Genomic DNA, 144,179 nt, shown 5'->3' with positions numbered 1-144,179 from the left:
TCATGTCATCTTGCTTAAAGCGTTACTTTGTTCTTATGAACTTAATACTCTAGATGCATGTTGGATAGCGGTCCATGTGTGGAGTAATAGTAGTAGATGCAGGCAGGAGTCGGTCTACTTGTCACGAACGTGATGCCTATATACATGATCGTACCTAGATATTCTCATAACCATGCTCAATTCTATCAATTGCTTGACAGTAATTTGTTCACCCACCGTAATACTTATGCTATCTTGAGAGAAGCCACTAGTGAAACCTATGGCTCCCGGGTCTATTTTCCATCATACAAGTTTTCAATCTATTTTATTTTGCAATCTTTACTTTCAATCTATATCATAAAAAAACTGAAAATATTTTCTTATTATTATTATCTCTATCAGATCTCACTCTTGCAAGTGGCCGTGAAGGGATTGACAACCCCTTTATCACGTTGGTTGCGAGGTTCTTATTTGTTTGTGTAGGTACAAGGTGACTCGCACGTGGTCTCCTACTGGATTGATACCTTGGTTCTCAAAAACTGAGAGAAATACTTACGCTGCTTTGCTGCATCACCCTTTCCTCTTCAAGAGAAAACCAACACATGCTCAAGAGGTAGCAGCACGTTCCACCACTAGCCTGCTGTCGTTCAGCAATTGACGCCGTGATCCGCCGCCATGCCCATGACCTTCATGATCACGTTCAGATCTGCGCGGGGAGGAACGGCTTAGGAGCAAGAGTCCCGCCGCCACCGACCACCGACCGAAGCTTTGCCCGGACGCTAGCGGCCGGTGGCGGCGAGGGAGAAAGAAGGCGACGGGGGCCTAGAGCAGCGGCGACGACAAGCCGCCCGAGTCGCCGATGGGACGACGCGGGGGCGTTCGATGCCTTTTTTCTGGGGCGTTCGTACAAAAGTGGGGGAGAATTTACTTCCCCAGCCTCTGCACCAACTAGGAATGCATGCGACCATTTTAGTATGAGTACCAAGATAAACATGGTCCTCAGAATTTTTTAAATGAGTATCAAGATATTTTTTGACGAGTGGTTCCACCACACACCAAACTTGATCCTCAATAAATAGAGGAAAACCCATGTGCATCACCTGTCAATTCTAGGAATAGAACTCGTGTCGTTAGGCTTTACAACCGCATGCCCAACCACTGAGCCAAGGCTCTCTTTAAGATATCAAGATATTAGCACTATATTTGGCATGACATTAACTGCACGCTAAGCGTGTTGAGCGCTCGACATTGAAGCAGTCTAGATCGTTGGATTGACATGATTTGATGACCGAGATTAATTGGATTTGCCCCTTAGGGTCTTTTTATATTGGTATAGATGTAAGATTATGTCGTCCATATCATCGTTCGCCCAACATTCCCATTCCCTTTCATCTTTTATCAACTAACCTAATAAAATGATGTTTTATTTGGCAAGACAGTAAGTGATTCCCAAATAAAATCCTAAAATTTATTCAGATAGGTAAATAACGAGTGGTTTGATAAACAATTATTTATACAATCACAATAATGTGAAAGCTAATCATGGGCCAACATACTATATATAATATTTACACACGTTGCAACAAGCGGGCAATTATCTAGTCCACGACAAAAGTCCTAATGAAAACTATCATACCACAAAATTTAATTATAAAATTAAGTACTAATTCAAGATATAAACAAGACAAATGATACTATGGTAGTTGCTTAGTACAAATTGGGCTATGAGTTAGTCCCATTAACGGTACCACGATTGACTTTGTTATGATTATTCCCGAGTTGTGAGTTGAACTTGTAAATAACCTCTTGTGGCACGTTAGACATTATATGTATGCAATGCTTATATACATTTTTCTCAAAATAAAATAAACTAAAATATATTGGCATGTACTTTTATACATTAGGGGCCTCTTTGATTCACAAGATTATCAAAATGCAGGAATAGGAAAAACATAGGGATAAGATGGTATCTCCTCTTCTATCCCATAGGATTACAAAACTATAGGAATTTGGATGAAAAAGTGTTTGACAGCACAAGAAAAACAAAATAATTATACCGAGAAGTATAAATGAATCATATAGAAAAAATCTTAAGGATTCAAATCATGTGAATCAAACGACCACCGTAAGGAAAAAAATCCTAAGGATCGAAACCTTCAAAAATCCTATGAGGTTTATTTAAAATAAAATGAGCCTTGATTGCACCGGAACTTAGTGCATTGGACATGTTCTCCGAGTGCTCCTATTATACACTCTTTGTGTGAAATAGACCCTCTGGATGAGCCAACCACTGACGTCGACGCTCGCTGGCCCATCTGTTGCCATCATTCTAATCACATGTCTCCCGTTACCAACGGTTAACACCATTGTCATGCTGCCTTGTTGCCCTGCCCAAGTCGTCACCTCGTCTCCACCCCTTTGAACATTCCCCTTCTCCAGCGCCGATGATCCTCCTCACACCTACATCGTTAAAGCACCGCCTCGCCTCCACCGGTAACACCGTTGTTGGCCATGTCGCTCCTAACTCCGACTCAAGTCTTCGACCCCGGTTCAATCGGTCACATCTATCGCTGACCATGGGAATTGGGCGGATAACAATGAAGGTGTGCATGTTTTTGAAAGTGATATCCAAATGACATCTTATATAGGATATTTATCAAGGAAAATAATAGCTACCCGCAAAGAAAAAAGCCAATACAATGAAAAGACAATGGGTCGCGGGCCGTTAGTACAATGAGATTACATTGCAAAGCATATTAGCCTTTTTCTTCGTCCCGTTATACGCCGCTGAAGATTTAAAACGCCTTAGCTATACCAATTTTAAAAATCGCAATAACCACTCGTTCGTTGAGACGAGATTTAGAAGCCGATAAAGAAGCATTTGTCGGAGCATAGAATAGGATTTTTAATTTTCCGGTCTACAATGAACATCGATGTGACCCAAAATAGTTGGGCCTGCCAACAAACGAATCCAATAGGCCTGAAAGCCCACTTGCACTGATATTTCAGTACCACCAGATCCCGGTGTCCAATGTCAAACTCATCGCTGCCCTCAACTCACTGACTGAACTGTGGGCCCGGGGAAACACTGCACCGGCATTTCTCCGCCGCCCACCAGTCTGCAGTAAAGCCTCACGTCACAGCCGTACACGTCGGCCTTAACCGGTACCGCCGCTACACACACAAGCGAGAACCTCACCATCCCACTGGCATGTGGGCCCAAACCTCGCAGTGTACAACGCGGTCCCATTTGTCAGCGACAAGCTCCGGGAGCGAGCTCGAACTCACCGCGTCGCCGTGGCACCGGCGGAGGGTCGTCTCCGCCGGAAATTAAAATCCGCAGAGCAACGAGAGGGGAGGAAAGAAAGGAGCACGAGGCGTAAAAAAGCCCAGGTGCTCCCCTCCCCCCACCCCCACGCGTACAAACGGCTGCCAGCTCCACGCGAGCCACCACCCTCCCGCCCCGCCCCGCCCCCAAAACCCTAGCTAGCCCCCGCCTCTCCCCCTCCGCGGCGCTCGGAACCGCGCCGGGATCCAGGAATGGCGTCGGCGGACATGTTCCCCAACGTCTCCTTCTCCGACGTCAACGCCGCCGCCTCGCAGGAGGCCGCCGGGAAGGCCGTGTTCGGCCTGGACCCCGCCACCGGGGCGGTGCGCCTCAGCCTCGTCAGGCCCGGCGCGGAGCAGGCGTTCCAGATCGACCTCTCCGACGCGCAGGTACGCGCCGTGGTCTCCGTGATTTGGGGAGGAGTGGTGCGGCGGGAGTGGTCTGGGTGCGGCTGGGCTCGAATTCGTGTGGTTCCGAGGGGCGCGTGCCGTTGCTGCGGGTTCGGATGAGTAATGTTTCTGGTTCTGCAGATATTCAAGCTGGGGCCGATGGAGTGGCTCTGCGTGAGCGGCGAGACCGAGGCCAAGGCTGGCGTGGAAGAGGTACTCTTCAGTTGCTCCGTTGGGTTCTAGTTAGCTTTGTGCCTCTGTTGGATGTACGGTGTACCCCAGTTGAAAATGTGTCGTGCTAGCTTCGCCCAGTTTTCTGTTTAAGGATTGGTTATTGCAGGGTAGATGATATCGAGGTAGAGAATCAATCAATTTCCCCTAGAAATTCTTGAGTGGTGATTTGGTGAATTTTGAAAATATTAGTTCTGTATCATGGCACGAATAATGCAGATTCCATGGTATTTTGTATTCCGTGACACACTTTTTTGGCACGTTTTATGCTAATAGTAATAGTGACTTGATCATTAGTAGATGAAATTGTAGTATGATCTAAGCATGGCTCTTCTAAATGCACTTTAATGTAGCTTCAAATTTGTATAAAAAGCAACAAACCTCGACACCTTTTTCTGTTTGCAAAGGATTGTGGTGGTAGCTATTCTGGAATAGAGCCTGATAAAACTCTGGATACTTTGTCTTGATTTGGTGTAAAGATGGATCCCGTGCCATTTAACACTTTTCTTTGCCATCCTCTTAATACCTCGCTAAATTTCCTCCACGTAGGCTAGTGGTGAAGTTCTGTGAATATTTGTTAATAATTTTCTGGCCCTGTATATTGGAATTTTCTTGTAGTACATATGAAATGGCTTCATGTTAACTCTCAGTTCTTTGAGGCAGAAATTGTTTTCAAGAGCAATTAAGGTTGTTCTTAGGACAGAAGCCGAGAGCAAAGCCTTCTCTCTAGCTTTTCAACGATGGAAACAACAAACTATCAGTGGAAAAGCTGGTTTGTCCTTTCATTTCTTGTTTCTGATAATTTAAGTAGTATATTTGTTGCATTATCTCGAGTATTTCTCTTAATGTTAGTTTTTATTAGAGTTACATGCATGCCATCAGCTCCATCTGCAGTATATAAACAGTCAATAGTGACCCTCAAATACAAGACAAGTTCCTTTTCTTTTACACATGCTAGCTACCATGCGGTTTGACACATTATTCTAACACTAGCTGAACGATGCCATCTCCCTCCCCTTCCTTTGGTAGGCACATTTAAAACTAGCACATTTTAATGCTTTATGAATGCATGTAAAACGTGCATGATGAATTCACTAAAAGTATGTACATCTTTGGCATATCTTGTATCTGTGTGGCACTGGCACCTGAGAAATAGCAGTGACTTGTTCATCGAATAACTTACACCAGAAATGATGCCACAAATTCAATTTTTCCTTTCTCTTTGGTGAAAGAATAACCATAGCTTCTTATCATGTCTAACATATTGCTGGTTATCTGACAGGTGAATCATTGGAGAATGGATCAATAGTGGCTTGCAAAAGTAAATTTGATACAAAAATTGAGGCATCATCAGCACAGATGTATTTCCACTACTATGGCCAGCTATTACATCAGCAAAATATGTTGCAAGATTTTGTGAGGACAGGTCAATATCTCTACCTGACGTTAAATACTCAACTAAATTTACACCGTATGAAATTTGAGAAATGCTTACCTTTTTTGAACTAAAATTTTCAGTTTTTGATTCAGTTATCAACATGGCATTAAACTCATCTTCTGCATATATATAGTAAGTGCATTTTCTTTCGCTCCAGGAACATACTATGCTGCTGTAATGGAAAACCGGGCCGACTTCGAGGGTAAAGTTGTGGTTGACGTTGGAGCTGGTAGCGGTATTCTTTCATTATTTGCTGCACAGGTGCGCTCGAAACTTCTTCATTGGTTCTTTGACTTTTGTCACTTTCGTGTCTGATAACATAACAGGTGCTGTTTGTCATGTAAATACCAGGCTGGTGCCAAACATGTCTATGCAGTTGAGGCATCTGAAATGGTTGAACATGCCCAACGGCTTATTTCTGGGAACCCATCGTTTGGACAACGAATCACGGTTTGTTTTATATAAGTTGGATTCAATATGTTCCTTTTCAGTCTTTCCTTTGACTCTACTGAAACTGTACATCCCCCTCTTCTAAATAGATCATCAAAGGCAAAGTCGAGGAAGTTGAACTTCCAGAAAAAGCTGATATACTGATTTCTGAGCCTATGGGTATGGTTCTCAGCTAATTTTCTGGACGGTTCTATCCTTTTGTGCTTTGTCTATCTGTATGCATACCAATCAGTATATATTTTTAGCAATGTTCAATGCACACCTGTTGATATATTGAGAAGTGAGAATTCCTGGGTTTGTCTCAGCCCCTGGTAGCTCTAAACGACACATACTAGAGTACATTATAAACTGCTCCAAAGTGTAATGGTTATAACCTGTGGACTATTTTTGAAGACAAGGTCCTGCTGTATGTTTGATTCAGCAGTTTATTGTAGCATGGTTGAAATTTCAGGTCCAAAGTACTGTAATTTGAGTATTTGACACATAGCACTAGCAGCTTCGCATAGCTGTCATAGCAGGATCACACCTTAACAATTTGCATACTGCTAGCATTCTGAAGTTAGAAATTTGGAATACTAATTCAAAAGTTGATAGGCCCTTAGAATGATCAAATGTCTCCAGAGAATCAGGTATCACGTTTTGATCTAGCCCATTTTCTAGTGCAGGTTTTTGGTTTGTCTGTATGTTTTTGTTCAAAATGTGTTTGTGTTCCAACATTCACTTGTGCGCTCATTATTTTGAGGAATAATAAAATCATTATTTAGTTTATTTTCTGAAATTTGTATTTATGATTTATTATCATAATGTTTTGTAGGAACCCTTTTGGTGAATGAAAGAATGCTGGAGTCCTATGTCATAGCTAGGGACAGATTCCTTGCTCCAGATGGTAAAATGTTTCCAACAACTGGAAGGTGTGTTTCTTATGATTAACTCTGGATCATAATTACTTTTGGCATCTGTCTCCACTTCTCAGTTATTCTGTGTATGGTTATATATTTTCCAATTGAATCATTATTATCCTGTGCTCTTAATCAATTGTTCTTTAGCATTTCTTCTTTTCTTCATGCATGTGCCTGCCTTTTTTCTCCTTGAAAAAGGGGCACTTGCATTAGTTAATCATCCTTAGTAGCCTCCCTCATGGACAGCCCAGTCTTTCGGGCTCGGTCCACAGGCCTGAACTAAAACCTGACATGAACAATGAAATAAACTAATAGTGCTCAGAAATATAATGCTGAAATGGCCGGGCCAGGTTCGAGGCCCACAAAATATTGCTATGACGCCTGCCTTGCTAAAAGATTGAAGCTATAAAACGCGTTTGTGAGTTTTTGAGAAAATTTATCTGTTATATGATCAAAGAAAAATACCAGATGATGACAGTGCATTTTACATGTTCTTATAGCAAGGGATCCACCACCTATCTTGGTATATAGTCATATCATGTAACTCTGGCTAGTGCTTTGGTTCATAAGGCTGTGCTTTGTGCGACTGCATGGTTGTAACTTGGAAAATTGTTTTGGACCTTGTACACAGAATGGATGTGTTGGCAATGTTGTAAATCCATGTTGACAATACCAACAATTTATCAGCAAATAAAGAACAGGTCACACTGTATAGGCAGTCAGTTTGATAACATCTGTATTCTGGAATTGTCATACGCCAATAGAACATCATATCAGAATGATGTCATTTGAAAGTTCAGAGTCATATTTTTGTGATGGATTGGAATATGTTTAAACTTTGTGCAATACTGATGTTAAATGGGTTTACAAGCAGTTTGGCTCTGCCTGAAATGTCGTAAACAACGCGCTTGCATGTATGGTTCTATAAATCATTTAAAAGTTACTCATTGCTGCTTGACTTCTTGAACATTTTCTAGGATTCATATGGCTCCATTTTCCGATGAATACCTCTATGTTGAAATGGCAAACAAGGTACTGTCATTTGCTAAACCCTGCATTCTTATTATCCGGTGTTTTCTGTGGTTTTATTAATCCCACTGTATCATTTTGGTGAATTATAATAAAGCATAGTTACTGGATTTGGTGGTGTATTCGCTTCCGTGTTCTTGTTATGCGTGATATAAGATAGAACGGAACATGATATGAGGCTTCTGTGCTCAGTCATTTGTATCTATGAGATTGGTGGTTCGTTGATTTAGCTTCAAGTCCAGTCCTTCATCGGTGGATATCTTTAGCATATATAAACTGTAAAGTAGAGAGGAATGTGTGAATCCATCTCTGTTTAAAGCAACCAGCCAATCACAGGAATCCCAAGCATGTCCGACACTAAATTGTTTACAATTGAAAATCCGAAGTGTGTCCATAATTTCTGTAAATGGCATTGTTTCTTAATTTTTTTGCAAAGTTGAGCATTCATCCTTTTTGTCCTCCTGTCCTAAATGCAAAAATGGTTCTCTGCCTTTTGAACTCCCTTGTCGTCCTACCTGTCACCCAGTCAATTTTTCACTTTCTTTTCTTCATATACGCCTTTCCTAGTAATGTCATTCTACTAGCTGATTTACCTCTGCTATGCATAATTCGGCACGACTACTCCCAAGCTTAACTAGTCCTTAGTTTGTTCCAAGCATGAGGTGCATGGTACACTCATGTGAGGTTAAAAATTAATCTTTATGAGAATGCATGAGTAAATGAATGCATAAGGGGCAATATAGTCTTTTTCATTTGGTGCCTTGGTGGAAGTGCGGAAATTCAGGATATCAAGTAATGTGAAATGGAGGGAGTATTTAAGACCTCAAAAATGACAAGAATCTAATCAGGACGGTCGCAGCTTAAAAATGCAAACTAATATAAAAAGCAGCACAGTTGTTGTGTAATGGTACTCCCTCTGTTTGGAAATGTTAGATGTCGTGCTTTTGGAGATTTAACATTCATCAACAATTAGTTCAACAATATGTAGATCACATGATACAGAAGTTATACCGTTGGATTCATTTTCATCGTTTCCAACAGTAACAGTTTTCTAGACACTTTTGGTTCGTTTTCACCGCTCTTTCCAACGGTATTAATTTTACATCACATACGTATATTGGTTGAACTAATTGTTGGTGAAAGATAAATCTTGGAAAGCGTGGGCATTCCAAACTGGTGGAGTGCTAACTACCATCTCTGCAGGATTTGCTTTGCGTTTATCTTTTTACTGAAAAGAGTAATCCAGGTCTCTCTGAGTTCTGCATTCTTATCTTGAGTTTTGGTGTACTTTGCAGTCTCTCTTCTGGCAGCAGCATAACTTCTTTGGTGTTGATCTTACACCCTTGCATGGCTCAGCGTTTGACGGATACTTTTCACAGGTGCACACTACTTGATCTTACTAGTTAGCATTTTGCATTTCACTGCAGCTAGCCATGGTAAATTGATTGCTAAATGCGTGTTTTCATGTTGTCTAATTTTTTTTTAGCTACCTCTGTAAGCATGTTTCTTCCCGCACCATACTTTAGACTGGAGTTGCATTGACACTCAGTGTCACTAGTAAATACTTATTTGAGCCGTTTGTAGTTGATCGTTGGTTTTGCTTTCATCATGGATAATCAGGTGCTTCAGCTTCTTGCCTCATGTTTTGTTGAAAAGAACCTACTATTCTCCAATATATTTGTATTTAGACACTTAGTATAGTAAGAATGGAATACCCGTAACAAGTTGATCTGTGAAATGTTTTGCTTTCTGTTTCCGACTAGCTAATTGATAAAATTAATCGTAATCTGTTTCTCATGGATCTCGTAGGTTATCTGGCCGTGATCCGATCTTACCAGTTAATTGCTAAAATTACTCGTGCTTTATTTCTTATGGATTTCGCAAGTTACCGTACTGAGATGAACACTCTGGCTATTTCTTTCATGATTCCTGCTCGGTTCTGATGCGGTTGAAGGCTCGAAGCATGCCATTATTATATTTTTGCTACTTTGGTACTTTGTATATGGCCCAAGAATGAGTGCTATTGTTCTGAGCGACTGTTTCTTATTGTCGAATCTAAATGTGTTTGTAATTCTCATGTAGCCCGTGGTGGATGCATTTGATCCAAGATTGTTGGTTTCTCAATCTACGTATCATACACTTGATTTCACTACCATGAAGGTGAGATACATTGAGATGATATTGAAGTTAATTGCATTTTTTGTGGAAGTTGTTATTGTTTGTACAAAATGTGGCATCATCATATTTCATTTTCAGGAAGAGGACCTTTACGAGATTGATATTCCCCTGAGTTTTGTATCCTCTGTTGGTACTAGGGTGCATGGGCTAGCCTGTTGGTTTGATGTGCTGTTCAACGGGAGGTCAGTATATTTTGATCTGTTAGTATTATTTTTCTGGGTGCTGTATTGCATTAATAGTTCTGTATTCAATCCCTTTATTCATTACCCTGGTATTAAAAATCTGGTATGTTTAATGTAGCACTGTGCAAAGATGGCTTACCACTGCTCCTGGCTCCCCTACGACTCACTGGTACCAGTTGCGATGTGTACTTGCACAGCCATTATATGTCATGGCTGGCCAAGAAATAACCGGCCGCCTGCATTTGGTGGCCCACAGTGCGCAAAGCTACACAATATACTTAACAATGTCAGGTTGGACACCCTTTTATTCTTTTTTTACTACTAGTAGTCAAATCTATTGGTCTTGAATTTATGAAGCTCATCGTTCCTGTGGTCTTCTGATTCTTACTGGAAGCCAAAATGTGGGGTGTGGGTGCGGACCCAGGCGGCATCCTGCAGACATCCACTGCCAAGCTCGAACTCAAGGAGCCTTACTACAGGCTGTCTCAACCACAAGCTTATATGCCACAAGACCAACAGCAGCTACCGTTGTCATCTTTGCAGGCGCAAGTAAGTTGTTCGCAAATAGTTTTCAACAGTTATCTTCACATTGTATACTGTGATCGTACATCTCTGTTTATGACGGAACATCGACAACACTAGAAATACCACCATATGGCTATTCCCTGCCAAGGCACATGACCCTGCATTGTTCTAGTTTTGCTTCTATGGATAACTAGTAAGATGCCCGTGCTACGCTACGGGGTAAGAAATGATCAATAGAACATTTGTTTACTTATTAAGTTACAATTAAGATACCCGTGCGTCGCCACGGAACATTTTTTTTTTACTTTACTCGACATTTATCAAAGTGACCTTATATTGTTAATAGGCCCACAACCGATATACGGTTTCCAATCGATAACCCCTTGGTCCAAGACAAATATTTTCTCCTTCATTTTCACCTTGCAAGAAGACTTGGTATTCTTCCTACTCGGGTTTCTCAACGCTTACTTTATCTAATATTGAGTGGTAGAGAGCATGAGGCAAATAGAAATCCATCCACACTCATTTGGTGATTATGATTATACTCGACCAACTTTATTTCCGAGTCCAAATCAATCTATCTCTTCGGCTCCTCTTTTCTTAGCACGGGCTTCACCTGCAGTCTGCACCATTCTCCGCTAGAAAAGAGGACACATTAAGCATCTCAGTTATACTGCGTACCTAACTTTAGTATCAATAATGGAAGAACAACAATGCAGAAATATCAATAGTGGTCCCCGCAAATATGCGCAATGGAAGTACGGTGACTACTATCCTTCGGCTCAAGTCGATGGGCTCAACATGTTAGCACATTATCTCATTCCTCCACCTGCTCATGTCGAGTCATCTGATCATCTATGCTTGTCTATGAGGTATGAGCATTATATGATGCACCATGCCATCCATGGAAAAAATGTAATGCCAATGGTAAATCACGCATCCGAAAAATTGATGTTGTAACATTCTAAACCACTTTCATGATTTGAAAAAAAACACAAGTACCTTAAAGCATATAACACAACCTACAATACATGCAGTCCAGGCACACGACCCATTCCCAAAAGTTGTGTCTTTCGCCTTAGCTCTAGAACCTGCTCCACGCAAGACAATGGTGAATCCTCTCAACGCATTACAAGTTTACAACAGCACACGCATGGCGCATCCAGCAGCCGGACTCCTCCTCCCAATATTTGTTATTGTTGGCTTGCTCATGGCGTGCGCTGACATTTTTCCCTCAAAAGTAAAAAATAAACACGTACACACTCACGCCGTCACGCGAAGACACCAGAACCAGCTGAAAACTTGAAGAAAGGACCTCCAAACAAAGAAGAATAGAACCACATCCCTGAAGGCCCCAAAGAGAGCCCGCACGCCTCTGGCCGCCGCCACCGAGATGACCGTGGACGAATCCATTTGTGAGCAGGAGAAGCGCCTGGCAAGAATCTGGGTTGTGATACGGAACAGAAGTCAACATGAACGGAGGCACCAAACTGATGAAGGCTATCGATCGGGGAGGACACACCCTGCGCTTCACCGCCTCTGGATCTGCTCCGGCGAGAAGGGCCACCAGATCCTCTGTCCAGCTAGCTACAAACTGGTCTCCAGAACAGCCGCCTCTGTAAGTCGCCGCAAACCAAATCTTAGGCGGCCATCACCGCCACATCACCTGTACAACTACTCACACACCCCGTCGGCAGCTCTAGCGCGTGAACCATCGAGGCGGGGACAGGGCTAGGAAAATACCAGAGTCGATGGTGTAACTGTCGCCTCAGCAGAACCGCCAGACCACACAGGCCCATAGGCTCCTCGCCATCGCCGGCGAGATGGGGTAGGAGCAAGGACCGCTTTATTGGACGCGACGTGCCGCCACCATCCGAGCGCCGCCCAACCAACCCGTATCTACACGCAGGCGGAGTGCTGGAGCTCCCCCCACGCCTCACGAGGTCAGACGGCCATCGGAGGCGAAGAGGAGCGACGAGATCGTCGGCGGAAGAACTGAAGTCGCCTCCCGGTCGCTTCCTTTTCACCTTTATACTGTAGCAGGGGGAGGAGAGAATCACCCGGCTGAAGTGGGTTGCCTCATGTACGTTGGATGAAGATCTGATGGTCTAAACTGATGGATGGCAGGCACACCATCACCACCAACTGAGAATTTTATAGTAGTAGAGATACCTTTGTATGAGTCCCCGTGCTTTCAGAATTGTTTTGTTTCCACGTAACAACCTTCACAATCACATTTCTTTTGTTTTACTGCACCTAACATGTGTACTGTACACAGGGATCTGGGCAGCAGATGCAAGATGGTCTCAGCCCTGGCATCACTGTAGATCAGGAGAGGGACTCCGCAGCCTTCACTCGACAGGTCTGAAAGCTGTGCCGCATGCTTTGCTTCCTGCAACGAGAGCTCAGGTCTGTACAACAACGAGAGCTGCCAATGGCTAACATTGCGTCCAGTTGCGGTAGGAGATCATCATGTCCGAGTTGTGCAGCTAAACGTGCTCGTCCCTGCCCCGCCATTTGATGTCAGAAAACAATAATAGTGATTGAACCGCAAGTCGAAGCTAGAAGACATCTAACAGAGAAGAGGGTTGTACGTTCTTATGTATAATTCTACAAATTGATTGTTGCGCGTGGGAGTAGAATATTGATAGAATGATAGTCATCATTGTTGTCCGCTTGCTCAAACTTAATAACAAGTAAAAGGTGAGCCCAGTTTTCTCCGTTAATAACTTCTAACTGGTCCGGTTTAGCTTCCCAGACTGCTGTTTTTATGCTGCATTGTGCTTGGTTCAATTTTTTGGGTCTAGTTTGAAGAGAAGTTTAATGCTAGATGGTGCACATGCTTCGCTTGCGGCGGACCCAAGAGCCAAGATGAAGGGGTCATTCCTTTCGCCCATGGATCTTGCCAACATTCCCCGCTAAAAAGGATCTTTGCTAACATCAGTCAACTGTCCGGCACGATCTGGCAATGCCAGCTGCAGATAGGGGTTGGCTTTGGCGGTTACTGTTGCACAATCTGCTGCAACCAGTTAATTAGTGGAAACAATCACGACATGTCGATTGTTAGGCTGGTCATAGTGGAGAGTAACTTAGACTAGTAACATACATATATTACTACCTTCATAGTGGGTAGTGTCATAGGTGTGGTAACATAGTTGCCTTCATTTATTACTTTGTAGACTCATTATGCATTGGAAACCGCTATGTGATGGTAACATATTATGTTACTCTATTTGCCTCTCTCCTTATTAACTACTTGCCACATCATCAATTTTGCTTATGTGGCATTTATGTTACTACCTATGTTACTCCCACTATGACCAGCCTTACCTTTCTGTTTCGGGATCTACAGTGTGGCGAAGATCTTGTTCCAGCCCGTAGGGGCCGTAGGGCGGGAGATCCAATGCGACGCCGCGCGCAGGGGCTGCGTGAAAGTGGTGAAGACCCGACACATCACACACGTGAGGTGCGCGGTGTGATGATCACACGAGCGCATCAACGTGCCGGTGACGGAACTTCCTTCCTTCGTATGGTTCGGTCTACCGAGGCGTTTGATTTCTCTGGCACGAGGATGAACCGCCCTTTGGTTGCTCAAAAACAAGACGACGCTGCTCAACCACCGTGACAAGAAGTGTTCGTACACTGATAAAAAAGAAGTGTTCGTACATCATTCATGTGAAAATAGTGTCCCTGCAGAAGTCGCAGCTTACTTTTTTTTTGAGGGATAACTGGGATTTTATTCAAAGCTAATAAAGTTTGGGATACAAGCAATATCAGGCGTAACACCCAGCCACACATGGCGTCCAACAGATAGAGTTGAGGCTCCCTTCGCTAACGAGTGAGCTTCAAAGTTGGACTCTCTAAACTCAAAACAAAAACTAACAGAATCAAAATTAAGACTAGTGTGCTTTATCTCTCTCAGAATCGCCGCATAGGACGGGAAAGCTTCATTCTTGATGTCTCTGACCACTTCATAGCAGTCCGACGCGATGGTCAGGTTACGGAGGTTCAGATCTTCAGCTAATGCGAGTGCTTCGCTGCAGGCTAGGGCTTCCAAGGTCGTTGGGTCCGTCAATCCAGCCATTACCACTGCTGAAGCACCCAAGAAAACACCCGCACCATCTCTGCATATAGCTGCTGCCACCCCTTTCTCTCCCAAAGTTGACAGGCCTCCATCCACATTTATTTTAGCTGAACCATCTATAGTAGGTATCCATCTTCGCTGCCGCTGTTTCATTGCATGGGGCGCGCTGGTTACTGACTTCTTGTTCGATGCAATTTGAAGCTTTTCCAGATAGTTATTGATGAAATCCATAGTGGTTAGTGGACTCTGGAATTGACTGTCATGAATGGCACGCCGCCGCGCCCACCATATAGCCCACATGGTAATCAGTACACACGCCAGCTCTTCCTCCTTCAGTGTATCAAACAACCAGAAGATCCACATCTTTGCATCGTCTGTTTGGTTTGATATAACATGCTCCAAAGTTCCTTCATCCCCTAACGCCCAAACACATCTCGCCATCCGGCAATTCATGAGGGAGTGTCGCCACGTATCAAGAGCATCATTGCATATAGAGCACACGGGCGAGACTGCCATCTTCCTCTCATGCTTCAACGCGCCCGTCGGGATCGATGTATGTGCCAGCCTCCAAACAAAAATACGGACTTTTGACGGGATCTTGACATTCCAAAGCGATGACCATGATTTCTTCGCTGCCTGTGTGTCAGATGTGCTCACTCTATGCTCTAGCCAGTCTTCTCGTTGCTTCTTCACAGCAGATAGCATCTTGTACGCCGAACTCACAGAGAAGATCCCTCTCTTCTCATAATGCCACGCATAAAAGTCTTCCTGAACTCTTGTGCTTATTGGTATGTTCAGAATTACTTCCACATCGGGCGCAATAAAATGTTCTTGCAACACTTGTCTATCCCAGGTTCTGGTGGCCGGATTTATCAACTCCGATACTTGCTGAGGTGGGTTATCAGACCGTGCACAGATTGGTCTCAACTTATAACTCCTCGGTAACCAGTTTTCAGACCATATATGCGTGGTTTCACCCGTTCCTATCCGCTTGATAAGGCCAAGCGAAAGGGTATCTCTTCCTTCCAGTAACGAGCGCCAAACCTGTGATGGGGATGTACCCAGGGTGGCGTCTAAAAGATGACAGTTGGGGAAGTATCTGGCTTTTAACACACGGGCACTCAACGACCCAGGTTCTTGCATTATTCTCCATGCTTGGCGAGCTAAGAGCGCTAGGTTGAAAAGCTCAATGTCCCTAAACCCCAAACCTCCCATAAATTTGGGCAAAGTCATAGTTTTCCACGACACCCATGCTGTTTTGCGTTCTCCCTTCTTACTTCCCCACCATATGCTCACATAGACCTCGTGGGAGTTTGAAACAAGCCATGGAGTACGTCGGAATTGCTTGTGCCACGGATTTGATAAGAACTTCCTTCCCCCCCCCCCCCCCCGCCGACAAGCATTTGGCCATCCACCCTTGAACATGCTTCCATATCCTATCCTTTAGGTATCTGAAACAGCCCTCTTTTGCCCTTCCTACATCGGTTGGGAGGCCCAAGTACTTCTCTGAAAGCGCCTCATTCCGAACCTCCAGAACAGCCTTTACATCATTTCGAAGAGATTCTGCAACTCCCTTACTAAAGAAAATCGAAGACTTACTCACATTTATCCTCTGTCCCGAAGCCTCACAATATCTCCTTAAGAGATCACGTACCCGTGTTGCACAGTCCATGGATGCCTCGAAAAAGAGCAAACTGTCATCGGCAAAAAGGAGATGACTAACCACCGGTGCCGAAACTGCAACAGACACGCCTCTTATTCCTTCTGATTTAAGCAAGCAAGATAAACCCTCGGCCGCCAACAGAAACAGGTAGGGGGATATAGGGTCTCCCTGACGTAGCCCCCTTGATGGGTTAAAAGTCTCCAAACGTCCACCGTTAAATAAAACCGAGAAAGTTACTGATGAAACACAACGCATCACTGTGTCGGTAAAGCGAGTACTGATCCCCAGCTTCAACATGACGGCTCTCAAATAACTCCACTCCAATCTGTCATAAGCCTTCATCATATCTAGCTTGAGTGCACAAAACCGGTTACCCTTGACCCTCCTGGTCTTCATATAATGCAAACATTCATAGGCTGTAATGAAATTGTCCGTGATTAAACGCCCAGGCACGAACGCCGACTGCTCTTCAGAGATCACCTCGGGAAGAATATGCTTCAGCCTATTTGCCAAAACCTTAGAAGCGATCTTGTAGATCACATTACATAGGCTTATCGGCCGAAACTGTCCTAGATTTTTTGGACTCGATATCTTGGGTATTAATACGATGAACGTACTATTTATCTCCTCCGGCGAATCCTCTCCTGCAAGCACTCTTATGGTCATGCTTGTCACCTCATCACCACACAACTCCCAATGCCTCTGAAAGAAATGCGCGGGAAATCCATCAAACCCCGGTGCCTTTGTCAGAAACATCTGAAAAAGTGCTTCTTTCACTTCCTCTTTCGTGTATTCCGCATTGAGGCGAGCGTTCAAATTCGCTCCAACCTTCCGAGGAATGTGTGACAGAACCTCCTCCATACCTATCGTTCCTTCTGATGTATAAAGATTTGAGTAGAAAGCGGTGGCCATATTTGCTAGCTCACCAGGGTCCGAACTGACCGATCCATCGCCTCTTTCCAGCTTGGAGATATTGTTCTTGGCTCTCCTCCCACTAGCCTTCCGCTGGAAAAATTGTGTGTTACTATCGCCCTCAGCCAGCCACTGTATGCGAGAGCGTTGCCTCATCATAATTTCCTCACGATAGCATAACTCAATCAGTTCCTCTTGTACCTTTTTCTCCTCCATTCTTGGACCAACTCGAAGGGGATCCTCCCTGAGCTCTGCTAGTCTCCTCCGCAGCCTTCTTAACTCCTGGCGTACTGATCCAAAGGTGTTCTTACCCCAGCGAGCAAAGGATCCAGCAACCCTCTCTAATTTATTCGCCAACTCCGCCACAGTGGCTGCGGGCTGTCCTTCCGTCCACACTTCCTGCACAAATCCCTCAAAACGGGAGTCTGACTCCCACATACACTCATAACGAAAGGGTCTTTTGAGTGCAATGCGTATGTTATTTGCTTCTAGCTCATTGTATAACAGGATGGGGCAATGGTCCGATTTCGCTGCAGTCAGGTGCTCAACACTCGCAAATGGAAACATTGCGGACCAACTTGGAGTGGCCAGAGCTCAATCAAGACGGACCCTGCAGTAATCTCCTCCTGTCACTCGTTTCTCGAAAGTCCAATCCAAACCCTTGTAACCCAAGTCAGCTAACTCGCACACATCCACCGCCTCTCTGAAACCAGCAATCTGCGCACTGTCACGTTGATTCGGCCCCATCTGCTCTTCCGGTCTAAGGATTTCATTAAAGTCCCCAATACAAACCCAAGGGAGAGTACTTTCTCCCCGCAAAATTTTCATCGTATCCCATGTTTTATATCTGAGACTCCTGTTGGCTTCACCATAGAAAATAAATAGACGCCATTGATCCTTGCCCGGTTCTGTTACAAAAGAGTCAATGTGATACTGGGAAAAGGTTTTTATTTCCAAGTTTATCCCTTGTTTATAGAAAATACAAAGGCCGCCACTACGACCCCTACTAGCAACCACAAATCTCTCCGAGAAACCTAAATTTGCCGTCAAACCTTCCACACGATACTTCGCTAACTGTGTCTCCACCAAGCATAGCACCGTCGGCGCACTAGCCTCCACGAGCTCGCGGAGCTCTCGGACCGTCGCGGGATCGCCATGTTGGAAATATGCCCTAGAGGCAATAATAAATTAGTTATTATTATAGTATATTTCATTGTTCATGATAATCGTTTATTATCCATGCTAGAATTGTATTGATAGGAAACTCAGATACATGTGTGGATACATAGACAACACCATGTCCCTAGTAAGCCTCTAGTTGACTAGCTCGTTGATCAATAGATGGTTACAGTTTCCTGACCATGGACATTGGATGTCGTTGATAACGGGATCACATCATTAGGAGAATGATGTGATGGACAAGACCCAATCCTAAGCCTAGCACAAAGATCGTGTAGTTCGTATGCTAAAGCTTTTCTAATGTCAAGTATCATTTCCTTAGACCATGAGATTGTGCAACTCCCGGATACCGTAGGAATGCTTTGGGTGTACCAAACGTCACAACGTAACTGGGTGGCTATAAAGGTTCACTACAGGTATCTCCGAAAGTGTCTGTTGGGTTGGCACGAATCGAGACTGGGATTTGTCACTCCGTGTAAACGGAGAGGTATCTCTGGGCCCACTCGGTAGGACATCATCATAATGTGCACAATGTGATCAAGGAGTTGATCACGGGATGATGTGTTACGAACGAGTAAAGAGACTTGCCGGTAACGAGATTGAACAAGGTATCGGGATACCGACGATCGAATCTCGGGCAAGTATCGTACCGCTAGACAAAGGGAATTGTATACGGGATTGATTGAATCCTTGACATCGTGGTTCATCCGATGAGATCATCGTGGAGCATGTGGGAGCCAACATGAGTATCTAGATCCCGCTGTTGGTTATTGGCCGGAGAGTTGTCTCGGTCATGTCTGCATGGTTCCCGAACCCGTAGGGTCTACACACTTAAGGTTCGATGACGCTAGGGTTATAGGGAATAGATATACGTGGTTACCGAATGTTGTTCGGAGTCCCGGATGAGATCCCGGACGTCACGAGGAGTTCCGGAATGGTCCGGAGGTAAAGATTTATATATGGGAAGTCCTGTTTTGGTCGCCGGAAAAGTTTCGGGTTTTATCGGTAATGTACCGGGACCACCGGGAGGGTCCCGGTGGTCCACCAAGTGGGGCCACCAGCCCCGGAGGGCTGCATGGGCCAAGTGTGGGAGGGGACCAGCCCCAGGTGGGCTGGTGCGCCCCCCACAAGGGCCCAAGGCGCCTAGGGTTTGGGGAGGGGGCGCCTCCACCTAGCTTGGGGGGCAAGTTTCCCCTCTCCCCCCTTGGCCGCCACCCTAGATGGGTTTGGGGCTGCCGCACCCCTTGGGGTGGAAACCCTAAAGGGGGCGCACCCCCTCCCTCTCCCCTATATATACTTGAGGACTTTGGGGCTGCCAACACATGAGTTTTGACCTCTCCATGGCGCAGCCCTGCCTCTCTCCCTCCTCCTCTCCCGCGGTGCTTGGCGAAGCCCTGCAGGATTGCCACGCTCCTCCACCACCACCACGCCGTCGTGCTGCTGCTGGATGGAGTCTTCCCCAACCTCTCCTTCTCCCCTTGCTGGATCAAGGCGTAGGAGACGTCACCGGGCTGCACGTGTGTTGAACGCGGAGGTGCCGTCCGTTCGGCACTAGGATCTCCGGTGATTTTAATCACGACGAGTACGACTCCATCAACCCCGTTCACTTGAACGCTTCCGCTTAGCGATCTACAAGGGTATGTAGATGCACTCTCCTTCCCCTCGTTGCTAGATTACTCCATAGATTGATCTTGGTGATGCGTAGAAAATTTTGAATTTCTGCTACGTTCCCCAACAGTGGCATCATGAGCTAGGTCTATGCGTAGTTTCTATGCACGAGTAGAACACAAAGTAGTTGTGGGCGTCGATTTTGTCAATTTGCTTGCCGTTACTAGTCTTATCTTGATTCGGCGGCATCGTGGGATGAAGCGGCCCGGACCGACCTTACACGTACTCTTACGTGAGACTGGTTCCACCGACTGACATGCACTAGTTGCATAAGGTGGCTAGCGGGTGTCTGTCTCTCCCACTTTAGTCGGATCGGATTCGATGAAAAGGGTCCTTATGAAGGGTAAATAGAAATTGGCATATCACGTTGTGGTTTTCGCGTAGGTAAGAAACGTTCTTGCTAGAAACCTATAGCAGCCACGTAAAAACTTGCAACAACAATTAGAGGACGTCTAACTTGTTTTTGCAGCATATGCCTTGTGATGTGATATGGCCAAAAGGATGTGATGAATGATATATGTGATGTATGAGATTGATCATGTTCTTGTAATAGGAATCACGACTTGCATGTCGATGAGTATGACAACCGGCAGGAGCCATAGGAGTTGTCTTAATTTATTTATGACCTGCGTGTCAACATAAACGTCATGTAATTACTTTACTTTATTGCTAAAGCGTTAGCCATAGTAGTAGAAGTAATAGATGACGAGACAACTTCAAGAAGACACGATGATGGAGATCATGATGATGGAGATCATGGTGTCATGCCGGTGACAACGATGATCATGGAGCCCCGAAGATGGAGATCAAAAGGAGCAAAATGATATTGGCCATATCATGTCACTATTTGATTGCATGTGATGTTTATCATGTTTTACATCTTATTTGCTTAGAACGACGGTAGCTTAAATAAGATGATCCCTCACTAAAATTTCAAGAAAGGTGTTCCCCCTAACTGTGCACCGTTGCGAAGGTTCGTTGTTTCGAAGCACCACGTGATGATCGGGTGTGATAGATTCTAACGTTCGAATACAACGGGTGTAAGCCAGATTTACACAGCAAAAACACTTAGGTTGACTTGACGAGCCTAGCATGTACAGACATGGCCTCGGAACACGGAAGACCGAAAGGTCGAGCATGAGTCGTATAGAAGATACGATCAACATGAAGATGTTCACCGATGTTGACTAGTCCGTCTCACGTGATGATCGGACACGGCCTAGTTGACTCGGATCATGTTTCACTTAGATGACTAGAGGGATGTCTATCTGAGTGGGAGTTCATTAAATGAACTCAATTATCATGAACATAGTCTAAATTGTCTTTGCAAATATGTTGTAGATAAATAGCTCACGTTGTAGCTCCCTGTTTCAATACGTTCCTAGAGAAAGACTAAGTTGAAAGATATTGTAAGCACTGATGCGGACTAGGTCCGTAGTCCGAGGAGTGTCCTCACTGCTACACAGAAGGCTTACGTCTTTGATGCACCGCTCGATGTGCAAACCCCTACAACATCGTCTGTGGATGTTGTGAACACCTGACAGACACATCCTGATGACTACTTGATAGTTTAGTGCACCATACTTTACGGCTTAGAATCGGGATTCCAATGACGTTTTGAACGCCATAGAACATATGAGATGTTCCAAGAGCTGAAATTGGGATTTCAGGCTCATGCCCGTGTTGAGAGGTGTGAGACCTCTGACAAGTTCTTTTGCCAACAAGATGGAGGAGAATAGCTCAGCTAGTGAGCATGTGCTCAGAATGTCTGGGTGCTACAATCACTTAAATCAAGTGGGAGTTAAACTTCCAGATAAGATAGTGATTGATAGAGTTCTCTAGCCACTATCACTAAGCTACTAGATCTTCGTGATGAACTATGACATGCAAGGGATGGAGTTGATCCCGGAGCTGTTCGCGGTGCTTAAGACCGCAAAAGGTAGAAATCAAGAAGGAGCATCAAGTGTTGATGGTTTAACAAGACCACTGGTTTCAAGAAGGGCAAGGGCTAGAAGGGAAACTTCATGGATGGCAAACCAGTTGCCGCTCCAGTGAAGGAACCCAAGGTTGAACCCAAACCCGAGACTAAGTGCTTCTATTGTAAGGGAACGGTCACTGGTAGCGGAATTACCCCAAATGCATGGTAGATAAGAAGGCTGGCAACTTCAACAAAGTATATACGTGTTATTAATGTGTACCTCACTAGTACTCCTGGTAGCACCTGGGTATTGGATACCGGTTCAGTTACTATTATTGGTGACTTGAAGCAAAAGCTACGGACTAAACGGAGACTGGCTGAGGGCGAGGTGACGATGTGTGTTGGAAGTGTTTCCAAAGTTGATGAGATCACCATCGCACGCTCCATCTGCCTTCGGGATTAGTATTGAACCTAGATAAATGTTATCAGGTGTCTACGTTGAGCATGAATATGATTAGATCATGTTCATTGCAATACGGTCATTCATTTAAGTTAGAGAATAATGGTTATTCTGTTTACATGAATGATACCTTTCATGGTCATGCACCCTATGTGAATGGTTCATTGAATCTCGGTCGTGGTAATACACATGTTCACGCCAAAAGATGTAGAGTTAATAATGATAGTACCACTTTCTTGTGGCACTGCCGCTTAGGTCATATTGGCGTAAGATGCATGAAGAAACTCCATGTCGATGGATGTTTGGAGTCACTTGATTTTGAATCGCTTGACACATGCGAGCCATGCCTCATGGGCAGGATGACTGAGACCCCGCTTTCAGGTACAATGAAACGGGAAAGTGACTTGTTGGAAATCATACATGCTGATGCGTGTGATCCAATGAGAATTGAAGCATGCGGTGGATATCGCTATTTTCTCATCTTCACTGACGATTTGAGTAGATATAGGTATGTTTACTTAATGAAGCACAAGTCTGAAACGTTTGAGAAGTTCAAGCGATTTCAGAGTGAAGTTAAGAATCATCATAACAAGAAGATCAAATTCCTACGATCTGATCAATGAGAATATCTGAGTTATGAGTTTGGCAAACACTTAAGACATTATGGAATTGTTTCACAGTTGAAGCCACCTGGAACACCACTGGGTTATGGTGTGTCCGGACATCGTAATCGAACCTTATGAGATATGGTGCGATCTATGATGTCTCTTATCAATCTACCGTTTTCATTTTAAGGTTATGCGTTACAGACAGCTGCATTCACTTTAGATAGGACACCATCTAAGTCCGTTGAGACGATGTCATAAGAACATTGGTTTGGCAAGAAACCAAAGTTGTCGTTTCTTAACATTTGGGGATGCGATGCTTAAGGCTTCAGCCGGAGAAGCTCGAACCCAAAGCGGACAAACACATCTTCATAGGATACCCAAAGGTGACAGTAGGGTATACCTTCTATCTCAGATCCGAGGGCAAATTGTTTGTCGCTAAGAACGGGTCCTTTCTCGAGAAGGAGTTTCTCTCGAAAGAATTGAGTGGGAGGAAGATAGAACTTGATGAGGTTGTCGAACCTTCACTTCAACCAGAGAGTGACGCAACAAAAAAAGATGTTTTCTGTGGCGCCTACGTCTGTTGAATAGGAAGTTAATGATAGTGATCATGAAGCTTCGGATCAAGTTGCTATCGAACCTCGTAGGTCGACAAGGATATGTACTACTCCTAAGTGGTACGGTAATCCTGTCTTAGATATCATGTTGTTAGACAACAATGAACCTACGAGCTATGGAGAAGCGATGGTGGGCCCGTATTCCGACAAATGGTTAGAAGCCATGAAATCCGAGATAGGATCCATATATCAGAACAAAGTATGGACTTTGGTGGACTTGCCCGATGATCGGCAAGCCATTGAGATAAATGGATCTTTAAGAAGAAGACGGACGTGGGCGGTAATGTTACCGTCTATGAAGCTCGACTTGTGGGAAAGAGTCTTTTCACAAGTTCAAGGAGTTGACTACGATGAGAATTTCTCACCCGTAGCGATGCTTAAGTCCGTCGGAATCATGATAGCATTAGCTGTATTTTTCGATTATGAAATCTTACAGATGGATGTCAAAACAAGTTTTCTTACCAGTTTTCGTAAGAAAAGTTGTATGTGATACAATAAAAGGTTTTGTCGATCCTAAGGATGCTAAAAGGTATGCTGGCTCCAGCAATCCTTCTATGGACTAGAGCAAGCATCTCGGAATCGGAATATATGCTTTGATGGAGTGATCAAAGCTTTTAGGTTTATACAATGTTTGCTAGAAACTTGTATTTACAAGAAAGTGAGTGGGAGCACTACAACATTTCTGATAAGTATATGTGGATGACATATTGTTGATCCGAAATAATGTAGAATTTCTGGAAAGCATAAACGGTTGTTTGAAGAGTGATTTTCAAAGGAAGACCTGGATAAAGCTGCTTACATATTGGGCATCAAGATCTATAGAGATAGATCAAGACGCCTGATGATACTTTCAAAGAACGCACACCTTGACATGTTTTTGAAGGAGTTCAAAATAGATCAGTCAAAGAAGGGGTTCTTACCTGAGTTGTAAAGGTGTGAAGTTGAGTAAGACTCAAAGATTGACCACGGCAGAAGAAAGAGGAAGGACGAAGGTCGTCCCCTATGCTTTTGTCATAGGCTCTATACGGTATGCCATGCTGAGTACCGCACCTGATGTGTGCCTTGCCACATGTCTGGCAAGAGGGTACAAAGGTGATCTAGGAGTAGATCACCAGCTAGCGGTCAAAATTATCCTTAGAGGAATAAGGAAATGTTTCTCGGTTATGGAGGTGATAAAGAGTTTGACGTAAAGAGTTACGTCGATGCAAGCTTAACACCTATCCGGATAGCTCTGAGTAGAGATACCGGATACGTATAATGGAGCAACAATTTGGAATACCTCCAAGTGGAACGTGGCAGCAGCATCTACGATATAAAGTTTTGCGAAATACATAGGGATCTGAATATGGCAAGACCCGTTGACTACAACCTCTCTCACAAGAATAACATGATCAAACCCAGAACTCTTTGAGTGTTTATCACATAGTGATGTGAACTAGATCATTGAGTCTAGTAGACTCTTGGATGTTGGTCACATGGCGATGTGACCTCTGAGTGTTAATCACATGGCGATGAGAACTAGATTATTGACTCTAGTGTAAGTGGGAGACTGTTGGAAATATGCCCTAGAGGCAATAATAAATTAGTTATTATTATATTATATTTCATTGTTCATGATAATCGTTTATTATCCATGCTAGAATTGTATTGATAGGAAACTCAGATACATGTGTGGATACATAGACAACACCATGTCCCTAGTAAGCCTCTAGTTGACTAGCTCGTTGATCAATAGATGGTTACGGTTTCCTGACCATGGACATTGGATGTCGTTGATAACGGGATCACATCATTAGGAGAATGATGTGATGGACAAGACCCAATCCTAAGCCTAGCACAAAGATCGTGTAGTTCGTATGCTAAAGCTTTTCTAATGTCAAGTATCATTTCCTTAGACCATGAGATTGTGCAACTCCCGGATACCGTAGGAATGCTTTGGGTGTACCAAACGTCACAACGTAACTGGGTGGCTATAAAGGTTCACTACAGGTATCTTCGAAAGTGTCTGTTGGGTTGGCACGAATCGAGACTGGGATTTGTCACTCCGTGTAAACGGAGAGGTATCTCTGGGCCCACTCGGTAGGACATCATCATAATGTGCACAATGTGATCAAGGAGTTGATCACGGGATGATGTGTTACGGAACGAGTAAAGAGACTTGCCGGTAACGAGATTGAACAAGGTATCGGGATACCAACGATCGAATCTCGGGCAAGTATCGTACCGCTAGACAAAGGGAATTGTATACGGGATTGATTGAATCCTTGACATCGTGGTTCATCCGATGAGATCATCGTGGAACATGTGGGAGCCAACATGGGTATCCAGATCCCGCTGTTGGTTATTGGCCGGAGAGTTGTCTCGGTCATGTCTGCATGGTTCCCGAACCCGTAGGGTCTACACACTTAAGGTTCGATGACGCTAGGGTTATAGGCAATAGATATACGTGGTTACCGAATGTTTTTCGGAGTCCCGGATGAGATCCTGGACGTCACGAGGAGTTCCGGAATGGTCCGGAGGTAAAGATTTATATATGGGAAGTCCTGTTTTGGTCGCCGGAAAAGTTTCGGGTTTTATCGGTAATGTACCGGGACCACCGAGAGGGTCCCGGTGGTCCACCAAGTGGGGCCACCAGCCCCGGAGGGCTGCATGGGCCAAGTGTGGGAGGGGACCAACCGCAGCTGGGCTGGTGCGCCCTCCCACAAGGGCCCAAGGCGCCTATGGTTTGGGGAGGGGGCGCCTCCACCTAGCTTGCGGGGCAAGTTTCCCCGTCTTCCCCCTTGGCCGCCACCCTAGATGGGTTTGGGGCTGCCGCATCCCTTGGGGTGGAAACCCTAAAGGGGGCGCACCCCCTTCCCTCTCCCCTATATATACTTGAGGACTTTGGGGCTGCCGACACATGAGTTTTGACCTCTCCATGGCGCAGCCCTGCCTCTCTCCCTCCTCCTCTCCTGCGGTGCTTGGCAAAGCCCTGCGGGATTGCCACGCTCCTCCACCACCACCACGCCGTCGTGCTGCTGCTGGATGGAGTCTTCCCCAACCTCTCCTTCTCCCCTTGCTGGATCAAGGCGTAGGAGACGTCACCGGGCTGTACGTGTGTTGAACACGGAGGTGCCGTCCGTTCGGCACTAGGATCATCGGTGATTTGCATCACGACGAGTACGACTCCATCAACCCCGTTCACTTGAACGCTTCCGCTTAGTGATCTACAAGGGTATGTAGATGCACTCTCCTTCCCCTCGTTGCTAGATTACTCCATAGATTGATCTTGGTGATGTGTAGAAAATTTTGAATTTCTGCTACGTTCCCCAACACGCCAATCCCGCGACAGTTCCAGCACAAGGTCCGCATCAGCATTGGCGGCCCTCCTCACGGGAGGCCGCCTTTGTTAGTTGCTCCCTGTCCTCATCACCTTCCCTTCCATCCTGTCTCCTTCGCTTCACAATTGGCACCTTGCCGGGAGTGCTTGTCGCTGGATCAGTATTTGTTTTCTATGTCGCCCCCTCGATCATAAGGACAGTACCCGAAACTTTCCCAGCCAAGTTCGGAATAGACTGTCCTCTAATATTCATGGATCCATCTGCTGACACTAACCGCTTTCGAGCGTTTGAACTATGTGGCTGCTGCTCAGTATAATCCATCATTGTATGCTCAAAGTTGCTATTAGCTTGGCCCGCCCCCCTTCCATTCCCCCTCCATCTTCTTGCTTCACTATCCGTCCCACCTCTTCCATCCATCTCCCCTCTACCTTGCCTTCCTCCTCTATCTCCTCTTCCCGCCATACTTCCTCTCCCTCTTCTGGCTCCACCACCTCTTTCTCCCATGGACGCGTCAATGAAAGGCTCAGGGGACCAGAGAAGCCAATCTCCCCACTCAAAAGTTCTGGGGTCGTGGACCCCGTCGCCACACTCCTCAGCCAAGTGTCCCATTATTCCGCACACAAAGCAAAAATCAGGCAATTTTTCATAGTAGACCGGATACGTGATGCTTTCTTTGAGAGTTATTTGCACAAATCGTACAAGAGGCTTGTTCACATCCAAAGCACCCGCGCACGGAGAGTGCTTGCCGGGTTAATCCTACCTTCATTAACCACAATTGTAAACGGGGGCTCTCCCACCTTGCCCGCTACCTTTTCAGCCAGCTGTTTCTTTCTCGTGAGGCCATCTAGTAGGCCTTTAACTCTTGTCCACACTGGGATCTTATGCATGTTGTAGCTGTTCACATCCGTATATCCATCGTACTCCTAAATAACTACCGGAGCCCTACGAAACAGCCATGGCCCTCCATCCATTATCCTCCTCCAATCTCCTAGGCAGTGGCATTGAACCAGGAAAAGATTTGGCCCCTTTATGCTGAAAGTAACCCCTTGCGCTGCAGACCATGCGTTACACATTTGATTGAGCAAAGCCGAGTGGCTAAAAGGTCTGGTAGTATGAACTCGAAAAAGCCCCAACCAACGAACGTCCTTGATCAGTTCTTCTACCTCCTCCGAGAAATCCAACGCTTCCTCCTCTTCTCCCTGCAACTTCATCCCTACAAAGCGATCTGCTAGCTCCGGTTCAGGGCCCCCATAATAGTCGTACTCCTCTTCATCATCCACTCTATCGGGTAAATCTGGGTTGATCCCATCTCCCACATCCCCCTCCATAACTCCACCATCCAGCCCTACAGCCCCGCTTGCCCCAACCACCTCAGCAGTCGCCTCTCCCCCGATCACCGCCTCCGCTTCCGTCTTCTCCCGAACTACATCTTCACATCTGCTCCCTGCTCCCCCTTCTCCATCTGCTTCGCCCCTGAGGTTGAATCCGCCATGCAGACCTCTCACAAACACCTGGGTAAGGTTTGACTTGCTGGCAGACGAGGGGAACTCGCCCGCTGGCAAGGTTTCACGTGGACTCCGGCGTAGATCGCCAGAGGAGATCGGGTACCCTAGAAAACCCTAGGGGAATCTGCTAGCGCCAGTGACACCAGGACCTAGGAGTAGGAGCGTAGGAGGTCGATCTGTCAAGTCGCAGCTTACTTTTCAGGCAAAGCCGCATTCTCCAATAAACGAAAGCTGACGGTGGACGGCCCATATCCTCGCACCCAAACCCCAACAAACACACACACTTCCAGAAGGCGAAGGTCTACAAATATCACACAGTCGGAAGATATCTAGTGATACCAAGCATCACATGATACCATATCTCAAAACTCAAAATTTGTGTTCCAATTTTTTTTGAAAAAAAATATGAATGTTCATAAGACATATGTCTATCACCCCTAAAAATTTCAAATCCAAATCCGAAATATATATTAAGAAACAAGAAAGACAAATCTACACGTGAATAGTGCCATATTTGCTTCTGTCTTTTGTGACACTATTCATGTAGAATTTGTCTTTTTTATTGGGTCTATCTAGGTCTTAGTCGACTGAGACTTCGCGAAGTCTCAGTCAGATAACACCATCTAACAATAGCCCAGCCCATTTTTTATTTCTCATTTAGTCTGCTACTTTTCTAGTATTGTTGGGCCGGCCCTGCTATTGCGTCTAATGCCTTTGTCAGTTTCTCACGTTGCTCTGTGCCTTTAGTCCAGCGTTTTTTTGAGTCCATCGAGAGTTTCTGGAGATGCTGCTCGTTCTGGCACACAGGCCGGGCCAGTAGTAAGTTTGCATGATTTTCCTTCCATCCGTTTTTTTGTTTATGTTTAGTTTTTCTTTTTTTTCCTATTGTTTGTTAAACGTTCATTTCCTTTGAAAAATTAGTTATCAGCTCACTGTAAAAAGAAATGGAAGCATTTTGTTTACATTTATCATGATATTTTGGAAAAATTGCTTGTTTATTATTAATATTATTCATCATGTGTTGGAAAAAATGTTCCTAAAAAACATCATGTATTTTGAAAAATGTTCACGTGTGTTTTCAAAAAGAAAAACTCAAAATGCACCAAAAAAATAAAATAAGCATAAAAAATATAAAATAATAATAATAATAATAATAATAATAATAATAATAATAATAATAATAATAATAGTACTAGTAGTAGTAGTACTAATAATAATAGTAACAACAACAACCACCACCACCACAAGAACAACAACAACAACATGCAGCTGTAGTCGTGGCGACATTATGTCTAGTGAAAAGATATGCAACTGCCCCCTTCCTGACGAAAACATCACTGAGTTGCAGTTGCGTTGAAGACATGCAATTGCAGTCGGAGGAGACACTTGCAGTTGCGTGCCTAGTGGCAGAGATGCAACTACCCCCTCTCCGACAAAAACACCACAAAGTTGCAGTCACGTTGAAGACATGCAATTGCAGTCGAGGGCAACACTTGCAGTTGCGTGTGTAGAACAAGACATGCAATTGCGCCCCCCGACAAACCAACACTAAGTTGCAATCGTGTTGAAGACATGCAATTGCAGTCGGAGGAGACACTTGCAGTTGCGTGCCTAGTGGCAAACATGCAACTACTGAAGGAAATATGCCCTAGAGGCAATAATAAAGTTATTATTTATTTCCTTATATCATGATAAATGTTTACTATTCATGCTAGAATTGTATTAACCAGAAACATAATGCATGTGTGAATACATAGACAAACAGAGTGTCACTAGTATGCCTCTACTTGACTAGCTCGTTAATCAAAGATGGTTATATTTCCTAACCATGGACAAAGAGTTGTTATTTGATTAACGGGATCACATCATTAGGTGAATGATCTGATTGACATGACCCATTCCATTAGCTTAGCACCCGATCGTTTAGTATGTTGCTATTGCTTTCTTCATGACTTATACATGTTCCTATGACTATGAGATTATGCAACTCCCGTTTGCCGGAGGAACACTTTGTGTGCTACCAAACGTCACAACGTAACTGGGTGATTACAAAGGTGCTCTACAGGTGTCTCCAAAGGTACATGTTGGGTTGGCATATTTCGAGATTAGGATTTTTCACTTCGATTGTCGGAGAGGTATCTCTGGGCCCTCTCGGTAATGCACATCACATAAGCCTTGCAAGCATTGCAACTAATGAGTTAGTTGTGAGATGATGTATTACGGAACGAGTAAAGAGACTTGCCGGTAACGAGATTGAACTAGGTATTGAGATACCGACGATCGAATCTCGGGCAAGTAACATACTGATGACAAAGGGAACAACGTATGTTGTTATGCGGTCTGACCGATAAAGATCTTCATAGAATATGTAGGAACCAATATGAGCATCCAGGTTCCGCTATTGGTTATTGACCGGAGACGTGTCTCGGTCATGTCTACATTGTTCTCGAACCGTAGGGTCCGCACGCTTAATGTTACGATAACAATTTCATTATGAGTTTATGTATTTTGATGTACCAAAGGTTGTTCGGAGTCCCGGATGTGATCATGGACATGACGAGGAGTCTCGAAATGGTCGAGACATAAAGATCGATATATTGGAAGCCTATATTTGGATATCGGAATCGTTCCAGGTGAAATCGGGATTTTACCGGAGTACCGGGGGGTTACCGGAACCCCCCCGGGGGTTATTGGGCCTACATGGGCCCTAAGGGAGAAGAGGAAAGGAGGCAAGAGGTGGCCGCGCGCCCCTCCCCTTCTTAGTCCTAATAGGACAAGGAGAGGGGGGCGGCGCCCCCCCTTTCCTTTCCCTCTTCCTCCTCTTTCCCACTTCTCCTTCTCCAACTAGGAAAGAAGGGAGTCCTACTCCCGGTGGGAGTAGGACTCCCCCTTGGCGCGCCCTCCTTGGCCGGCGGCCCCCTCCCCTTGGCTCCTTTATATACGGGGGCAGGGGGGCACCCTAGGACACATAAGTTGATCTTCGTGATCGTTCCTTAGCCGTGTGCGGTGCCCTCCTCCACCATATTCCACCTCGGTCATATTATAGCGGTGCTTAGGCGAAGCCCTGCGACGGTTGAACATCCAGATCGTCACCACGCCGTCGTGCTGACGGAACTCCTCCCCGAAGCTTTGCTGGATCGGAGCCCGGGGAGCGTCATCGAGCTGAACGTGTGCCAAGAACTCGGAGGTGCCGGAGTAACGGTGCTTGGATCGGTTGGACCGGGAAGACGTACGACTACTTCCTCTATGTTGCGTCAACGCTTCCACTTCGGTCTACGAGGGTACGTAGACAACACTCTCCCCTCTCGTTGCTATGCATCACCATGATCTTGCGTGTGCGTAGGAATTTTTTTGAAATTACTACGTTCCCCTACAACTACCCCCTCCCCGACAAAAAAAACACCAGGGAGTTGCAGTCACGTTGTAGACATGCAATTGCAGTCGAGGGCAACACTTGCAGTTGCGTTTGTAGTACAAAAATGCAATTGTCCCCCTCCCCCCAACAAAACAACACTAAGTTGTAATCGTGTTGAAGACATGCAATTGCAGTCGGAAGCGACACTTGCAGTTGCGTGCCTAGTGACAGACATGCAACTTTCCCCTCCGACCAAACACTAGTAAGTTGCAACTGAGCTGAAGATATGCACTTGCAATCAGGGCGACACTTATAGTTGACCGACAAGAAAGTACTTTTAAAAAGGAAAAAAGAAACATAAGTTGCATGCGGATGACATACATATACAATAGCGTGTGGCTGATGCGCATGCAACTCCGTATGATCGATGGATGTGACCGATGACAATACTCTTGAAAGGAAAAGAAAAGGTTGCATACCGATAGTTGACATGTAATTACACACAAAAACAAACCGCGTGGTACTCCCTCCGTTCCTAAATATTTGTCTTTCTAAAGATTTCAAATGATCATCACATACGAATGTATCTCTACTCCTATAAAAATGTCAGTTGGTGGTGATGGTGTGCCTGCCTTCGCGCAATGTGCACCGTTCGATCTGAATGTATGGCTGAGACTGAGATGGGTTGTGGCCAAGCCACATGACTCACACTTTTGCAAGAACACCCCCGTAATGGACAGAACTTTGGGGGAAGAGTTCGGAAACACAACGCCAATAGTCGAGACGTTTCTCCGCCTCTCCCGACGCAACAAAGGAGCTTCGAGAACCCTGCCAAATTCCTCGCCGCCGGCTCCTCGCCTCTCTTTCCGGGCGACCGCAGTAGTTGATTGGAGCGGGCAAGGATCCCTCCTGTTGTATAGCTATGCTTGTAGATAGGGGATCTTAGCAAATCGGAATTGGGTTTGAGCTTGCCCCAGTATCTCTCCTTCTAGATCTGACCATGCAGCCCGGCCATCGGAGACGGAGACATGGCGGTGGTTGCTTGGCATGCCAAGTTTCTCTACACTGCCATCCCGCACGAAGTCTAGGCTGCCGTTGTCAAGGACATCGAGCTACGGGCCGTCCATGCCACTCTCAGCTGGCGCGGCGTGCCCAATGCCGGTGCCGATGTGTACGCCAATATCTGCCTCCCGGCGGCCGCGTACTCCGCGCTCACGGAAAGCAGCGGCTTCCGCCACAGAGGAGGAGTCGAGGACTCAAGTGTTTATTCTGATGGGCAGTACATGCTCTGAACTGTAAGTGTTATTGTGCCGAGGCCACCCCGCTTCAATTGTTGACTTCCAGGAATATGCTTTGTTAGCAGCACAATCACGCTGACACAGCATCATCCGGTGCAGCCGAGCGTTGGTGTGTGTCGCCGAGGAGTCTTCCTTGGCGACGATTCCGCGGCTGTTGCCATGCTCTGCCTGCACGCTTTGCGCCGCAATTTCGTTTGCCAGGAGGTGCGCACACCTATATTTCATCCCCAATATTGCGTGTGTGATATGTTTATTGATCAACTTCGGTTCTCCTGTAGTTTAATAATCTCTTTTAAGAGATATAGGCTAATCAAATAGATTAAAAAAATTGTAATCAGTCACTAGGGCCATTATCTGATGGGAAAACAGTTGTTTGAAGAGGCTTTGGCAGTGCTGTCACAATGAAATGCAAAAGTGATTTCGCAAGAGAATTGGAGGTGATGGCCAGGTTCTGCCATGTCAACCTTCTTCGCCTCCATGCTTACTGCAATGAAGGCGACGGGCGGATACTGATGTACTGCTACATGTCAGAACAATAGCATGGATATCAACATATTTGGTACATATACAGATGTACTCATATAATTTGCCCTGCCTATGATCAAGTTCTTTTCTGCAATTGTTGGTTACTATTGTTCTGTGATCCAATACATAAGTAGTAAGTTGCGTGTAGATGAAGTTCTGGATAATAGAACTGCAATTTTGGACAATATACCTTTAGAGGAAGCTTGTATCTCGACATGCTTGCCATATGAAAGCTCATGGATGAGGAATTTCCTCTTCGTATTATCTGCGGGATGAACTCCAAAATTTTGTGGAACTAGCATTTCTAATAGTACAAAGCTGCGACCTTACTGTCAATATTTATGTGGATGGTCTCTGTTTTAAATTCCTAATACAAGTAATGCACTTCAAGAAGTTCTATTTATCTCGTGTCCTTGCTGCCAATAGCTGATTTGGTTTCATCGTGAGCACCCAAGTACTGATTTGGTTACCCAAGCACTGCAGTTCTATTGCTGTTCATGGTTGTTGGCCTATCAATGGTTATTGTATTTGGTAGTTGTATTTGGTAGAAATGGGCTAGGGATGTTTTGGATGTGATGAGAAAATATGTTCTACAGTGGAGATCTGTGAGTTGGGAGCCGTGAGTTGAGTGATGGGTGGAGACGATATAGGTAAGAAGACTAAGACATGTAGAAAATATCACAATACAGTTAATCGGCATTTGCATGTTATTGTTCCATACTGACGCACGGGCACCTTACTCTCCTGAATAAGCAAAAGGAAGGCCAGCCCAACTTCATTGCAACTTTTACAAAGAAATGGTCTACAAAGAAGTTCTCGGCATGTAGTACAAGGTATGAATAAAGTGCAATTTCGTGGCTGTAAAAATTCAGTCTTTTTAACTAGGGTCAGTCATCTAAAATTTCTTCCCTATGTATGGTTATGTAGTTTTTGCAGAGAAGTTTCAGAAAAATAACTTAGATACTCCCTCCGTCCGGAAATACTTGTCGGAGGAATGGATGTATCTAGATGTATTTTAGTTCTAGATACATCTATCTTTATGCATTTCTGCGACAAGTATTTCCGGACAAAGGGAGTACTTGCTTTAGTGTTCCTGATATTTTGTAAAAAAACAAATCATACCTGTGTTTGAATTATTTTTTGGTAGTTCTCTTTGTTACTCCGTCTGTTCAAATTTTTTGGATGACGCCTACAGCAAGTCTCTTGGTCATCGACGCCCTTCCTTTGCTAGGTAGCTCCACATCCATTTTTCCGGTGACACGACAAATATTTGTTTCCTTACTGTGTGTTATTGGTATATTTTTTTGTTGCCGAAACATGGTTGATGTAAGCAAGTTACAAGAGGTCCAGTATGACTGTGTGTGTGTGTGTGTACATGTGCACTCTCCCCTTCTATATTCACATGATTTCAAAGCATGTTTTAATGTACATTTTGTTTATTTGCTCAGTAAAAATGTATTGCAAGTGCTGTTCATTTTCTTGCTTTGTTCAAATATACCATATGTTTGATTGTGCTTGATGTGTACCTATCAACAATATATCATCATTTCGATCAATGTCTCAGTATATTTTCTATTGTCCATAGCAAACTTCTGGTTCCTAACTATGTCTCCGTACCTTTTTTATTGTTTGTAGCAATATCCGGTTCCTGAATATGTCCCGGTACTTCTTTTATTGTCCATAGCAACGTATGGTTCCTGACTATAACTTAAATTCAACTAATTTTGTGTGATCCCGTGCTATGCATAGCACGGGCATCTTACTAGTATAGACATATTTTAAAGTATAGAGTTACTCATTTTACTTTATATGTAATCATCATTTAAAACCTTTAAAAAGACAAATATTTAGAAACAGAGAAAGTAATACTTATGAAAAAACAAAACTAATAGAAAAACAGAAAAAGAAATGAGAAAAGGAAAAATTGGGAGCAAAGCAGGTAAACAACCCAGAGCGAAAGCAGCAGGAAGCAACGACAAAAAGGCAAAAAACAATGAAAAAGGCCCGGCTGAACACCCGCCCAACACAAAAGCAACACACACGCACGCTACAAAAAGGTCCAACAAACAACAAGGAAACGGGCTGTTCGCCTTATACAGGCCGAAACAAAGACAAACACACCTGGCGTGAATCTTAAAGCGAAAAAAATATCCAACGGCTAACTCGTCGATTAAGACTTCACAAAATCTCATTCGACTGAGTTTTAGCAGCTCCGTTTTTTATTTCTCAACGTGTGTTTTGATTTGAACGCTGCTATGCAGACGACAAACATTGGACAATTTGCAGACGATGTAGCACAGGAAGCTGTTCACGTGAAAAGCAAAACTGAACAACACCGTTCGATCCAACATCGTCCAGCTATCGGCCAGGGTACTGTCGTCCGTATAGTAGTTTCGTTTGATTTTGGATCTGAACTTTTTAGGGTTAGTAGACATACGTCTTGTGAACATTCACAATTAAAAAAAACAATTTTGTATTTTTTGAGACATGGTATCATGATCATGTCTTATCACACACACTCCATCACCAGGGTGACATCACGGCGCCGGACTCCGGTCACCACAGCCGTCCGTCTGCCCAAAGTCACAATTATCTCTCTCTCTCCTCTCGGCGCACGGACCGACGAGGAAAAAGATACCGCCGCTAGCGACGTGCCCCTCCCGTCCCGGCCACGTGCCGCTCACGCCAGCCACGTCGTACCGGCTCCGCTCCCAAACCCGGACCCTTCTTCTGGCGCGGTGTCGACGACGGCTCCGATCGAACGCCCTCCCCATCGGACGGCCCCGCGACACCCCTCGCGCGCCTATTTAGGGCCCTCGTCCCGGCCCCGGCATTTCGCTCCCGTTTTAGCTGTAGCAGGAAGGAGGAAAATTCCACCGAGTCACATTCGCATTCCCCCCCACCAGCCAGCTTCCAGAAACCCCCCGTTCGTTCGTTCCTTCCTTCCTTCGATTCGCAGGCGGTTCGCGAGCGATGGCGGACGCCAGCCCGCAGGCGGTACGCGCCACGAAATCCCTCCCCTCCCCCCTTGCTTCTCGGCTCGATTCGGCGCGGAGTTTGCGCCGATTTGGTCCTGAATTTGGGCGTTTCGTGTTTGGTTGGTTGTTGCTTGCAGGAGAGGCCGAGGCTGAGGCGCCTGGAGTTCGTGCGCGTGGTGTCGGTGCAGGCGGCCGTGTGCATCGCGGCGCTCTACGCGCTCGCCAGGGACCACTCCGGCTCGCTCCGCCCCAGAGTCGACGCCGTCGAGTCCGCCGTCAGGCGCGTCGCCGGCCCCGTCGCCCGCCGCCTCCACGGCGTCCCCCTCCACGTCCTCGCCTTCGTCGACCGCAAGGTGCGTACGGTCCCCCGCACGTCTCGCGAGCCGCCCCGCTTCCCCCACCGTAGCTTAGGGTCGACATCGGGTGCGGCTGCCCTCGTTTCGCGGCCCATGGAGTGGGGTACTGCTGCTGCCAAACTGCCATGCTTAGCACGCGCCGCTGGATTTTCTAGCGGTGGACATAACCTCTGCAGTTTCCCGTTCTATCGAGAATTTTCCCGTTCTGGTGCGTGGAGTGGGGCCTCGTTTGGTGGGCAGAGCTGTGTGGCGGAGAATTCTCCCGTCCCGGTGCGTGGGATCTCCCCGTGTCTCGATCCCGACTAGATTCCTTTGATTCCGGCGCACTGGCGGAGACCCCGAGGTGGCGCCGCGGGGAATCACATGCGTCGATTGCATTTCATTTTGTTTTTGTCACGGCAATCCAGCGACACTTGTCGTCAATTTCAAGCATGGCTCTATTAGAATGATGTTTGCTTTGTGGCTGCTAATGAGTGGCGTGCATTGGCAATGGCAGGTGGACGACGCGGTGCATGAGCTGGGCCGGCACCTCCCGTCGGCGGTGAAGTCCGCGTCGGCGCAGGCGTCCCACGCGGTCCACGCCGTGCCGGAGCTGGCCAGGGAGATCGCCGACGGGGCGAGGCGGTCCGGCGTGAAGGGCGTGGCCAAGGACGTGTACGGCATGGTCCAGCCGGTGGCCAAGGACCTCTACGTGCGCTGCGAGCCGGTGGCCAAGGACCTGTACGCGCGCTACGAGCCGGCGGCCGAGCACCTCGCCGTCTCCGCCTGGCGCTCGCTCAACGGGCTGCCGGTGTTCCCGCAGGTGGCGCACATCGTCGTGCCCACCGCCGCCTACTGGTGCGAGAAGTACAACAGGGTGATCTCGTTCGCGGCCGGGCGGGGGTTCCCCGGCGCACGGTTCCTCCCCGGCATCCCCATCGAGCGCATCGCCAAGGCGTTCGGGACGAACTCGGCCGGGGAGCGCTCGCCGGATGCCAAGCCGACGGGACTTGATGCCCAGACCTCCGAGGAGCGCTCGTCCGATGCCAAGCCTATGGGACTGGATGCCCAGACCTCCTCCGAGGAGCGCTCGTCCGATGCCAAGCCTATGGGACTGGATGCCCAGACCTCCTCCGAGGAGCGTTCGCCCGATGCCAAGGCTGTGGGACCTGATGCGCAGACCGGGGAGGAGAGCTCGCCGGATGCCAAGCCTGTGGAATCTGACGCCCAGACCGCCGGGGAGAGCCAGCCGGAGGCGGCCAAGCCTATGGATCTTGGGGCCCAGGCCTAGGTGTGCCGCCGTGCCGCTATCATGCCCTGGTGGACGAGGTATGTCGCCCTTGGCCGGAACTGAATAAGATAATGTGGACCCAGGGCTAAGAAGATACTGGCATCCTGGGTTTACCGTCCTAGATACGTGCTCACGGGTGATGCTAATGATAATGATGTTGTACTAGCTACTATGCTTTTGTGTGGTGCGCGTCTCTAATGTTCTCCGTGCTTTTGTACAAAAAGTTGCTTGATGTCGCCTTCGTCGACTTGATCCAATGCAATTGGCTTCGTCCTTTTATGGGTTCGCTCGTCTCTGTGGACTGTGGCCACTAGTTAAGGTAAGGGAAAAAAAATTATATGAGACCAGATCTCACGGTTAGCAGGTGAAACCCGTCTTGATGGATGATACGTGGCATTCACAAATCACAAAGCATCTAATCTCGCCCTTGATTTAGGTGTGGGGTGGGGGGATGTTTTGAGATTTGTGAATGCCACATGTCATCCATCAGGATGGGTCTTACGTGTCTCATAGAATTCTTTTCCCTAGTTAAGCACTGTTTTGGTTTTGGTGCGTCGTTTTCCTTTTCTTCCCTTGTTTATGCTCCGGGGTCTGTGGGCGGGTGGTGTCGAAAGCGCTTGTCGTCGTCGTCGACAGGTTCCGGCGAAACCATCCGCGATTTGCGATCAAGTCCTTGTGCTCGCTGCCGTCCCCTTCAATCCGCTTGCCTCGTCTGGCCGCCGAGCTGCTGCGTCGTTTTCCTGCGATGGACGGACGGATGGTTTCGAGTTGAAGTTGCGCACCATCCGTCCCGCGCTGCTCTCCTCTTCCGGCGCACTCGCACGGTCCCCAGGCCCGCCCCGAACCCGACCGAAGTTACCAAACCGTCTCTGCATTACTCCCACGCGCGCGATCTGTGAAGCCCATATGAAGCGGGCTTCACAGATCGCAGCCTCCACGCGACCACGTTTTCGATGCTCGACGCGTGCGCCGGCGGACGGAACGGCCCTGCTGCTCTCTCCTCCGGTCTCCCTGGCTTCCACGGCAGAGCAACGGGACACACACGCCAGCGCCAATTATCGCCTCTTCGCGACCGATCACCGATGTACACGGCGTGCGTCAGGATTTCATCGTACGTGGACAGCGGCGACGGCGACGGCACGGCAAAGCAACAAACAGGGCATGCATCGCCGCACGTACTGTGTACAAGGCCGGCAGGCCGGCGTCAACGCTTCGGTCTGCCGAGGTACACCCGAGTGAGTGATGATGGTGAGGGGCAGCCTAGGACAAAACACCGGGCGACGACGGCCGGCCGTGGCCGTTGTACCGACAGGGGCGAAGCCTTGATTGTGGAATCGTCCCTGTTACAGAGTGAAAGTAAAAGAGACACGTAAAAGAGACACATGAAGAGTCTAAATGATCCACTCATTCCATTGCAATGTAGGAGACACACTTATATACATGGTGAAGGGGTGTGTTGGGGAGACACTTCTTCCCCAACAGACACTTCCTGGGAGGCATCCCTCCCATATAATTTATCACATGTTTTTATTTCTCAACACTCCTCCTTGATCAATTCGTCATATGTATATTGCAAATTGAAAACTCCTTCAAAAACCCTGTGGGAAAAATTGAGAAGAAATCTTATAATAATATGTCATCGAAAACTCCTTTAAAACCCAGTGAAAAAAATATAAAGAGAAACCAATATGGCATATATCCGCACTTGCATTTATATATTGTCTCGTTAAAACCCTTATATGAGAAACCATCAAGGAAAAACTCATAAAGGGAAAAGAGTACAATATGAGTGATCAGAAGATCACCAATGGGTTATAATTTGGGATTTTACTCCCCCTGAACTTTGCAAACCTCAAAGTTATCTCATACCCAATCCACGAACCTAATTCTGGAATATAAACATTGGTAGAGGTATAGTGAATATCACAATAATTTGTTTGCAAATTACCCTCTTACATTTCTGTAACTCATGAGGATAAATATAACCCGTAAGCAATACAAGTGACATTATCTTGGTAGATAATGATAATCTCCACATGACTTCACATGTGGCCAATCATTCTATGAAGTCATCTACATTTTGTGATGCTTCAAATAAAGTAGAATGATTACTCGAAGGACTCGTTTAGAGTCTATTCTGAAGACTTCCCTCAAAATACGCTTCCAGCAAACTCAGTCTTTGATATGGCATTGTGGGATCAAATAATTAGCCACTATCAATATATCAAACCATGGTCTCATCTTGATTTTCCGGATGAAATTGATCAAGACCATGTGTGCCCTGGATATATCTGAGTATATTCCTTACACAAACCTTATATCTTTCGGGGAATTACACTCTCAATAAATTGCCAAAAACTGTAGTGTCAGGTCTGACATATTTCGCAAGATATATGAGTATTTTGATGGTATTTAGATATGGCACTTTGTGTCCAACTATCACTTCACCATCTCCCCTATGTCTCAAGGATCTGTATCCCATATTAGGTATAATATGACCATATGTGTTTTTGATATAATATATCCATATTGAACTTCTCTAATACTTTCGGATATATGAAGACTGGTATCTTAGGGGGATATGCTCAAGTCGTAAACTTAGCATAATTTGGTTTAACCCAAATATCCGTCTTGACATGATTGTGTGTATTTCATGTCTTATATAGACTTTGATTATAAGATCATCAACACCACAAATTAAGGTGATGTAAAATCCGATTAAGGATTTCTTCATGAATACACGTCAACAATCATTAGTATGAGAGTAATCCTTGTCAAGGAATAACTCACTTAGTCGGTTGCACCACACAATTCTCCGACTACTTCAAGTCATAGAATGACTTCAGAAGTTCCACACATGCATGTTGCGATTTACCTCTGGATTCAGAATATTAAGTCATTCAATGACTTCAATATATACATCCAAACTAATTGACCCATGGGAATATGTAGACATTACATACATCAATCATATGGATCTGTACTGCCATTAACATTCAGTATCAAACATAATTCCACTTATACCAAGAAGGTATGCTACATCATAACCGATGTCGGGTCTCTGCGAAAAACCCTTGTGCTACAAGCCTCACTTTATCACCATCTCATTTATTTTCGTTTCCAAACGAAAATTTACTTCTCTTCCCTCTGGAAGATACTTATTAGGAGCAGGTTTTACAATGGTAAATACCTCTCTTTATGGGTGCACTTCTTATGCTTCCTTTCATTTGAACCAGTATAAGTGCAACAACACTGTCCATGGATTTGGTTCAGGGCCCAAAAGGATTCTAGCAATTCTCGAGAAGAATTTTATGTTGACATATGTAGACTTTCTCATATATGATTCTCATGAATCAATATCATCGTGGAATTCTTATTACACCTCTTAACTCCTCGTGATTTCCCACAACAACGGAGTCAAGGTGTTTCGATGTCCCAACACATAAAAATGTGTGCATGTATGTGTTGGACTTTGGATGCCGCGCATCCCTTAGGTGTCATTCAACCCGAGGTTGAATCATATTTACTGATCGAGGGGTCAATCTCCTCTGTTTTTGCTGAAACATATGAGAACTTAATCTCATGCGACCAGAATTCACCCCCTCTTGCTCTCATCTAGGGAGACGAGTGGTTTATTCGGTACCTCCACTCGTTCTGGTACTTGACCATAGTGACACATTTGTCATCAGTAAATATACTTGGCAGATTATTTGCAATATGCTGCAAATTTTTCATAACTTGAACCTGCATTTCAGATTCTTAAGTACGTGGACAAAATGTCTATGACATTTCTTATCCATTTCCTGGCATTCTTTGTGGTACTCATCTCCCCGTAATGCCAGAAAATGTTCTTATTGCAAAAGCAATCAACGTATGGGCTGCAAATAACTCCCTTGTAAGGGTTAAGGCATTCGGCGGATTAACGAACATACCACAGTTATTCCTCACATAGATCCCAACCATATGTGAAGGCCCATGATGTACGCTGGAGTGGTGATATCGATATACAACCGAATTACCGCAGATGGGAAATACTTCACTTATTTCCACGTACAAATTGCAAGGGGTGCAGTATCATTTGATCTCATTTAGATCAAATATGCGGAGTGTGAGACCGCATTTTACCATCAACAAAATGTTGGTAAATCACAATTCTGCAACATTGGCTATGCAATATTGTATCTCTTTCATAAGAGATCAAACCAAACCATTCTGGTTATGTACCATATACTGAATATAACCATTGAATATCCGTGAATCAATTTCAACGACATTTGCATTCCAGTGGAATTATCCCTCGTTAGGATAATTTGCTCTAAATTCGTCAATTTGAGCAATTAATTCAGTAAACACATGGTTTGTGTGAATGATACACATCTAAGACCATCTTTTAGCTGCGTCTATTAACACCATGAAGTACCAACATAACCCAGATAGTGATTGAATAATCCGAACATATTCTTGAATGCAATCAAGAATATTGGCTGGCTCATTTCAAATTTTAAGGTGAGAGTGCCTTAAAATTAATTCCCCAATGTCACATGCAGTCCCACAAAACAATCTCATGATTGTTGGGAATATTGCAACTTGTTAAGTTGTGGCCAACAGAATTGTCAATAATTTCTCTAATCGTCAATACCATGATGATAAAGGAGGAGAAATTATTGTGTATACAACAAGATTGAGTATAAACTGATTCATACACTCAATTATCTAAACTATCATGTCCGAGGGACAAGATGTTGCAATTTATACTATATGTAGTAGTACAATTATAGACTAATGATATTTAGGGATAACTAGGAGACTACACGAGATCTCCAAAATATCTTGGGAATATCATTCCACAAGCATATCATCAATGTAGAGGAGTCCATTCTCCTTTACCATGCCAGGATATTTTCTGGTTGTTTTCTTTTTAAGTAGAACTTCAAACTTATCCCATTAAAAACATTTGCCTCGAGTGAGACGGTGGTATGATTCAACACAATACTTGACTAATTGGTAATCATTAGTACGATTTTCCGTAAAACCACCATTTTGACAAACTTGAAAGTTGTCATTATGATCATTTAAATTAAATGATCCATTCCCTTTGAGATACACACTCAATTTTGCTTGTCTTTTTTTCTTCACTTTACATTCAACTCCTCGTGGTTCTCTAACCACTATTGCGTAGTACTAACAGTACTAGCATGAATTTCAGGCATTGCAACCTGAAACAAAGATGATATTTCTGTTTACCATCCTAGGAGAACGTAAAGTGCAATAAGGACTTATAGTCAGATATGTATCTGAAGCCGCCTTATCACATAATCTCAACTTAGTGTTGATTTATAGACAACAGAATAATAAGCCTCAACAGACTTGAAGTCCTTAATACGAATGAATAATCATTCGTGTGATGCTTATAACAATATATCTCGCCTAAGCCTTAGAGGGAAAATGGATATTCATTATCCATTACATACTCAGTTTAAAAACCGAGTCATTGCGATGTCACATAAATGCAAATATGCACATTTTAGCTATTTATAAATAGCCATGACATTTTCTGCAAGTGGAGTTTCTGTGGCAACAAGGCTCCAGGTTGACAAAATCTTTAATGTCCATGACCCATCTTAAATAGTTACTCCCACCAAATGTAATCCCATCGCATTCCCTTTCCAAAAAAGTCAGCCATATGTTGCATGAAATTCTCATGCATTAATTTACCTTCAGTAAATTAAGTAGGATGAAAGTGTTATGGCTAAGAATAATCATGGTGATGGTGATTCTTAGTGACCCATAGGGCAAGCCTTCCAGAAGAACATCACATTGTGGTGTAGATCTTCCAAGTAAAGGTAGTCACCTCAAAAGGGACAAACCTTTAATTTCCTTAAAATACATAGAGGTAGTCGACCACCTAGTGGTGCCTCACTCTTATGGACAATTCCCATTGATCATAGCCTCCACAACCTTATGTTATTTATAACACATGAAGGTAATCACAATAAAATGACGTGAACCTCTCAGCTGTGCATGAAACTTAATTCATAGCTATGACGTCGTCTCATAAGTTGTGTATGCATGGAAGGTAATCATCAAAATATGCAAGTGTTTTGCATAATTCTCTTCATAGCATAATATGCAGCATAGTCACCACTGCCTTGGATTCATCTCCTGATGGAGTATTTAACACTATAGTCACAACCAATGACAAATGCTATGAAATTTCCAAGTATTTGGAAAACAAATATCATGAAGGTAGTCACCACGATGTAGGCCTCATAATGGCTATGTCATAAGTTTTCTGCCTTCATTTTTCTTTTAAAAACACATAGATAATCACTAAGTAGTGTAGATCTCACTTTTATGGAACTTCTCACAACCTTGTGTTAATTAAAAACACATTGAAGGTAATCACCACATGGTAGTGTAGATCTCGCAGTTGTGAACGAAATTAATTCGTCGCCATAATGCAATCCATAAATTGTGTGCAAAACTGAAGGTGGTCATTATGTGCGAATGGCATAATATAGACCTTACAATAACATTATATAATCTACAATTAAGCAGTAGATACCATTTGTCGATTCCTTGTGACAAATGTTAATTTGACATAGTTAGGCAGTGTCATACACTTCACTACCTTATGTTTCCTAAAATTTGCAAGCAAGTTTCATATTCTATGTGAATAATGAAATTAACTTATTGCTTTGCAACCATATTACTCATGTAATACAAATAAATGCAAAAGTATAAACATACCTGTGCAACATATATATATATATATATATATATATATATATATATATATATATATATATATATAGGGTCGCGCTATTCGTCACCCTGGGTGAGGAATAGTTATTCTTCACCCCCTCTCTACTTTGACGTCAATGCATCGTATTTTTAGGTTTCATAAATTTTATCATATTTCATACGTAAAAAGAGAACGTAAAAAAACATATACTCGCCGTAAAAAATATTTTATGTTATGTAAAGTTACGAACGTAAAAACATACATAAAAATGTGGTATTTTTGGTCTTATAACCTATTTTTTTATTTTCTTATACCAAATTTTATGTAGTGAATCAATATGAATGTAACTATTTGTATTCCAAACGTAATTTGTTTATGAAGCGGTCGTAAGATTAACTCGGGTGAAGAATAACTTATTATGCACCCTGGGTGATGAATAGTAACGATGATTTTGCATGATGTAAAATAATGCATAATCAATTATTATGCAATCCAGCAAGTGTACCATGTATATTTACTCTGAAGCCATGGTACCACTGTGGACGGCATCGAGCGCCGCTGAGGAAGAACTATGCCACGGCTGTTCATGCGTCCTCGACGAGGCTATCGCCAGTTTGATGTCGCCGAGCGCCGGAGCGCCATAGTGGCCTTGGTTGTTGGCTTCGGTCCATATGTTGCTTTTTTTTTCTCAAACAGAATTGATTAGCATATTTGTTTAATCAAAACGAGAACAAATGAACGAGACATGTTTCCCCTGATCTTTCTTAGAGAAAAGTTTGGCTACCATGCAACCAATCGCTCCTGATAGCGTGGTTGCTGTTTAGCGTCGCCTCGCACTGGCCTGTCATCGCCGATGCCACATGGAGAGTCGCGCTAGGCCGCTGCTTCGTCTCACGCAGAAGTGCGCGTCAAGATTCGCCTGGTCGATGGGGAGCCGTCGTCTCGCCTTGCGCCTCCTTTCCGCAAGGCCGCCGCCGATCCGCAAGTAGCCGTGGCCGAATGCCACCACGCCAGGATCGATCCTAGGAAGGGCCTTATCCTGTAGCAATTAGTTCAATTCTTTTGGTGCTTGCATGATGGCCACGGAGAGAATGTGCAATTCCTAATCCCGTGCGTGCATGAGTGTTAGCCATTGGTAACCGCCGCTGGCCGCAAAGGGCCTGTGCATGGACGAGGCCCCGCTCACTTCGTGCGCCGTGCTCCTCGTCAAGCAACTCGCCGGATCCGATGGCCGCGCGCGCCAGGGACAACATCGTCGGGCCTCAGGCGTCACGCTGCCTCCGCGAACGCCCGTGGGGAAACTGCCATCAAGACCGATCGGTTTCTAGACACATGGTCCTGAATCGGTTTCTTGTGTGGATGCCGGCCTGGGCCGAGCGCCGCTGACGGGGGCATCACCGCGCCATGCACTCGAGGTTGATCCCTCCTTCCTGTGTCTGCCGATTCAGTGAAGAGTTCGCGCAGGCTATTCATGAAAACACCATCATTAGATTGCTGATCTTAAACATAAGAAGACAAAATTAGCGTTTCCTGATCGATTGCCCTTTATGGATGCATGCATGCGGATGCATGGCTGTCTTTGCCGAGCACGTATGGCGTCCATCAGCGATCAATTTTGAAGGTCTGTGTTCACGCTGGAAGGAGCGATGCTGAGGCCGTGACCGCCGCTTTGCGCCAGTAGCGGGCCGCACCGAGCAGCCGCGTCGTGCGCCAGCCGCAAGACCGGCGAGAAGACGTGGATCGATTTGTATCCATCCATAGTGATGACGATGCGCTGGATCCTATAGGCAAGCGCTGCTGATGTTCTGCCGTCTTGGATGGCCTTTTTCTCTCAAAGGAGAGCGAAGTGCTGATAACGTGTTATAGAGTGAAAGTAAAAGAGACACATGAAGAGTCCAAATGATCCACTCATTCCATTGCAATGTGGGAGACACACTTATATACATGGTGAAGGAGTGTGTTGGGGAGACACCTCTTTCCCAACAGACACCTCCTGGGAGGCATCCCTCCCATACAATTTATCACATGTTTTTATTTCTCAACAGTCCCGACGCGGACTGCCAATCGTTGAGGATACTACTCCCTCCATATCATAATATAAGAGCTTTTTTTTACAAGGACGGAGGCTCTCCGCTAGGGTTTCCTTGCCGGCCCCTCCCGCGCCCCCTCCTCCTCCCCCCTTCTGGTCCCGCCCCTGCATCGCCTTCCCGGGAGGTGGTCGGGGCGGCGCACCCCCTGCTCTCCCTCTCGGCCGTACCTGCCCTCCAGCTCCTCCCCGCCGCTGTAGGCGGGCGCCCCCGGCGCTGGTTCAGGTGGTGTCGGCGGCGGCAGGACCTCCTGTCCCCCCGCGCACGGCTCCCCTTCCCGGGGCAGGGGACGGCGGCGGTGCTGTTCGGCTAGGCGGCGGTCGCTGGCGGCGGGCGAGGTGGTGATGCTGCCCCTTGGTGGTGGGGAGGGGGGGGGGGAGAGGTGACGTGCGGTGGCCAGCAGCGTGCCCCCGGCCCCTTCCAGGCCCATTTGGGTCCTAGAGGGACGACCATTGGCGTGGCTTCGACGTCCTCTGCGCGGCATGGAGGAAGAGCAGCTCGGATTCGTGGTGGTGGCGCCAATGGCGTGCCTTCTGCAGCGTGACGACGGGAGTTTTACGAGAATTTGCGAACCCGGCCGGGCCTGTGGGCCTATGGGCCTTGTTGGGGATATAACTACTGGGTATGACCCGCCCAGGAGGGGCCGGGTCATGCCACTGGCGGCTTAAGATGAAGAGGCCCAAGAAGATATGAAGACGGCGGTTCATAGAGCAAGCTTATTGAAGGCCCAAGACCCGGGGACGACTTGAGGCCCACGGGTGTGAGCCGCCATATGTTTAACTTGTATTGTAAGGCAAGTTTAGTTAGTTATCAAGCCGGACACATTGTGTATGAGCCAGCCGGGACTCTTTAAGCCGCCAAGCATCAACCTGTATATAAAGAGGTGACCCGGCGACGAGTTAACTCAAGAAATAACTCATTGAGAACTAGGTCAAGCGTATTCGCTCCATGGTAATCGAAACCCAAGCAATCTATACCTACTATTAAAGGGAATAGGTATTCTTAATTTGGTTTGGTCATTTTCATTGATTTATTAAAGGGAATATGTATTCTTGGTTTGGTCCTTTTCATTGATTTTCGTTTGGTATGAGCGCAAGCTAAAGTTTCGTACGGTTCACTCGTACACATGGTAAGCCATTTGGGCCAGGTACTCGTATGTTGATGGGCCTTCTACGGGCTTTCATAGAGACTGCGACAAATAATTGGGTCAAAATAAATCAACATCATGGAAATTGAACGCAGTACCTCATGTCTGGCTCTTTGAGTAACAACCAACGAGTTATCCGTCTTTCACGTTTACTAATCTCGCATCGCTCTTTTACAATGGTTCCCACCAGTAAATATACAAGCGGCCTTAGGAATCAACCAAGAGACCGTTAAAGAAGCGGCCTTAGGAAGGATTATGAGCTTAAATAGGATGTTTAAATGGATGTGGCTAATTAAAGAAAGGATTGTGAGTAAATCGGTGGAATAATTAAAGAACGATTGTGGGCTTTCAAATAGATGGGCTAATTAAAGGAAGGATCTAAGGTAAAAAGTAGGATAACTAAAAGGAAGGATCCATAGGCTTCATTGTGGTGGGGCTACTAAATTAGAAAAGAAGAGATTCGATTCGACTAAAACAGGTGATGACGTAATGGTAATTAAAGAAAGAATTATACTTCAACAAAATTAGTGGGAGATTATGCCCGTAAAGAAAATATGGACGCGGATAAATTGCATCCTATTTTTTATGTTCATTTTATAAAAGGTTACTGCATTGCAGCATGTTCTTCATAGTGAATCCGGTGCTACGAGACATTATGCTTGCACAAAATATCAATTTTTCCCGTTGCAACGCACGGGCATATGTGCTAGTACAACCTAAAGTAGGAGTAGACTTTTACCATGTTGAGAGGGGCCGAACCTGGGTAAACTCTCCGTGTTATTTGTCCCATTTAACCCCTTCAAGCTAACCTAGCTGTAATGGCTCCACACTTAAGTCCTTTTGCTAGGGCATCTGCCATGTTAAGTCCACGACAGTTGGCGCCCACTACAAAAAAAATACACTTCCGTGAGGATACATGTTTGTCACAGTAGGTCGCTTTTTTTTGTCATGCATATACATCCATGACAAATTTATGACAGAATCAAGATAGTCATACCTGTGCTGTCGTAGAAGTGTTCCATGACATTACCAAAATTATCATCACGGAAGTGTCCATTTTCATGACGATAAATCACGCATCACAGAAGTGCTTTCATCAAGGGTGACCGACACGTGGCATCCACCGTAACGGAACGCCGTTAAGCTATCGGGTCGGGTTTTGGATCCGATAACCCGTTAACAGCCCCGACCAATGGGAAATTTACACGTGTAAAATTCTTATTGGCCGGATGAAACACGTGTCAGCTCATCAGTGGGTCAGATAGGCGCCTATGATACGTCGACACATGGCACGGCCCAACAGAGGCCCATTCCTGTGAAAAGGCCGGCCCGTTTGACCTGGTCAAAAGCTGGCGGGCCGGCCCATGGAAAGCCTGTTAACGGCCTGTTCGAATATAGCCCATTTACAGCCTGCTAACCCAAGGCCCGTTACGCCCTATCCGAATTAGGCCCAGTAGCGTCATCTGGGCCATCCAATATGATTCCAGCCCGTTTTCACTTCTGGCCCATGACATCTTTCGGCCCATATGAGGCCCTATGTAACTCTTGGCCTACTAACGACCCGTGGTGAAACTGGCCCGTAATGAACAGTGTATCACTTTACACCCATTAACGGCCCATGGTGAAACTAGCCCGTAATGAACAACGTATCACTTTATACCCATTAACGGCCCGTTATTCCATTGGGCCGTTTCTAGCCCATGTTATCTTTCGGCCTTCTCAGAGCCCATTTATTCTTGGGCTCATTTCCAGCATTTTTTTACTTACGGCCCGTTATTGTCATTTTCTGCTTGTGGGCCAAATTCAGCCCGTGGTTACAGTCGGTCCGTTTGTGGTCCGTTAATACGTTGGGCCGATTTCATAGCATCATCAAATACGATCTATTAACGATGGCTCGTTATGGTTGGCCCATGAACGGACGATTCCAACTCTAGCCTGTTTATGGCCATAATGCGGTCTGTTTGGCCCATGTTTGGCCAATCGATTATACGACCCGTATAAGGCCCATTGATAATACGGCCCGCAGAAGGCCCATTGTTTCTACGGTCCGTAGAAGGCCCATTGTTTCTACGGCCCGTAGAAGGCCCACTGTTTCTACGGCCAGTAGGAGGCCCAGTGTCACTACAGTAAGTATTAGCCTATGGTTATTGTGGCCTAGTTTTAAAAAATAGGTTATTGCAGCCACTAGCTAATCTCGGAAAAAGAACTGCAATGACTACAAGCAAACAAATAAACAAGACAACAAGGAAATAAATACGCAAGCAACTAACGCTAGGCTATCATGGCTATTACACATATTACATCCATTGGGTATCAAAGTTCGCCACAAGTGCAAATATAGGGAACAAAGCAGCATATCATATACACTGGTTGTCAAAGTTGGCGACCAGTGCAAATAAACGCCGCAGCAAAACAAATCCAGAACTGAAACCACTTCAGAAGATCTCAAGAAACAATATCCTGGGTACCCATAATGCTGGCAAGATGCTTAGCAAGCTTATTAACTTTCTCTTGTTTGGCGCTTAAATCCTCCAGCGCTTGCTGTTGCACCAGAAAATATGCATCTGAATTCTGCAGGGACTTCCTCAGTCCTTCAGCTTCCTATCGCAGCACATCTGATCGATGTCTTTCAACTTGAAGTTGAGACTCAAGAAGACGAACTGATTCAGGCAGCGAGTTCGAAGAGCTTGTGCCAGCAGTAGTGGCCAGTAACTCGAACACTACATCAAGACAGGACTTTTGGGTTCCCTCACTGTCGTCAAGATAGTTTTTATCAGCTTTCTTGGAGACCAACAGGGATGTCTCACTATCTTGAACCTTATCTGCATTAGTTCCTTTACCATTGGATAACGCGGTACTGTTCTCCAATATTTTGTCCGCATTCTAAAAGAGAAACAAGCAGACACATCACATGTTTACCATGTTGTATATGAAACTCATTTTGGTAAATGAGTTCAGTAGTAAAGTGGACATGATAACAGCATGAAACAAACATATATCTATGTACCATGGTCACTTTATGGTCTATATCATTCTAGTTTTTGTTGCCAAATCAAGATAGAGACACAGTTCAAATAATATTTGTTCAAGACAAAGCAGAATAGACAGAATATAAGTGTGGGTAACTATAGATCAATAACAACACTTGTAATGTGCATGACATGAGAACATAACTGTTTATTCAATTGAAACTGAAATCAACATAGAGCAGGTTACAACAGTAAACCAGTTAAAGAAACAAGTTTAAAACATACCTGTTGTGCCATTGGAGTTTCAATTCCATCCTTCAAATTTGAAAATAGTTGGTATGAGTAAATACAGTCATGCAAGAGCAAAGGAGTATGAACCATAGCTACAGAACCTGACCTGAGAACAAATCTTCTTCTCCTTTAAGCGTTGAGTTGGGATTCGGAGTGGTGGTCCTCGTGCTTTGGGCACTGCAGTTCCCTTACTAACTGCTCGTGTTTGAGTGCTTTGTGGTGGAGACGGTGCTGTGTCAACTGGAACTGGGTTACTATCTGCCGGGGTTGGGGTTAGAAGGGGTGTAGCTGGTTCTCTGTCCAACTGGGTAGGGGTACAATCTGCGAGAGTCTGGGTTATGTGCGGTGGATCTGGTCCTTGGGCAAGTACAACCGTGGTTCTAGCTGCATCAACTGGTAGCACTATCTTTTCTGAAGACCGTGTTGTTACTCCCTTAGATACTGCCATCACGCTCTCCAATTCAAATGGCTGATAAACAAGAAAAGTAATTGAAAGTATAGACATTGTATGATAGACAGGTGCAATGGATAGTGGGGAATAAAAGAGGGCATGAAATAATTCATATTTATGTTGTCTAACCAAACAGGATAGCATGACACAATTTCATATATATGATGGCTAACTAAACAGGATAGCATGACACAATTTCACATTATGATGGCTAACTAAAAAAGATGGAAAGACATAGTTCAAAATATGAGACTATGTAAATAGGATGACATGACATAACTATATAATGCGTTTATTAAATAGGTTGGCATGCCATAATTCACATACATTCACGGATAGAATGCCATAATTCAAAATATGATGACTGTAAACACTAAACAGGATGAGATGATATAACTATATGATGTCTTTATTAAATTGGTTGCCATGCCATAATTCAGATAGATGATGTGTATGTACTATGTAAACATGATGGCATGATATAATTCAAATATATGATTTATATAGTAAGCAAGTAAGCAGATGGCAATCCATATATGATGTAAAAACTAAGCAATGCAAGACAACATGCATGACATGGGTAATATAACCCTGCCAAGTTTGAGCATAGACCTCAGGGGGAAATAGGACTGGTCATCAGTCTCTGAATCCTCCTCTGAGGAGCTCTTTGTAACCAGCAAGATGTCTGCTTCAGCAGGTAGCATTGTCTGCTCTGAATACCTTGTTTTCACTCCAGATACTTCCATCACCGCTTCAAATGGCTGATGCACAGGAAGAGTAGTTGAATATACAAACGTTGTCGACAAATGGAACACGTAATACAAAAAAATGATAGCATGATATAATTCACATACATGATGATTGGCTAAACAGCATGACATTGCATAATTCACATATATAATGCCTTTGCAACAAGATAGCATTGTATAATTCACATATATAATGTCTTGCAACAAGATGGCAATGCATAATTCACATATATGGTAATTAGACACTGAACAGGTGGCATTCACACAAAGCATGTCTAAACTAATCAAATGACATAGCAATGCGAGACACCATACGCACGATATGAGCAACATAACCCTGCCAAGTTAGAGCATACACCTCGGGGGGGGATAGGACTGGTCATCTATCTCTGAATCCTCCTCTGAGGAGCTATCCGTAACCAGCGAGATATGCGCTTCGTCAGATAGCATAGTCTGCTCTGAAGACCTAGTTTTCACTCCAGAATTTGCCATCACCGTGTCAAATGGCTGATGCACACGAAGAGCAGTTGAATATAATAACATTTTTAACAAATGTAATATGTAACCAAAAAAAGGATGGCCTGATATAATTTACATATAAGATGACTGGCTAAGCAGGATGGCATTGCAAAATTCACATATATGATGCCTGGCTAAACAAGATGGCGCTGCATAATTCACATAAACAATGAATAAACTAAACAGATGGCATTCACACAAAGGATGTCTAAACTAAGCAGATGCATATTTGATGTATAAAGTAAGCAATGCAAGACACCATATGCATGATATAACCAACATCAGCATGCCAAGTTAGAGCGAAGACCTCAGGGGGTAAATAGGAGTTGTCTTCTCCTTCTGAATCCCCCTCAGAACAGATATCTTCCTCTCAATTACAATCTGAAATGCGTGGAGGGGGGGGGGCTGCCTTTGCGCCTACCATGGAGCGACATCTGCATGAAATTTTATTGCCACGCAAGGCTCGTCTCTTTTGCTCTACATGTTCAGTTCCATTGTTTACAATAACTGTCATGCATAGGAATAAAACATAGTGAGATTATGTAAGGAGTGCATGCAGAAATCCAGAGTGATGGTAGCAACCCGTGGATAGATCCAAAACCAATAATAGCAGGCAGATAATGGCTTCAGTTAAAAAATACAGATAATGGCTTATTTACTATTTGTTTCCCACCCAACATGAAACTCATAGTAGACACCGTAGATTAACCAGATAGTAGATAGATACTATTGATAGCGGCCCCGATATGTACCCCACAACCATTTAAAAACTCAAGTTTGACCATTAGTTTGGAGCTGACTCAGAGTCTAATCGGTGAACAGGACGATAAAGTAGCATGTAATATTAAGCGATGCATAACGTAAGCAGACACGAAAGAGTGAGACCTCTCTTGCGGACCCATGTAGTCCTCGAGGTCATATGCTCGGTTGATGATGGTAGTGCAGTTTTCATGGCTGCCAGCGGCGGGGAAGAAGATCTGAGGCGGCAAAAGACAGTCTGGAGGTTGGATCCCTGATGTGCTGGACCCTTCTGTCGTTGGAGCAGCTGAGCTGGGGTGGATGACGGTGCAGCAGGAGCGAGACAAACCACGCAAGGTTTTCTTTGACAACTATCTGTAAGAGAAGTAATTCTGTAAGGGCTAGTTTGAATTGGAGGATTCCAACAATGCAGGGATAGAAAATAGACAGGAATAGGATAGGAATGCACGTGCAAAACAGAGAATTTAAAAACATAGGATTTCTGCCAATCTGGGTGTTTGGTTCACAACAATTGGAAGATCACATGATGCAAAGAAGCATGGTGACATTAAGTCAAACCACAAGAAAATATATGGTTATAATGCTATTATGCTACTATCTCTTAGTCTTGTGCTTCATGAATAGGAATTTGAAAAGGAGGACAAGTGAAAATTAAAATTCCTACGTTTTTTCTTTCAAGGAGACACTAAAGGAACAAATCCGTGTGCTCAGTGGACAATATATATAACATGTAGAGTAAAAAAAGAGATGCAACAAGTGTAGAACCTCTTTGGCGAAGCCATGTCGATCTCAGCATGATTGGGTTGGCCGGTGAGGATGCTTCGGCTGACTTGGCTGTCGGAGGAGGGGAAGAAGATCTTAGGCGTCTGGAGATGGGGCCCGAGGTACTGCTCCACTGTGATGGAGGGTTTCGTCATTGGAGTAGCTTCGGTGAGTTGTACGACGCCGAGGCTGAAGCAGGACAAGAGAGACAACGAACAACGTTAACCTGAGTGGAATTCTAATAGCATCTCCAATACATGACGTAAAATACATAACCACAAAGTGCTAGATGTAAAATACATCAGCCGCTCATCTCTAAACTTAACTGTCGAAACTGAACTTAACTGTCGAAACTGAACTTAACTATCAAAACTCAATTTTGCTATCAAAACTGAATTTTGCTGTCGAAACTGAACACAGTAGCAAGGTGAGGCTACACGTCGGTCGACTAACTTTTTCATCTCTGGTCAATCGATTTTGCAGCCATTGGATACCAAATCAAGGGCATGCGGTTCATTTTCAACCTCCATCCCCCTGAGCCGGCCAAACAGCAGCCCCCACCGCCCGTGGCCGTTGGTGCACTGCCCCGCCCGCCCCGAAAACACTCCCCACCGCCAGTCCGCCGCCGCCCCGGCCATCCCTCTAGGCCACCCCGTGTCGAGCTTTTTCTCCGGCGATCCCCACGCCACCGCCCTGCCAACGCCCAGCCACCGCCGGCGACCACCTCCCCCATCCTGAACCCTATGATAGATAGTGGGGTATCTCTCCGGCGAGCCCCCCTTCCCGCTGCGGCTGGTTCTTCCTTCACCCCGGCGAGCCCCCCCACCACCTGAAAATCGACTGACCCAAAAGTCGATTCAGTCGACTGAAGTGTAGCTAAATCGGAGCAGCATCGCAAGCAAGAGCAAGAGCGAGAGCAGCAATGCGAGCAAGAGCAATAGCAAAAGCAGACCAGGCAGGGGACCGAGAGCAAGAGCAGAGCAGCAGCGCGAGCGAGAGCTAAAGCAGCAACAGGTCCTACTGATGTGGACGTCGCCGCCGAGGGAGCGAGACCGTGGAGGAAGTGGCCGGCGACGCCGCCGTGGATGGAGCCGTGCCGTGTCGGCTCGGGACCGAGCGCCGACAGCACCGTGAGATCGAATCAAGAAGAAAATGCGGTGATTAGTGTACAGCCTCTTTGGTGGTGCCGATTAGGCCGCAACTTCATCCGAGGAAACGGTGATGATGATGCTCTTCCGGTGGTGCAGGAGAAGACGGCGGTGTGGGAATGGAGGTGGCGCAAAAGACGAGGGGAACGTCGGGGCAGCTCCTTGGAGGTGGAGGACGAGGTGGCTGAACCAGCGGGACGATGAGATCGATGATGGATCCTCATCCGGTACGGTGGATGAGGGACGTCGAGGTGTTGCTGTGGACGACGTCGTCGGGGAAGAGGCTCCAGCTGGGTGGCGGACGAAGCACGGTGTGGGATTTCGTCGCGGGTTTTCGCGGCCTCGGTATACGAATGGGTGGGCAGATGGGATGGCAGTGGGGAACCATGGCTTAGAGACGTGCTTGTCCAAAATGTGGGGTAAGTTACGAAAGTACCCCCACCGATTTGAGGCGGTTCTTTCGGTTCAGGGGTACCACGGGCATTTCGCGTGTCTGGATTTCACAGGAGGTGGGAGTTTTCGCGCGCGTTGTAATTTCGGAATAGTAAGGCGCGGGTTGACATGGAGGTAGTTGTCGGAGCACAACGAGACAAAGATATATCTTAAATATTTTGGGCTAACAAGGCGCGGGTTGAAGAGGCGGGAGTTTCGCAGCATGATAGACAGAGACGCTAGCTTGATTTTTTGGCATAACAAGGCGCGGCTTGAAATTTAGGAAGAAAAAGCTTAACGTGTACCTCAAAAAAAGACAATTTGCACCTCAACACGCACAACACACACACAAACACCATTTAGACTAGAGTAAGGTACACGTGCATTGCACGCATGAGATTTGGCAACCAAATTATGAATAAATACCACATTATAGCATGCAAGCTTTGAGTCATGTATGCATGATGTAGATGTTCATTTAATTCTTATAGTTCATTTCATTCAAAATCATCTAGTTTTTATAAGAAAGCTAATCTATTTTAAGATTCATGGAATTGTGCGTCGTAAGACATAAAGTAAAAACAAATAATGGAAAATTATGTAGAAAAACATTTGGGCAATTCTGATACGGAAGATTCTAGAACAAATAAGAAGTGCTTGTGTTTTGATGTTTGTGCATTATGCTTAAGTTCAACCATGGAGTCTTCTAGATTATACATGTGGCGAAATCTGGTGGAATCTAGATGATATCCAACGGCCAGTAGTGCTTGTGTTCTGAGGTCTGCCCTGGTGGCATCATCTGCCTTCAATATGCAGATGATACCATCCTTTTCTTAGACAATCACTCACACATGCTAGCAATCTGAAAACAGTTCTAACCTGATTTGAACAAGTCTCACGCATGAGAATCAACTACTCTAAAAGTGATCTCATCCCTATCAACATGGATGATCAGGAGTTAGCTGACTTCCTCTCTATTCTAGTCTGTTATAAATGTAACTTTCCCATTAAGTACCTAGGTATTCCTCTCCACTATGATAAACTGAGGAGAGATGATATCCAACCCCTTCTGGATAAAATCATTAAAAGGATTGCTGGGTGGAGGGGCAAACTTCTTTCTTACAGAGGTAGATTGATCCTCATACAAGTTTGTTTGGCTAGCATTCCAGTGTATCTCCTCTCCTTCTCCAAGTTCCCTAAATGGGCAGTGAACCTCATTAATTTTCAGATGTCTCATTGCTTGTGGAATGATTTTGAGGGAAATGGGAAGCTACACCTTGCTAATTGGGCCCTAGTCTCTATGAAAAAAGATTTTGGAGGCCTAGGCATACCTAACCTCCAAGAAATTAACATCTGTCTTCTAGGGTCTTGGATTAAAAGATTCTATGAGGAAGACCTGAAACCCTGGAAGCTTCTTATTGCCCATAAATACCTAGGAAATAAACCTAATATTTTTGTCCCTTCCTCCAACCCTAAGACCTCTAGATTCTGGAAAGGATTGAAATCTATTATGCATGCTGTGAAATTTGGCTACAGATGGAACATAGGGGATGGGAGCAGAACCAGGTTCTGGGAAGATAGTTGGTTTGGCACATCCCCCTAGCAGTCTAATTTTGGCCTATTTACTCTGTCCGCAATGAGCTTAACAAAAGGGTCAATGAAGTTTGGGACGGTCAATGCCTAAAACTCTCTTTAACAAAAGCATTACCTTTACTGCCGAGCCGGATGCCCTAATTTGGCAGCTGGACAATAAGGGGAAGTATTCCTCCAGCTCCCTCTATCATGTTATCAACTTTAGAGGGGTTCAACCCGTGTTTATCCCTGCTGTCTGGAAATTGAGAGTTCCCCTAAAATTCATGTATTTCTCTGGCTTCTCTCCAAAAACAAATTGATGACTAGGGATAACCTTAGGAAGAGACACATCATCAAACCCCTTGATTATGTTTACTGCTTGGAACAAGAGTCTTGTTCTCACCTATTTTTTAAATATATAGTTGCTAAACATCTCCGGGCCCACATTGAGGAATATTTCTCTAGTCAGATTGGCTCATCCTCCGAATCTGTCGCCAGATTCTGGATTGCTACCAAAAAGTGCTCAGTTTTAAACACTGTTAGCTCAGCTGTCCTTTGGTACCTCTGGAAATATAGAAATGCTATGATTTTCAGTAACACCTCCTGGATTTCCATTCCACAGGTCTTGAGGTTGATCAGGAACATGATGAGAAACTGGGCGATTCTCTCCTCTGGATCGGACAAGGACAAGTTGATGAGCTTCGTGGAAACCCTAACAAGATCCCTCCAGAAACCGTTGGCGATCACTTGTGGCTGAACAAGGCTCGACCTGCTCTGGGGCTGAACCCGTGGGCTCGTCTCAAGATCTCTGATGAAGATGATGGGCACCTGATGCCGAAAAAGAGGGACATCCACCATGCTACGCCTTCCAACCCGGTCTCTCCACTTGCTTACTGGTCGCCGCAGGCTGACACGGCCCCTCGGCTGAAGACCATGAAGGCTTCGCTGGACCCTCCTTGTGTCATTTGAATGCTCTATCCGCTCTGCCTTTGGCACCGCTCGGGTGGTTTGTGTTATTCAGAGAACTTGTTCATCCACCCCCTTAGTTTGTAGCTTTTCTGCCTTTGCTTTCGAACTGCTCTTTGAGCTGCTGTATCAGAATATGTTGTGGTTTCGTTCTCAGCAATGGAACCGGGGAGATGCTCCCTGTTTTTCTAAAAAAAATATTTCATATGTTATTATATATTATTTTTATTGTCATCATATATTTAACAGATACTTACATATGTAAGAAAACAATATCCCACATCTTATTAACTTATAAAAATAATTTCTTAACAAATAAAATCCTGGATTGTTTTGGCACAAAAATCCTAGTGATTGTGTACAAAGCTTGATAAGATTTAAGGATGAATGTAATAATATCACTTATTATTTAAATATATTTATAACAAAATGCTCAACCCCTTTTTATTTTTTGATAACATTGCTGGCCCAACCCAACATTATAATTAGAATCAGCCCAACAAAATTGTGTATTTCAAGAATGTGCAAATGGCATGTAATTTTTTAGGAAATAAAATAAACGGGCCGCATGGACGCTACATTATTTGTTCACCCAGCCCAGCTAATGGCTGTAATTCAAAAAAAGATCAAATTGACTGTAAATTCTACCGCGCAAAAAAAAGACTGTAAATTCTGAAAAAATGGGTTGAATACGTGCCACATTTTTGGAGGCTGAAATGTGGGCCAATAGGTCGAAGCCAATGCAAGTCGTTGTCAATTTAGTCAACAAATGATTCTGACATGTTAGCCGTTGGATTTACATCCAACGACAGGCATCCATCTTCAATCTCTCGTCTTCTTCCTCCAGCGCCGCTGGGACCACCTCCCACCTCCTGCTGCTAGCAGCTCTGCTTAGCACGCTTCGCTATGAAGCGATACTCCACCGTTGGCCAGGCCATCCCTCCACCCCTCCACATCTCCTGTTCTTCTCCACCGACTGCCGAACCACATCGCACTAGAACCAGTTAACCCTCATACACCTCTCCGTCTGCGACTCTACTCCTGCGTCTTCCCATCTCTGGCTCGTTGCTGTCCGGGGCCTCGCTGTCGTCCACCACCTTGGATGCGCTCGGCGCAGCGTGGTCAACGTGGTCAACGAACGACACCATCGAAAGTAGACTGTGCGTGGAGAGGCTAACAGCTGGGTCCACGGCCGCACACAAGGAAATGCCTCCTTATTACGTGCAAAATAATGATTCCTCCACCTGACATCTGGGACCCACCGGAAGGGCCTCTGTATTTTGCGAAATAAAGTGCCCCCCGCTGACATGTCGGACCCACCAGCTATCTTCGCATGCAAGGAAGTGCCTCCTTATTACGCACAAAAAAATGAATATTCCCCCTGCCAGCTGGAACCCAGCATAGTGGGAGGCTGACTTGTGGGCCTACCAAGTTGACGGGGACGGAGGGCTTTGTCAACTTAGTCAATATGAACGATTCTAGCTCCTGTTACAGTACGATGTTCATCCAACGGCCGTAGTGCTTCTTCAACCTCTGGTCTTCTTGCTCCAGCCTCCCAAACCAGCGCCGGCGTGCCGCGTGCTCCTGCCTCCCGTGGCCGGCTGTGATGCCGCGGAGGCCTCATCGCCCCTACTACTTCCACCGCTGGCCAGGCCATCCCTCTACTCACCCACACTCCCTGTTAATCTGCGGCGACAACAGCCTCACACCGCAGCCGAACTAGTGAACCCTCGTACTCCTCTTCGCGTGGGCATCCACTTCTGCGTCTTCCCCGGCTCCGAGTCGTCCCCTTCCTAGTCCTCGCCGTCGTCCACCGCCCTGGTGCTCTTGACGTGGCGTGGTCAACGTGGTCAACGACCGACTTCCATCGGAAGAGTATTGTACGTGCAGAGGCTGACAGCTGGGTCCACGGCAGCCATAAGGAAGTGCCTCCTTATTACGCGGAAAATAATTATTCCACCACCTGACAGCAGGGACCCACCGGACGGGCCACCAGTATCTTGCGAAAAAAATCGTTTCCCCCTGACTGCTAGGACCCACCGGATGGGCCACCGTATTTCGCGAAAAAAACGTTCCCCCCGCTGTCAGCTCGGACCCACCGGAAGTGCCTCCTTATTACGCACAAAAAAATGAATACTCCCCCGGCTAGTTGGGACCCACCTTGCTGGGAGGCTGACTTGTGGGACTACTAAGTTGACGGGGATGGAGGGCTTTGTCAACTTAGTCAATATGAATGATTCTAGCTCCAGTGACCGTATGATGTCCATCCAACGGCCGTAGTGCTTCTTCAACCTCTGGTCTTCTTGCTCTAGCCGCCCAAAGCAGCGCTGGTCATGCCGCATGCTCCTGCCTCCCCTGGCCGGCTGTGCTGCCGCAGAGGCCTCACCGTCCCCTACTATTCCCACCACTGGCCAGGCCCTGCGGCAATGGCAGCCTCACACCGCAGCCGAACCAGTGAACCCTCGTAGTCCTCTCCGCGCGGGCTTCCACTGCCGCGTCGTCCCCTTCCTAGGCCTCATCGTCGTCCACCACCATGGTGCTCCCCGCGCGGCGTGGTCAACATGGTCAAGGAACGACTTCCATCGGAAGAGTACTGTACGTGGAGAGGCTGACAGCTGGGTCCACGGCCACAACCCAGTTTTTTTGTGATTTGCCAAGTCGCTTTGTCAGGCCTGTTGGGTTGCAAATCTTTCAAGACGAGGAGAGCTTTCATTCGGCTGGTCGAGAAAATGGTCCATCAGTAATGAGAAATGGGTTGTACATTTTTAAAACACATCAAATCGACAATTAGTTTCAAATATCCTTTTTTTCATTTCAAGATTTTAAATTACATTAATTTTTATGCATGGAGAATTTGTTGGATTTTATATTGATATACATTTATTTTTAAAATCAGTTTGAATGTGAGTCGAAATTTCGGGATTAAAACAGTTCGGACCGCACCGAAATATGCAAAATTTCCTATAATATTTTAACCGTTGCCACAATATGGGCTCCAATGCTAACAAAAAGAATATGGGCTCCAAAAGAAACCTTAAGAATTAGCAAATGGGCTGTAAATTATTAGAAATAATGGCAGATGGGCTGTGTGCTGTTTTCCACGGATTTGAGCTTTCCTAAAAAAAGGGTTGACGCACAAGCACTGACTGTTGGATGTCCATCCAACGGCCATCGTGCTTCTTCAATCTCTGCTCTTCTTGCTCTAGCCGCTCAAACAAGCGCCGATGGGACTGCCTGCTCCTTCCTCCTCGCGGCCGGCTGTGCTGCCGCGCAGGCCTCACCGCCCGACCGTACTCCCATCGCTGGCCTAGCCATCCCTCTACTCACCCACACCTGCTGTTATTCTCCGGTGACGGCAGAAGAACCAGTAAACCCTCGTACAGTCGTACTCCCCTCCGCGTGGGAAACAACTGCTGAGTCTTCCCTGCCTTCGTGTCGTCCCCTTCCTAGGCCTTGCCGTCGTCCACTGCCCTGGTGCTCTCGGCGTGGCGTGGTCAACGTGGTCAAGGAATGACTTCCATCGGACGTGGACTGTACGTGGAGAGGCTGACAGCTGGGTCCACGCCGGCAGCAAGGAAGTGCCTCCTTATTACGCGGAAAATAATGATTCCTCCACCTGACAGCAGGGACCCACCGGACGGGCCACCGTATTTCGCGAAAAAAACGTTTCCCCCCTGACTGCTGGGACCCACCAACTACACCTTCGCAAGCAAGGAAGTGCGTCCGGGCAAAAAAAAAAATGATTCGCCCCCCTGACTGCTGGGACCCACCAGCTACATCTTCGCACGCAAGGAAGTGTGTCCGAGCAAAAAAAACCAAAACGATTCGCCCCCCTGACTGCTGGGACCCACCAGCCCCCCGACTGCTGGGACCCACCGGCTACATCTTCGCACGCAAGGAAGTGCGTCCGGGCAAAAAAAAACGATTTGCCCCTGACTGCTGGGACCCACCAGCTACATCTTCGCAGGCAAGGAAGTGCGTGACAGTCGGGACCCACCTGGTCGAAGCGTACGTGGCGTTGTCATTCTGGTTGCGAACGTGTACGTACATATATACTGGTGGATGTAGAGGCGCGCACGTGTCGTAGTAGAGGCGGCCAGGGTGCAAGAAAGAAAATACGGCCACGTATGTGTACATAAGGGCGGGGTCTCGAACGCCTACTCGCGCATACGTACGGCGAGGGCTTGTGTACATGGCTGGGTCAGAACGGAGAAACAACATCGTCGTCATGTTCATGGGGAGGCAACGGAATGCGTAGTGTTCATAGGGAGGCAACGCGGCTGGGTGGGAACAGAATGCGTGGTCGTGTTCATCGGGAGGGCTTGGACGGAAGAGGCAATGGAAACGAGGCCTGGCGTACCGCACAACGAAGGAAACAGGCCTCCTACGGTCGAAACGGGGGTCCTGTTGAACGGGAGGGGTGTGGCATACCGCAAAACGGAGGAAACGGACCTCCTACGGTCGAAACGGGGGTCTTGTTGATCGGGAGGGGTCCTGTTCATCCAGAGGCAACGCCACCGCTTACTGTTCATCCAGCCCTCCACCACACCACGGGGTCCTGTTCATCCAGAGGCAACGCCACCGCTCACTGTTCATCCAAACCCCCCCGCAACGCTCACCGCTCATCCCATAGATCGGCTTCAGTTAGCAGCAGTAGCCAAGGAATCGCTCGATCGGGTTCAGTTAACAGCCATCGATCGATCGCTCGGGTTCAGTAACGCGTAGCCTGTAGTGCAATCACTCGGGTTCAGTTAGAGCCCAACGCCTCGCTCGGGTTCAGTTAGAGCCAACGCCTCGCACACACGCGCGTACATGTACGAGAGAAACGCGCATCGCTCGGCCCCCGACCTCCCACCGTAACTGGGAACTCCCCGAAATTTTCCTCCCCCTCGCTTCTACCACAGGTTTTTCCATCATGGACGGCCCAAAGAATGTCATGCAGCTACGTCTCCGGCCCGCCCAGGACGAAAAGCCCATTTTCTGTCATGATTTTTTGTCATAGAAGTAGGTGCCCACCACATCTATGATGATACCGGGTTTTGTCACAATTATCATCATAGAAGTGTCATATGTATAACAGAATTTTTTTTCGTTCGTCCCAAAATGTCACGGATGTGTCTTTTTTTGTAGTGTATGCTTCAGATGCGATGGAGATAAGGCAGTGTCCATCAATAAGTTCCTGTCACCAGTCATGTGATTTGTATATCCACTGTCGAGGACCCACTCAGTAGCGTTTGGTTGATCATCCTACAGATGAATTAGTGCATCTTACGAACTCATATACTTCATCAGTGAAGAATATGACATCAAATTCATCAGATCAATTTCATCAAGCAATAGAATAGGTATAGCAGTATGAGGATGTGAGAAATGAAAGTTCATTTCTTCATGATTAGCTTGTGTCCTTTCAAGCATATTCAGGTCTCCAACAAATTCTTCAGACGTTTAAGTTCGTCTGGAGACCTGACCCTGGATAAGAGATTAGTTCTTTTTCTTCACCACCCACATCTGGAGGGGTGGCAAAGAGTTCATCATTCTGCGAGCTCCATAAGAGAAAGGTGGCATAGAAGCCAGTCCATTTCGTTTCACAGGAGAGGGGTTAGAGTAAGCATATGAATAAGCATAGAAATTCTTTGAGGACTTATTAACATAATGGTTTGAAGAATAATGCACATATTCATAGCCCTTAGTCTTTCCCTGCGAAACAGAAGTGTTAGCACGATGATGTTCATATGAGGATTTTGATCCACGTGAGGAAGTTGGTCTGTGTGAGGACTTGGATCCATATGAAGACTTTGGTCCATATGAAGAATTTGATCTGGGGTTCCTATTCTTGACAGGTGGTGTCATGATGACATTCACCTGAAGAGTTTCAAGGCACCTTTTGGGAACCCAGATTTTCTTCATAGGGGGGCCATTCCTGTAGTTAGTGCCAACATATCTAGCAAATACTTCACCATTCTGATTTTTGAATAGTTTATAGTTGGAGTCAAATGACTCATCAGAAGAATATGAAGATTCATATGTAAAGCCAGATAAAGTGGATGGATCTACGGGAGGTCCCTTTGCCGCAACCCATGAGGTTTTGGGATACTGCTCAGGTTTCCAATAGGTCCCATCAGCATTGAGTTTCCTCTCAAAGGCAATACCCTCCTTCCTAGGATTCGTGTTGAGGATCTGCTTTTTAAGCACATCACAAAGAGCCTGATGCCCTTTGAGGCTTTTGTACATGCCTGCCACATACAATTCCTTCAGCCCTGCATTGTCAGTGATACTAGTAGCATCCTCAGATGAGGAATTTGTAATAGCAGAGACAATTGTAGAATTTGCAGCAATAGAAGCATTTGAACTTTCAGGTGAAGAATTAGCAGGTTCACGTTCAATGCATTTCAAACATGGTGGAATGAATTCATCCTGAGCGGCACTGATCTGTCGAACAAGCAATGAATCACGTTCCTTCTAAAGATCTTCATAACTCACCCTTAGCTTTTCAAGATCTTGCTTTCTTTGAATAAATTCATAAGAAAGCTTCTCATGATCAGATAAGAGAGTGTTATGATGACTTTGAAGGTTGTCAAACTTGGACTGAAGTCTCTAAAGATTACCAGTCAAGGTTTGAGTGCGATCCATTTCTTCACCCAACATATCATCGCTTTCATCTAGCATGTTTTGAACTTTTTCCAAAGCTCTTTGTTGTTTAGTGGCAAGGGAAGCAAGTTTGGTATAGCTGGGTCCAAATTCATCACCAGATTCATCATCACTAGACTCAGATAGGTAGCATTCAGTTACCTTGGCACCTTTTGCCATAAGGCATGGTGCAGAGGATGGTGATTCTGGATCGAAAGTCATCGTCTTGAGCGAGTCCTTGAAATCCTCAAACCAGGGATCATGACGAGTTCGATGACCTTCATAGACCTCAGAGAGTCGGTCCCAGATAAGCTTTGCATGGCTGAGATGCATAATATTCCTGAACTGATTTTGGGACAAACAGGAGCAGATGATGTCCTTCGCCGTGAGGTTAAGTAGAGTGTACTTGCGAATATCATCAGCCTCCGCCATCTTGCATAGATTGGTAAGACCAATCTCAGTGATGGTCCACAGTTCACTATTCATTGCCATGAGGTGCTTCTTCATCATGGCCTTCCACTTGGGATAATCATGACTGTTAAATATGGGGCATGTCAATTTCTTCATTCCTACGATCGACATAACTAAAACTCTAGGTGGTTAAACCAAAATCACACATAACAAGGGAGTACCTTGCTCTGATACCAATTGAAAGTGCGTTATATCGACTAGAGGGGGTGAATAGGCATTTTTTACAAATTTGTCACTGAGGAATTTCAGGGTGAGGAAATTCCTAAGCAACAAACTACTTAGCAGCGGAATAAGTACTCAGATGCAAGCATAGCAGAGCAGTAGCACAGTCATCATGATGAAATAAAAACAAGCACAAAGTACAAGTAGCGTAAACACAGGATAAGCAGGCTGAAGAAAAATTGTCTAAACAAATAGGATTGAGGAAATTGTGAAAGTATTTAGTCAAAGTCTTCAAATAGTAACGATCAAGTACTTCAACACAAGAATGAGGAAATGAAAGGGTTGAGGAAGTAGAACCAGTAGCTTGGTGAAGACAGTGATTTGGTAGACCAGTTCCAACTGCTGTGACAGTTGTACGTCTGGTTGGAGAGGCTAGGTATTTAAACCCGAGGACACACAATCCTCACCGTATTCCTTAAGCTAAGGTCACACAGACCTTGCCCAATCACTCGTGGTAAGTCTTCAGGTGACTTCCAAACCTTCACAGACTTGGTCACTCGGTGATCCACAATTTCCTCTTGGATGCTCTAGACCATGATGCCTAACCGTCTGGAGGATGCACAGTCCTCAAAGGTAACAAGCATCGGTTCCACACAGGAACAATCTCTTCAGTGATACTCAATCAGTTTGGGTTTGTAGGTGTTTGGGTTTGGGTTTTTCCTCACTTGATGATTTTCGCTCAAAGTCCTCAGAGGATGGGATGCTCCCAATGACAAGTGTCAGTTTCTCGGAGCAGACAACCAACTAGTGGTTGTGGGGGCGGCTATTTATAGCCTACGGAGCCGCCCGACAAGATAAGACATAAATGCCCTTCAATGATATGACCATTAGGTGGGTATATATTTTGGGACAGCTGGCGCGTAGCACAACAACGGTCGGATATTTGAATACCAAATTCCTCAGGGCTATCATGTTCCTCACTTGTTGGCAATCCGCACTGGTGAATTCCTAACTCCTCAGTGGGAACAAATTCCTCAAAGACCAGAAGATCTTAATCTCTGTCACTGGAGAAATTGACTAAACTGTACGAGATTTCCAATGGCTTCACTCAAAAGGATTGGTAGGTGTAGGATTTTGAGATGAGCATCACTTGGAAACTTTTCCTTAGTTTTACCTCGACCCCCTTTAACAGTACGGTGTTTCCTATGACTCAAGAAAGAGAAAATGAAACTACGAAAACAAAAGCCTTCATGCTTCATATTCCTCGCATGAATATCAAGTCCTTGGGATCACACCAAATTCTTCCCTTTCAAAGTCTTCAGAAAGCCAAAGTTTTCAGTTGAAGACATTCATTTTTAGGGGTCGACTTTCACTGTAAATATCAAACTCCTCATAGACTTATAGACATGTGTACACTCACAAACGCATTAGTCCCTTAACCTATAAACGAAGGAGCAGTACTGATCTTCTCTGCCATAAACCCCACTGCACGGAAGCGCCTCCTTTCACCCAACCCCTCCAGGCCTTGACCCCTCTTCACGGTTGGGGTTTAACTCCACTAATTCGTGACATGTCCTTCCCCTTCTGATTCCATTCCCACCCCTCGGTCGCAAATTCATTCTTCTCCACCCTCATCGATCGGCCGATTCCGCCTGTGGAGGATTTGGGCACGGCTGCCTGTGGCGGCGGTGAGTCCGTGGTGGGGGTCAATCGAAGCCGAGACGACTCGTCGCAATGCCGACGGCGATAATGACGCCCAAGGCGGTGATCCACCAGCAGTACGACGCCAAGGCCATCTACAGGGTGGATGAGGTGCGGGAGGCCGTTGACGGCATCTGCCCGGCCTCGCGCTGCCACAGAGCACCAGGTGCGTCTACCGCTGCCAGCTCGACATCCCCGGGGTGCTCAGCATCTCCACCCCGGGGACCTTCGCCAGGAAGAAGGAGGCCGAGCAGGCCGCCGCACAAATCGCCATCAAAAAGGTAAACTGGTTAGGGCTGGTGGCGGCATGGGGTCCTGCTTCCTCCCTATGCATGTAGGTTGCCAAGTTTTCTACTGCTGGGGCTTTAGGGTGTGTTTGTAACATTATTAGGCTGTCTTACCTGTAGTGCATGATTCGGGCCGGTACTGTGTCTCTCCCTCTTGCTGTCTTACCTGAAAAGGGGGACAAGGACTAGTTGCAATTCTCTAGATTCAGATGTTTCTTTCTGGCATGAATTAATGCCCCATTATGTTGAGGCAGCAATATTATCTTGTATCTTAGTCTTAGATACCAACATTTGGCTTATGAGGTCAGTAACCCAGTTTGAAGAATCCATCCTTGGTGAATAAGTTGTGTACTATAGCCCATGTCTCGTTGTCCTTTTCTACTGATAATTCTCATAAGCAATGATCAGGAACTTCAGTAAGAAGGTGTGCAATTATAACATAGCTAGCTGTTTGGCATTTTTATAACATAGTTCCATGATGTGCAATGTTCTTCATGCTATGGGCAAGTTACGATAATCATTTGTTTTTTCTATTGTAGCTTGGTATTCAGCCCACATCAAATATCCCTAATACACCTGAAGAAGCTTGGGAGGAACTTATTCGTCGGATATCTCGCTTTTTTACAAATGAGGTCTATATTTTTGCCTGATCTTGGTATTGTATCTTCAAAGTTTAAGATTTAGGTATTTAGAAATGTAAGTTCATAGGAAGAAAAAGGTAGATTGGTATTTTCATGGTGTTGCCCATTTCAAGGGAACTCTATCTTCCCCTCTCCTGGCACTGGAATCCTTGCATTTGATGGCTAGCTTGTTTTCGTAGGGCATAATTAATAACTATTGTTAATATTTTTATAAGAGTTTCATAATGAGGACCATCATGGAAGTGAAATATCTTGTTTATAGTTATCTGTCGTAAACGACAGACTGGTAGAACATACTGTCATTTTTTTCTTTGGGCACTTTTCTGTTCATGTTTTTACACTCTCTGACAATTCTCTTATCATGTCCGAGCACATGTTTCAATATGATATCTAAATATAGGTCTTGAAGTCTCAATCATTTTCCCTATGAATTTTAGATTGTTGGAAATATGCCCTAGAGGCAATAATAAAATAGTTATTATTATATTTCTTTGTTCATGATAATTGTCTATTGTTCATGCTATAATTGTGTTATCCGGAAATTGTAATACATGTGTGAATACATAGACCACAACACGTCCCTAGTGAGCCTCTAGTTGACTAGCTCGTTGATCAAAAGATAGTCATGGTTTCCTAACTATGGACATTGGATGTCATTGATAACGGGATCACAACATTAGGAGAATGATGTGATGGACAAGACCCAATCCTAAGCATAACTCAAAGATCGTGTAGTTCGTTTGCTATAGCTTTTCTGAATGTCAAGTATCATTTCCTTAGACCATGAGATTGTGCAACTCCCGGATACCGTAGGAGTGCTTTGGGTGTGCCAAACGTCACAACGTAACTGGGTGACTATAAAGGTACACTACAGGTATCTCCGAAAGTGTCTGTTGGGTTGGCACGAATCGAGACTGGGATTTGTCACTCCGTATGATGGAGAGGTATCTCTGGGCCCACTCGGTAATGCATCATCATAATGAGCTCAATGTGACCAAGTGGTTGATCACGGGATCATGCATTACGGTATGAGTAAAGTGACTTGCCGGTAACGAGATTGAACGAGGTATTGGGATACCGACGATCGAGTCTCGGGCAAGTAACGTACCAATTGACAAAGGGAATTGTATACGGATTGATTGAATCCTCGACATTGTGGTTCATCCGATGAGATCATCGAGGAGCATGTGGGAGCCAACATGGGTATCCAGATCCCGCTGTTGGTTATTGACCGGAGAGTCGTCTCGGTCATGTCTGCGTGTCTCCCGAACCCGTAAGGTCTACACACTTAAGGTTCGGTGACGCTAGGGTTGTTGAGATATTAGTATATGGTAACCTGAAAGTTGTTCGGAGTCCCGGATGAGATCCCGTACGTCACGAGGAGTTCCGGAATGGTCCGGAGGTGAAGATTTATATATAGGAAGTCAAGTTTCGGCCATCGAGAAAGTTTCGGGGGTACTCGGTATTGTACCGGGACCACCGGAAGGGTCTCGGGGGCCCACCGGGTGGGGCCACCTATCCTAGAGGGCCCCATGGGCTGAAGTGGGAGGGGAACCAGCCCCTAGTGGGCTGGTGAGCCCCCCTTGGGCCTCCCCCTGCGCCTAGGGTTGGAAACCCTAGGGGTGGGGGGTGCCCCACTTGGCTTGGCGGGCAAGCCACCCCCTTGGCCGCCCCCCCTTGGAGATTGGATCTGCTAGGGCCGGCGCGCCCCTAGGGACCCTATATAGTGGGGGGGGGGGAGGGAGGGCAGCCGCACCTAGCCCCTGGCCTCTCCCTCTACCTCCCGTGACACTCCTTCCTCTCCCTGTGCTTGGCGAAGCCCTGCCGAGATCACCGTTGCTTCCACCACCACGCCGTCGTGCTGCTGGATCTTCATCAACCTCTCCTCCCCCTTGCTGGATCAAGTTGGAGGAGACGTCTTCCCAACCGTACGTGTGTTGAACGCGGAGGTGCCGTCCGCTCGGCGCTAGGTCATCGGTGATTTGGATCACGACGAGTACGACTCCATCAACCCCGTTCTCTTGAATGTTTCCGCATGTGATCTAAAAGGGTATGTAGATGCACTCCCCTATCCCTCGTTGCTAGATGACTCCATAGAGTGATCTTGGTGATGCGTAGAAAATTTTAAAATTCTGCTACGTTCCCCAACAGTGGCATCATGAGCTAGGTCTATGCTTAGTTTCTATGCACGAGTAGAACACAAAGTAGTTGTGGGCGTCGCTATTGTAATTTTGCTTGCCGTTACTAGTCTTATCTTGATTCGGCGGCATCATGGGATGAAGCAGCCCGAACCGACCTTACACGTACGCTTACGTGAGACTGGTTCCACCGATTGACATGCACTAGTTGCATAAGGTGGCTGGCGGGTGTCTGTCTCTCCCACTTTAATCCGATAGGATTCGATGAAAAGGGTCCTTATGAAGGGTAAATAGAAATTGGCATATCACGTTGTGGTTTTGGCGTAGGTAAGAAATGTTCTTGCTAGAAACCTATAGCAGCCACGTAAAAACTTGCAACAACAATTATAGGACGTCTAACTTGTTTTTGCAGCATGTGCCGTGTGATGTGATATGGCCAAAAGGATGTGATGAATGATATATGTGATGTATGAGATTGATCATGTTCTTGTAATAGGAATCACAACTTGCATGTCGATGAGTATGACAACCGGCAGGAGCCATAGGAGTTGTCTTAATTTATTTATGACTTGCGTGTCAACATAAATGTCATGTAATTACTTTACTTTATTGCTAAAGCGGTAGCCGTAGTAGTAGAAGTAATAGATGACGAGACAACTTCAAGAAGACACAATGATGGAGATCATGGTGTCATGCCGGTGATAATGATGATCATGAAGCCCCAAAGATGGAGATCAAAAGGAGCAAATGATATTGGCCATATCATGTTACTATTTGATTGCATGTGATGTTTATCATGTTTTACATCTTATTTGCTTAGAACGACGATAGCTTAAATAAGATGATCCCTCGTAATAATTTCAAGAAAGTGTTCCCCCTAACTGTGCACTGTTGCGAAGGTTCGTTGTTTCGAAGCACCACGTGATGATCGGGTGTGATAGATTCTAACGTTGGAATACAACGGGTGTAAGCCAGATTTACACACACAATACACTTAGGTTAACTTGACGAGCCTAGCATGTACAGACATGGCCTCGGAACACAGAAGACCAAAAGGTCGAGCATGAGTCATATAGAAGATACGATCAACATGAAGATGTTCACCGATGTTGGCTAGTCCGTCTCATGTGATGATCGGACACGGCCTAGTTGACTCGGATCATGTTTCACTTAGATGACTAGAGGGATGTCTATCTAAGTGGGAGTTCATTGAATAATTTGATTAGATGAACTTAATTATCATGAACTTAGTCTAAAATCTTTACACTATATCTTGTAGATCAAATGGCCCACGCTAATATTGCCCTCAACTTCAACGCGTTCCTAGAGAAAACCAAGCTGAAAGACGATGGCAGCAACTATACAGACTGGGTCCAGAACCTGAGGATCATCCTCATAGCTGCCAAGAAAGATTATGTCCTAGAAGCACCGCTAGGTGACGCACCCATCCCAGAGAACCAAGACGTTATGAACGCTTGGTAGTCACATGCTGATGATTACTCCCTCGTTCAGTTTGGCATGCTTTACAACTTAGAACTGGGGCTACAAAAGCGTTTTGAGAGACACGGAGCATATGAGATGTTCGAAGAGCTGAAAATGGTTTTCCAAGCTCATGCCCGAGTCGAGAGATATGAAGTCTCTGACAAGTTCTTCAGCTGTAAGATGGAGGAAAATAGTTCTGCTAGTGAGCACATACTCAAAATGTCTGGGTTGCATAACCGCTTGACTCAGCTAGGAGTTAATCTCCCGGATGACGCGGTCATTGACAGAATCCTTTAGTCGCTTCCACCGAGCTACAAGAGCTTTGTGATGAACTTCAATATGCAGGGGATGGAAAAGACCATTCCTGAGGTATATTCAATGCTGAAATCAGCGGAGGTGGAAATCAAAAAGGAACATCAAGTGTTGATGGTGAATAAAACCACTAAGTTCAAGAAAGGCAAGGGTAAGAAGAACTTCAAGAAGGACGGCAAGGGAGTTGCCGCGCCCGGTAAGCAAGCTGCCGGGAAGAAGCCAAAGAATGGACCCAAGCCCGAGACTGAGTGTATTTATTGCAAGGGAAGTGGTCACTGGAAGCGGAACTGCCCCAAATACTTAGCGGACAAGAAGGCCGACAACACTAAAGGTATATGTGATATACATGTAATTGATGTTTACCTTACCAGTACTCGTAGTAGCTCCTGGGTATTTGATACCGGTGCCGTTGCTCACATTTGTAACTCAAAGCAGGAGCTGCGGAATAAGCGGAGACTGGTGAAGGACGAGGTGACGATGCGCGTCGGGAATGGTTCCAAGGTTGATGTGATCGCCGTCGGCACACTGCCTCTACATTTACCTACGGAATAAGTTTTAAACCTCAATAATTGTTATTTAGTGCCAGCTTTGAGCATGAACATTGTATCAGGATCTCGTTTAATTCGAGATGGTTACTCATTTAAATCCGAGAATAATGGTTGTTCTATTTATATGAGAGATATGTTTGATGGTCATGGTTCGCTGGTGAATGGTTTATTCTTAATGAATCTCGAGCGTAGTGTTACACATATTCATTGTGTGAATACCAAAAGATGTAATGTTGATAATGATAGTCCCACATACTTGTGGCACTGCCGCCTTGGTCACATAGGTGTCAAACGCATGAAGAAGCTCCATGCCGATGGACTTTTGGAGTCTCTTGATTACGAATCATTTGACACGTGCGAACCATGCCTCATGGGTAAAATGACCAAGACTCCGTTCTCAGGAACAATGGAGCGAGCAACCAACTTATTGGAAATCATACATACTGATGTGTGCGGTCCAATGAGTGTTGAGGCTCGCGGTGGCTATCGTTATGTTCTCACCCTCACTGATGACTTGAGTAGATATGGGTATGTCTACTTAATGAAACACAAGTCTGAGACCTTTGAAAAGTTCAAGGAATTTTAGAGTGAGGTTGAGAATCAACGTGACAGGAAAATCAAGTTCTTGCGATCAGATCATGGGGGAGAATACTTGAGTCACGAATTTGGCACACACTTAAGAAAATGTGGAATAGTTTCACAACTCACGCCGCCTGGAACACCTCAGCGTAATGGTGTGTCCGAATGTCGTATTCGCACTCTATTGGATATGGTGCGATCTATGATGTCTCTTACCGATCTACCACTATCATTTTGGGGCTATGCTTTAGAGACTGCCGCATTCACTTTAAATAGGGCTCCATCGAAATCCGTTGAGACGACACCGTATGAATTATGGTTTGTGAAGAAACCTAAGCTGTCATTTCTAAAAGTTTGGGGATGCGATGCTTATGTCAAGAAACTTCAACCTAAAAAGCTCGAACCCAAATCGGAAAAATGCGTCTTCATAGGATATCCTAAAGAAACTATTGGGTATACCCTCTACCTCAGATCCGAAGGCAAGATCTTTGTTGCCAAGAATGGGTCCTTTCTAGAGAAAGAGTTTCTCTCTAAAGAAATAAGTGGGAGGAAAGTAAAACTTGATGAGGTATTACCTCTTGAACCGGTAAGTGGCGCAGCTCAAGAAAATGTTCCTGAGGTGCCTGCACCGACTAGAGAGGAAGTTAATGATGATGATCATGAAACTTCAGATCAAGTTGCTACTGAACTTCATAGGTCCACGAGGACACGTTCCACACCAGAGTGGTACGACAACCATGTCTTGGAAATCATGTTGTTAGACAACAGTGAACCTTCGAACTATGAAGAAGCGATGGCGGGCCCAGATTCCGACAAATGGCTGGAAGCCATGAAATCCGAGATAGGATCCATGTATGAAAACGAAGTGTGGACTTTGACTGACTTGCCCGATGATCGGCGAGCCATAGAAAATAAATGGATCTTTAAGAAGAAGATAGACACGGATGGTAATGTAACCATCTATAAAGCTCGGCTTGTCGCTAGGGGTTATCGACAAGTTCAAGGGGTTGACTACGATGAGACTTTCTCACCCGTAGCGAAGCTGAAGTCCGTCTGAATCATGTTAGCAATTGCCGCATTCTATGATTATGAGATATGGCAAATGGACGTCAAAACGGCATTACTTAATGGTTTCCTTAAGGAAGAATTGTATATGATGCAGCCGGAAGGTTTTGTCGATCCTAAGAATGCTGACAAGGTGTGCAAGCTCTAACGCTCGATTTATGGGCTGGTGCAAGCATCTCGGAGTTGGAACATTCGTTTTGATGAGATGATCAAAACGTTTCACTTTAGCCAATATGAGTTTACCCGACACTAGTAGCTTTATCGGGGAATTTCTAATCTTAGTAGGAGCTTTCCACCCTCTTCCTCCGCGTGTAGAAAAGGAAGAAATAAATCAATCAAATTACGAGAAGCCTTATAAAGTGCTTCCTTAGGGGTTAAACTTCCATTAGTCCATATTTCTAGAAAAAGTATCTAGTGTTTTTCATTTCCACGAGGGGCAACTAAGGTTGGTTCCTGCCAATTCCCTTGCTGATCAGCCTTGGAATTGGCAAGTATGAGATCCTAAAAGTCTCTGATTAGTCGACTCTCTCCATTTAACACTTTCCTCTCTCTCCTTTTTTCCACTGACTCAATTCTAGTTTATTAGATTCTTGGGGATGGATACCAGTTCAGATGGATTTCCGTATTCACTTATGAGGCTCGAATCTCCTCTTCCACACTACCAGCACATAAATGCAAGGAGGATGTATAGCTGATATAGGATCTTGTGGAACTGGATTTGATTCTGCAAGCGGTTCGGTACGACCTGAAGAGGCGGATAAGATATTAGGTGGCTGTTTGATACCGCCAGAAAGACAAAAAAAAGATTCTAAGAAATCAAAAAAGGAAAAATTGGGTCTATGTTCAACGGAAAAAAAATTCTCAAGAGCAAGGAGCAATAGGAATGGGAAAGCGGAGCGGGCAATAGGTTTATGACTGAGCACTAGAGCCTGGAATAGCAGGAATGAAAAGAAGAAGAAAGCCCTGGTATTCTCTACTTGAATTCAGGAAGATTCAGATACCGAAAGCAATAGGAATGGGAAAGCGGAGCGGGCAATAGGTTTATGACTGAGCACTAGAGCCTGGAATAGCAGGCGTTTTCCTCTAGCATTAATAGAATTCATTGGTGTTAAGAAAAACCTCTTGTGGGAAGGATTGGATTGGGAATTCGCAGGAATGGGTATTGAGAGGAGGATCACCATGGCCAAAACAGCTCTTGTCAGCGGCGAAATGACTTTAGGTTTTGTTGATTTATTGCGCGATGATTTTATTGAAAAAGATCGTGCTCGCGGTATCTTTTTCACTCAGGACTAGGATCACAGTAGATACTGTTTAGAAGGCTCACTCTCTCGTCTACAAAAAATAGATGTGTGCTTACTTCTTGGAGATTGACTCCTGCCGGTAAGTGCACACCCTCAGAAATGGAATACCTATTTATAATTAATTCCTAATTATACAAAAGCATTCCAGATAGACTGAGCAAAAAAAGGGTTTCATTTGGATTCCCCTATTTTAAAAATCGCATATTAATTTCCTTCATATGAACAGAAAAATAGGATGACTCAAAGAAGTTCTCTACCAGGAACTTTGTATCGCGCTATGCAACAATAGAGCAGGCGCGCCGCCCACAAAATGTTTGAATGATCGGGTAAAGAGCAAGCTTCTTATATGGGATCCGACGCATCCAGCAGAGCAAAGCGGCGTTCCATTCTTTTCGGCGGCATCCTTCCGCATTGGCGGGTAACAACGGTTCTGCCTGACCCTACGAAAGCATGCATATGTTGTCAGTGAAGATTTTGTGTGAAGCCTTGGAGACGACGTACCCGGGGTTAGGGTGAGCTGAGGGGGGACAGCCTAAGTGAGCAAATGTGTGTAAGCCGATCAATCTACCTGCCCGAGGTAAGCTTGCTCCTCACTTGAGTTGAAGCTGCCCATATCGCCCCCAAAAAAGAACCAAAAAGTTCCAGAGGCATCTTCCATTCATTTCGATTTAAGTCGGGCCGTCGTTGGTGCATAACAGATCTTTCCTATCTACGATCTTTCTCGGCGCATAAGCGAGGCTTCGCGGTCGAAGTACCACATAAGAAATAAAGCCAATAGACCTTGAATAGCATGTACGAAAGGAGGCTATTATTCCAAAAAAGGGCGAATACAACCAACTATTACTAAGGATTTCATCTTTGGACCAGAAGCTCACTCATTGAGGATTCTATCTAAAAAAGAAGGTCAACGGGGGAGACTACTTTGAAGTCCGGGATGAACAAACTACTTCTCCTGCTACCAAAACAGAGAAATAAGGAAATAAGATGGATTCGTCTAATAAAATACCCAATGCCTGTTGAGGGAGTCCTGGATTAGGGGGTGTTCGGGTAGCCGGACTATACCCTCAGCTGGACTCCAGGACTGTGAAGATACGAGATTGAAGACTTCGTCCCATGTCCGGATGGGACTTTCCTTGGCGTGGAAGGCAAGCTTGGTGATGCGGATATTCAAGATCTCCTACCATTGTAACCGACTTTGTGTAACCCTAACCCCCTCCGGTGTCTATATAAACCGGAGGGTTTTAGTCCATAGGACAACTTCATCATACAACAATCATACCATAGGCTAGCTTCTAGGGTTTAGCCTCCTTGATCTCGTGGTAGATCTACTCTTGTACTACCCATATCATCAATATTAATCAAGCAGGACGTAGAGTTTTACCTCCATCAAGAGGGCCCGAACCTGGGTAAAACATCGTGTTCCTTGCCTCCTGTTACCATCCAGCCTAGACGCACAGTTCGGGACCCCCTACCCGAGATCCGCCGGTTTTGACACCGACATTGGTGCTTTCATTGAGAGTTCCTATGTGTCGTCGCTTTTAGGCCCGATGGCTCCTTCGATCATCAACAACAATGCAGTCCAGGGTGAGACTTTTCTCCCCGGACAGATCTTCGTCTTCGGCGGCTTCGCACTACGGGCCAATTCGCTTGGCCACCTTGAGCAGATCGAAAGCTACGCCGCTGGCCATCAGGTCAGGTTTGGAAGCCTAAACTACATGGCTGACATCCGCGGGGACTTGATCTTCGACGGATTCGAGCCACAGCCAAGCGCACCGCACTGTCTCGATGGGCATGATATAGCTCTGCCGCCGAACAACGCTTTGGAGGCCGCACACGCACCGGTTCCGACCATTGATTCGGAGCCTACTACACTGATCGAGGATCAGCGGTTGGACGCTGCCTCAGGGGCTGCAATCTCAGAGGTGATCGAGCCGAACTCCAGCCCTGCACCCCGCATGGCCCGTGACTCTGAGGAGCCAGATTCCTCTCCGAACTCCGAGCCCCCCGCGCCCCTGCCGATCGAATCTGATTGGGCGCCGATAATGGAGTTCACTGCTGCGGACATCTTTCAGCACTCGCCCTTCGGCGACATCCTGAATTCCCTAAAGTCTCTCTTTATCAGGAGAGCCCTGGCCGGACTACGGTCAGCAAGGTTGGGATACGGACGATGAAGAAATTCAAAACCCACCCACCACCCACTTCGTAGCCACTGTCGACGACTTAACTGACATGCTTGACTTCGACTCCGAAGACATCGACGGCATGGACGACGATGCAGGAGACGAACAAGAACCAGCACCTGTAGGGCGCTGGAAGGCCACCTCATCATATGACATATATATGGTGGACACCCCAAAGGATGGAGATGGCGATGAAACAACGGGGGACGATACCTCTAAGAAACAGCCCAAGTGTCGGCGTCAGCGGTGACGCTCTAAATCCCGCCAAAGCAAAAACGGTGATTCCGGCACGGGAAATAATACTACTCCAGATAGCACCGAAGAACACCCCCTCCAGCAAGATTCAGCACAGGAGGACAGAGAAGCCAGCCCTCATGAGAGGGTGGCGGACCAAGAGGTTGAGGACGATAATTATACGCCTCCGTCCGAAGACGAGGCAAGCCTCGAAGACGACGAGTTCGTCGTGCCAGAGGATCCCGCCGAACAAGAGCGTTTTAAACGGAGGCTTATGGCCATGGCAAGCAGCCTCAAGAAAAAGCAGCAACAGCTTAGAGCTGATCAGGATTTGCTAGCTGACAGATGGACTGAAGTCCTTGCAGCCAAAGAGTATGAACTCGAACGCCCCTCCAAGAGTTATCCAAAGCGCAGGCTGCTACCCCGACTAGAGGAGGAAGCACCTACATCACTAGCGCATGACACGGCCGACCGGCCAACTCGTGGCCGCGACAGAGAGGCCTCTTGGCCCTCCACTCAAGCCATGCCCCGATGCTGCGTCAAGCATACTAAGGCATGGGAAAATGCGCCCGACCTGCGCGACATACTGGAGGACAAGGCAAGGAAAACAAGATCGATCTATGGATCGCGCAGGCGCCCCATGGCACGTGACGGTGATCGTCACTCCGGATGCAATAAATCCGGCCGGGCCGAACTCAACAGACAAAGCTCCTTCGAGCTGCGTCATGATATAGCCCAATACAAAGGCGCCGCACACCCACTATGCTTCACAGATGAAGTAATGGATCATAAAATCCCTGAGGGCTTCAAACCCTTAAACATCGAATCGTACGATGGCACAACTCCAGATGGCAACGGGGACGAAACCCATCGGGTTTTGCCTTCCCAAACCCATCCCCACGAGAAAATCGCAAACCCGTCCCCGTCCCCATCACCGTGCGCGGGGCTAGTTTTCCGCCCGTCCCCTAAACCCATCGGGTTTCGGGGAACGCGGGGGGAACCCACGAGAAAATCAAAATATTTAAACAAACATAGTGGCGACAAAGAATAACATTTCAACAGCAAAATAAGCATATTTCAGCAGCATAACTAGAGCAAATTTCAACAAAAAACAACCCGACTTGGGACGTGAAGAGGCCACCTTTGAGTTCGTCACCGGTGGAAACGCCCTTTCTCCAGATCAGACCGGCGGCAGGGGAGAAGACGTGGAGGGAGGAGGGTCGCCGGCGCAGATCATGGTCGGCGGATCTTGCGAGAGGGGATCGAGCCAGGTGGCGGCTGGGGTCCTAGGTTTAGGGTTAGGTATTATGTGGGAGAGAGAGATGAGGGCTCAAGCGAGGGGGAAAGGAACGGGCGATACTGGCTGTTTGGCCTTCGACGCTGTGGGGTGGGGGGGGGCTCGGTAGTTTTGGGTTGGGCTGCGCAGGAGCACTGGTTGGTAAAAAATGTATTTTGCCGGGTTTCGGGTTCGGGGACTACCGAAACGGGTGCAAACCCATGAAACGTGTCGGGTTGTATAATGTGCCCAACAACAGCCCCGTGGGGATGAAAAGACGCCCATCCCCGTCCCCTAATAGGGTAAAAACCCGCGGGGACGCGGGTTTCGGGGCCCCGTTGCCATCTTGAGGAAAAACAGATCTTGCGGTATGGATCGAGGATTATCTCCTTCATATCCACATGGCCCGCGGTGATGATCTACATGCCATCAAATACCTCCCACTCAAACTTAAGGGACCGGCCCGGCATTAGCTCAACAGCTTGCCAGCAGACTCAATCGGTTCTTGGGAGGACCTGGAAGCCGCATTCCTTGATAACTTCCAGGGCACTTATGTGCGACCACTGGACGCCGATGACCTAAGCCACATAATTCACAGCCAGAGGAATCGGCCAGGCAATTCTGGACACGGTTCCTAACAAAGAAAAACCAGATAGTCCACTTTCCGGACGCAGAGGCCTTAGCGGCCTTCAAGCATAATATCCGTGATGAGTGGCTTGCCCGGCACCTGGGACAGGAAAAGCCGAAATCTATGGCAGCCCTCACGACACTCATGACCCGCTTTTGCGCGGGAGAAGACAGCTGGCTAGCTCGCAGCAACAACTTAACCAAGAACCGTGGTAATTCGAATACCAAGGACAAAAGTGACAGGTCGCGTCGGAACAAACAAAAGCGCCGCGTTAACAACGACAGCAACGAGGATACGGCAGTTAATGCCGGATTCCGAGGCTACAAATCCAGTCAACGGAAAAAGCCATTCAAAAGAAATACTCAGGGCCCGTCCAGTTTGGACCGAATACTCGACCGCTTGTGCCAGATACATGGTACCCCTGAAAAGGCAACCAATGACACCAACAGGGATTGTTGGGTGTTCAAGCAGGCATGCAAGTTAAGAGCCGAAAACAAAGACAAGGGGCTGCATAGCGACGACGAGGAGGAGCCCAAGCCGCCGAACAACAGTGGACAGAAGGGATTTCCCCCGCAAGTGCGGACGGTGAACATGATATACGCAACCCACATCCCCAAGAGGGAGCGGAAGCGTGCGTTACGGGACGTATATGCGATGGAGCCAGTCGCCCCAAAGTTCAACCCATGGTCCTCCTGCCCGATCACCTTTGATCGAAGGGACCACCCCACTAGCATCCATCACGGCGGCTTTGCCGCACTGGTTCTAGACCCAATCATTGACGGATTTCATCTCACAAGAGTCCTCATGGACAGGGCAGCAGCCTGAACCTGCTTTACCAGGATACAGTGCGAAAAATGGGCATAGATCCCTCGAGGATCAAGCTCACCAAAACAACCTTTAAAGGCGTCATACCAGGTGTAGAAGCCAACTGTACAGGCTCAGTTACACTGGAAGTGGTCTTCGGATCTCCGGATAACTTCCGAAGCGAGGAGTTAATCTTCGACATAGTCCCGTTCCGTAGTGGCTATCACGCACTGCTCGGGCGAACCGCATTCGCAAAATTCAACGCGGTACCGCACTATGCATACCTCAAGCTCAAGATGCCAGGCCCTAGAGGAGTAATCATGGTCAATGGGAACACTGAACGCTCCCTCCGAACGGAGGAGCACATGGCAGCGCTCGTAGCAGAAGTACAAAGCAGCCTCTCTAGGCAGTTCTCCAGTTCGGCCTTCAAAAAGCCGGACACTGTCAAGCGTGCCCGGAGTACCCTACAACAAGACCGCCTAGCACGTTCTGAGCTAGCGTAGCAATGCGGCCCCAATCCTAGCCCTCGCTATATAGCGAAACCAGCGCTTCGCGTACATAACTACGCTCTTGAAATACCATGGGCACAGGGGAAGGGGCACTATCACGGCACGCCTGAAAAACGGCTTAAACCGCACCAGGGGCTGCCGGATTCCCTTTTTTCTCTTACTCTCAGGACTCCATACTTCGGACGACCCGTTCGGCAATTCAACTGCCGCACAAACGATGCAAGATCCAGGAAAGCAGACAAGCCACGCCGCATTATGGAACTCCCAGGTGGTCTCTATTGCGAGCAGTATACCTGTTTTTTAATATAATTCTGTGGCCTGCCCCTGGCCGGGACATGTTAAATAGTCCAATTTCTTTTGCTTATCGCACTATTTGTATCGTTCCGCTTTCGTAGCAGCCTTTCTATAAACAATGCATAGCTTTTTGTCTATTTTTTGCATTATCCTCTTTTTATATATGTTTATTAATAACATGTCGCATCCGTACACTGTGGTACAGCAAAATACGCCAGGGGCTTCAGTACCCATCTATATGGCGTGAGAAGTCCGTACACTTTCACAAGTGCGGCACCCCGAACTTATAGCACTATATGCATCGGCTCTGAATCATGATTCGGGTCAATGGTTGGGTTTGCCCGGCTCCTATGTTTTGGTGCCTTACGTTCCGCTATATCGGCTAAGGTAGCACTAGGAGAACTACTGCGATTGTGCCCCAGTTGAGCTGGGCTGAGCACCTCAGTAGAGAAAGCTAAAACTGACTGTCATGATGAAGCGAGAGACCGGTCGCTGTTCGAGAGGTTTTTCGAGTCCTTAAAGACTTATGCCGCTTCGAGCGAGGAACCGGCTTTGTCCGGCCAAGGCGTGGATAGCGCCCCGAACTCGGTCTTCCGAATACTAGGGGCTTCGCCGAAATTTAAAATTATAGAGTTCTATGGCTAAGTGAGAGTGTTCAAGCATTATAGTCCGATTGCCTTGTTCGTTGTGCTGATCGCCTCCCTCGAGGGACCCAATCATGGGAAAAAGAGCGCTTAGGTTTATCCCGAACACCCCAGCACTAGTGGCATGGGGGCAGAAGCCGACGACTGGCCATCTCTCAATTTTTTGATAAACGGCTACACAGAAAGTAATATTTTAAATTGAACAAGCATTGCTTAGCACATATGAACAAGTTTTCAGCGCACAGGATAACACGAGCAAGTTCATTCAAAAATTACATCCTTGGTACATTCATCCGCCATAAGGCGGGCACCAGCCAGAACATCCTTGTAATAGTTCTCGGGCTTGCGATGCTCCTTCCCCGGCGGCGGCCCGTCCCTCACAAGCTTCTCACCGTCCAGCTTACCCCAGTGCACCTTTGCACGGGCAACGGCCCTACGGGCACCTTCGATGCAGACGGAGCGCTTGATGACCTCGAGCCTTGGATAAGCCTCCACCAGCCGCCGCACCAGTCCGAAGTAGCTCCCAGGCAGGGCCTCTTCAGGCCACAGCCGAACTATGTAGCCCTTCAGGGCCTGTTCGTCCGCCTTGTGGAGCTCGACCAGCTGCTTCAGCTGGTCGCTCAAGGGCACAGGGTGTCCGGCCTCAGCATACTGAGACCAGAACACCTTCTTCGTCGAGCTGCCTTCCTCGGCTCGGTAGAATGCGGCGGCATCAGATACGCTGCGAGGAAGATCTGCGAATGCCCCTGGAGAGCTCCGGATTCGGGTAAGTAACAAGTAGTTTACTTTTATATGTCTGCTTTGCATAGAGAATTCCTTACCCGCCACTATCTTTTTCACCGCATCCAATTCCTGGAGGGCCTTCTGGGCTTCGGCCTTGGCAGATTTGGCAGTTTTAAGGGCCGCAGCAAGCTCGGACGCTTGTGTCTTCGAGTCTAGCTCCAAACTCTCATGTTTTTTCGTGAGAGCCTGAAGCTCTCACTGCACCTCGCCGACCTGTGCCTCAAACTTCTCCCGCTCGGTGCGCTCCATGGCCGCTTTGTTCTCGGCCTCGGACAGCGCCTGCTTGAGGGTCGCCACCTCAGTTGTGGCCCCTACAATAAGCAGTATACTCCTGTCATTTTTTGCAATTGCGTCTTCTTATAGGCATTTTTTCTATAAGGTATCTCTTACCTTCTTTCTCCTCGAGCTGCCGTTTGGCAAGGCCGAGCTCTTGCTCGGTCCGCTCGAGGCCCTGCTTCAGGGCACCCACCTCCGCAGTCAGTGCGGCGGTGGCCAGCGGCGAAGCCTGCATACGTATATTGACTCCTTTTTAGTTAGACTCCTGCGATATTTAATAGATCCTCTATTCGGCTTTTCTTTCCAAACGCCAAACAGAGCATCAGGGGCTACTGTCTATGCGGTAATATTTTTACATATTTTTACTTACCTCGAAGCCTGTTAGAAGGCTAGCACAAACTTCAGTCAGTCCGCTTTTGGCGGACCGAACCTTCTGGACCACCGTACTCATGATGGTACGGTGCTCCTCGTCGATGGAGGCGCCCTTAAGCACCTCCAGCAGATTGTACGGCACCTCCGGTTGGATGGAGGATGCCAGCTCAATAGGCTTGCTCCTCTTGGCAGGAGTTCGCCTGCCGCGGTCCGGAACCGTTGATGCTTCCAGCGCGGTGTCCGGCTTAAAGCCGGACTTGGAGCCCTGGGGGGTCTTGTCCCCTTTACTCCTGGAGTCTGGGAGGTCGCCTCGCGGCTCCTCCTGGACCACCTCCTCTTGCCCCGGAGCTTGTTGCGACGCCACTTTGGCGTAATCCGCAGCACAGGGGGAGGCAGCGGGCGGAACTTAATTCACGTCCGATGAATCCAGGGAGCCGCTCGACGACTCGTCGAGCCCGTCCTTGGGCGGGCTGCATGATTATATTCGACATTAGGGAAAGCTGTGCAACAAAAGGAATATCATGAGTGACTCTGGTATCCGAACACTTACGATTTCGCCGGATGCTTGGCCCTGTCCGGCCACTCCTCTTCGTCCTCGTCGGCGTCGGGGGCGTAGTCCGGCGAGGGGTTTTCCTCTTCGTGGACCCTTCGGCCTCCCCTACTGGGGCGGCCTTCCTCTTCTTTCGTCCCCCCGCTGGAGGGGAAGAGGTTTATTCTTCCTCCTCCTTGTCTTCACGGGAGGAGTGCGTCTTGGACTCGTCGGACGACGAGTCCGACACCACCATATGCCGGGAACTCTTTCGAGTCCCCGTGGCCTTCTTCTTCTTGGCCTTCTTCTCCGGCACCACATAAGGTGCCGGAACCAGCAGCTTCACTAGGAGAGCAGGGGCTGGGTCTTCGGGCAAGGGAGCCGGACAGTTAATCAGTCCGGACTTCGCCTGCCAATCCTGTCAAAGCAGGACGCTGCGAGCTGAATCCGCGGTCTTCGGAGGCGGATGCGGGAGCCTCGGCGCCTTTGGTTAGCCCCTTCCAGACATCTTCGTACATCGTGTCGAAGAGCCTGCTCAGAGTTCGGTGCTGCGCCAGGTTAAACTCCCGCAAATTGAAGTCCCGTTCTTGACACGGAAGGATCCGGCGGACGAGCATGACCTGGACTATGTTGACAAGCTTGAGCTGCTTGTTCACCAGGGACTGGATGCATTTTTGCAATCCGGTCACCTCTTCTTTGTCGCCCCGCGACAAGCCTGTCTCCTTCCAGGACGTGAGCCGCATAGGGGGTCCGGATTGGAATTCAGGGGCTACGATCCACTTCGGATTGCGTGGCTCGGTGATGTAAAACCACCCTGACTGCCATCCCTTCAAGGTCTCCACAAAGGAGCCCTCGAGCCATAGGATGTTGGCTATTTTTCCCACCATGGCACCTCCACACTCCGCCTGGTTGCCGCGCACCACCTTTGGCTTGACGTTGAAGGTCTTGAGCCAGAGGCCTAAATGGGGGCGGATGCAGAGGAAAGCCTCGCACACGACGATAAACGCCGAGATATTGAGGATGAAGTTCGGGGCCAGATCATGGAAATCTATGCCATAGTAGAACATGAGCCCGCGGACAAATGGGTGGAGAGGAAAACCCAGTCCGCGGAGGAAGTGGGGAAGAAATACTACCCTCTCATGGGGCCTTGGGGTGGGGAGAAGCTGCCCCTCCTCAGGAAGCCGGTGCGTGATGTCTTTGGACAAGTATCCGGCCTTCCTTAGCTTTTTGACATGGCCCTCCGTGACGGAGGAGACCATCCACTTGCCTCCCGCTCCGGACATTGTTGGAGAAGGTTGAGGTAGGAAGTGCGGGCTTGGGCGCTGGAGCTCGGGTGCGCAGAAGATGGATAGGCAAAGGAGGAAGAAGGCGTAGGTAAAAAGTGGATCCTTATCCCCTTATATGGGCGGATGCGACTATGCGTCCTCACTAGCCTAGTAAAACTCGCTTGCGTCCCAAGCACCGTGATAAATGGCGCGGTTGGGTTACCCACATCCTATTGACGAGAATCCCGTAAATAAAGGGGACACGATCTCTGCTTTGACAAGACGTGCCAAGGAAACCGCCTCGCAAAACACGCTGAGGTGGAGAAGTGAAAACGATTCGAATAAAGGCTTGGCCGTAGTGTGATGTCATGCTACGGAATACATCAGCGGATTAGATTTGTGTTAATATTATTCTCTCTGTGGCAATACGTGGAAACTTATTTTGCAGAGCCGGACACTACTCTTGGTGTTTACAAACTTTTATGAAGAATTTGGAGGAGGAACCCGCCTTGCAATGCCGAAGACAATCTACGCGCCAGACTCGTCGTCGTTGAAGCCTGGTTCAGGGGCTACTGAGGGAGTCCTGGATTAGGGGGTGTTCGGGTAGCCGGACTATACCTTCAGCCGGACTCCAGGACTGTGAAGATATGAGATTGAAGACTTCGTCCCGTGTCCGGATGGGACTTTCCTTGGCGTGGAAGGCAAGCTTGGCGATGCGGATATTCAAGATCTCCTACCATTGTAACCGACATTGTGTAACCCTAACCCCCTCCGGTGTCTATATAAACTGGAGGGTTTTAGTCCATAGGACAACTTCATCATACAACAATCATACCATAGGCTAGCTTCTAGGGTTTAGCCTCCTTGATCTCGTGGTAGATCTACTCTTGTACTACCCATATCATCAATATTAATCAAGCAGGACGTATGGTTTTACCTCCATCAAGAGGGCCCGAACCTGGGTAAAACATCATGTTCCTTGCCTCCTGTTACCATCCAGCCTAGACGCGGACCCCCTACCCGAGATCCGCCGGTTTTGACACCGACACCTGTAGTTGAAGAATTGTTGGATGAGTTATCTTGTGTTGTAACACTTTCCAAACTAAATAGCTGGGCATCGACAGCGACAATCAGCGGATGAAGGAGTGGATGAAAAGGGTACCTGAAGTCAACCAGTGCCCTGTGCCACTGATCGTGATATGCTATTTTCCAATCCGGATTTCGGATCACAGTTGGAGGAAATGTCTCAACAAGGTTGACGAGGAGTGACCGATCACTTGAGGGAACGATCGAGGAGACCGATCTCCCTTCCAGGAAAGCAACATCTGGTGAATGGGTTCAGTAAGGTAGAAGGAAAGGGCCCCTCCCGACCTGGGAAATTCACAGCAGGAAAGACTGGCACCGATCAGTGAAAGCGAACCCTTCAGTACATCGCGTTCAGCCCTCCCTCAAAATCCCATTTGTTTTTTTGAGGAATCACTCTTGATCCTCTAAAGGCTCTTCTCCAGTGTTTCCAGTCTAGCTGTGTCAAATCGGGTGTGAAGTGTCCTCCTAGGTTCTGGCTGGTAGAGCAGAGGACTGAAAATCCTCTTTAGTTTCACGCATGGGACTCTAAGTCCCAATTGCGCTAGCTCTGTGGTTCGATTCCACAATAGAACGAACAATGAATGAATGTGGGCGGTCAACCAGGTAAGCCTGTGCCCAAGCGTTGGTCAAGTGAGTCCTTCTACAAAACAAATTACCCAAATCTCGCCCCGTAGTAAGAGGGGTAGTTATGAACCCTGTGGACCACCCGGAACATCATCGAGCAAATGTTCCTTCAAAGGCGCGGAGCGTGCTATGGCAGATTTTCATCCCGCAAGAGGATGCGCCTAACTAAAACGCCGAAAGGCAGTGCAGCCCAATCCGTTGCTTTGCTTGTTGGGTCCACTTTTTGAAAGTTTCTTTGAGTAACCTTCTCGCTCTTTTCTCTATTGGGGGATCTAGGTATATCTTCCAACTCTCCTTCCTACACACTGGCATACAAAGCATCCTCTATCTCGGCGGGATCAAATATATGACGAGATTGCCAGACATTGTGATCGTCCTGTCATCCCCACCTTCCTCCAGTATCTCACTGGCAGTCCCTCGTGAGTGCGGCACGCACCTTTTTCTTTGTTTCGGAGCGGGGCGCGTACTATTACCACTACATTCCACACCATTTTCTGGCCTTCATGCCGAGTCTTCCTCCTCCGCCAACTCGACGTCGTCGTAACCAATTTCCTGGTCTTCTCGGCTGGAATCTACAATCTACACCTCTCCAAACACAATATCTTGAGTACCCGGAGAAGTTCTCTTTGTCTTCGAGCTTTTATTCCTCAATCCTCAGCTTGCTTTCTTTCCCTAGCACACACTTAGTAGATAGTAGGCACAGGTCCGCTAAGAGCTCATCGAACTTGACTTGTAGAGTGAGACCTGTGCTCGATATGGTTCATTTCAGGGCTGTTGTTATGTTAGGTGTTTATGAATCTGATTGGAAGGGGACTTAGACCCGATGGATTGGGATATATAAGCTTATTCTTCCAACTGGATTGAGTCATAGTGCAACGTTACTTCATTCAAGTTATACCCACTTTACTTTAATTGATCTCGTTGCTACTGCCTATAAAGAAGAAATAAGTAATAGGTAGGGATGACAGGATTTGAACCTGTGACATTTTGTACCCAAAACAAACGCGCTACCAAGCTGCGCTACATCCCTTTTCCAAATTAAATTGTTGTACAATGCCATTGTATAGGCTGACTAAGAAGATCTTCAAATTGTCTTACCTGAAAAGATGAGTTATTCAAAGGAATACCTGAAGAATAGAATAGAATAGAATAAACACATGGACGGGTGTCATTGAATATCATGGGGTACGAACATCTAAGGTCATGGCGTAGGGTATTGGATAGGCTGGTGGGTTTACGCAGACTTATGGAGAAGCCTAATTTTACAAGAAAGTGAGTGGGAGCTCTATAGCATTTCTCATATTGTATGTGGTTGACATACTGTTGATGGGAAATGATATAGAATTCTTGGAAAGCATAAAGGCCTACTTGAACAAGTGTTTTTCAATGAAGGATCTTGGAGAAGCTGCTTATATATTAGGCATCAAGATCTATAGAGATAGATCGAGACGCCTCATTGGTCTTTCACAGAGTACGTACCTTGACAAGATATTGAAGAAGTTCAAAATGGATCAGTCAAAGAAGGGGTTCTTGCCTGTATTGCAAGGTACGAAATTGAGCACGGCTCAATGCCCGACCACAACAGAAGATAGAGAAAAGATGAGTGTCGTCCCCTATGCCTCGGCCATTGGGTCTATCATGTATGCTATGCTGTGTACCAGACCTGATGTAAACCTTGCCGTAAGTTTGGTAGGAAGGTACCAAAATAATCCCGGCATGGAACACCGGACAGCGGTCAAGAATATCCTGAAGTACCTGAAAAGGACTAAGGATGTGTTTCTCGTTTATGGAGGTGATGAAGAGCTCGTCGTAAAGGGTTACGTCGATGCTAGCTTCGACACAGATCTGGATGACTCTAAGTCATAAACCGGATACGTGTATATTTTGAATGGTGTGGCAGTAAGCTGGTGCAGTTGCAAGCAAAGCGTTGTTGCGGGATCTACATGTGAAGCGGAGTACATGGCAGCCTCGGAGGCAGCACAAGAGGCAATCTGGGTGAAAGAGTTCATTACCGACCTAGGAGTCATACCCAATGCGTCGGGCCCGATGACTCTCTTATGTGACAACACTGGAGCTATTGCCCTTGCCAAGGAGCCCAGGTTTCACAGGAAGACCAGGCATATCAAGCGTCGCTTCAACTCCATTCGTGAAAGTGTTCAAAATGGAGACATAGATATTTGTAAAGTACATACGGACCTGAATGTGGCAGATCCGTTGACTAAACCTCTCCCTAGAGCAAAACATGATCAACACCAGAACCGCATGGGTGCTCGATTCATCACAATGTAACTAGACTATTGACTCTAGTGCAAGTGGGAGACTGTTGGAAATATGCCCTAGAGGCAATAATAAAATGGTTATTATTATATTTCTTTGTTCATGATAATTGTCTATTGTTCATGCTATAATTGTGTTATCCGGAAATCGTAATACATGTGTGAATACATAGACCACAACACGTCCCTAGTGAGCCTCTAGTTGACTAGCTCGTTGATCAGAAGATAATCATGGTTTCCTGACTATGGACATTGGATGTCATTGATAACGGGATCACATCATTAGGAGAATGATGTGATGGACAAGACCCAATCCTAAGCATAGCTCAAAGATCGTGTAGTTCGTTTGCTATAGCTTTTCCGAATGTCAAGTATCATTTCCTTAGACCATGAGATTGTGCAACTCCCGGATACCGTAGGAGTGCTTTGGGTGTGCCAAACGTCACAACGTAACTGGGTGACTATAAAGGTACACTACAGGTATCTCCGAAAGTGTCTGTTGGGTTGGCACGAATCGAGACTGGGATTTGTCACTCCGTATGATGGAGAGGTATCTCTGGGCCCACTCGGTAATGCATCATCATAATGAGCTCAATGTGACCAAGTGGTTGATCACGGGATCATGCATTACAGTACAAGTAAAGTGACTTGCCGGTAACGAGATTGAACGAGGTATTGGGATACCGACGATCGAGTCTCGGGCAAGTAATGTACCGATTGACAAAGGGAATTGTATACGGATTGATTGAATCCTCGACATCGTGGTTCATCTGATGAGATCATCGAGGAGCATGTGGGAGCCAACATGGGTATCCAGATCCAGCTATTGGTTATTGACCGGAGAGTCGTCTCGGTCATGTCTGCGTGTCTCCCGAACCCGTAGGGTCTACACACTTAAGGTTCGGTGACGCTAGGGTCATTGAGATATTAGTATACGGTAACCTGAAAGTTGTTCGGAGTCTCGGATGAGATCTCGGACGTCACGAGGAGTTCCGGAATGGTCCGGAGGTGAAGATTTATATATAGGAAGTCAAGTTTCGGCCATCGGGAAAGTTTCAGGGGTACTCGGTATTGTACCGAGACCACCGAAAGGGTCTCGGGGGTCCACCGGGTGGGGCCACCTATCCCGGAGGGCCCCATGGGCTTAAGTGGGAGGGGAACCAGCCCCTAGTGGGCTGGTGCGCCCCCCTTGGGCCTCCCCCTGCGCCTAGGGTTGGAAACCCTAGGGGTGGGGGCGCCCCACTTGGCTTGGGGGGAAAGCGACCCCCTTGGCGGCCGCCCCCCTTGGAGATTGGATCTCCTAGGGCCGGCGCCCCCCTGGGGACCCTATATATAGTGGGGGGGAGGGAGGGCAGCCGCACCCCAGCCCTTGGCCTCTCCCTCTCCCTGTGCTTGGCGAAGCCCTGCCGAGATCACTGTTGCTTCCAGCACCATGCCGTTGTGCTGCTAGATCTTCATCAACCTCTCCTTCCCCCTTGCTGGATCAAGTTGGAGGAGACGTCTTCCCAACCGTACGTGTGTTGAACGCGGAGGTGCCATCCGTTCGGCGCTAGGTCATCGGTGATTTGGATCACGATGAGTACGACTCCATCAACCCCGTTCTCTTGAACATTTCCGCGCGCGATCTACAAGGGTATGTAGACGCACTCCCCTCTCCCTCGTTGCTAGATGACTCCATAGATTGATCTTGGTGATGCATAGAAAATTTTAAATTCTGCTACATTCCCCAACATAGATGTTAATTGAAGCACACATTTATTTGTCTACGCTATCCTTCTGAGTTCCGATTATTCAATACCTGTTGGATTATGGATGGGCTTAGGCTCATATAAGACAGGTTAATCTCTAAGGCCCATGCATGTGTATGGCAAGTGGTGGGAAGTATGGAAAGCTTAGTACCATAGTGCTACAGTAAGAAGAGTGAGACCTCTTTATAAGGGTTGCTCCATCACTTGCTATTGGGAGCTTGGGAATAGGAGTTGTACATGCACGCTCCTCCTCCTCCGCCGCTCACCTTGCCTCGCCTCGTCACGACGCGCGTGCGCGCGCCGCGGGTTGCGGGAATGATCCTAGCTGAAGCTTATTTTTGCCGGTCAAGAATGGTTAATTAATCTCGTATTAATACGAGTCGCGTACGGAAGTGCCACTGTCCGAGACGTTGGACCGTGGGCTGTTCATGGACTCGGTCATGGGCCTGAGCCCATGCCCATCTACTCGAAGGCCTATATAAGAAGGCACTGGCTAGTGGAGTGAACCCTAAATCAGTTCACTCACTCCCTATCGTACAACCCTAGCCGTCATCTACTGTTCCTCTCACTGAGCTGTCTCTGGCGATCCCATACCGACGACCATGTGCACGGTTGGTCAGGAGAGCAGGTGCCTCCGGAACCCTGTCGATCGAGATCCTACTCGGGAGAATGGTAATAAGGTTTTTGGGGAGCGTCTCGACGCGACTGCTCCCGATCCGTCCCTTTCTTTGTCCACCTCTGCTTCCACTACTTCTTCTACATCGACTCCATGGCTGACGACGAAGTCGCCAAGAAGAAGGCCTTGGCTGATGGCGAGGCTGCTGCTATCGTCGCTGCATTGGCCTGGCCAACCGGAGGGTTTAACTCGTTCATCCCCTATTTGCTCATTCATGTGCTAGCCGTATATATGCTGTCCATAGATGGTTCGGTTCTATGTACTATACGTGCTCACATGCTTAGGTATCGGTATGAGATGCATAACGTATTTGCCATGTTTACTGTCTACTCAACGATTAGATTGATCGAGAAAGTGCTAATATTTCCAACAATCCGAAAACCTTATTTTAGGCACTTTTCGACTCATGGGTTCGCCACTACTCTAAAACCGGAAAAGTTTACTAGAACGCATTTTAAGCGTTGGCAGACGAGGACCACCTTGTGGCTCACAGGAATGAACATATTCTGGGTTAGTGGTGTGTCTCCCACGGTAGCGATTGCTCCTGAACAGGAGAATGCATTTAGGGAGGCAACCACCATCTTTCTGGGAGCCGTTCTTACTGTGATCGGAGACAAGCTTCTAGACGCATATCTCCATATGTGTGTTGCCAAGAATTTGTGGGATGCGCTCGAAGCTAAATTCGGTGCAACTGATGCTGGAAGCGAGTTGTATGCTATGGAGCAGTTCCATGATTACAAAATGGTTGATAACTGTTCTGTACTAGACCAGGCCTATGAGATACAATGCATCGCTAAGGAGCTGGAGCTCCTGAAGTGTGAGTTACCGGACAAGTTTGTCGCAGGTTGCATTATTGCAAAACTCCCTCCTGGATGGAGGAACTTTGCTACTTGTCTCAAGCACTTGAGACGTGAATTGTCTGTTGAGGATGTCATTGGTCATCTAAGTGTTGAGCAGAACTCGAGAGAAAGGACTCACACGTGAAAGGGCCAGAGGGTTCTTCTAGCGCTAATATGGTGCAGAAGAACTCCCACAAGTTCAAGGGAAAGAACTCTGTCTAGCAGAATACTACCTTTAAAAAGAAGGGTAAGAAGACCTTCAAGAAGAACAAGAAGGATGAGGGCTGCTTTACTTGTGGTTCGGTTGAACATTGGGCCAACAAGTGCCCAAACAAGTATAAGAAGTCAGGACAGGACACCAAGTCTGTCAATGTCACTTTGAGCAACAATGATGGGGCATATGGGTATGGTAATCTGTTTACCGTACTTCCAGTTTGTCAGTCCACCGATTGGTGGGTTAACACTGGGCCAATATTCATGTGTGTGCTGATCTGTCTTTGTTTTCTTCTTACCAGGTCACACAAGATTGTTCCGTCCTGATGGGGAACGGCTCGCATGCTTTTGTTCATGGTGTTGGCACGGTAGATCTGAAGTTTACTTCAGGAAAGATCGTGCAACTAAAGAACATGCAGCATGTCCCCGCCATCAAGAAGAATCTCGTTAGTGGCTCCCTTCTATGTAAAGAAGGGTTTAAGTTAGTATTTGAATCTAACAAAGTAGTCGTATCTCGTAATGGAATATTTGTTGGAGAAGGATATGATTGTGGTGGTTTGTTCCACCTTTCCCTGGAGGATTTCTGTAATAAAGTCGTGAATCAAATTCATTCCAATGTGAACGAATGTGAGGTTTGGCATTCACATCTTTGTCACACAAATTTCGGTTGTATGACGCGGCTAGCTAAGATGAATCTAATCCCGAGTTTCACTTTATCCAAGGGCTCTAAGTGCCATGCGTGTGTGCAAGCAAAGCAACTTTGTAAGCCTCACACGCCTGTGAAGGAGAGACACCTGGCACCACTAGAGCTCATACATTCAGATCTCTGTGAGATGAATGGTGTGTTAACTAAAGGTGGAAAGAAATACTTCATGACTTTGATTGATGATTACACTAGATTCTGTTATGTGTATTTGTTAAATATAAAGCATGAGGCTCTACACTACTTTAAAATCTATAAGGCTAAAGTTGAGAACCAACTTGAGAAGAAAATAAAACAAGTCCAGTCTGATCGTGGTGGAGAGTACTTTTCTAGTGAGTTTGATTTATTCTGTGTGGAACATGGTATTATTCATGAGAGGACGCCTCCCTATTCACCCCAGTCAAACGGGGTTGCCGAACGGAAAAACCATACTCTAACTGATCTGGCTAACGCCATGTTAGATACATCGGGTTTATCCAAGGCATGGTGGGGGAGGCTATATTGACATCATGTCATGTCCTAAATACAGTTCCCTCAAAGGATAATGAGACTACTCCCTATGAGCAATGGGAAAAGAAAAGAACTACACTCTCTTACTTGCGCACTTGGGGCTGTTTGGCGAAAGTCAATGTGTCGATCCCCAAAAAGTGTAAGCTTGGTCCGAAGACCGCAGACTACGTTAATTTGGGCTATGCTAAGAAAGCGTTGGCTATAGATTTCTAGTTGTCAAATCCGAGGTACCTGACCAGAAGGTTGGTACAATTATAGAGTCTAAGGATGCTACATTCTTTGAGGATATTTTCCCCATGAGAGATATGCAAAGCACTTCTAGACTGGAATCTGATGAGACTCCTGAACCTGTCATTCCGATGGAATACTATGAAAACAAAAGTGAGGAAAGTTCCATGGAGGATGACGAGGAAGCTCCTGTCAGGAGCAAGAGGCAAAGGACTGCAAAGTCTTTTGGTGATGATTTCCTCGTGTACCTCGTGGATGATGACACTCCCAGTTCCATTTCAGAAGCTTATGCATCTCCGCATGCTGACTACTGGAAGGATGCTGTCCGTAGCGAGATGGATTCCATCATGGCTAACGGGACATGGGAGATCACTGACCGTCCTTATGGTTGCCAACCATTGGGATGCAAGTGGGTGTTCAAGAGGAAGCTTAGGCCCAATGGTACTGTTGAGAAGTACAAGGCTAGGCTTGTGGTCAAGGGTTATACCCAGAAAGAAGAAGAGGATTTCTTCGATACTTACTCACCTGTGGCTAGACTGACAACCATTCGAGTGCTACTCGCTGGCTGCCTCGCATGGTCTTCTCGTTCATCAGATGGACGCTAAGACGACTTTCCTTAACAGAGAGCTAGACGAGGAAATTTACATGCAACAGCCGGATGGCTTTGTAGTAAATGGTCAGGAAAGAGAGGTGTGTAAGCTAGTGAAATCTTTGTATGGCCTGAAACAAGCGCCTAAGCAATGGCATGAGAAGTTTAATACAACTTTGACATCTGCTGGCTTTGTTCTTAACGAAGCTGGCAAATGTGTATACTATTGCTATGGTTGGGGAGAAGGAGTTATACTGTGTCTGTATGTCGATGACATACTGATATTTGGGACCCACCTCAAAGTCATTGAGGAGGTCAAGGCTTTTCTATCTCATAACTTTGAGATGAAAGACCTGGGTGTGGCTGATGTTATCTTGAACATCAAGCTACTGAGAAATACTGAGGGTGGAATTACACTTTTGCAACCCCGCTATGTTGAGAAGATCTTGAGTCGTTTTGTATATTCGGACTGCAAACCTTCTGCGACACCATATGATCCTAGCGTGCGGATTCGAAAGTTCGAAGGCACGGCTGTAGATCAATTGAGATATTCTCAAGTGGTTGGTTCACTGAGGTACCTAGCCTGTGCTACTTGTCCTGACATCTCAAACTGAGCCGGTTTGTTTCCAATCCGGGAGATGTGCATTGGCATGCTGTTGAGCGAGTGATGCGCTATTTGCAAGGTACTATGAACTACGAGATTCACTATTCTGAGTACCCGATGGTACTTGAGGGGTATAGTGATTCGAATTGGATGTCACAGCCCTAGAATTGTTTGGAGATAGTTGCATCAGTGAGCGTCATGCATCCTGTTAATTTCAAGAACCTTGAAATGAGGAAAGTGAAAGCCTCAGAAATCAATTTAAAAGAAGGGCAAGAACCCTTTAAATTGCATTCATTGTTTCCAAAATGCCTTCATAAATGTTTGTTAATTTTTGGCAAGGCTTTGAGATCAAACCAAAAATAGGGAACAGTTTTGTGGAATATTTTGGGCACTGAATTTAAATCACTATCCTATTTGAATTTGGAAATATACCCAAATATATATATATGATATATCTCCAAATACCTCTGATATATTTTATGTGCATTTGGAAAAGTCCATTTTGCAACATGAAATTATTAGAGGATAATTGACACTGTTTTTGAAACTGTTTTGAATTTTAAAAGCAGTGGCAAAGATAAACTAAAAACAAACAGAACAAAAAAACAGAAACAGAGAGAGAGAGTTACCTGGACTTACCTCGGCCCACCTACCTGTTGCCGGCCCAGCTTCACCGGCCCAGCCCACCACCGCAGCCCCCTCTGTCGTCTTCCTCCCCGTGCTAGTAGACAGGGCGCGTGCTCGTCACGTGCGCGCCAGCTCCTGCTTGCACCGCAACGCCCCGGCTCTTCTGAACGCGCCATGAAGACGCCCTCGACCCCCTGCGTCTCTCCTCTCTCGCTCTAGACCCCTCCCCCTCCTCTGCTCTCTCTCACGCGCACGGCCGAGCGAGACCGTCGCGCCGCTTGCGGTCACCGCGTCCACCGTGTTCCTCGAGCCGCCCCGAGCTATCCCCGAGCTCCGCCACCTCGTTCCCTACCTCCTCACCGAGCCAAGCTACCGGAAGGGCCCCGAAGCGCCACCCCCGTCGCTTTTCCCCTCCTCAGCCGCCGGAGATTCGCCTCGCCGCCCCGCTCAGCTCCGGCCTTCCCCGAGCCCGCTTCGACGCCTACTGCAACCGCCGTGAGCTGCTGCTCCTCCTTCCCCTCTCCGTTTTCTCGGTTGCACGCCGTAGTCGCTGTTTCGCCGATGACCGAACTCCGCCGCCGCCTGCGCTCGCCGCCGCCTGCGCTCGTCGCCGCCGATGCTCCGGTAACCATTTGGTCCCGGGCGCGTGTCCACCGAGCTCGCTGCATCGCGTAGAGCATCTCCAGTGCTTCGCCCCGCCTGTTTACACAGCGCAGCCGCACTCCCGCGCACACCCGAACACCGGCCGCCGCGGCCGAGCTCCTCGTCGTCGTCTCCGGCCGCCCCAGCCCCTGCAACCACCGCCGTTGGACGCGTCGCATCGCGGCCGTTCCAACGAGACCAGCCCCGCTTGCTCCCGTCGCCGGAGTTGGCCGGGCGGGTAACGCCGCCTCGTCCTGGTTACGCCGGCGATTAGCCGCCGGTGATAGCCACTGTTTGGGGATTAAACACCCCGCTAACTAAGCCTCTAAGCCACTGACAGCCGGGCCCCACCACCTAACTAACCGGCTAACTAAAATAGGTTAAGGTAAAGCTAATTGCAGTGGCCCCAGGTGCATTTTTGACTATGCTGACGTGTCCGTTGACCGGGCTCCACCTGTCTGTGACCCTAGGCAGCACTGGGTCACTGACCAGTGGGTCCCACTGGTCAGGTTTGACCTGGACTACGTTTGTTGACCAGATGACGTCAGCATGATGCAAGGCTGACGCAGTAAATGCTTTTCTGTATTTTTAAATAAATCTAAATGATTTATTTAATTCCAGAAAATAGCCAAAACTTCTAAAATTCATAGAAAATTATCTATAACTCAGAATGAAATAAATTATATATGAAAAATTGTCAGAAAAATTCAAGGAATCTGTTTATGGCATTTGCATGCATGTTTGAACAACCTAGGGTTGTTGTACAGGGCAATTTTCATAATTGACATTTAAATAAGCACATATGGAGTTTGAATTTGAACCCTTGGTTCAAACCAACTTCATTTAATATGATTGCTAGCAATTAGGCCAATCAACAACATATTGCCATGTCACATTCATGCATCATATTGTTGCATTGCATCGATTGTGTCCTTCTCTGTTTGCCGGTAACCGTCCCCTCTCAGACGATGATGTTTCCGACGACATGATCGATGACACCGATGAAGAACTATATTATCTTCAGAAGTGCCAGGCAAGAAAAAACCCCTTGTTCATTCCGATACAATCCCACTCTCTCGCTCCTGCTCTCTTTTACTGCATTAGGACAATAACGATTCAACTGTTACATGCTGCGGTAGTTGAACCCTTTTCCTCTGCATGACCTGTCATTGCCACAGTAAATAGATGAAACCCACTAGCATGAGTAGTTGTTGTTTGAGCCCTGATGTGCCTACTCATTCATGCTTGTTTGTCATGCCTGCTATTGCATAGAGTTGTGTCAGGTCTGATTCATCGGGGATGAATCGGAGGTGTGTGAACATGTCCTACTGTGTGTGAGCTAAGTGTGTGAACACGATTTGGTAAAGGTAGCAGTGAGAGGCCATGCAGGAGTACATGGTGGGTTGTCTCATTGAAACCATCCTCAAGAACTGAGTTCTGTGTCTGTGATCCATGAACATCTACTACCACTCATTGGGATCCTTAATTGACCCTCTCGGCTTCTTAATCACCCTAGTACTCTGTCCAGGAGTTGCAACTAGTTTCTGGTGTTTGTAGGTTATGTGTTGGCGGCCGTGCGTAGCGCTGACCCTAGGGATGGGCTATGATGCGATAGATACACCATGGCACGGTGTACCGGGCGCCCGTTTGGTGTCTCGGGAACCCTGTTCACATCGTTCGGGGCCGTATGTGGAAACCTCGGCCGGACTCCCTGCGGATGGAACCTAGATAGGCGATAAACCTGGACTAGAGACTTGAGTGTTTAGGTAGGCTGTGGCCGACACCCTCGCCAGGCTTCCGCTTGAAGGTTGCCGAGATACATGACGTGTATATGGTGATAAGTGGTGGGAGCGTGTGTGAAGAAGTACACCCCTGTAGGGTTATCATTATCTATTCGAATAGCCGGATTCCTCGGATATGGGACCTTGGACCCCTTGCATAGTTCATAGACAAGTGAAAGTGGATACTCTAAAACTCGCAAGATAAGCGTGAGTGCTATGGATGGCCTTCTCGTAGGGAGACGGGAGCGGATCTGTAGTGGTGTATTGATATGGTGAATATGTGGACTCGTGTGCGCCACCTCAAAAGAGTTGCTTGCAGTCGTAGTTTAGGTTAGCTACTGAGTCAAAGCTGGCTTGCTGTAGTTAAACCCCACCATCCCTTTGTTGATGCCGATGCATATGTAGCTAGTTCTGATGTAAGTCTTGCTGAGTACTTTTGTACTCACGTTTGCTTAATTTATGTTTTGCAGAGAGACTTCAGTCTCGCTAGTAGTTCCGCGTGGGCTTCGACGTTTAGCTTGATACCTCAGCTACGATCTTGTGTCCTCGGCATGATCTGGTAGATAGTCAGGCTTCTTAGCCTTTTTCATTTGTAGATGTCTGTACTCAGACATGTTAAGCTTCCGCGTGTGCTTTGATTTGTATGCTATGATTGTTGGGTCATGAGACCCATGTTTGTAATATCTCGCTCCTCGGAGCCTAATGAATAAATGTTTGAGTCGTAGAGTTATGTTGTGATGCTATGTTGTATTTACACATATCGAGCAAATTGTGTGTATGATTGAAATGCTTGGTATGTGTGGGATCCGAAAATCTAGTTGTTTATCCTTGGTAGCCTCTCTTATGGGGAAATGTAGTCTAGTGCTTCCATGAGCCATAGTAGTCCGCTACAGCCCGGTTCACCGGAGTCCTGCTAGCCCAACACTACTGCTCAGAATACTTGACTGGCCGGCATGTGTTTCACTTCGTTCCTGTGTCTGTCCCTTCGGGGAAATGTCACGCGGTGACATCCGAAGTCCTGCCTAGCCTGCTACAGCCCGGGTTCCCGGAGTCCTGTTAGCCAGTGCTACAGCCCGGATTCACACGCTGCTGACCGACATGCTCGATGTGATTCGTGTATGCCTGTTCCCATAGGTTAGTGCCGCTTTGGGTTCACGACTAGACATGTCGGCCCGGGTTCTCTGTCATATGGATGCTAGCGACACTATCATATATGTGAGCCAAAAGGCGCAAACGGTCCCGGGCCATGATAAGGCGACACCCGTGGGAATACCGTGCGTGAGGCCGCAAAGTGTTATGAGGTGTTACCGGCTAGATCAATGTGACTTGGAATCGGGGTCCTGACAGTTTTGGTATCAGAGCATGACTGCCTGTAGGATTACCAGGCCAAACCGGCCGAAGTTGTGTCTAGAAATGCTTTAGTTATGTAGGGGAATTGATTGTGGAAGGGAACGTAAGGCTCTTTTTACTCCTTTACCTTATGGCCTTCTGATCTGAGTCATCCTCTTCTCTTCTACGGGGTTTAAGAACTAGGCCTTCTAATCTATCTATCAGGATGACATGTTACTAATCCATAGACTTATAGGATTGATGGATTCAATTCTTAGTTCAGTTCCTACTATTTCTGTGTGTTGACAGTTGATCTCGGAACCTTGATATTGTGTTGTTGAGTGGTTATGCCACCATTTTGCAGGATGTCTCAAATCTTTTGAGAATTTACAGCCGTTATGCTGGCCGAGTCATCCTAGGTTTCTAGATAATCTGATGCATTTGCAATCCTTTCTTTCCGTTCCCGATGTCCTTTATGGTCAGAATAAGCACACTAACTGGTGCGTTGAGGTAATTTATTGTCTCGACATATATGTTGGAGCTATTATTATGACCGTAGGTGTTTTAGGGAGTCACCTAGTAATCTAGCAATGCTTTGTATCCCCAGTGTGATGATTCTGGCCACCATTCTCGAAAGCATTCCGCGATGCCATTTAGTAGTAGGTATTCTACTCCTGGGTTCTTGACCCAAGATCCACTCTACTTACCTTGTGTTGATAGTGTTGCTCGTACCTTTAGGATATTAGTAATCTTTGTGATAGTCTTCGAGGTCCGTGGTATATCATTCTTCCAAATACCATGAATCATCCTTGGCAGAAATTTGTTTGAATCAAAAGATCACAACCAGAGTGCTCTTAATGAGTTCTCCATTCTACATTGTGAATCTGCGAGTTCTACCTTTCTGCATGGGTTATCCGGGAGAAATGTTGAGCTTGATCAACATACTAACCTATGTATCCACAACTCAGAAAGATATATGTTCCCTTGAGTTGTCCCTCTTCATTTGTATTCCAACCATCATCTATCAATTGATAGTCAAGAGTAATTGTGCATCCGTGTTATCGATGCTTATTATTCTTGTGGTACGTCAAGCCATTCTAGTTCAGAGTGACTAGGAGAAACAAACTTCAGTACCTCATCCATTTCTAGGATTGGGTCAAAGCAGTTGTATTCCACAGATCAAATGCAATCAAGCTTTGATTCTGTTCTACCCTGAAGTATTACCCACTTTTATGTCAGGAACGTCATGAGAATTGCACCTTCTCTTATGAATTTTTGATGCAGCGATACTCTCACCATCATCATTCATTCCTCGGTCCCGTGTTGCCATAACTGGAATGCCGACAAGTGAACTGTGATGTGTGAAATCGGTACTCCTAGCAACCTTGTTGCTTGGTAGTTAATGGACAATATTCTCATTCTTAGCGTGTTGGTTATTGAATCATCATTCTAAGATTGATCGTGCTACCTAGTCCATTTTCCTGGTGCACTCTTCGATCAAGAGTTGGGACTGTGTCTATCCTTGCTTAGTTGATCATATCGTCTTGCCCTGAAAAGCAAGATTGTTCTCGAGCTTAGTAACATATCGGTGGTTCGTGATTTTCTGAAGATCTTCTCGAAAGTATTACCTGGTTGTCACCTGACCGGATGTTGAGTTCGTGATTAAATGGGTTTTCTTATAAATCACCCCTTCTCCAAGAATCTATGTTGGATATCCCTGAGCTAGTTTGTTGAGCTAAACAACAACTTGGAGAGTTGGAAGATAAAGCCTGTCTGACTTAGTTCATGTTAAGGGATATCTTTTTTGTGTGTGTGTGTGTGATGAAGAAAGATGATATCTCCATTGATTGGTCCTCGTGATCAGTTGTTGGATCTATTGCCTTGTCAAAACCTTGACTTGAGTATGGGCTATCGTCAAGTCAAATCAGAACCAACGATGTTCGTAATGTTGTCTTACTCGTGGTTGATCCCTCGAGCATACACCATTACATCTTTGGTCTGACCAATGCTATCACCGTGTTCACATGATGGTGGAAGTTCAGTGATATGGAAATTCCGATGAGTTGTTCTTGAGTCCATCAGCAGCATTTTGTCTCCTCCATGATTCGTGTTGAACATCTAGCTAGCATTGGAAACTTGTGTAAGCATTTTTTTCATGCCTCGTTCATGAAGTATCTGTCTGGATGAAAGAAGTGACTTCCTATGGTTCACGTGCAATCGATGCAAGTTGCTGTTGGGGAACGTAGTAATTTCAAAAAAATTCCTACGCACACGCAAGATCATGGTGATGCATAGCAACGAGAGGAGAGAGTGTGATCTACATACCTAGTAGATCGACAACGGAAGCGTTTGGTTGATGTAGTCGTACGTCTTCACGGCCCGACCGATCAAGCACCGAAACTATGGCACCTCCGAGTTTTAGCACACGTTCAGCTCGATGACGATCCCCGGACTCTAATCCAGCAAAGTGTCGGGGAAGAGTTCCGTCAGCACGACGGCGTGGTGACGATCTTGATGTACTACTGCAGCAGGGCTTTGCCTAAACTCCACTACAATATTATCGAGGACTATGGTGGAAGGGGGCACCGCACACGGCTAAGATTATGATCACGTGGATCAACTTGTGTTTCTCTGGGGTGCCCCTGCCTCCGTATATAAAGGACTAAAGGGGGGAGGCCAGCCGGCCATGAGGGGCGCGCCAGGAGGAGTCCTACTCCCTCCAGGAGTAGGACTTCTCCCCCAATCCTAGTTGGAATAGGATTCATGAGGTGGAAAAGAGAGAGAGAGAAGGAGGAGCGCGCCGGCCCCCTCTCTCCTTGTCCTATTCGGACTAGGGGGGAGGGGCGCGTGGCCCAAGCCCTAGATGCCTCTCCTCTTCATCCACTATGGCCCATTAAGGCCCATATAGCTCCCGGGGGGGGGGGGTTCCGGTAACCTCCCAGTACTCCGGTAAAATTCCGATTTCACCCGGAACACTTCCGATATCCAAACATAGGCTTCCAATATATCAATCTTTATGTCTCGACCATTTTGAGACTCCTCGTCATGTCCGTAATCACATCCGGGACTCTGAAAAAACTTCGGTACATCAAAATGCATAAACTCATAATATAACTGTCATCGTAACCTTAAGCGTGCGGACCCTACGGGTTCGAGAACAATGTAGACATGACCGATACATGTCTCCGGTCAATAACCAATAGCGGAACCTGGATGCTCATATTGGCTCCTACATATTCTACCAAGATCTTTATCGGTCAGACCGCATAACAACATATGTTGTTCCCTTTGTCATCGGTATGTTACTTGCCTGAGATTCGATCGTCGGTATTCCAATACCTAGTTCAATCTCATTACCGACAAGTCTCTTTACTCGTTCTGTAATACATCATCCTGCAACTAACTCATTAGTTGCAATGCTTGCAAGGCTTAAGTGATGTGCATTACCGAGAGGGCCTAGAGATACCTCTCCGACAATCGGAGTGACAAATCCTAATCTCGAAATACGCCAACCCAACATGTACCTTTGGATACACCTGTAGAGCTCCTTTATAATCACCCAGTTACGTTGTGACATTTGGTAGCACACAAAGTGTTCCTCCGGCAAACGGGAGTTGCATAATCTCATAGTCATAGGAACATGTATAAGTCATGAAGAAAGCAATAGCAACATACTAAACGATCGGGTGCTAAGCTAATGGAATGGGTCATGTCAATCAGATCATTCACTTAATGATGTGATCTCGTTAATCAAATAATAACTCATTGTTCATGGTTAGGAAACATAACCATCTTTGATTAACGAGCTAGTCAAGTAGAGGCATACTAGTGACACTATGTTTGTCTATGTATTCACACATGTATTATGTTTCCGGTTAATACAATTCTAGCATGAATAATAAACATTTATCATGATATAAGGAAATAAATAATTATTGCCTCAAGGGCATATTTCCTTCAGTTGCCGCCGTGAATTCGAGAAAGTTTATTTTGCCTCCTCTGGAATCATCCCAAGTTAGTCATGCAGAGGTAGTGTGCCAACCGCGATCACATCGACTTTGGAACCGTTTCCCACGCGCATCGTCACCTCGTCCTTAGCCAATCTTCGCTTAATCCGTAGTCCCTGTTTCGAGTTGCAAATATTAGCAACAGAACCAGTATCAAATACCCAGGTGCTACTGCGAGCATTAGTAAGGTACACATCAATAACATGTATATCACATATACCTTTGTTCACCTTGCCATCCTTCTTATCCGCCAAATACTTGGGGCAGTTCCGCTTCCAGTGACCAGTCTGCTTGCAATAGAAGCACTCAGTTTCAGGCTTAGGTCCAGGTTTGGGTTTCTTCTCTTGAGCAGCAACTTGCTTGCCGTTCTTTTTGAAGTTTCCCTTCTTCTTCCCTTTGCCCTTTTTCTTGAAACTAGTGGTCTTGTTGACCATCAACACTTGATGCTCCTTCTTGATTTCTACCTCCGCAGCTTTTAGCATTGCGAAGAGCTCGGGAATAGTCTTATTCATCCCTTGCATATTATAGTTCAACATGAAGCTCTTGTAGCTTGGTGGCAGTGATTGGAGAATTCTGTCAATGACGCAATCATCTGGAAGATTAACTCCCAGTTGAATCAAGTGATTATTATTCCCAGACATTTTGAGTATATGCTCACTGACAGAACTGTTCTCCTCCATCTTGCAGCTATAGAACTTATTGGAGACTTCATATCTCTCAATCCGGGCATTTGCTTGAAATATTAACTTCAACTCCTGGAACATCTCATATGCTCCATGAAGTTCAAAACGTCGTTGAAGTCCCGATTCTAAGCCGTAAAGCATGGCACACTGAACTATCGAGAAGTCATCAGCTTTGCTCTGCCAGACGTTCACAACATCCGGCGTTGCTCCTGCAGCAGGCCTGGCACCCAGCGGTGCTTCCAGGACGTAATTCTTCTGTGCAGCAATGAGGATAATCCTCAAGTTACGAACCCAGTCCGTGTAATTGCTACCATCATCTTTCAACTTTGCTTTCTCAAGGAACACATTAAACTTCAACGGAACAACAGCACGAGCCATCTATCGACAAACAAGCATAAACAAGCAAGATACTTATCAGGTACTAAGTTTTATGATAAATTTAAGTTCAGTTAATTTACTTAAAGAACTCCCACTTAGATAGACATCCCTCTAATCCTCTAAGTGATTACGTGATCCAAATCAACTAAACCATGTCCGATCATCACGTGAGATGGAGTAGTTTCATTGGTGAACATTACTATGTTGATCATATCTACTATATGATTCACGCTCGACCTTTCGGTCTCCGTGTTCCGAGGCCATATCTGTATATGCTTGGCTCGTCAAGTTTAACCTGAGTATTCCGCGTGTGCAACTGTTTTGCACCCGTTGTATTTGAACGTAGAGCCTATCACACCCGATCATCACGTGGTGTCTCAGCATGAAGAACTTTCGCAACGGTGCATACTCAGGGAGAACACTTCTTGATAATTTAGTGAGAGATCATCTTATAATGCTACCATCAATCAAAGCAAGATAAGATGCATAAAAGATAAACATCACATGCAATCAATAAAAGTGATATGATATGGCCATCATCATCTAGTGCTTGTGATCTCCATCTCCGAAGCACCGTCGTGATCACCATCGTCACCGGCGTGACACCTTGATCTCTATTGTAGCATCATTGTCGTCTCGCCAAGCTTGTGCTTCCACGACTATCGCTACCGCTTAGTGATAAAGTAAAGCATTACATAGCGATTGCATTGCATACAATAAAGCGACAACCATATGGCTCCTGCCAGTTGCCGATAACTCGGTTACAAAACATGATCATCTCATACAATAAAAATCAGCATCATGTCTTGACCATATCACATCACAACATGCCCTGCAAAAACAAGTTAGACGTCCTCTACTTTGTTGTTGCAAGTTTTATGTGGCTGCTACGGGCTTAAGCAAGAACCAATCTTACCTATGCATCAAAACCATAACGATAGTTTGTCAAGTTGGTGCTGTTTTAACATTCGCAAGGACCAGGCGTAGCCACACTCGATTCAACTAAAGTTGGAGAAACTGTCACCCGCAAGCCACCTATGTGCAAAGCACGTCGGGAGAACCGGTCTCGCGTAAGCGTACGCGTAATGTCGGTCCGGGCCGCTTCATCCAACAATACCGCCGAACCAAAGTATGACATGCTGGTAAGCAGTATGACTTATATCGCCCACAACTCACTTGTGTTCTACTCGTGCATATAACATCAACATATAAAACCTGGCTCGGATGCCACTGTTGGGGAACGTAGTAATTTCAAAAATTTCCCTACGCACATGCAAGATCATGGTGATGCATAGCAACGAGAGGGGAGAGTGTGATCTACATACCTAGTAGATCGACAACGGAAGCGTTTGGTTGATGTAGTCGTACGTCTTCACGGCTCGACCGATCAAGCACCGAAACTACGGCACCTCCGAGTTTTAGCACGTGTTCAGCTCGATGACGATCCCCGGACTCTGATCCAGCAAAGTGTCGGGGAAGAGTTCCGTCAGCACAACAGCGTGGTGACGATCTTGATGTACTACTGCAGCAGGGCTTCGCCTAAACTCCGCTACAATATTATCGAGGACTATGGTGGAAGGGGGCACCGCACACGGCTAAGATTATGATCACGTGGATCAACTTGTGTTTCTCTGGGGTGCCCCTGCCTCCGTATATAAAGGACTAAAGGGGGGAGGCCGGCCGACCATGAGGGGCGCGCCAGGAGGAGTCCTACTCCCTCCGGGAGTAGGACTTCTCCCCCAATCCTAGTTGGAATAGGATTCATGAGGTGTAAAAGAGAGAGAGAGAAGGAGGAGGGCGCCGGCCGCCTCTCTCCTTGTCCTATTCGGACTAGGGGGGAGGGGCGCGCGGCCCAAGCCCTGGCTGCCTCTCCTCTTCTTCCACTATGGCCCATTAAGGCCCATATAGCTCCCGGGGGGGGGGGGGTTCCGGTAACCTCCCGGTACTCCGGTAAAATCCCGATTTCACCCGGAACACTTCCGATATCCAAACATAGGCTTCCAATATATCAATCTTTATTTCTCGACCATTTCGAGACTCCTCGACATGTCCGTAATCACATCCGGGACTCCGAACAAACTTTGGTACATCAAAATGCATAAACTCATAATATAACTGTCATCGTAACCTTAAGCGTGCGGACCCTACGGGTTCGAGAACAATGTAGACATGACCGAGACATGTCTCCGGTCAATAACCAATAGCGGAACCTGGATGCTCATATTGGCTCCTACATATTCTACGAAGATCTTTATCGGTCAGACCGCATAACAACATACGTTGTTCCCTTTGTCATCGGTATGTTACTTGCCCGAGATTCGATCGTCGGTATTCCAATACCTAGTTCAATCTCGTTATCGTCAAGTCTCTTTACTCGTTCTGTAATACATCATCCCGCAACTAACTCGTTAGTTGCAATGCTTGCAAGGCTTAAGTGATGTGCATTACCGAGAGGGCCCAGAGATACCTCTCCGACAATCGGAGTGACAAATCCTAATCTCGAAATACGCCAACCCAACATGTACCTTTGGAGACACCTGTAAAGCTCCTTTATAATCACCCAGTTACGTTGTGACGTTTGGTAGCACACAAAGTGTTCCTCCGGCAAACGGGAGTTGCATAATCTCATAGTCATAGGAACATGTATAAGTCATGAAGAAAGCAATAGCAACATACTAAACGATCGGGTGCTAAGCTAATGAAATGGGTCATGTCAATCAGATCATTCACTTAATGATGTGATCCCGTTAATCAAATAATAACTCATTGTTCATGGTTAGGAAACATAACCATCTTTGATTAACGAGCTAGTCAAGTAGAGGCATACTAGTGACACTATGTTTGTCTATGTATTCACACATGTATTATGTTTCCGGTTAATACAATTCTAGCATGAATAATAAACATTTATCATGATATAAGGAAATAAATAATTATTGCCTCTAGGGCATATTTCCTTCAGTTGCCGCCGTGAATTCGAGAAAGTTTATTTTGCCTCCTCTGGAATCATCCCAAGTTAGTCATGCACGTGCTAACTGCCCTATGGTTTGATAGGTTGGCCGCCTCCATTCTATATGTGTTCCTAGCACACCAAGCCACTGATTGACTTGCTCAAGGATAAGAAGTTCATCGATAAGTGCACAAGGACTTCGATATCCTCGATGATGGTTCCCAACCTGAACTCGGTAGTGTTTTATTATAAGACTACTGTGTGGTCATGCTTGTCTGGGACAGCGTGTTCACATGTTGTAGCAAAACCTGCTCATGTTTTGGAGCTTGCTATCGTAGTTCATTCCCTGAGAATCTTGCAACGTCATCTCGTCAATTTGTGTTGCAACCCTTCTTTCCAGGCATGTTGTCTGAAATATCATGTTATCAACCAGATCTGAATCTCAGGCAGATATGATGGTTGGAACATTTCCAACATTAGCATTTTGTTTCCAGCTTGCATGGCCATTGTGCCAGTTTCCCATGGGCTGCCATTCTCAATTGCCGAAGAAGGATCATCTTCAGAAGTGTACTTACCATGAGTCCCATCCATTTCCGGTGATAAGCAAAAATCATTCGTTGTGTTGTCTTCAACAAGGTAGTCCACATCACCCATTCGAGCCCGGGTATGCCATTCCTTTGAACTCTGCCAAATGTCTGTTGGTGATTTGTCTTAGGCTGGTGTAGAGAGTTTCATTGATCTCTGTATCAAAAGTAATTCTTTTTGCCACTTAAGGTGATAGATCTACGAGTCACCTTCCCCAAGGTGCCCCGTTGTGGAATCATGGCAGTTAACTCCTCGCTACGTCGTGATCGAGCGTGGATTTGTTGCCTACTTAGTGGACCTTCGTCATCTGTTACACCCCATCCCCCCGAATGTATGTTTCGTGTCTCAGCTCAAGAGAAGTTTTATATCTCACCCTAAGAGTTGATCTTGAGTTGCCCGATCTTCGAGAAGATCGATTCTGGTAGAGTTCCTGTCTGTCGTCATCGTGTTGGATGAAGATCTTGAAAGGAAGGACGCCAAGATCGATCTGAAGCAATGGATCATGAAGATCATGTTAGTTTGTACCCCCTCTGTCTTCGTACCTCCCGTCTTGAATCTCGGGACAAGATTCTTGTTTAGTGGGGGTGAGTTGTCACAGCCCTAGAATTGTTTGGAGATAGTTGCATCAGTGAGCATCATGCATCCTGTTAATTTCAAGAAACTTGAAATGAGGAAAGTGAAAGCCTCAGAAATCAATTTAAAAGAAGGGCAAGAACCCTTTAAATTGCATTCATTGTTTCCAAAATGCCTTCATAAATGTTTGTTAATTTTTGGCAAGGCTTTGAGACGAAACCAAAAATAGGGAACATTTTTGTGGAATATTTTGGGCACTGAATTTAAATCACTATCCTATTTGAATTTGGAAATATACCCAAATATATATATGATATATCTCCAAATACCTCTGATATATTTTATGTGCATTTGGAAAAGTCCATTTTGCAACATGAAATTATTAGAGGATAATTGACACTGTTTTTGAAACTGTTTTGAATTTTAAAAGCAGTGGCAAAGATAAAATAAAAACAAACAGAACAAAAAAACAGAAACAGAGAGAGAGAGTTACCTGGACTTACCTCGGCCCACCTACCTGTTGCCGGCCTAGCTTCACCGGCCCAACCCACCACCGCAGCCCCCTCTGTCGTCTTCCTCCCCGTGCCAGTAGACAGGGCGCGTGCTCGTCGCGCGCGCGCCAGCTCCTGCTTCCACCGCGACGCCCCGGCTCTTCTGAACGTGCCACGGAGACGCCCTTGACCCCCTGCGTCTCTCCCCTCTTGCTCTGGACCCCCTCCCCTCCTCTGCTCTCTCTCACGCGCACGGCCGAGCGAGACCGTCGCCACCGCTTTCCGTCACCGCGTCCACCGTGTTCCCCGAGCCGCCCCGAGCTATCCTCGAGCTCCGCCACCTCGTTCCCTACCTCCTCACTGAGCCAAGCTACCGGAAGGGCCCCGAAGCGCCACCCCCGCCGCTTTTCCCCTCCTCGGCCGCCGGAGATTCGCCTCGCCGCCCCGCTCAGCTCCGGCCTTCCCCGAGCCCACTTCGACGCCTACTGCAACCGCCATGAGCTGCTCCTCCTTCTCTCCCTCCCTGTTTTCTCGGTTGCACGCCATAGTCGCCGTTTCGCCGACGACCGAACTCCGCTGCCGCCTGCGCTCGCCGCCACCGACGCTCCGATGACCATTTGGTCCCGGGCGCGTGTCCACCGAGCTCGCTGCACCGCATAGAGCATCTCTAGTGCTTTGCCTCGCCCGTTTACACAGCGCAGCCGTGCTCCCGCGCACATCCGAACGCCGGCCGCCGCGGCCGAGCTCCTCGTCATCGTCTTCGGCCACCCCAACCCCTGCAATCACCATCGTTGGACGCGCCGCATCGCGGCCGTTCCAATGAGACCAGCCCCGCTTGCTCCCGTCGCCGGAGTTGGCCGGGCGGGCAACGTCGCCTCGTCCTGGTTACGTCGGCGATTAGCCGCCGGTGATAGCCACTGTTTGGGGATTAAACACCCCGCTAACTAAGCCTCTAAGCCACTGACAGCCGGGCCCCACCGCCTAACTAACCGGCTAACTAAAATAGATTAAGGTTAAGCTAATTGCAGTGGCCCCACGTGCAGTTTTGACTATGCTGACGTGTCCGTTGACCGGGCCCCACCTGTCTGTGACCCTAGGCAGCACTGGGTCACTGACCAGTGGGTCCCACTGGTCAGGTTTGACCTGGACTGCGTCTGTTGACCAAATGACGTCAGCATGATGCAAGGCTGATGCAGTAAATGCTTTTCTGTATTTTTAAATAAATCTAAATGATTTATTTAATTCCAGAAAATAGCCAAAACTTCTAAAATTCATAGAAAATTATCTATAACTCAGAATGAAATAAATTATATATGAAAAATTATCAGAAAAATTCAAGGAATCCGTTTATGGCATTTTCATGCATGTTTGAACAACCTAGGGTTGCTGTACAGGGCAATTTGCATAATTGACATTTAAATAAGCACATATGGAGTTTGAATTTGAACCCTTGGTTCAAACCAACTTCATTTAATATGATTGCTAGTTGCATTAGGCCAATCAACAGCATATTGCCATGTCACATTCATGCATCATATTGTTGCATTGCATTTATTGTGTCCTTCTCTGTTTGCCGCTAACCATCCCCTCTCAGACGACGATGTTTCCGACGACGTGATCGATGACACCGATGAAGAACTATATTATCTTCAGAAGTGTCAGGCAAGCAAAACCCCCTTGTTCATTCCGATACAATCCTACTCTCTCGCTCCTGCTCTCTTTTACCGCATTAGGACAACAACGATTCAACTGTTACATGCTGCGGTAGTTGAACCCTTTTCCTCTGCATGACCTGTCATTGCCACAGTAAATAGATGAAACCCACTAGCATGAGTAGTTGTTGTTTGAGCCCTGATGTGCCTACTCATTCATGCTTGTTTGTCATGCCTGCTATTGCATAGAGTTGTGTCAGGTCTGATTCATCGGGGATGAATCGGAGGTGTGTGAACATGTCCTACTGTGTGTGAGCTAAGTGTGTGAACACGATTTGGTAAAGGTAGCAGTGAGAGGCCATGTAGGAGTACATGGTGGGTTGTCTCATTGAAACCATCCTCAAGAACTGAGTTTTGTGTCTGTGATCCATGAACATCTACTACCACTCATTGGGATCCTTAATTGACCCTCTCGGCTTCTTAATCACCCTAGTACTCTGTCCAGGAGTTGCAACTAGTTTCTGGTGTTTGTAGGTTATGTGTTGGCGGCTGTGCGTAGTGCTGACCCTAGGGGTGGGCTATGATGCGGTAGATACACCATGGCACGGTGTACCGGGCGCCCGTTTGGTGTCTCGGGAACCCTGTTCACATCGTTCAGGGCCGTATGTGGAAACCTCGGCCGGACTCCCTGCGGATGGAACCTGGATAGGCAATAAACCTGGACTAGAGACTTGAGTGTTTAGGTAGGCCGTGGCCGACACCCTCGCCAGGCTTCCGCTTGAAGGTTGCCGAGATACATGACGTGTATATGGTGATAAGTGGTGGGAGCGTGTGTGAAGAAGTACACCCATGTAGGGTTATCATTATCTATTCGAATAGCCGGATTCCTCGGATATGGAAACTTGGACCCCTTGCATAGTTCATAGACAAGTGAAAGTGGATACTCTAAAACTCGCAAGATAAGCGTGAGTGCTATGGATGGCCTTCTCGTAGGGAGACGGGAGCGGATCCGTAGTGGTGTATTGATATGGTGAATATGTGGACTCGTGTGCGCCACCTCAAAAGAGTTGCTTGCAGTCGTAGTTTAGGTTAGCTACTGAGTCAAAGCTGGCTTGCTGCAGTTAAACCCCACCATCCCTTTGTTGATGCCGATGCATATGTAGCTAGTTCTGATGTAAGTCTTGCTGAGTACTTTTGTACTCACGTTTGCTTAATTTATGTTTTGCAGAGAGACTTCAGTCTCGCTAGTAGTTCCGCGTGGGCTTCGACGTTTAGCTTGATACCTCAGCTACGATCTTGTGTCCTCGGCAGGATCTGGTAGATAGTCAGGCTTCTTAGCCTTTTTCATTTGTAGATGTCTGTACTCAGACATGTTAAGCTTCCGCGTGTGCTTTGATTTGTATGCTATGATTGTTGGGTCATGAGACCCATGTTTGTAATATCTCGCTCCTCGGAGCCTAATGAATAAATGTTTGAGTCGTAGAGTTATGTTGTGATGCTATGTTGTATTTACACATATCGAGCATATTGTGTGTATGATTGAAATGCTTGGTATGTGTGGGATCCGACAATCTAGTTGTTTATCCTTGGCAGCTCTCTTATGGGGAAATGTAGTCTAGTGCTTCCATGAGCCATAGTAGTCCGCTACAGCCCGGTTCACCGGAGTCCTGCTAGCCCAGCACTACTGCTCAGAACACTTGACTGGCCGACATGTGTTTCACTTCGTTCCTGTGTCTGTCCCTTCGGGGAAATGTCACGCGGTGACATCCGAAGTCCTGCCTAGCCTGCTACAGCCCGGGTTCCCGGAGTCCTGTTAGCCAGTGCTACAGCCCGGATTCACACGCTGCTGACCGACATGCTCGATGTGATTCATGTATGCCTGTTCCCATAGGTTAGTGCCGCTTTGGGTTCACGACTAGCCATGTCGGCCCGGGTTCTCTGTCATATGGATGCTAGCGACACTATCATATATGTGAGCCAAAAGGCGCAAACGGTCCCAGGCCATGATAAGGCGTCACCCGTGGGAATACCGTGCGTGAGGCCGCAAAGTGTTATGAGGTGTTACCGGCTAGATCGATGTGACTTGGAATCGGGGTCCTAACATTGGATATCTGATGCTGATGAGATGAAAGCCACAAGTGGATATGTCTTCACACTTGGTGGCGGTGCTGTTTCCTGGATGTCTTGCAAGCAGACGATCTTAACAAGATCGACTATGGAAGCGGAACTCAAAGCATTGGACACATCATGTGTCGAAGCAGAATGCTTCGAGAGCTTTTGATGGATTTGTCGGTGGTTGATAAACCAGTCCCCGCTGTCCTTATGAACTGTGACAATCAAACAGTGATTGCCAAGGCTAAGAGTTCAAAGGACAACTTGAAATCCACAAAGCACATAAGAAGAAGATTAAAATCTGTCAGAAAATCAAGAAACTCCGGAGTAATAGGGTTGGATTATATCCAGACGGCTAAGAATCTGGCAGACCCTTTTACAAAAGGGTATCACGGATTGTGATAGAAAATGCATCGAGGGAGATGGGTATGAGACCCACGTAAGTTGCCATGTGGGTAACCCAACCTATGTGATCGGAGATCCCGTGAATTAGGACCCAGGACAACAATCCAGCGGTCAACTGAGGAGAGTATCCTTAATTAATCCACTCCGTTGGAGATGCAATAATACTCTCAATTCTATAAGGCTGGCTGACTTTTGTCTTAATGTGTTCCAAAGCTTATGTAAGCAAGATGCTAACCTACAGAGCATTCTTTGAAGGAACACACACCTATGTGAGCCCGACTGCTGGTCACAGTCTATGAGATTGGGTGATATCTAGGAAGCTCATGAGAAGGTACGGAGTATGACTAAGAAGCTCCACCCGTGGGGTTTAGCCTTCGGCAGCCACATATCAGCTGACAATGGGCGAAACTTCTACACGCCAAACTGACAATTCAAGGCATAGTCCATTGTTCAGTTTGTGAAGAAGTCTAATCCCATTGCTTTAGGTGGAAGTTCAATTTAACAGTCTCCACTAAAAATTCTGGTATATCAAACATTGTTTGGAACAGTTGACAAACTTATGTGCCTCGAGATCTGGTGGGGGTTGTTGGATTATGGATGGGCTTAGGCTCATATAAGACAATAATCCCTGGTTAATCTCTAAGGCCCATGCATGTGTACGACAAGTGGTGGGAAGTGTGGGAAGTTTAGTACCATACTGCTACAGTAAGAAGAGTGAGACCTCTTTATAAGGGTTGCTCCATCACTTGCTATTGGGAGCTTGGGAGTAGGAGCGGCACACGCGCGCTCCTCCTTTTCCGCCGCTCGCCTCGTCACGAAGCGCGCGCGCGCCACGGGTTGCGGGAATGAGCCGAGCCGAAGCTTATTTTTTCCGGTCAAGAATGGTTAATTGATCTTGTATTAATTAACGAGTCGCTTACGAAAGTGCCACTGTCCGAGACGTTGGACCGTGGGCTGTTCGCAGACTCGGTCATGGGCCTGAGCCCAGGCCCATCTACTCAAAGGCCTATATAAGAAGGCGTTGGCTAGTGGAGTGAACCCTAACTCAGTTCACTCACTCCCTATCGTACAACCCTAGCCGTCATCTACTGTTCCTCTCACTGAGCTGTCTCCAGCGATCCCATCCCGACGACCGCGTGCACGGTTGGTCGGGAGAGCAGGTGCCTCCGGAACCCTGTCGTTCAAGATCCTGCCCGGGAGAACGGCAATAAGGTTTTTGGGGAGCGTCTCGACGCGGCTGCTCCCGATCCGTCCCCGTCTTCGTCCGCCTTTGCTTTCACTACTTCCTCTACATCGACTCCATGGCTGACGACGAAATCGCCAAGAAGAAGGCATTGGCTGATGCCGAGGCTGCTGCCGCCGCCGCCATGTTGGCCTGGCCAACCGGAGGGTATGAGTCGTTCATCCCCTATTTGCTCGTTCGTGTGCTAGCCGTATATATGATGTTCATAGATGGTTCGATTCTATGTACTGTATGTGCTCACATGCTTAAATATCGGTATGAGATGCATACCGTATTTGCCATGTTTACTGTCTACTCGTCAATTAGATTAATCGAGAAAGTGCTAATATTTCCAACAATACCTATTCTAACATGGCTTCTATGCTTCATTTCAGAACTTCCCCGCATCATCTCATCCTCTTGTTGGGCACTTGAGTGTGACACTCAGAAGACTGGGGGCCTCCTTGGAAAGCTACCTATTTCAGCCATTGTTGCTTGTGATGTTAAGGTCCATACATTGTGTAAAGTTATTGACCCTAAGGCAGAATTTGATCCTCTCTTGGTTCTTTCAATGATCTATAATGCTGCCAAACAATCTCTTGGTGTATCTGTTAGTAACAGAAACTTTTGGATTCAGATTCAAAGGCCTTATTCCCCTGAGGCTGTTGATTTGGCACTTCAGCGCTGGTCTGGTATTTCAGATCCCATAAGAGTAGAAGCAGTTCTTATTCCATGTGTGTTGGATGATGAACCTAAGATGGTAAGCCTTAATATATGAGAGAATGAACATTACATGGGTGATATAGCATCGAAGCTCTCTGCAACTGATTCATCTCATGTCCTTGTCTCAAGGTCAGTACAGAGTCTGTGATTGGTGAAGTCTTGATTTCTGAACCTTTACAGCAAATTGGTTGTGCTGACAGTTTAAAGCATTTTTCTTACTGCAGAACAGTTGACAAAGCATCTTCTGAGATGAGGTTTTTTTTCCCAGCTCCGGATGTACAATTTGTTTCTGATTTATCAAAACAATTGGTGGATGATCGTGGAGATCGCAATATGAACTGCGTAATAAATAAGCGAGCTTCCTACATTTCTGGCCAAACAATTTATGGAGATGCAGTTTTGGCAAATGTTGGATACACAAGGAGAGATACAGAACTTCAAACTGATCATGTCAATCTATGTACCTATTACAGGTACAAGCTTGTTGACGATTTCACTTGTATGCTATGTGTTTGCAGCAAAACTGCAATCTTCTATGAATAAGTGATACACCAGCTAACGATCTATAGGGAATCGTAATCTAGCTGTAGATGCCGGTCATTCATCAATTTCTCTCCATTGTGTTCTAGTTATCTTCGATTTTGAGACTGTTTTTCTCTGTCTTGTAGGAACTACTCTTTCTCGCCATATTTTATATTTTGTTTATGTAACATGCTTTTGGATCCTCAGGATTCTTCTGCGAAAATTACCTGATGGAATTTACAAGATCTCCAAGGACTCGATTCTTGTGGCAGAGCTTCCGTGTGTTTATACTCGTACCAGTTGGAAAGGCCCCTCTCCACGAGATCTCCTTTGTTCTTTCTGTCGCCTCCAGAGGCTATCAGAACCCCATTTCGCTGCCAATGGGGTAAGTGCATCCTGTAATGTCTTAGGAACAGCTGTGGGCTCTGAAGAGATGGGGTCACCAAAAGCAACCGCTGGAGATCAGTGCGCAAATGATGGAAGGATTGCCAAGGAAAACCCAGACATGTTCAAGTGCTCTGTCAAAATATATTCAAAGAAGAGGGAGCTTTTACTAGAGTATTCCACAGATTATAGCTGGAGCAAGGAAACTGGTCCTATTCAGAATTCTGCGTTGAAGGTCTTGATTTGGTTCAATCGTTATTTTAAGCAGCTGAACACGCCTGTGGAGAAGCTCTATCTTCCTAAGAGCACTGATGGCCTCACGATATATCCAAATATATTTTTACAAGAATTTGCAATGTGCTTATCTGTCTATGGCAAGACAAGTGGTGGTCATTCAAGAACATGCAGCGCAGTTGGATACTTTTCTATGGATACATCATATCAGCAGCTTGAAAGCAGTGCATTTTTTAACAGACGTTGATGGTCAAGATTCTGGTGTTTTTCCGTCCCATAGATCGTTGGCTTGCATAAGCTACAGTGTTCACCTGTTTATGAAGGACAGCAGAACGAGATATCTCCTAGAAGTCAATAATGAGTTTGAGTTTGAGATAGGGGCTGGAGCTGTTAGGAATCAGCTTGAATCATGTGCAACTCAACTCTCAGTTAATCAAAGTGCATGCTTTGTAGATCAACTGTCTGATAGGGATTTGAGCCTCGCTGCAGCTAGTGAGTTGTCACTGGACCTTTCCAAGATATCTAGAGGTGAGCTACCTATATCAATAGCTCAATCTGACAGTTATCTATGATTGTTGGAATTGGGATTCAACATCCTTCCTACATTTGAACATCTTTGCAGACAGCTGCGTCTTGGAGTTCTCCGTAAAGGTGTTGCAAGTAACTGAACCTTTAGAAGATAGAATGGAGAAGGCCTTGTTCAATCCTGCTTTATCTAAACAGAGAGTTGAATTTGCTGTTCGGCACATCAACCAGCTGCATGCTACAACATTGGTGAATATTACTTTCATCCTAGTTCCTTATTTACAAGTATTGGCTTGTCACTATTAAAGCTGAATTTTTCAGGTTGATTTTGGTTGTGGATCTGGTAGTCTTCTCGATTCACTGTTAGAGCATCCAACAACCCTTGAAAAAATTGTTGGTGTTGATATTTCTCGAAAGGGTCTTACGAGAGCGGGAAAGGTTCAAAGTCATGCTCAAATAGTTGTTTACTCTTTGAACCATTTTTTTCCTTTTCAATGATTTATATTTGGTTGCGAGATCTTATGGGTTTCACCTCTAGCCTACCCCAACTTGTTTGGGACTAAAGGCTTTGTTGTTGTTGTTTGTAATGATTTATATTTGGATTTGTTTCACCTCTATCTGACATTGCAGAGCCTTCATCAGAAGCTTAGCAAGAAACTCTTGTTACAAACTAGTGTTCCAACAGCTGTGCTCTATCATGGATCAGTAACAGATTTTGATTCTCGCTTATATGGGTTTGATATTGGCAGCTGTCTTGAGGTAGCCGAGTACTCCTTTTGAACTGTTTGTATCTTCTTGTTTGGTTTTGTTATATGTATGTAAAACGTTAGGCTTGGTTTTGTTCTAGAATTGATCTGGGCATATGGGCTGTTAGTTCCTGGTGTGGATTTGATGTAGAATTACTGTAGGAGTGAACGCGGGAGTTAGTTCCTTTATGTGAAAGACAACATACCTGAAGGACGTTTGCAATCAGTAACCTATGCTACATAAAATGTACCCGGAAATGCTTGTACATTTCTTGTATGTTGGTTTTGTTTAGGGACTTTTTTTGACTAACCGAAGTAAACTGCAGGTGATTGAGCATGTGGAGGAGGACCAAGCAAGTTTATTCGGCAACGTTGTATTGAGCTCATTCTGTCCGGCGGTGCTCATTGTCTCAACACCCAACTACGAATACAACCCTATCCTCCAGAGGTCAGCTTTGCCAAACAAGGAAGAGGAGCAGGAGAAAAACGCTGGACCTTGCAAGTTCCGCAACCATGACCACAAGTTCGAGTGGACGAGGTCCCAGTTCCAGCGCTGGGCTATTGGCCTCGCTGCAAGCCACAACTACACTGTGGAGTTCAGTGGCGTTGGCGGCTCGAGCGACGAACCTGGCTATGCTTCCCAGATTGCTGTTTTCAGAAGAATGGCGAGAGATCAAGGTGAATCTTCCCCGAACGAGGATGAAGTTCTCTGGGAATGGCCTAACGCATCTATACCGTCTCACTGAGTTTGGGCGGATACCTGACTCACCGGCCGTCTCCTACCCGAGATGATGAGACTGGTTCTTAGTTCTTACTAACTTGTCAGTTTGATACTCCACCCAGAGTGTGTTGCTGGATATCTACCGCGTTGAACTAAATAGTTGCAGTAGCTGCTCCGAACCTATCCCTTGCGATGGCTCTAATCCCTGTAGAAAACTGAATATTCTGTAGTGGGCAAAATGACTACTCCCTCCATCTCATAATATAAGAACGTTTCACGTTTTTTTTTAGAAAAGGAAGATGACCCCCGGCCTCTGCATCTGGACGATGCATACGGCCACTTTATTAATTATTATCATAAAATCTTACAAAACTATACAATAGCAAAACTAAAGCCACCGTCTAAGCAACAACTGTCGCTACACCTATCCAATTGATGAAGGGGCGCAGATAGTTTGGGCCTAATACCAAACAGACATCGCAGCCAAACCTAAACATCTAAGACCTGAGATTCCAACCAGGACGCCTGCCGGGTATGGGGCACCTACCAGTCCGGCGCACTCCTCAACCAGGACACCTGCCGGGTATGAGGCCGCCGCAGCCACCTGCCACAAATCCATCTTCAGAGCTGTACTGTTGCATGTACCGTGCCAGCTCTCTCTGCCATCGACGCCACCACGACGCCCGACAGCGCCGTCCTCCTGCGCGAGGCCATCCTCCCACAGCGAACTCTGAATCTGCACTGCGCCACGCCGTCAAGATCCGTCGCCATCAGTGTGTAGGATGAAGCACCACTCCACCAAAGAATCCGTCCTCTGGTCCCTCGATCACGTGTGTACCTCCAAAAATGACTCCCCCAAGGGAGGAACGACACCAGAGCGCCGCCGTCATCCGATCATCCAATCTAGGGTTTCCCCCGGAGGTAGCAGAGAGTGGCCTTGAACTTCTCCACGGCGATGCCTTCAAGAAGGGAACGACGCAGATAGCGCCGCCACCGCCGGCCTTAGCAGAAGCCGAAGGCAAGTTTTCACCCAGATCAGTTCGAAGGAATCCAACTCTCGTGCACGGGCCGCCGTCACCACCAGCACCACCAGGCCGACCCTGGAGTACCGGCAGATCAGCGAGCCACCGGCACCACCGCCATCCCCCGCGCCGTCCGGGTCATGTCCAGATCGCCGGCCATGCCGGGCCGCCGCCATCCCCCGCGCCGTCCGGGTCGGAGACGAAGCTGCCGACCGCGCACAGGGACCGCCGCCGCCTGCACACGCAGGAGCGCCGCCAAGATCCCAGCGCCCGCCACCGCTTGTCGACGCCAACCGCCGCCCGAGCACTGGCGCCACCGTGGAGCCATCAGATCGGGGAGGGAGACATCGCGCACCGACCACCCTCGCGGACCCCGCCGCACGCCCGAGCACCGGCGCCACCGCAGCGCCATCAGATCGGGAGGAGGAGGAGCCCGCGCCTCGCCGCCCCACGTAGACCACGCCGCCGCCATCACCGCAGCGCCACCAAAGGGGAGCCCCGCAGATCCGCCGGCGACCCGACCTGCCGCCGAGCCGAGCGCCGCCGCGAGGGCCGGCCGTCCAGCGCCGCCCAGGAGCCTCGCGAGGAGGGAGGGAGCCCCGCCGCCGCCGACGCACGCGCAGGCTTTGCCCGGCAGCGTCCCCTGGCGGCGGCGAGGGAGAAGGAAGGCGAAGGAAGGGAGCGGCGGCGGCGATCTAGGGTTCCGCCCGGGCCGCTCGCGGAAGCGGCACGGAGGTTGTTATATTATGAGACAGAAGGAGTAGTTGACTATTTTTCGCAGCGTGCTTTTGCATGATGAAGAAAGAGTAGCCCTGGTGCCTCAAGCAAAAGGAGTCGGTTGATCGATCAGAGGCTTCGATCGGTCTCCCCAGCCGTCAATTGCAGCTGCGTTATGCTCAGGATCGCAGGTCCAGCTAGTCTCTCGCCACACGATGCCGCGAAAAGAAAAATCCTCCACCAACTGTTATGTAGCCCGTGATTTGCCGTCGCACAGCAGCACCATCCACAGTCGCAACATTGGCTTGCCGCTCTCAGTAGAGCCCCCCACTTTTTTTTTAAAGTGGCTTTTCATTAATTTAGCAGAAGGGATGAGTGACCAGAGGGAGTTCGGAACACAACGCTAGGATATTCAAAAACCAGCCATCACCGCCAAGGACTGTAGTTGAACGATTGATTGAAGAGGCAGCAGTCTGGCAAAGGGCGGGACGGGGCAAGGCCATCTCCCTCCTCAACAGACCAAGAGAACCAGACTAGAAAAGCTTAGTACAGGAAACGGAGATGGCATGTACACCTAGTGCAGGCCTGCTCATGTAACATTGTTGTAAATTAACTCTCTTCAAACCCTCCATATCAATGAAAAGCTGCTTCATCAGCATTTTCGTTAAAAAAACCAGAGGGAGTTCGGGGCGCCAAAGCCTGCCCTAAAGGGGTGTCCTCCTCGTTCCACCTGAGCACCTGAAGCAAGAGCAGAACCTGCATGATCCAAACGTCAATGTCATGATGATGGTGAATGAAAAAACTCTAATGGTTGCAGGCTTCAAGAGACCTGCGTCGTGAATGTCATTCTCGGTGGCTCGAGCACGGAAGGAGGACCAAGAGAAGCCCTAAGGAGTACGTGTGGGCTTTGGTGCCAACCCCTCCTACCCAATGGGTGCTTATTGCTCCGGCTAATTTGCCTTGTTGCAGTTGTTGGGCCCCAAGTTCAAGGTATGTAGGTAGCACCAAGTTTTTCCTTAGTGAGATACTAATGTATCAATATGTGGAAGCATTGATTCCTAAATCAATCATCAACTCTGCAACACAAATAAAATTTCAGTTTTGCTAAAGCACATCTAGATGTGCTATAAGTATTGCACATCTAAGTCCTATGTCATTGATCTTACGTTGAGATTCGTGTGGATATTTTCTTTTTCTTTTTTCTTTTACTCTTTATGATTGATTCACACACTTAAATGTGCAATAACTAGAGCACATCTAGATGTGCCCTAGACACACCCATAAAATTTCACTTGTGCGAACAACAACTCGAATAAGGGTAACCTCAATAGCTTTCCTAGTTTTTTTTTTAGCATCAGTACAGACACAAGCGCTCATATATACGCGCATACACTCATCCTATGAATGCACACACGCACACCCTATCCCTATGAGCACCTCCGAGAGACTGAGCCGACATATCATCTTGAGATTTACGAAGTCACCGTAGGCGCCTCGTCGTCGAAGGGAACGTCTCCTTCCATTGAAAGCGCATCGCCGGAAATCCTGAAATAAATCCAGGAATAATGCGAGCACCAGGATTTGAACCCTGGTGGGTTGGGGATACCACTGTCCACCTAACCATCTCAACCACAGGTTGGTTCGCAATAGCTTTCCTAGTTGTAACAATTATGTATATTGTGATTGGAATTATTTTTTGTATTTTAGAAATAAATAAAGGCTGAAAATAAAAGTGCATACAAAAGTAAATTGACGGTTATGAGGAAAATTGGACCGGAATTCATAGGCTCACCAATATTATCTCTCCCGCTAACATCGGTGCATAGAAGTTACATAAAGTATATGAACTGAAATATTACAAGTTGATGAAGCAATATCTGAAGATTACCATTTTCCTTGCTTTAAGGGTAACCATAATCATTTGTCAAAGCCTCCAATCATATACAAAGTCCCCACGGGCATGTAATCATTCACTCTTACTTGAATAAGAATTAATGGGTGGGCAATAGAGCTTCAAGCCCCACTCGAGAAGCTCTAGGGTCGGATCCGAGGAGCCACGTTCCCCTCATACCGATGCTGAGAAAGGGCATTTGGAGTGAAATCTGAATATCCCCATCCGACTAGGATCCACGACTAACCTCCCTCAATGTTTCCTAACATAGGACTAGACTGCGCTCCATCGAGCTGATTGAACTTATTCAAAACATCGACGTGTCAATCTTTTTAGTTGACAGGACTAAATCGATCGACTAGAGGAGGAGGGGGTGAATAGGTGACTACAAATTTTAACTTAATTACCAATTTTAGGATAATACAAATAAGTAGATTCTCCAGATATGTAACTAGGTGCTAACAACATACTCCCTTCGTTCCTAAATATAGGGCAGGGGCGGCGCCAGCGTGGGGTCATGTAGGGGCAGCCGCCCCGGGTAAATTTTGTGAACCTAGGTACCTCCCCTGCTACTTTGGCTAGTGGCCACCATGGGAGGTGAGACAAACTGTTCTCGACATTAAGTTCTTTCGTAGGTTCCAGCAAGAAGATGAGAAGAGAGAAAAAGAGTTAATTACACAAAACCACAACTTCAGAGTAACTTATAACACTTTACCACAACTTTTGAGTTTTTTAACAAAAAACCACAACTTCAGGTCAACTTATAACACTTTACCATAATTTTTGAGTTTCTTTAACACATAACCACAACTTCTGAACTAATTATCAACACTGAGCCCAAATTTATCAGTCAACTTCTTTTAATAGACAATCTGATTGATTGGGCCCACATTTAGGACCACATTTCCTCCTCTTGCCATCCCGTACCGGCGGCATGAACTCCACCGACGCATTGAGCAGGGAGCTAGGTGTTGTTGGGGTGGTCAAAATTCTGCCATAGGACGATCACTCCGAGCGTTCTCGATGGCGAGGTTCTTAGTGTCGCAAAGCCGTGCCCGCGTGTCACTGTCGTTGGCAGTAGAGTTCCAAATGATCTCGACGTCGTAATCAGTGAGGACGAGCACGTTGCAGTGGTCATTAAGCATGAGGTGGCGGCCTTGATTGTGCACAAAGTGGCGGCACGAATATGCTGGCAGCGCCTGTCCGGACTATGTCATGGTCGGGCGGGGCGCACGAACTAGACAAAGAGGCCCTGGGGAGGACGAGCACGTCTCTATGGCGGTGGAGCACAAGGGAGGAGCCTTGTCTATGCACGACGTAGTATAGTGCATGTGCTAGCTGCGGCTATTCAGACGACAACATGGTTGGGCGGAGTGCGCTGATACGTCTCCAACATATTTATAATTTTTTATTGCTCTATGCTATATTATCTTCTGTTTTGGACATTATTGGGCTTTATTATTCACTTTTACATCATTTTTGGGACTAACCTATTAACCGGAGGCTCAGCTCAGAATTGTTGTTTTTTGCCTATTTCAGAGTTTCGCAGAAAAAGAATATCAAACGGAGTCCAAACGGAATGAAACCTTCGGGAACGTGATTTTCGGATCGAACATGATCCAGGAGACTTAGACCCTACGTCCAGCAACCAACAGGGAAGCCATGAGGTAGGGGGCGCGCCTACACCCCCCCCCCCCAGGCACGCCCTCCACCCTCGTGGGCTCCCTGTTGCTCCACCGACGTACTCCTTCCTCCTATATATACCTACGTACCCCCAAACGATCAAAGAAGGAGCCAAAACCCTAATTCCACCGCCGTAACCTTCTGTATCCACAAGATCCCATCTTGGGGTCTGTTCCGGAGCTCCGCCGGAGGGGGCATCGATCACGGAGGGCTTCTACATCAACACCATAGCCTCTCCGATGAAGTGTGAGTAGTTTACCTCAGACCTTCGGGTCCATAGTTATTAGCTAGATGGCTTCTTCTCTCTTTTTGGATCTCAATACAAAGTTCTCCTCCTCTCTTGTGGAGATCTATTCGATGTAATCTTCTTTTGCGGTGTGTTTGTTGAGACCGATGAATTGTGGTTTTATGATCAAGTTTATTTATGAACAATATTTGAATCTTCTCTGAATTCTTTTTTGTATGATTGGTTATCTTTGCAAGTCTTTTCGAATTATCAGTTTGGTTTGGCCTACTAGATTGATCTTTCTTGCAATGGGAGAAGTGCTTAGCTTTGGGTTCAATCTTGCGGTGTCCTTTCCCAGTGACATTAGGGGCATCAAGGCACGTATTGTATTGTTGCCATCAAGGATAACAAGATGTTTTTTTATCATATTGCATGAATTTATTCCTCTACATCATGTCATCTTTCTTAAAGCATTACTCTGTTCTTATGAACTTAATACTCTAGATGCATGCTAGATAGCGGTCGATGTGTGGAGGAATACTAGTAGATGCAGGCAGGAGTCGGTCTACTTGTCTCGAACGTGATGCCTATATACATGATCATACCTAGATATTCTCATAACTATGCTCAATTCTGTCAATTGCTCAATAGTAATTTGTTTACCCGCCGTGAATACTTATGCTCTCGAGAGAAGCCACTAGTGAAACCTATGGCCCCCGGGTCTATCTTCCATCATATTAATCTTCCAACACTTAGTTATTTTCATTGCCTTTTATTTTACTTTGCATCTTTATCATAAAAATACCAAAAATATTATCTTATCATATCTATCAAATCTCACTCTCGTAAGTGGCCATGTAGGGATTGACAACCCCTTATCGCGTTGGTTGTGAGGATTTATTTGTTTTGTGTAGGTGCGAGGGACTCGCGCGTAGCCTCCTACTGGATTGATACCTTGGTTCTCAAAAACCGACGGAAATACTTACGCTACTTTGCTGCATCACCCTTTCCTCTTCAAGGGAAAACCAACGCAGTGCTCAAGAGGTAGCAAGAAGGATTTCTGGCGCCGTTGCCGGGGAGGTCTACGCAAAAGTCAACATACCAAGTACCCATCACAAACCCTTATCTCCCACATTACATTATTTGCCATTTGCCTCTTGTTTTCCTCTCCCCCACTTTACCCTTGCCGTTTTATTCGCCCTCTCTCTTTCTATCCTCCCTCTCTTTCTCTATTTGCCTCTTTTTGCCCGTTCCTCGTTTGCTTGTGTGTTGGATTGCTTGCTTGTCACGATGGCTCAAGATAACACTAAATTGTTTGACTTTACCAAAACCAACAACAATGATTTTATTAGCACTCCGATTGCTCCTCTTACCGATGCTGAATCTTATGAAATTAATGTTGCCTTGCTGAATCTTGTCATGAAAGATCCGTTTTCCGGCCTTCCTAGTGAAGATGTCTCTACCCATCTAAATAGCTTCGTTGATTTGTGTGATATGCAAAAGAAGAAAGATGTGGACAATGATATTGTTAAATTGAAGCTATTTCCTTTTTCGCTTAGAGATCGTGCTAAAGCTTGGTTTTCGTCTTTGCCTAAAAATAGTATTGATTATTGGAATAAGTGCAAAGATGCTTTTATCTCTAAGTATTTTCCTCCCGCTAAGATCATCTCTCTTAGAAACGATATTATGAATTTTAAGCAACTTGATCATGAACATGTTGCACAAGCTTGGGAGAGGATGAAATTAATGATACGTAATTGCCCAACACATGGTTTGAATTTGTGGATGATTATACAAAAAATTTATGCCGGATTGAATTTTGCTTCTAGAAATCTTTTAGATTCGGCCGCGGGAGGCACTTTTATGGAAATCACTTTAGGCGAAGCTACTAAACTCCTAGATAATATTGTGGTTAATTATTCTCAATGGCACACTGAAAGATCTACTAATAAAAAAGTGCATGCGGTAAAAGAAATTAATGTTTTGAGTGGAAAGTTGGATGAACTTATGAAATTATTTGCTACTAAGAGTGTTTCTTCTGATCCTAATGATATGTCTTTGTCTACTTTGATTGAGAATAATAATGAATCTATGGATGTGAATTTTGTTGGTAGGAATAATTTTGGTAACAACACGTATAGAGGAAACTTTAATCCTAGGCCTTATCCTAGTAATTCCTCTAATAATTATGGTAATTCCTACAACAATTCTTATGGAAATTTTAATAAGATGCCCTCTGAATTTGAGACTAGTGTTAAGGAATTTATGAATTCACAAAAGAATTTCAATGTTTTGCTTGCAGAGAAATTGCTTAAAGTTGATGATTTGGCTAGGAACGTTGATAGAATTTCTCTTGATGTTGATTCTTTAAAACTTAGATATATTCCTCCTAAGCATGATATCAATGAGTCTCTCAAAGCCATGAGAATTTCCATTGATGAGTGCAAAGAAAGAACCGCTAGGATGCGTGCTAAGAAAGATTATAAGAGCGTGTTCTTCTAGTTTCCATGATAATAAAGATGAAGATCTAAAAGTTATTGATGTGTCTCCTATTAAATTTTTGTTTTGCAATATGAATCTTGATAATGATGGGACTGAATATGATCCACCTTTACCTAGAAGGTGTTCCAAAAATTTGGAGTTTTTAGATCTTGATGCTAAATTTGATAAAAGTGGGATTGAAGAGATCAAAACTCTAGATGTTAATGAACCTATTATTTTGGATTTCAAGGAATTTAATTATGATAGATGCTCTTTGATAGATTGTATTTCCTTGTTGCAATCCGTGCTAAATTCTCCCCATGCTTATAGTCAAAATAAAGCTTTTACCAAACATATCGTTGATGCTTTGATGCAATCTTATGAAGAAAAACTTGAGTTGGAAGTTTCTATCCCTAGAAAACTTTATGATGAGTGGGAACCAACTATTAAAATTAAAATTAAAGATCATGAATTCTATGCTTTGTGTGATTTGGGTGCTAGTATTTTCACGATTCCAAAGACTTTGTGTGATTTGTTCGGTTTCCGTGATTTTGATGATTGCTCTTTAAACTTGCACCTTGCGGATTCCACTATTAAGAAACCTATGGGAAGAATTAATGATGTTCTTATTGTTTCAAATAGGAACTATGTGCCCGTAGATTTTATTGTTCTTGACATAGATTGCAATCCTTCATGTCCTATTATTCTTGGTAAACCTTTCCTTAGAACGATTGGTGCAATTATTGATATGAAGGAAGGAAATATTAGATTCCAATTTCCGTTAAGGAAAGGCATGGAACACTTTCCTAGAAAGAAAATTAAATTACCTTATGAATCTATTATGAGAGCCACTTATGAATTGCCTACCAAAGATGGCAATACCTAGATCTATCCTTGCTTTTTATGCCTAGCTAGGGGGGTTAAACGATAGCGCTTGTTGGGAGGCAACCCAATTTTATTTTTATTCCTTGCTTTTTGCTCTTGTTTAGTAATAAATAATTTATCTAGCCTCTGTTTTGGTTGTGTTTTTTGTGTTTAAGCAGTGTTTGTGCCAAGTAGAACCGTTGGGAAGACTTGGGGAAAGTCTTGTTAATCTTGCTGTAAAAAACAGAAACTTTAGCGCTCACGAGAACTGCTGCCATTTTTATTTGGAAAGTGCTATTTAGTTAATTATTTTTGCAGATGATTAATATATAAATTCCTCGCGTCCAGCAATTTATTTTAGAATTTTCGGGGTTCCAGATCTTGCGCTAGCTACAGATTACTACAGACTGTTCTGTTTTTTAGAGATTCTGTTTTTCGTGTGTTGTTTGCTTATTTTGATGAATCTATGGCTAGTAAAATAGTTTATAAACCATAGAGAAGTTGGAATACAGTAGGTTTAACACCAATATAAATAAGTTTTGTGTTGTGAAGTTTTCAAGTTTTGGGTAAGGATTTGATGGATTATGGAACAAGGAGTGGCAAGATCCTAAGCTTGGGGATGCCCATGGCACCCCCAAGATAATCTAAGGACACCAAAAATCCAAAGCTTGGGATGCCCCGGAAGGCATCCCCTCTTTCGTCTACTTCCATCGGTAACTTTACTTGGAGCTATATTTTTATTCACCACATGATATGTGTTTTGCTTGGAGCGTCTTGTATGATTTGAGTCTTTGCTTTTTAGTTTACCACAATCATCTTTGCTATACACACCTTTTGAGAGAGACACATGATTCAGAAATTATTAGAATACTCTATGTGCTTCACTTATATCTTTTGAGTTATATAGTTTTGCTCTAGTACTTCACTTATATCTTTTAGAGCACGGTGGTGGATTTGTTTTATAGAAACTATTGGTCTCTCATGCTTTGAGAGTCTTAAATAGCATGGTAATTTGCTTAAATAATCCCAATATTCTAGGTATTCAAGATTAGTAAAAACTTTCTTATGAGTGTTTTGAATACTAAGAGAAGTTTGATGCTTGATGATTGTTTTGAGATATGGAGGTAGTGATATTAAAGTTGTGCTAGTTGAGTAGTTGTGAATTTGAGAAATACTTGTGTTGAAGTTTGCAAGTCCCGTAGCATGCATGTATGGTAAACGTTATGTAACAAATTTGAAATATGAGGTGTTCTTTGATTGTCCTCCTTATGAGTGGTGGTCGGGGAAGAGCGGTGGTCTTTTCCTACCAATATATCCCCCTAGGAGCATGCGCATAGTGCTTGGTTTTTGATGACTTGTAGATTTTTGCAATAAGTATGTGAGTTCTTTATGACCAATGTTGAGTCCATGGATTTTACGCACTCTCACATTTCCATCATTGCTAGCCTCTTCGGTACCGTGTATTGCCCTTTCTCACATTGAGAGTTGGTGCAAACTTCGCCGGTGCATCCAAACCCCATGATATGATACACTCTTTCACACATAAACCTCCTTATATCTTCCTCAAAACAGCCACCATACCTACCTATTATGGCATTTCCATAGCCATTCCGAGATATATTGCCATGCAACTTTCCACCATTCCGTTTATCATGACACATTCATCATTGTCATATTGTTTAGTATGATCATGTAGTTGACATAGCATTTGTGGCAAAGCCACCGTTCATAATTCTGTCATACATGTCACTCTTTGTTCATTGCATATCCCGGTACACTGCCGGAGGCATTCATATAGAGGCATATCTTGTTCTAGTATCGAGTTGTAATCATTGAGTTGTAAATAAATAGAAGTGTGATGATCATCATTTAATAGAGCATTGTCCCAAAAAAAGAGAAAGGCCAAATAAAAAAAGGGAAGGCCCAAAAAAAGAAAAATGAAAAGGGACAATGCCACTATCCTTTTTTCCACACTTGTGCTTCAAAGTAGCACCATGATCTTCATGATAGAGAGTCTCTTGTTTTGTCACTTTCATATACTAGTGGGAATTTTTCATTATAGAACTTGGCTTGTATATTCCAACAATGGGCCTCCTCAAGTGCCCTAGGTCTTTGTGAGCAAGCAAGTTGGATGCACACCCACTAGTTTCTTTTGTTGAGCTTTCATATATTTATAGCTCTAGTGCATCCGTTGCATGGCAATCCCTACTCCTTACATTAACATCAATCGATGGGCATCTCCATAGCTCATTGATTAGCCTCGTTGATGTGAGACTTTCTCCTTTTTTTGTCTTGCATGAAGGTTTATAAAGTTTGAGAATACTAAAGTATGAAACAATTGCTTGGCTTGTCATCGGGGTTGTGCATGATGAGAGCATTCTTGTGTGACGAAAATGGAGCATGACTAAACTATATGATTTTGTAGGGATGAACTTTCTTTGGCCATGTTATTTTGAGAAGACATAATTGCTTAGTTAGTATGCTTGAAGTATTATTATTTCTATGTCAATATTAAACTTTTATCTTGAATCTTTCGGATCTGGATATTCATGCCACAATTAAGAAGAATTACATTGAAATTATGCTTAGTAGCATTCCACATCAAAAATTCTATTTTTATCAATTACCTACTCAAGGACGAGCAGGAATTAAGCTTGGGGATGCTTGATACGTCTCCAACGTATCTATAATTTTTGATTGCTCCATGCTATATTATCTTCTGTTTTGGACATTATTGGGCTTTATTATTCACCTTTATATCATTTTTGGGACTAACCTATTAACCGGAGGCCAGCCCAGAACTGCTGTTTTTTTGCCTATTTCAGAGTTTCACAGAAAAAGAATATCAAACGGAGTCCAAATGGAATGAAACCTTCGGGAACGTGATTTTCGAAACGAACATGATCCAAACGATCAAAGAAGGAGCTAAAACCCTAATTCCACCACTATAACTTTCTGTATCCACGAGATCCCATCTTGGGGCCTGTTCCGGAGCTCCGCCAGAGGGGGCATCGATCACGGAGGGCTTCTACATCAACACCATAGCCTCTCCGATGAAGTGTGAGTAGTTTACCTCAGACCTTCGGGTCCATAGTCATTAGCTAGATGGCTTCTTCTCTCTTTTTGGATCTCAATACAAAGTTCTCCCCTCTCTTGTGGAGATCTATTCGATGTAATCTTCTTTTGTGGTGTGTTTGTTGATACTGATGAATTGTGGGTTTATGATCAAGTTTATCTATGAACAATATTTGAATCTTCTCTGAATTCTTTTTTGTATGATTGGTTATCTTTGCAAGTCTTTTCGAATTATCAGTTTGGTTTGGCCTACTAGGTTGATCTTTCTTGAAATGGGAGAAATGCTTAGCTTTGGGTTCAATCTTGCGGTGTCCTTTCCTAGTGACAGTAGGGGCGGCAAGGCACATATTGTATTGTTGGCATCAAGGATAACAAGATGGTTTTTTTATCATATTGCATGAATTTATCCCTCTACATCATGTCATATTGCTTAAAGCATTACTCTGTTCTTATGAACTTAATACTCTAGATGCATGCTGGATAGCGGTCAATGTGTGGAGTAATAGTAGTAGATGCAGGCAGGAGTCGGTCTACTTGTCTCGGACGTGATGCCTATATACATGATCATACCTAGATATTCTCATAACTATGCTCAATTCTGTCAATTGCTCAATAGTAAGTTGTTTACCCGCCGTGAATACTTATGCTCTCGAGAGAAGCCACTAGTGAAACCTATGGCCCCCGGGTCTATCTTCCATCATATTAATATTCCAACACTTAGTTATTTTCATTGCCTTTTATTTTACTTTGCATCTTTATCATAAAAATACCAAAAATAGTATCTTATCATATCTATCAGATCTCACTCTCGTAAGTGACCGTGTAGGGATTGACAACCCCTTATCGCGTTGGTTGCGAGGATTTATTTGTTTTGTGTAGGTGTGAGGGACTCGCACGTAGCCTCCTACTGGATTGATACCTTGGTTCTCAAAAACTGAGGAAAATACTTACGCTACTTTGCTGCATCACCCTTTCCTCTTCAAGGGAAAACCAACGCAGTGCTCAAGAGGTAGCTTGCGCCAGATGAAGAAGGTGAAGACGGTGGATTCTTTTCTTTTCTGTGGTAGATGGCGTAGAAGTTGCAGGTGAACGCATCGTCGAGGAGACGACGATGTTGTATGCACACTGCTATCTTACACATATTCAGTCAACACCACGTAGGAGGGAACTTGTCGCCTAGAGCCTGACATGTGGGCCCAAGCATTCAGATTGGCTGTTAAAAGAAGTTGACCGATCGATTTGGGCTCAATGTTGAGAATTAGTCCAATATTTGTGGTTTTGTGTTCAAAAACTTAAAAGTTATGGTAAAGTGTTATAAGTTGGTGCGAAGTTGTGGTTTTGTGTTAAAAAACTCAAATGTTGTGGTAAAGTGTTATAAGTCATGCTAAAGTTATGGTTTTGTGTAATGAACTCAGAGAAAACACGGTTCGTTTATGTAAGGAGGTGGGACAGCTAGTAAAGGTCGAATAAAACATGAGCCCATTATTGTACAACTTTAAGCCTTACAGTTCTAAGAAAAAACTTTAAGCCTTGACCGCAAGAAAAAAACGAATCTCCATCACGCCCTCCACCGCCGGGTCGCCGCCTCGCCGCCAGCCCTACTCGCCTCGGCGTTGTCCATGTCGAACTGATGGCGCTGGATGGAGAAGGGAGTCCACATGTATCTACTCAGGGCGCCGTCCGCAAGGAGGGCAACATCATCGTCACTGCCATAGCCTAATGGAGGAAACAAGGTCAAGACTGCAAGCGAGCATTCAATGGAGGAAACAAGCAGCTAGTTCCTCCGCTCTCCCCCAATCTTCTCATCTTCCTTCTACCATTATTTAATTTCTTTCCTATTGACCTAATTCTTGAAAGTTTCATACTGAAAAGTGAAAATCAATCAAAATATGTGATGCTATACAAACCTACGAAGATGAAGCAGATTGATATTTTTTTCTAGGACTACCTAGTAGATCAGCCCTAGAAGCTAAAGTTCCAGAAGTATTGAGTCTTTGATTTTTTTTTCATTAAAAATCCGCCCCGGGTAACATCAAATGCTTGATCCACCATTGATATAGGGTGTATAGTTTTGGAAAAGATTTGTTTTAATCCGGGTGAAAACAACAAGACATAAGCCTCCTCCAGCGATCGACACACGTTCCTGGCTGGACCCACGTGCCCCCCATCTCCCTCTTAGGGCATCTCCAATAGGTTGTATGTTGGTCTCGTTGGTAAAATATCCATGTCATCAACCAACAAGCTATCATACAACTACTCCTATGAGTTGTATCTAAGCTATCCAATAGATGGTTAGAAAATAAATGTGGTTGCTCTCTATTTCACCTTGGAGCTTGTGCAAAGGTTGTTGGTTAATCTACATACAACTTTGCTCTCTCTCCGCATTTATTACATGCCACATCATCACTATGTCCTAGGTGGCAAATTTACCAACATCTATCTTACAACTATTGGAGATGCCCTTATCCACACACACGGAAGCCACAACCGCACATTCCTGCCGATTGGGTTGCTCCGTCACAGCTTTTGCCATGGCCGCCTCGCAGCTTCCGCCATGGTTGCCTCGCGTACCTACCATCGACGACACTGCGGGCTGTCGGCGCTGCACAACAGCATCCCGCGCTGCATCGCAGCTTTCGCTGTTGCCGCCATGCACTATATCGGGGAGCTTCCCCATGGCCACCGCACTGCATTGTAGCACCCATCGCCGCCAATGCGGGCCACCGAAGCTGCATCGCAGCTCTCCCTGTTGTCGCCGCCCACTGCGTCGTGGAGCTTCCACCATGGCCACCGCGCTGCATCGAAGCACCATCGTCGGCAACGCTGCATCGGCCATGGCCATGGGCGCTGCATCTCAGCTTTCGTCGCCGTCGCCACGCGCTGCGTCACAACACCCGTCACTGCCAATGAAGCTTCGTCGGGGGGCACCGGTGCTGCAATGGAGCTCCGCCGATGGCCGTCGGGGTTGCATTGGAGCACCGCGTGTCGGTGTTGCGGCTGCAATGAAGCAGGGTCGGAGCTGCGATAGGCCGCCGGCGCTGCGTTGGAGCACCGCGTGCCGGTGTTGGCGCTGCAATGGCGCATGGTCGGAGTTGCTACAGGTCACCGGAGCTGCGTTGGAGCACCACCGCGCCGGTTTTGGCGCTGCAATGGTGCATCACCCGATCACCGTGCCGCCGGTGCTGCTGAACACCTAGCTCCGCCGTTGAGGGGGGTGTGGCTCCTGCTTGCAAAGCCGTGTGGAGCTCTACTTCCGCGGCGACTCTTGTTGTTTCTTCACTACAAATCCAACGGCTGCGATGGAAAGATCAAACGGCCGTTCAGGCGGATGATTTCTCATCTGGTTGATCCGTAGCAGCGCCCATAGTTTTGGCGCGGAAATTAAAGAACGCACGAGGAGGAAAAAATTCACAAGTTTTGGGTGAGATTACACCTGACTAATTGACATGAGAAAATAGAGGAGCTTGCCTGATATAAGGAAATGTAATCAAATCCCTTAAAAAACTTATCCAAACGAGTGATGCAACGCAATACACCTTATATTTCGGGGTTTTTTCTAAAAAAAATATACACCTTATATCAAGAAATGAAGGAAGTATATGTCAAACAAGCAAATGACAAGTAAGCAAGGCAATAAGCTAATTAGCAAGCCATAAGCAACAAAGCAAGTAAATGTACGAGAATGGACAAACCACAAGTGAGTCGCAGTTCATACTCTTCGGGGAGTGCTAATCTCCGTTGGACATGTGCCGAAGTCAAAGCTCCGAGTGCCACCAAGTGGTTCATCGTATTTCCGCTTTGAGACACCCCCAATGGATGACAATGGTTCTGTTCTGGCTTCGTTCGATGCTCCTCTGCTGATATTTCGATTGGGTCCCCTTTATAAAACTTGTTCAGGTGGTTGGTGTGACGCCTCAAGACCGGAGCTTCAGACGCCTTCCATGTTTTCCGAGTTTCATCGTGTGAGTTGTTGGTTTGTTGCATTCATCATTGCATCATTCGCATTGCATCATGTCATCATGTCTTTTAATTTTGTAAAACTCAACTAAATAAAATGCATAGATCTTTGATCTATTTAAATCGAGGGAAGGGTGACTTCTCTTTATAACATATCCTCCCAATATTAGGGAGCTATATTAAATATTCCATTTGTTTGGAATTAACCGGAACACACTTGCAAAAATCCCAATGCGTTTGTTATCACAACTCTTGGCCTCTAACTTTTCTATATATACATTCATCATTTTCTGGAGCTCCATCAAAAATCCAAACATTTTTGGACCTTCCCAACCCTCAATTCCTATTCAAACCATTTGAATTAAATCCAAACGCGTTTGAATTTAATTCCTGCAATCTTGCCACTTCTATTTTTCTGTGATCATGCTTATTTTTATGAGTCCATGAAAATTGTCCTCCTGCTCAAATTCTTTTCCCTAACCCTCCTTCTTTTTCCTTTCTCTCTATTTCTTTTTGGTTAAAGAAGAAAGAGAGGAGAGAGGAGCCCAACAGCGCAGCAGGCTCCTGGCTTTTTGTTTTTTCCTCTCCCCACCTAATTGGTGTTGGAAATATGCCCTCGAGGCAATAATAAAATGGTTATTATTGTATTTCCTTGTTCATGATAATTGTCTATTGTTCATGCTATAATTGTATTAACTGGAAACCGTAATACATCTGTGAATACATAGACCACAACATGTCCCTAGTAAGCCGCTAGTTGACTAGCTCGTTGATCAATAGATGGTTATGGTTTCCTGACCATGGACATTGGATGCCGTTGATAACGGGATCACATCATTACAAGAATGATGTGATGGACAAGACCCAATCCTAAGCATAGCACAAGATCGTATAGTCCGTCTGCTAAAGCTTTTCTAATGTCAAGTATCATTTCCTTATACCATGAGATTGTGCAACTCCCAGATACAATAGGAATGCTTTGGGTGCACCAAACGCCACAACGTAACTGGGTGGCTATAAAGGTGCACTACAGGTATCTCCGAAAGTGTCTGTTGGGTTGGCACGAATCGAGACTGGGATTTGTCACTCCGTATGACGGAGAGGTATCTCTGGGCCGACTCGGTAATGCATCATCATAATGAGCTCATTGTGACTAAGTAGTTGGTCACGAGATCATGCATTACGGAATGAGTAAAGTGACTTGCTGGTAACAAGATTGAACGAGGTATTGGGATACCGATGATCGAATCTCGGGCAAGTAATGTACCGATTGACAAAGGGAATTGTGTACGGGATTGCTTGAATCCTCGACATCATGGTTCATCCGATGAGATCATCGTGGAACATGTGTGAGCCAACATGGGTATCCAGATCTCGCTATTGGTTATTGGCCGGAGAGTTGTCTCGGTCATGTCTGCATGGTTCCCGAACCCGTAGGGTCTACACACTTAAGGTTCGATGACGCTAGGGTTATTAGGAAGACTTGTATGTGATTACCGAATGTTGTTCGGAGTCCCAGATGAGATCCCGGACGTCACGAGGAGTTCCGGAATGGTCTAGAGGTGAAGATTTATATGTGGGAAGTTGTCATACGGTCACCGGAAAGGTTCGGGGGCATATCGGTATTGTACCGGGGCCACCGGAGGGGTTCCGGGAGTCCACCGGGAGGGGCCACCTCTCCCGGAGGACCTTATGGGACTTATGGGCTGTAAGGGGAAGGGAACCAGCCCCAAGTGGGCTAGGGCGCCAACCCCCCAAGGGCCCACGCGCCTAGGGTTGGGGAAACCCTAAAGGGGGCGCCCCCCCTTGGCTTGGGGGGGCAAGCCCCCTCCCACTTGGCCGCCGCCCCCCCCCCCCTCTAGATCTCATCTAGAGGGGGCCGGCCCCCTTTCCCCTTCAACTATAAATAGAGGGGCAAAGGGAGGGCTGCACCACCACATCCAAGGCGCCGCCCCTCCCCTCCCCAACACCTCTCCTCCTCCGCGTGAGCTTGGCGAAGCCCTGCTGGAGAACTGCCACTCCATCACCACCACGCCGTCGTGCTGCTATTGGAGCTCTCTTCCTCAACCTCTCCCTCCTCCTTGCTGGATCAAGGCACGGTAGACGTCTCCGTTCCGTAGGTGTGTTGAACGCGGAGGTGCCGTCTATTCGGCGCTAGGATCATCGGTGATTTGGATCACGACGAGTACGACCCCATCAACCCCGTTCTCTTGAACGCTTCCGCTTAGCGATCTTCAAGGGTATGAAGATGCACTCCCTCTCTCTCGTTGCTAGTATCTCCTAGATTGATCTTGGTGACACGTAGGAAAATTTTGAATTATTGCTACGTTCCCCAACAGTGGCGTCATGAGCTAGGTCTATGCGTAGATTCTATGCACGAGTAGAACACAAAGCAGTTGTGGGCGATGATTTGTTCAATTTTCTTACCGTTACTAGTCTTATCTTGATCCGGCGGCATTGTGGGATGAAGTGGCCCGGACCGGCCTTACACGTACGGTTACGTGAGACTGGTTCCACCGACTGACATGCACTTGATGCATAAGGTGGCTGGCGGGTGTCTGTCTCACCCACTTTAGTCGGATCGGATTCGATGAAAAGGGTCCTTATGAAGGGTAAATAGCAATTGGCATATCACCGTTGTGGTTTTGCGTAGGTAAGAAACGTTCTTGCTAGAAACCCATAGCAGCCACGTAAAACATGCAACCACAATTAGAGGACGTCTAACTTGTTTTTGCAGGGTTTGCTATGTGATGTGATATGGCCAAAAGGATGTGATGAATGATATATGTGATGTATGAGATTGATCATGTTCTTGTAATAGGAATCACGACTTGCATGTCGATGAGTATGACAACCGGCAGGAGCCATAGGAGTTGTCTTAATTTATTTATGACCTGCGTGTCAATGAAAACGCCATGTAATTACTTTACTTTATTGCTAACCGTTAGCCATATTAGTAGAAGTAATAGTTGGCGAGGCAACTTCATGAAGACACGATGATGGAGATCATGATGATGGAGATCATGGTGTCATGCCGGTGACGATGGTGTTCATGCCGCGCCTCGAAGATGGAGATCAAAGGCGCAAGATGATATTGGCCATATCATGTCACTTTATGATTTGCATGTGATGTTTGTCATGTTTTTACATATTATTTGCTTAGAACAACGGTAGCATAAATAAGATGATCCCTCATTAAAATATCAAGAATTGTGTTCCCCCTAACTTTGCACCGTTGCTAAGGTCCGTTGTTCCGAAGCACCACGTGATGATCGGGTGTGATAGGTTCTAACGTTCGCATACAACGGGTGTAAGCCAGATTTACACACGCAATACACTTAGGATTAACTTGACGAGCCTAGCATGTACAGACATGGCCTCGGAACACGGAAGACCGAAAGGTTGAACATGAGTCGTATAGTGGATACGATCAACATGAAGATGTTCACCGGTGATGACTAGTCCGTCTCACGTGATGATCGGACATGGCCTAGTTGACTCAGATCATGTATCACTTAGATGACTAGAGGGATGTTTATCTAAGTGGGAGTTCATTGAATAATTTGATTAGATGAACTTAATTATCATGAACATAGTCAAAGGTCTTTGCAAATTATGTCGTAGCTCACGCTTTGGTTCTGCTGTTTAGATATGTTCCTAGAGAAAATTTAGTTGAGAGCTGACAGTAGCAATTATGCGGACTGGGTCCGTGAACTGAGGATTGTCCTCATTGCTGCATAGAAGGGTTATGTCCTTAATGCACCGCTCAGTGTGTTGAACCTCGAGCGTCGTCTGTAGATGTTGGGAAACATCTGACATACATGTTTTGATGACTACGTGATAGTTCAGTGCGTAATACTAACAGTTTAGAATTGTGGCACCAAAGACGGTTTTGAAATGTTGCAGAACATATGAGATGTTCCAAAAGACTGAAATTGGAATTTCAGACTAGTGCCCACGTCAAGAGGTATGAGACCTCTGACAAGTTTCTTAAGCCTGCAAACTAAGAGAGAAAAGCTCAATAGTTGAGCATGTGCTCAGATTGTCTAAGTACTACAATCGCTTGAATCGAGTGGAAGTTAATCTTCTAGATGAGATAGTGATGGTTCTCCATAGTCACTGCCACCAAGCTATTGTAGCTTCGTGATAAACTATAACATATCAGGGATAGACATGATGATCCTTGAGCAACTCGTGATGTTTGACGCCGTGAAAGTAGAAATCAAGTAGGAGCATCAATTGTTGATGGTTGAACCACTAGTTTCAAGAAGGGCAAGGGAAAGAAGGGATACTTCATGAAACGGCAAATCAGTTGCTGCTCTAGTGAAGAAACTCAAGGTTGAACCCAAACCCGAGACTAAGTGCTTCTATAATGAGGGGAACGGTCACTGAATCAGAACTGCCCTAGATACTCGGTAGATGAGAAGGCTGGCAAGGTCGACAGAAGTATATTGGATATACATTATAATATGTACTTTACTAGTACTCCTAGTAGCACCAGGGTATTAAAATACCGGTTCAGTTGCTAAGTGTTAGTAACTCGAAATAAAAGGCTACAGAATAAACGGAGACTAGCTGAAGGTGAGATGATGATATGTGTTGGAAGTGTTTCCAAGGTTGATGTGATCAAGCATCGCATGCTCCCTCTACCATCGATATTGGTGTTAAACCTAAATAATTGTTATTTGGTGTTTGCATAGACATGATTGGATTATGTTTATCGCAATACGGTTATTCATTTAAGGAGAATAATGGTTACTCTGTTTATTTGAATAATACCATCATGGTATTGCACCTAAAATGAATGGTTTATTGAATCTCGATCGTAGTGATACACATGTTCATACCAAAAGATATAAGATAGTAATGATAGTACCACATACTTATGGCACTGCCATTTGAGTCATGTTGGTATAAAATGCATGAAGAAGCTCCACGTTGATGGATCTTTGGACTCACTCGTTTTTGAAAAGATTGAGACATGCGAACCATGTCTATTGGTAGATATGCATGAAGAAACTTCATACTGATGGATCGTTCGGACTCACTTGATTTTGAATCACTTGAGACATGCAAATCATACCACATGGGCAAGATGATTGAAAGACCTCATTTTCAGTAAGATGGAATAAGAAAGCAACTTGTTGGAAGTAATACATTTTGATGTGTGCAGTCCAATGAGTGCTGAGGCACGCAGTGGATATCGTTATATTCTTACTTCACAGATGATTTGAGTAGATGTTGAGTATATTTACTTAATGAAACACAAGTCTGAATTACTGAAAGGTTCAAGTAATTTCAGAGTGAGGTTGAAGATCATCGTGACAAGATGATAAAATGTCTATGATATGATCATAGAGATGAATATTTGAGTTACGAGTTTGGCACACAATTAAGACATTGTGGAAATTGTTTCACAACTAATACCGCCTGGAACACCATAGTGTGATGGTGTGTCCGAACATCATAACTGCACCCTATTGGATATGGTGCATACCATGATGTCTCTTATCGAATTACCACTATCGTTTATGGGTTAGGCATTAGAGACAACTACATTCACTTTAAATAGGGCACCACACAATTCCGTTGAGGCGACACCATATGAACTATGGTTTAGAGAAACTTAAGCTGTCGTTTCTTAAAAGTTTGGGGCTGCGACGCTTATGTGAAAAAGTTTCAGGCTGATAAGCTCAAACCCAAAGCGGATAAATGCATCTTCATAGAATACCCAAAAAATAGTTGGGTATACCTCCTATTTCAAATCCTGAAGCAAAAGTGATTGTTTCTAGAAACGGGTCCTTTCTCGAGGAAAAGTTTCTCTCGAAAGAATTGAGTGGGAGGATGGTGGAGACTTGATGAGGTTGTTGAACCGTCACTTCAACTAGTATGTAGCAGGGCACAGGAAGTTGTTCCTGTGGAACCTACACCAATTGAAGTGGAAGCTTATGATAGTGATCATGAAACTTCGGATCAAGTCACTACCAAACCTCATAGGTCGACAAGGATGTGTACTACTTCAGAGTGGTACTTAATCCTGTCTTGGAAGTCATGTTGCTAGACAACAATGAACCTACGAGCTATGGAGAAGCGATGGTGGGCCCGGATTTCGACGAATGGCTCGAGGCCATAAAATCCGAGAGAGGATCCATGTATAAAAACAAAGTATAGACTTTGGAAGAACTACTTAATGGTCGTAAGGCTGTTGGGTGCAGATAGATTTTAAAAGGAAGACGGACAATGATGGTAAGTGTCACCATTAAGAAAGCTCGACTTGTCGTTAAGATGTTTTCCGACAAGTTCAAGGAGTTGACTACGATGAGACTTTCTCACTCGTAGCGATGCTAAGAGTCTGTTGGAATTATGTTAGCAGTTACTCCATTATTTATGAAATCTTGCAGATAGGATGTCAAAACATTGTTTCCTCGACGTTTTTCTTGAGGAAAGGTTGTATGTGATACAACCAGAAGGTTTTGTCAATCCTGAAAGATGCTAACAAGTATGCAAAGATCCAGCAATCCTTCTAAGGACTGGAGTAAGCATCTCGGAATTGGAATGTACGCTTTGATGAGGTGATCAAAGATTCTGGGTTTATACAAAGTTTATGAGAAACTTGTATTTCCAAAGAAGTGAGTGGGAGCACTATAGAATTTTTGATGAGTATATGTTGTTAACATATTGTTGATCAGAAATGATGTAGAATTTCTGTAAAGCATATAGGGTTATTTGAAAAGTGTTTTTCAATGGAAAACCTGGATTAAGCTACTTGAACATTGAGCATCAAGATCTATAAGGATAGATAAAAAACGCTTAATACTACTTTCAAATGAATACATACTGTTGGGGATATAACTATTTATGTAAGCCGCCCAGGAGGGGCCGGGTTACGCAAAGAGAAGCCCATCTGAAGCCCAAGACCAAGACGTGAAGATGGCGGTTCAGTAAAGGGTCTAAAGGCCCATAGGCGATTTATGGCCCATGGTGATAAACCGCCATGAGGGCGTGACTTGTATTGTAAGGTAGAAGTAACTAGTCACCGAGTCAGACACTGTTTATGAGCCGGCCGGGACTCTGTAAGCCGGTGGGTGTCGACCCGTGTATATAAGGGGACGACCCGCTGGCGGCTTAGGGTAAGAAACAACAAATCGAGAACCGGGCATAGCGTATCTCGCTCCCTGGTCATCGAAACCTCAAGCAATTCCAACCCAACTAGACGTAGGCCTTCCTTCACCGTAAGGGGCTGAACTAGTATAAACCTCGCGTGTCCTTTGTCCCGATTAACCCCTTCAAGCTTCCTAGCTGCGATGGCTCCACGATTAAGTCCTTGCAAGAGGACATCTGCCGTGACAATTCCACGACAGTTGGCGCCCACCGTGGGGCCAGCGCACGGTGGATTTGAGTTCTTGAAGGGCAGCTTCGAAGGGCTCAAGGGATACGCAGTTGGCCGGATGACCAAGAGTCGTCGCGGCAAGATCTACATCGATGACGAAGGCTGGGGCCCGACGCCGGCTCAATTGAGTACGGATACCGCGTCCCCTTTGGCAGAATTCACGTCTTCATCGGCCGGATTGGTGAGCCGGGCCCTGAGCCGGACAGCTGCACCGACCTCGTCGAGACGGCTCAGCGTGCGAAACCTGCCCGAGCTCAACCCGTCGTGAAGCGTGCCTTTGTGGGTTGCATCCACGGAGGTGAACTTCCTGAAGGATCTGAAGGTGATGGTGAGCCGGCCGTCCTCTCTGACGGTGATTCGTCCGCCGGCTCAACAGATTCGCTGTATCAAGTTCAAGATGGTGTGCTTGGGGGCTGTTCCGATGGCAGCACTATTCCGGACCCCTCAGAGTCGCCAAACTGGGCAGGAGTCTTCATGGCTGGTACTCAACCCGGCCAAAATTCTACGGCCTCAGCGGCGATAACGTTCGGGTTAGGAGCAACCGGGGCAGGAGGCCCTGTGCGCTCACCGGCTCAGGTGCTGATGGATCTCATGGATAAGCTTACGGCTTTGTTAACTGTTACAGTCATCCCTGCGAACCAATCTGAGCATGAGGCAGAGGTGGCATAGGTTCGCGACGAGATCGCCCGGGCCAAGGAAACCTTAGCAGCTGAAGACGCTAGATTAGCAACAGAGCGGGCGGCTTTGGACGTGCGGGCGCAGCAACTTTAGGCAGAGGCCTTGCAGCTCACGTTGAGCTTAAACACATCTAATGAGGTAATGAGGAGGAGACATCAGAAAACTCGGTCCCGTTTACCTCAGATTTATGATCCTCGGAATCTCTTCGCTACACCCGGGGCCGGCCCAAGTACCCGCCAGGTGCAAATCAGTTTATGACATCCGGAGCGGGAGGCCCAGTCCAGCCTCCGGTGACGGTGCCTCTTCACGACAATATGGCACCGCCCAATTACGTGCCAATACCACAGGGTCACTTCTCCAACCCCATGGAGAACTTAATCGCAGCATCCGCACGTTTGGCGGCTCTCCCAGTAGATGGTGATGATCCGACAGCGGTGGAAACCCAGAAGATCAGGGAACTTGTCCAAACAGCCATGGCTTAGCAAGAGACCTACTCCTACAGCCGAGACAGGATTCACTCAACTCCTCCGCCCTGGTTAGCTCCGCCTCGTCAAAACCGGAGCCCGAGTTGCAGTAGACACATGGAGTCAGAGGCCTTGTCAAGTAGCGCTCAGCGCCGGAACCAGCCCGGTGGGTATAACCCGGTTTAGAATCGGATACGTTAGGAGGACAAGCGGGCAGCTCAGCTAGCGGCTCAGCTAGCAGCCCAACAGGACTCACCGGCTTACCCGACGACTTCTGTTGAGGCGGGTGTTGCTACT

The 144,179-nt window shown here is 46.1% G+C and overlaps 2 protein-coding genes, 1 non-coding gene and 1 pseudogene across 3 annotated transcripts; 3 read left to right on the top strand and 1 right to left on the bottom strand.

Annotated features, from left to right (window-relative positions):
- Positions 1-3,424: 3,424 nt before the first annotated feature.
- Positions 3,425-13,385, top strand: LOC123187548 (probable histone-arginine methyltransferase CARM1). Its single transcript, XM_044599436.1, has 15 exons — positions 3,425-3,696; positions 3,838-3,909; positions 4,591-4,699; positions 5,210-5,353; positions 5,523-5,626; positions 5,717-5,815; positions 5,905-5,974; positions 6,630-6,726; positions 7,692-7,746; positions 9,039-9,122; positions 9,826-9,903; positions 10,000-10,103; positions 10,222-10,394; positions 10,498-10,652; positions 12,907-13,385. The coding sequence occupies exons 1-15, from the start codon at positions 3,520-3,522 to the stop codon at positions 12,994-12,996; spliced, it is 1,611 nt and encodes a 536-aa protein (XP_044455371.1). The 5' UTR covers positions 3,425-3,519; the 3' UTR covers positions 12,997-13,385.
- A 23,184-nt stretch (positions 13,386-36,569) lies between these two features.
- LOC123187547 (stress-related protein) lies at positions 36,570-38,620 on the top strand. The gene is made up of 3 exons (XM_044599435.1): positions 36,570-36,734; positions 36,853-37,068; positions 37,568-38,620. The coding sequence occupies exons 1-3, from the start codon at positions 36,711-36,713 to the stop codon at positions 38,339-38,341; spliced, it is 1,014 nt and encodes a 337-aa protein (XP_044455370.1). The 5' UTR covers positions 36,570-36,710; the 3' UTR covers positions 38,342-38,620.
- A 29,312-nt stretch (positions 38,621-67,932) lies between these two features.
- Positions 67,933-119,459, top strand: LOC123184768 (small RNA 2'-O-methyltransferase-like; annotated as a pseudogene).
- TRNAP-UGG (transfer RNA proline (anticodon UGG)) lies at positions 88,713-88,786 on the bottom strand. Its single transcript has one exon. It is a non-coding gene; the product is annotated as a tRNA-Pro (tRNA).
- Positions 119,460-144,179: the final 24,720 nt, after the last annotated feature.

The sequence above is a fragment of the Triticum aestivum genome, chromosome 2A, assembly GCF_018294505.1.
Source record: "Triticum aestivum cultivar Chinese Spring chromosome 2A, IWGSC CS RefSeq v2.1, whole genome shotgun sequence".
Taxonomy (NCBI): Eukaryota; Viridiplantae; Streptophyta; class Magnoliopsida; order Poales; family Poaceae; genus Triticum; species Triticum aestivum.
The sequence above is the reverse complement of the archived record's forward strand: the minus strand, read 5'-3'. Positions and strand labels throughout refer to the sequence as shown.

Excerpts from the sequence above, each read along its gene's own strand:
- LOC123187548 (XM_044599436.1), top strand. The coding sequence starts at position 3,520 with ATGGCGTCGGCGGACATGTTCCCCAACGTCTCCTTCTCCGACGTCAAC. Across the intron at positions 6,727-7,691 it reads ATGTTTCCAACAACTGGAAG|GATTCATATGGCTCCATTTT; the intron begins GTGTGTTTCTTA and ends AACATTTTCTAG. Across the intron at positions 9,123-9,825 it reads TTGACGGATACTTTTCACAG|CCCGTGGTGGATGCATTTGA; the intron begins GTGCACACTACT and ends ATTCTCATGTAG.
- LOC123187547 (XM_044599435.1), top strand. The coding sequence starts at position 36,711 with ATGGCGGACGCCAGCCCGCAGGCG. Across the intron at positions 36,735-36,852 it reads CGGACGCCAGCCCGCAGGCG|GAGAGGCCGAGGCTGAGGCG; the intron begins GTACGCGCCACG and ends TGTTGCTTGCAG. Across the intron at positions 37,069-37,567 it reads TCGCCTTCGTCGACCGCAAG|GTGGACGACGCGGTGCATGA; the intron begins GTGCGTACGGTC and ends TGGCAATGGCAG.